The sequence below is a fragment of the Microcaecilia unicolor genome, unplaced genomic scaffold, assembly GCF_901765095.1.
Source record: "Microcaecilia unicolor unplaced genomic scaffold, aMicUni1.1, whole genome shotgun sequence".
NCBI lineage: Eukaryota > Metazoa > Chordata > Amphibia > Gymnophiona > Siphonopidae > Microcaecilia > Microcaecilia unicolor.
Window position 1 is genome coordinate 1 of NW_021963324.1, and position 120,076 is coordinate 120,076.

Here is a 120,076-nt window from a genome sequence, read left to right on the forward strand (position 1 = left end):
GACCCTGACCTCTCAGTGGTATCAAGCAGCGGGAGATCTATAGGATGGGATCCAATTGTCCACCAACTTCCGGAATTCTCTTCATTGGTGGACTTCCGCAATTCTCTGGCAGGTGTAAACAGTCTGGCCACAGACTGAACAGGGTAGTGCAACCTCCGAGTGGTCACTGAATATGAGAGTAATCCGCAAGATCTTCTAGCGTGGCACCCCCTCGGTGGATCTTTTTGCCACTCAGATCAATCACAATGTCTCTCAGTTCTGTTCCAGGCTTCAGGCCCACGACAGACTAGTGTCAGATGCCTTTCTCCTCCATTGGGGAACAGGCCTTCTGTATGCGTATCCTCCCATACCTCTAGTAGAGAAGACTTTGCTGAAACTCAAGCAAGACTGTGGAACCATGATTCTGATTGCGCCCTTATGGCTGCGTCAGATTTGGTTCCCTCCTCTTCTGGCGTTGTCCTTTGAGAAATCATGGAGATTGGAGTGTTTTCCAACCCTCATCACCCAGAACGAGGGGTCGCTTCTGCATCCCAACCTCCAGTCACTAGCTCTCACGGCCTGGGTGTTGAGATCTTAGAATTCGCCTCCTTGGATTTTTCTGAGGGGTCTCCTGAGTCTTGCTTGCTTCCAGGAAAGATTCCACGAAGAGGTGTTACTCTTTCAAATGGAGGAGGTTTTGCTGGTGTGACAGCAAGGCCCTAGATCCTCTTTCTTGTCCTACACAGACCCCTTGAATACCTTCTACGTTTGTCAGAGTCTGGTCTCAAGACCAACTCCGTAAGAGTTCACCTTATGTGATTAGTGCTTATCATCGCTGTGTAGAGGGTAAGCCTATCTCAGGACAGCCTTTAGTTGTTCTTTTCATGAGAGGTTTGCTTTTGTCAAAGCCCCCTGTCAAACTTCCACCAGTGTCATGGGATCTCAACGTCGTTCTCACCCAGCTGATGAAAGCTCCTGTTGAGCCACTGAATTCCTGCCATCTGAAGTACTTGACCAGGAAGGTCATTTTCTTGGTGGCCGTTACTTCATCTTGTTGGGTCAGTGAGCTTCAGGTCTTGGTAGTGCTTGCACCTTATATCAGGTTCATCACAACAGAGTAGTCGTCCGCACGCACCCTAAGTTCCTGCCGAAGGTGGTGTCGGAGTTCCATCTGAATCAGTCAGTTTTCTTTCCAACATTCTTTCCCTGTCCTCATACCCGCCCTGGCAAAAGCAGTTTGCATACCTTGGACTGCAAGAAGCATTGACCTTTTACGTGGAGCGGACGAAGCCCTTCAGACAGCCTACCCGTTTTTTTGTTCTTTCGATCCTAACAGGAGGGGAGTTGCCATCGGAAAACGCACAATCTCAAATTGGCTAGCAGATTGCATTTCCTTCACTTATGCCCAAGCTGGGCTGTCTTTAGAGGGTCATGTCATGGCTCATAATGTTAGAGCCTTGGCTGTGTAAGTGGCTCACTTAGTCAGCCTCCATTGAGGAGATTTGCAAGGCTCTAACGTAGTGGTCAGTTCACACATTCACATCTCACTACTGCCTTCAGCATGATACCCGACGCAACAGTCGTTTGGGCAGTTAGTGCTGCAGAATCTGTTCAGGGTTTAGAATCCAACTCCACCCCCCCCTAGACCCATTTTTGTTCTGTTCCAGGCTCCACTCTGTTAGTTGTTTATGGTTTCAGGTCAATCTATCTTATGTCCTCGCCGTTGCGAGGCCCAATTGATCAATGTTCATTGTTTTGAGTGAGCCTGGGTGCTAGGGATATCCCACATGTGAGTACAAGCAGCCTGCTTGTCCTCAGAGAAAGCGAAGATACTTACCTGTAGCAGGTATTCTCCGAGGGCAGCAGGCCGATTGGTCTCACAAACCCCCCCCCCCCTTTGGAGTTGTTTGTTTCTATGCATTTTGATTAAACCGAAGACACGTTCACGCGCTACGGGTGGGAAGTCGTCCACGCATGCGCGGTGCACGCGGCTCTCGCGCTAGAAGACTCTAGCAAAACTTTGTTTATTTTGCTGGCAAAATGCCGATTTCTGGGCCGACGTGGACGTCAACCCACATGTGAGAACATCAGCCTCCTGTCCTCGGAGAATACCTGCTACAGGTAAGTATCTTTGCTTTTCCGGTTGAAGTCTTGCGGCGCTGGCAGCGAGCAGTCAGCTGCAGTGCTGGGTAGTAAAGAATGGGGTTCTATCCTTCCCCGGAGAGGCCACTAGACCACCAGGGCACAATAAGGTACGTGAGGGGAGGGCACCCTGAAGATCACCTGCTCACCTGCCCCGCATGCCCTCAAAAGAGGAAATATCCGGATAAACCCGAACATATGTTAACCCTGTATGTGGCAGATGGACGACTCTGGGGCTGGCTGCAGGCAATGTGTGTGAATTGCTGCTGTTTGAAGATACACTGTGTGTGGAGGTGGGGTGGGGGACTTGCGAGAGAGGGGAAGATAAAATTGTAGACAGGGGGAGAGTGGAAGGAAGAGAACAGATTGTGTGTGGGTGGGGGGGGGGGGGGAGCTGATGCCAAAATTGGCCCTGGGTGCCTCAGTCCCTTCCGCTGGTCCTGAAAGAAGAGTTACTTCTTGGAGATTGATCTTTGTCAAATTCACTTTTATCATGTTAGCTGAGATGGGAATTTTTGTATGTTTATTTAAGACAGAGGTTTTAGTGCTGCATTTCTGAAGTAGGCTGTGAAAAATGTAAGGCTGTGTATAGCTATTCTGCATGCTGCTTTTGATTCCTTAATTTGCAGTTTTTCAGTTTGTATTCTGTATTTCTTATCTTTCCATTACTTTTTATTCAGGGCTGCATTTTGATTAAAATTTGTAATCATGATTGTGCGATTAACAGTATGTTGTTTTGTTTAGTTTTGTACCTTCTGCAGTTCCTTGTGACTCTGGGCAATGGAGGGTTAAATGCCACACTGTTAAATGCGTGATTAATCACGATTAAAAATTTACTCGAAATGCATCCCTAGATTTTATCACGATCCTTGGGACACATCCACCTAGTTGAGTTTTCAGAATTATTATTATTATTAGCATTTGTATAGCGCTACCACGCACGCAGCACTGAACACCTGATACAGAGAGACAGAATGAATATGCATGAAATAGATTTGCATGCACTGCCTACATTGAATGCATAGCTCTCGTGCATACTCATGAAGGTTTTCCTAAAAACCTGATTAGTGAGTGTATCCTGAGAACAGAGTTGAAAACCACTGATTTAGAGGATAAGATGAAGGGTGGTGTATCAGATACTCAAGCAGTAAAGTCTAAATCATTTTAGCTTTTAGTTTTTCTCCAGTGTTTTGATGTTAGATGGCTGATATTAGATATTTTTGACTTGTGAGGAGGGAAGAAGGGGTTCAGTAATCTGGAACCTACAGCTGGATGATGTTCATAACTGGTTGTGAGCCCTGTATTTCTTTCAGTGGCTTTATGTTCATTGCCTAGGTGTTGAGTTGCAATTAATATTTAAGGTAAAAAAATGCATATAGCTTTTTTATAGTGGTAGACAAATTTGTGTCTGTTCTGTGAAAAGTGTTAAGCTGTTGTGCTAGGTGAACAGAGATTAATTAAATGTTTGTATTTTTACTTTAGAAAAGGCACAAAGCTGACAGTATAGTAAACAGAGACAGACACAAGGTAAGGCCATTGTTTTTCTATTTAAAAACTTTGTAGTACTTGAGTATATTTATATCTCTACCTATTTATCCCTGGCAGTTTCATTGTCCTGATTAGGCCTTCAATCAGAAACGGAGCTGACGTGCTACCTGAGAATTTTTCCAGTATATTGTATGTACCTGAACTCCTGCAATTTGCATAGTCTGGTCATTGCAGTGGCAATCCTGGATGGGCCCTGAATCTAGCCACTGCCACTAAGTTCTACTATCTTACAATGACCATGACTTGCACCCCTCCCCCCTTGGAGAATGTAAATACTGTACATTTTCCGCAACATCCTAACCAACCCAAGAGTGAACTTTACTGAAACCAGGGACTATATACTGTGCATTACATCGCACTGCTACAGAGCCATAATGCCAGCTTATGCCTTGTTTTAATTTAAAAGTCAGCATTTTTCTGTATGTCATGTATTGTAAATTCTGAAATCTTATGATGCAGTCACAGTAGAGAAATTAGTTTGCAACTTAGAAAAAAAAGAAGAGTTGTAATAAATGAAGTATATAAGCTGGACTCTCTATAGGTTATATTGCCATTTATTGGGCTGTTAAAAAGATGTCATGGTGGCTGAGCTGTATGTTCTAACATGACGCCAAGTTATAGGCTTTGGATTTTTGTGTTGCAGCACCTATTGAGTGCTGTTTTATACTGCTATTTTTCCTTTCATTTTCATCCTACATCTTGCTTGAGTGAGTGGAGAATGTGACTGTACCTGGGCATTTAAGGTGCCATGACAGCATAAATTTGTGTGCCAAAGCTGCTGTGGGATGTGTAGATTGTAGAAGTATATGAACACCCATGGAATTATTTGAAAAACTGTATTTCACTTCTTCACTTATAAGTGCATAAGTCAGCAATTTCAATGCTGAGTTTTGCTTGGAAGGCAAACCTATGTCTGAGCAGGTGCGAGGCTGCTTGTCCATGTACTATTAAAGAGTACTTAGTATGAACCCAATCCTTTTTTTTTCTTTTTGTATGGAGCACACCTTGGGGAACTGATAGTTTCTGTAGTGAGGGCTGACAGCAGAGTGTCTTAAGGCATCTGTGATGGAAGGCTGCTGGTCAGAAGGAAGCCCTAAGTTGAAGTACTTTGAGAATTGTGGCCCATCACTCTATAGAAACTGCTGAGAAAAAAAAAACTATTTTGTACCCGGGCTGCATGTAAATGAAGAAATTTTTTTGTAGCAAGTTTACAGCTGAGACATATAGAGGGGTATTTTCAAAATGATGTCCAAGTCAGCACGTTTCAAATGGATTCCATTTCACGTGCATTTTTGACAAGGAAGTATATCAAGAGTTTCTGTTCAAAAAATATTGAGATGGATGTCTATAGGCTGGAAATGTCCAGCATGAACATCCATTTTACAAACTGGATACAAGGGATCAGGAGGAAATTATATTTTAATTAAAGGACAAAGAGGAATGAAAAATAAAGGTCTATAGGGGAGGGGGGCGAAGGAGGTTTGGATGAAGAAATATTGAAGGGCAATTTATTTGTCAGGGAACTGTTTATCCTCTTTAAAGTTTGAGCCTGGGACACTGAGGTAGCTGAAGGAATATTTGAAAGGTATTAATCTGCAAACAAACCTTTTCTGGAGACAGGAAGGTGGTAGAACTAGAGGACGTGAATTGAGGTTGAAGGAGAGCAGACTCAGGAATAATGTCAGGAAGTATTTTTTCAAGGAGAGGTGGTATATACTTGGAATGCTCTCCTGCGGGAGGTGGTGGAGATGAAAACGGTAATGGCATTCAGAACTGCATGGAATAAACACAAAGGAATGTTTAGAAGGAATGGATCCACAGTAGTGTAGCGGAGATTGAGTGGCAACACTGGTAATTGGGAAGCAAGCCAGTGCTGGGAAGATTTCTACGGTCTGTACCCTGAAAATCGCAAGAACAATCAAGGTCATGAATATATAAGGTATCTCTAAGAAATAATCTTGTTCTCGTACTTATGTAGTACTTATGTGATAATTAAAAAGCAAAAACACAAAACAAAACTAGGAGGAAAAGACCTCAGAAGCCCCTAGTGCACAGTGCTGAAGCACAGACAATTTAGCACTAAATGGGCAGCGACTTAATCATAGGTCAGAAAAACCTCTGTATTGCTTGTGTTCGTTTCATGCTTGCATTTTTTATATAATTTTCAGTTTTACAATTAAAATACTCAAACATTCATGAGGTACTTAACTTCGTTCCAGCACTCCCAATGGGGACCCGTTTCACCCTCCTGCTTTATCAAGGGAATTGCGCTGTTCAACATGCCCACATGCCATATGAAAAGCAAAATCAATTTTAAAGCCAAAAGCCCAGCCAGAACTTGGAAAGTATCTTACTTGTCATGCTTAAACTGACATCTGTTCGGCATATTTTCTTCAAAATGGTGCCCAGGATTTAACAGGAATCAGAACAGGTTGAACCTGCTACGGAAGCCCAAAGGGGAAAATCTTCACAAAAACACATTCCATTCTGTGGATATATTCAAACCCTTTGGTTCAATAGTTTGCAAACGGTAAATCCACCACTGCTCCCACTGTGTCAGTAAACAATCTAAATTGCCCCTGCGAGGGTAGAACTGTAACTTCTCCAATACAAAGCAGCCTAACTCAGTGTAGTTATGTCCAATTCTTGTGCAATGTGATACCAATGGTGCTTCAGCTTTCTTCCTCGTAATACATGATTTATGTTCAATCATTCTAGTGTCTTATTTTCTTGTGGTCTTCCCCACGTACAACTTATTGCAAGGGCACTTCAACACATAGATTACATTTCTAGACTCACAAGTGGTAGGTGTCAGATAAACTTTGAATCAATGGGAGTGATAAATTCTGAACATTCCAAAGTAATAATGCAAGTGCTACATTGTCCACATTTAAAATGTCCCTTCATTTCTTCAGATATTCCTGACTCCGAAGAGGGTAAGTCAGCTGGACATAACAAATCTTTCAAATTACGCCCCCTTGAGAAGGCTGTTTGTAAACTGTTGAAACAAGTGATGTGTCTACATGGTATCTCAATTTTTCTTGATAATTTTTGCCACTTCCGCATCCCCCCTCATATACCGTAAAACAAAAGTCTCTATTGAATCTTCATCACTCAATGACTTGGGTACCTCTTTTAACGACAGATCTCTGTTATTAGCTCGCAAATATGCTTTCTTAACAACAGATGATGGATAACCCCTTTGCACTAGGGACCTTGTTTTTTTGTTTGAATCTTAAAATCTTGTTCATCTTCGCAAACCCTACAGAATTTTAAGAACTGGGAATACGGTAAGCTGTTCTTCAAAAGTTGAGGATGACAACTTCCATATTGGAGAAGAGTGTGTCTATCTGTAGATTTTTTTTTTTTTTTTAAATTTTGGTGTGGAGCTGACCATCTTTCCCAAACACATCCACATCCAAAAAGTGAATATTCACCTTAGAACAGTGGTTCCCAAACCTGGTCCTGGAGGCACCCCAGCCAGTCAGGTTTTCAGGATATCCACAATAAATATTCATGACAGAGATTTACATGCAGTGGAGGCAGTGCATGCAAATATCTCTCATGAATATTATTGCAGATATCCTGAAAATCTGACTGGCTGGGGTGCCTCCAGGACCAGGTTTGGGAATCACTGCCTTAGAACTATCATGAGTAAATTGTATGGCTGGATCACAGCCATTCAACCAATCTACAAAATTTCACAAAGTGTCTTCATCCATATCAAAAAACATCAATAATTCTTTTCCAAAAAAAATGATCGACATAACCATTTTTCCTCAAAGTCCGCCACAAACAATTTTGCTGTAGTAGGATGAACGTTGCTCCCATTGCAACTCCCGTTAACGGGAGAAAATACGTTCCTTGAAACATAAAAAACATTTCCTTGTAAAAAAGCTATTTTGGTTAATTGTAATAAAAATCTGAGGGTACTTCAAACAGTCTCGTTCTGTCTTCCAACGCTGAATGCACTACTTGTAGTGCTTCTCTTTGTGGTATGGAAGTGTAAAGAAATTTTATGTCCATAGTTACCAACAAAAATTCTGCATTATCAGCTGTTGTAACAAAACCAAAAATGTTTGGTGTCCTGTAAATATGACCAGCTCAAAGAAGCTAAAGGCTTCAAAAATAATTTTGTGAGAAGTTTGATTTTCAAAAAATAACAAACATACTCAAAGGCTCCAAAACAGAGCCATTTGAAGACAGAATTGGACGTCCAGGAGGTTTTACTGGATCTTTGTGCACTTAAGGTATATAATACAGGAACTCTTGGAAACTTCTCATTCAAAAATCTAAATTCCTTAGTTGTTAATAATCCTTCTTTTACACTTTTCAGTGTAACATCTTTTAAGAGTAGTGTAAGGCTACAATCTAATTTTTGATATACCTTATCTTGACAAAGCTGTGATTGAATTTCTTCTCGATTTTGCACAATTACCACACCCTCTTTGTCCGCTCTTTTGATGACCACTTTCTTTATTTTGCTGAAATGAAGCCAATGATTTCCTCTCATCTTTATTCAAATTATCACCAAAATGACGTGTGGCACATTTGGTTTTCACTTTTCGAGATACCACTTCTTTAAAGATCTTCATGATAGGATCCAAAGGAATGGGGGACATCCAGGTGGACTTGGGATGAACACTAGATTTATCATAATCCAAATTCTTCTTATCAAACAAGATCTTTAATTGTAGATATCAAACAAAACGTTCTAAATCTTTCGGACATTGAAAATCATCAGAGCCAAAAGCTGGGATAAAGGATAAACCTTTTGCAAGAAGAGACAATCTGAAGACAATAAAGATTGATCTGATAAAAGTTTATCTTGTTGGGCAGACTGGATGGACCATACAGTTCTTTATCTGCCATCATCTACTTTGTTACTGTATGACTGCCTGAGGAATGGGGAGGGGATGGAAAAGGTGTAAGAAAAGTATTGATGTTGGTGGTTAGTATATGAGAGAAGGTCGGGGCTGTGGATGGTGTGAGGTAGTATGGAGTCTGAAGTTTTTATTTTAAATTGGCTGGAAATCGTTTAGGTTTTTATACCTTTTTTGGGAGTGAGTTGTCTCATGTTGCAGTTTCTTTTTAGGGTGAATGTTCAAGGGAGCGTGCTGTTTTTTTCAGGTACTGGTACTGTGGTTGAGACCAAGGAGTTTTAATGATGAGAGACAGCATAAGTCTATCTGGCCCATTATCTGGGCTGAAGGCAGTGGGCAGAGCTTGCTGCCATATGGTTTGTCCAAAACAATAGCAAACACTATTTTTATTTTATTTTTTATTTCTTTCCCCACTATTATCCAAAACAAGTTTTGGTTCAAAGTGACTTACAATTGGGACAGGGGGGCGTGGCAAGATGGCAATGCAATCGGCGGTTTGGTGAAACGCTCCCAGATCTTCGGGGCCTCTTTGTAGCTACAATTTATTTTTTCTTCTTTCAAGTTACCTGAAATGCCGCATACAAAGAGAAAAGGCGCGACGAGGGTGGGAATCCCGCCTGCCTCATCCTCGAGCCCGCTCCAGTCGACCTTGGAGCGATACCTCGCCGGAAGCTCCCAACTCGGGACGAGGGGGACAGGACCCGCTAGAGAGACCTGGAGAAGAGGACTCTCTACGGGCCAACGAAACATCGTTATCCCCTCCCCCAGCTTCAAAATTCCTCTGCCTCCAGTAGCATTTGCAGAGAGAGAGGGAGAGTTGAGCACCACCGGAAGTGTGAGGAGCGAGAACTCCGAGCGGGACCTCGAACTGCAACGGAAGCTTCTGGAGCAAGAGCCCCCAGATTTGGTGGGGAACATTGGAAGAACGGAGGTGAATCTGGAGACGATATGGCAGGTTCTAAAGAAAATGAAGGTATCCTTACAGGAGTCTTGAGGTGAGGTCATTGTCTTAACTAAGAAAGTGGGGGAATTGCAAGGTTCAGTGGAAAGGATCCAAACTGAACTTTCAGATAAAGTAAAAGGTTTACAGCAAGAATCAGAACAATTTCCCGAATTTAAAGCGTCTGTTGCAAAAGATAAACTTTTCATACATAACAAAATTGAGCAAATAGAGAACTACAACAACGCTTAAATTTAAGGGTTTTGAATTTTCCAAAACTTTCTGGGGTTTCACCATTGGACATGTTTAAAAGATACTCTGTGGAGATATTAAGTTGCCTCGAGATGCTTTTCCCCCCATAAATAAAATTTTTTATTTACCCCAGAAGAAACAAAAGGCTTCAGGTGAACCAGAAGATGCTGGAAATAAAAGTTTGGATTTGGCGAATATTTCGGAAATATTAGAACAAACATTGGATGTTACTACACAGAGATTGACATTGTTAATAACGTTTAGAACCATCTACACAGCAGGATTCAACTACCTAGAATCAAGATGGTGGAACTCAATACCAAAAGCCATAAGAAGCATAACTTATCTTGAATTCAGAAAAGAACTGAAAATATACTTCTTCTAAATATTCTACAGATACAGTGGGGGAAATAAGTATTTGATCCCTTGCTGATTTTGTAAGTTTGCCCACTGACAAAGACATGAGCAGCCCATAATTGAAGGGTAGGTTATTGGTAACAGTGAGAGATAGCACATCACAAATTAAATCCGGAAAATCACATTGTGGAAAGTATATGAATTTATTTGCATTCTGCAGAGGGAAATAAGTATTTGATCCCCCCCATCCAGTAAGAGATCTGGCCCCTACAGACCAGGTAGATGCTCCAAATCAACTCGTTACCTGCATGACAGACAGCTGTCGGCAATGGTCACCTGTATGAAAGACACCTGTCCACAGACTCAGTGAATCAGTCAGACTCCAACCTCTACAAAATGGCCAAGAGCAAGGAGCTGTCTAAGGATGTCAGGGACAAGATCATACACCTGCACAAGGCTGGAATGGGCTACAAAATCATCAGTAACGCTGGGCGAGAAGGAGACAACTGTTGGTGCCATAGTAAGAAAATGGAAGAAGTACAAAATGACTGTCAATCGACAAAGATCTGGGGCTCCACGCAAAATCTCACCTCGTGGGGTATCCTTGATCATGAGGAAGGTTAGAAATCAGCCTACAACTACAAGGGGGGAACTTGTCAATGATCTCAAGGCAGCTGGGACCACTGTCACCACGAAAACCATTGGTAACACATTACGACATAACGGATTGCAATCCTGCAGTGCCCGCAAGGTCCCCCTGCTCCGGAAGGCACATGTGACGGCCCGTCTGAAGTTTGCCAGTGAACACCTGGATGATGCCGAGAGTGATTGGGAGAAGGTGCTGTGGTCAGATGAGACAAAAATTGAGCTCTTTGGCATGAACTCAACTCGCCGTGTTTGGAGGAAGAGAAATGCTGCCTATGACCCAAAGAACACCGTCCCCACTGTCAAGCATGGAGGTGGAAATGTTATGTTTTGGGGGTGTTTCTTGCTAAGGGCACAGGACTACTTCACCGCATCAATGGGAGAATGGATGGGGCCATGTACCGTACAATTCTGAGTGACAACCTCCTTCCCTCCGCCAGGGCCTTAAAAATGGGTCGTGGCTGGGTCTTCCAGCACGACAATGACCCAAAACATACAGCCAAGGCAACAAAGGAGTGGCTCAGGAAGAAGCACATTAGGGTCATGGAGTGGCCTAGCCAGTCACCAGACCTTAATCCCATTGAAAACTTATGGAGGGAGCTGAAGCTGCGAGTTGCCAAGCGACAGCCCAGAACTCTTAATGATTTAGAGATGATCTGCAAAGAGGAGTGGACCAAAATTCCTCCTGACATGTGTGCAAACCTCATCATCAACTACAGAAGACGTCTGACCGCTGTGCTTGCCAACAAGGGTTTTGCCACCAAGTATTAGGTCTTGTTTGCCAGAGGGATCAAATACTTATTTCCCTCTGCAGAATGCAAATAAATTCATATACTTTCCACAATGTGATTTTCCGGATTTAATTTGTGATGTGCTATCTCTCACTGTTACCAAACCTACCCTTCAATTATGGTCTGCTCATGTCTTTGTCAGTGGGCAAACTTACAAAATCAGCAAGGGATCAAATACTTATTTCCCCCTGTAAATACACCAGCCACAAATGACCTCTTTTAAGGCACAACTGTAAAACATTTTTCAAAATCTCACTGTAATTGTAAGTCACTTTTTTTAAATTTTTTATTTACAAATTTTGAGTATAATGACAAGTAATTACTTCCAAACGAAGAGAATTAGCACAAAGTAATATATAACCCTTATTATTCTAACATTCAAAGATATGAGTTAATCTGCTTCCTTAGACCACAAATTAGAAAGAAGGGGGGGTGGTCTCAAATATTAGAGAAGATCCTAACATATTCATAACCAAGTAAGGCTTCATGCAGCTCCCATACTCATACATTTATAAGCTTTTAGAATCTAGAAAGACTTTCAAATGGTCAGGCGAAAAGAAAACATATTTTGTTGAACCTAGGCGAATTATACATTTGCACGGATAGGCCAGTAGAAAAGATCCTCCCACATCCAAAGTTTTTTGTTTCATCTCCAAAAACAGTTTTCTTCTCTGCTGAGTACATCTTGAAACATCCAACCCTTGGCACCAGCAATAAAGAGGATGAATTTCGGAATATAAACGTAGCATTGTGTTAAGGTCTCGTTCAAAAATGAATGAAATGTTTCTGCAGTTGGGTAGGTGAAGAAGTAGGTAGCTTCTGGTTTTCTGGGCTTGCATTTCTTGGTGATAGCTCTGTCATGTCTTTCATGTATACTGGTGCCATTCCGAATAATATCTTGAAAATGAGGGTGCTAGCTTGAAGATTAGTCTTGCTTTGATTGGGAGCCAGTTTAGTGATTCGAGTATGGGGTAGCTCTTTCATATTTTGACTTTTTGAAAAATCAGTCTTGCTGCTGTGTTTTTGGATGGTTTGTAATGATTTAGTGTGCTTTCCTTGCATCCTATGTACGCTGCATTACAGTAGTCTAGTTGTGATAGGTATCGTCGATTGTACCATTATCCAGAATGATTGTTTAGGAAAATAGTCTCTTCTCCTTTTTGGCTTTCCAAAGTGTCTGAAGCATTTTGATGTTACTGCTGTATTTTGATTCTCCATTGATATGTTTATCTAGATTAATTCTCAGTATTTTCAGTTGTTTCGATTTGGTATGTTTGTTGTTGTTTGTTGAAATTTTGGCGGGCTGGATAGAACCAAGAATTTGGTTTTGTCTCTGTTAGTTTGAGTTTGAAAGGGTTGCCCAGTTTTCCATAAGGTCAGGCCTGTCTTGATTTGTCTAGTATTTGTGATTTTGTTTTTGAATGGTATGTAATATGGTGACCTTATTTGTGTATATGAATGGGTTGAAGCCGATTGCCTCCAATTTTTGGCCGAGTGGTGCCATCATTACATTGAACAGTATTGGTATATTGGGGATCCCTGTGGTACCCTGCATTAGGGGTCCAGGAAGCTGCTATCTGTTTCACATCTTTACAAGGTAGGATCTAGTCTTCAGGAACCATTGAACCATGCTGCCACTGCTCCGTTATTCCCATGTTGTCTAGTAGGGTCATTATGTTGTGTGGTCAAACTGGGTCAAATGTGCTTGACATGTCGAATTGTAATAGTAATCTATTATGTCCTTGGTATATTGAGCTTCTGAACTCGTTATCAGGGTGGGTGTGACCATCTCAGCGGGTGTGTTGTGGTTTGAAACATGATTGAGAATGTGTCAAGTTTTTCCCTTAGTGGCTGTGCCAATAGGCCCTCCATTGTTTTGGTCAGTAGTGGTATTAAAGCCACCGGTCTGTAGTTTGTGATGTCGCTGATCTTGCTGGTTGTGTTTTTAGGGATTGGGTGGAGTGGAAGTGTTACTTTATCTGTGGGGAATTGTCCTTTCTGAAAACAAGATGATGTTCCAATCAATGTGGCAAATTAAAAAGAGTAAGACCTTTCTTCCCAAGGACCGTCTTCCGCAGCATGGTACAATCAATGATACTCAGTCATCTAGATTACTGCAATGCACTCTACGCTGGCTGCAAAGAGCAAATAATCAAGAAACTTCAGACAGCTCAGAACACTGCAGCTAGACTCATATTCGGCAAAACAAAACATGAAAGTGCTAAACCCCCTGCGGAGAAAAGTTACACTGGCTCCCACTCAAAGAACGCATCACGTTCAAAATATGCATCTTAGTTTCATAAAATCATCCATGGAGACACACCCAGCCTACATGTCAGACCTAATAGACTTACCACCAGGAATGCTAAAAAATCGTCCCGCACATTCCTTAATCCTTCATTTCCCCAACTGTAAAGGTTTAAATACAGACTAATGCATGCGTCAACCTTTTCCTACTGAGCACACAACTCTGGAACGCGCTGCCACGGAACTAAACAACGAACTATGAAATAACCAACTTCCGCATACTACTGAAAACCATCTCTTCAACAAGGCTTACCACAAAGATCAACAACATGAACTCTACACATATATCCAGAGACTGCCTTACAAATATGCTTGTCAAACTACTATCTTGTTTCATCATTATTTGTTACCCAAAATTCCTTCTGTTATACTAATTGTATATTTTCTTACATATTTCCATTATTCATGATGTATTGTAAGCCACATTGAGCCTGCAAAGAGGTGGGAAAATGTGTGATACAAATGCAATAAATAAATAAATAAATAAAATAAATATATGCAATGTGTTAAGGCACCTTGCTGAGCCATTTAGGTGGGTCTTTCATCATATAGTTAGGGCAAGTGTCCAGCACTGCGATGTGCATATGTGTATTTTGGTCAAGTAATGTTTTAACTGTGTTTAAGCTGAGTGATTTGAAGGAGGACCATATTCTGTCTTCTGGCAGTGTGGTGTCCTTTGGTTCACAATCTTGTAGAAAGTCTAGTATAGATGTTTGTGTTTTCTTTAGGTCTGATCTTGTCTTTGCTATTTTGTGTTTTAAATATTGGGCGAGCTCATCTGCTGTGGGTGGGTGTTTAGTTATACCATTATATCTTGGCTTTTCAGTAGGTTATTCATTATTTAGAATAATTTTTTTTTCATGTTTGGGGTCTGTTCTGGGTTGACATTTGTGCTGTAATAGTTTGCTTTAGTTTTCTTTATGTTGTGTGTGTATGTTTTTTATGGCTTTTCTCTATATGGTTTTTGTTTTTGTCAGTTTTTGTTTTATCCATGTTCATTTGAGTTTCCTACGTAGTTTTTTCATGTTTACTTTTCTTTCCCTATATTTGGGTCGGGCGAATGCTAGCTGTATTACTAAGAACTATGTGCAGGTGTAAATAGTTTTCTAAGATCTTCTTTCCCTACTTTGGGTCATGCTAATGTAGGTGTATTTCAAAGGAGGGAGTGTCTGTTTCTGGGCATTCTTCCAGGGTTTTCTGGGCAGTCTTGTTTTGGATTCTGGATTTGTGTGATAAGGTTGCCTTTAGCAAGATTTTGTTTTGTTTCTTTAGAACAGGCTCCTTGGGAGAGCAGGTGGGGGGGGGGGGAGAGAAGAAAAAAAGTGAAGAGAATGGAAAAGAAAATAACCTCAGCTGCCAATTTCTGTCTAGCAGGCTTTGTAAGGTGATGTCTTGTTAACAGGACATCGCCTGGTATGCAAATAGGGTTGATTGTTGATGTTCTCGTTAAGAGGATGCCGCCCGATATGCAGTGTGGGTTTCCTGCGACTTGACTGGGAATGTGGAGCTTCCCTGTTTGGGAGCATTGGTCTGTCTACCTAGGGGAGGTGAGGGCTGCAGTATGCTGGGGCTAACCGGGCCACCGAATCTCTCTTTTCCAGCAGGGCTGTTCTTCTACAGCGAGTCGTGCAGCGGGATTCAGAATCAGTGCGGTTACCCGTGTGGCTCCCCTCGTTTCTGGGTGTTGGGCAGACCTGTCCAGTGTCAGATCACCTCTGTTACAGATGTGTTGCACTTGGTGCTCAGATGCTGACACTGCTCTGGTGTGGCGGTGCCTAGGGATGCTTGTGGTTGCCAGCATTGTTAAAGATGGATCTCTTCCTAGTTCCGAGTGATTGGATGCTGACACGGTTCCCGTGCTCCAGTCTCATGTGGTCCACTTCAGTCTCGGGGAGAGGTGATACCGCCAACGTTTTGAATCCAGGGGATCCATGGGGCTGTAATGGGTCCGTGTCTTGCCCAACCCCTTTCCTCCTTCTGATTGTGCTGCTTTGTGGTGTGAGGCAGGCTCCCTTTCTCCCTTCACTGCTCCAATTTCTTCAGTGTTGGCGTTCCTGCAAGAAGGTCTGGAGAAAGGCCTGTCGCTCAGTTCCCTTAAAGTCCAGGTAGCGGCTCTGGCTTGCTTCAGGGGCCGCCTGAAGGCTGCTTCCCTGGCTTCGCAGCCAGATGTGGTGCGCTTTCTCAAGGGAGTTAATCACCTGCGCCCTCCTCTGCACTCAGTGGTACCTGCGTGGAATCTCAATCTAGTGCTAAGAGCCTTGCAGAAGCCGCCTTTTGAACCCTTGTCGAGGGCATCTCTGAAAGACCTGACGTTGAAAGCAGTCTTTTTGGTGGCTATCACTTCAGCCAGAAGAGTTTCCGAGCTCCAGGCGCTATCATGTCGAGAGCCCTTTCTGCAGTTCACTGAGGCAGGAGTGTCTATTCGCACAGTGCCTTCCTTCCTGCCCAAGATTGTTTCTCGCTTCCATGTGAATCAGCAGCTCTGTCTCCCATCCTTTCGTAGGGAGGACTACCCAGAGGAGTACCCTGCTCTCAAATATCTAGATGTGAGACGAGTCATCATCAGATACTTGGAAGTGACCAATGATTTCCGGAAGTCGGATCATCTGTTTGTCCTGTTTGCAGGTCCTCGTAAGGGTCTGCAGGGTGCTAAGCCTACAGTGGCAAGATGGGTCAAGGAAGCCATTGCAGCGGCTTATGTGGCCGGGGGGAAGGTGCTGCCTATCCGGCTGAAGGCTCACTCCACTAGAGCTCAGGCGGCCTCGATGGCGGAGGCCGGGTCCGTCTCCTTGGAAGAGATTTGCAAGGCGGCAACTTGGGCATCGGCTCATACCTTCTCCAGGCATTACCGCTTGACTGTGGCTGCTCGGGCGGAGGCCCGGTTTGGAGCTTCAGTGTTGCGGTCAGGGATTTCTATGTCCCGCCCTGGGTGAGTACTGCTTCGGCACATCCCACTAGTCTATGGATTGATCAGCATGATGATATGGAAGGTAAAATTATGTATCATACCTGATAAGTTTCTTTCCATTAATCATAGCTGATCAATCCATAGCCCCTCCCAGATATCTGTACTGTTTTTATTCTGGTTGCATTTCAGGTTCAAGTTTAGTCTTCAGTTCCTGTTCAGGAGGACTTCGTGTTCAAGTTTTTCCAATGGGATTCTTCAGGAGTTGAGATGATTTGTGTTACAGTGAGCTGCTGCATTCCTCTCCCCTCCGTTTTACGGGGCTGGATTGAGACCTAAATTTCTGCCGGCGCTCCCTCCCGCTTCGTGCGGCTGTAGGGCAGCTTTGTACCCCTCCCGCTTCGGCGGTGTTAGGGTCAGTCAGCTCCTCCTGCAGTTGCGGTTGCAGGATAAGCCAGATTCCCCCCGCATCGGCGGGGTGGTGTCCCTCCCCCGCTCCGCGGGGATGAGCTGGACGGATTCCCCTCCCCCACTTGTGTGGGGATGAGCTGGGTTAATTCCCCTCCCCCGTTTCGGCGGTGGTGAGCTGGGCAGAGTGTCCCTTTGTGGGTGTAATTCTCTAAGTGCTGAGTCCTGCGGATGGAGCTTTGATATCAACATACTGAGGAGTTTCCGGCAGCACATGACCACATATAGGGAGGCAAAAGGATTGCTCTCTATCTCCACCTGCTGGTAGATGGACACAACCCACTAGTCTATGGATTGATCAGCTATGATTAATGGAAAGAAAATTATCAGGTATGATACATAATTTTACCTTCCTCCCCTCCCCCTCCCCACTGACAGTTTGAACTTCGTGGGTGTGGCTTGGATCTCTTTCAGGGAGAGAAAACTAACAACTTATAGCAGCAGCAGCTTCAGAGAGCATTTTCCATCTCACAGATAGGCTGCAGAGAATACCTTCTCCTGCTTTAGACTTCGTCCCGCCCACCCACCCCTAGAGTGACATGTCTTATATAACCTCCCTATCAACCCACTCATTACTTTTACCTCACCCATTTCTATTCTTCTATCACCTTCTCCCACTACTCCAACCAGAGTTACACCTAATCACACTGACCACCCTTCAACATCTTCAGTCCTTCTGTGACTGTTCTCTTGTGCTTGACTGCTTAAATATTAACTGCTGTTTCTATTATATCTACAATAATTTTTTTAGAGGTTTTAGTGATAATCAATTTTTATTTCATGATATTTGTATCTACATATGTGAAGCTTTTAAATAAATTAAAAAGCTGTCAAATAAGTAAAAAAAACAAAAGAACAAACAAATCTTTTGTCCTCTACCTTTTAAGGCACTGCTTAGCCTACTGGAATAGCTTTTGACTTTTTACAGATGAACCACGTATAGGCAGTCCTTTATTTCTAATTAATTTTTGCTATTGTTTTCAATAGTGTTTGCTATTCTGTTGGGTAAGCGAAAATGGTGGTATGCTCCACCTACTGGCTTCAGCCTATATAATGGGCTAGATAGGCTCACCCCGTCTCCTGTTCTCAATCTAACTACTACTACTATTTAACATTTCTAGAGCGCTACAAAGTGTACGCAGCGCTGTACAAACACAGAAGAAAGACAGTCCCTGCTCAAAGAGCTTACAATCTAAATAGACAAAAAGTAAAGCATTTATAAACTCCGTATTTTGTGCTTATTTTTTCTACAATGTTCTATACAATACAGATGGCCAAATTTCAGTAAGGACATGCTGTTTCCTGATGAGTTCATCTTAAGTGGAGGAGTAGCCTAGTGGTTAGTGCAGTGGACTTTGATCCTGGGGAACTGGGTTCGATTCCCACTGCAACTCCTTGTGACTGTGGGCAAGTCACTTAACCTTCCATTGCCCCAGGTACAAAATAAGTACCTGTATATATGTAAACCGCTTTGAATGTAGTTGCAAAATACCACAGAAAGGCGGTATATCAAGTCCCATTTCCCTTCCCCCCCCTTCCCTTTAACTGTTGTAGTAATCTGCCTTGGGAAGCCTGGTGTTATAAATTAAATGGAAGTAAAATTAAATTCTCCTTTCATTGGGGTACATGGAAATCACATCTTCATCTGTTTTGTAGAAGTTTACATTTTAGATACATAAATGGATTATTCTGTTTTGAGCTAATTTCGGGGACAAGTGATTTTATAAGTTAAAATAAAAATAAATATTTTGTTTCAATCAGATCTCTCTTCTTTAAACATAACTAAATGGGATATAAGTGGAGGAGTGGCCTAGTAGTTGTTAGAGTGGTGGACTTTGGTCCTGGGGAACTGAGGAACTGAGTTCGATTCCCACTTCAGGCACAGGCAGCTCCTTGTGACTCTGGGCAAGTCACTCAACCCTCCATTGCCCCATGTAAGCCGCATTGAGCCTGCCATGAGTGGGAAAGCGCGGGGTACAAATGTAACAAAAATAAATAATTCAGGCTATTGTTTTTTGTAATATATATTTTATTCTTGTGATGACTTATACTGTGCCAAAACTGAAATCTCTTACCTCTTCTACCAGGACAATAATAAAAGGAGCTCAAGGTTGTTTTGTGGCTGTACATGAGGAATTGTGATATTGAATAAGTATATGTTTTTGTCCTTTAGTCATACAAAGGTTATACAATCCTTTCAAGAAAGCCAGTTAATTATTTAACTTATTGGAACATAACTACAGAGGCATGGTATGGTTGCATTTTCAATATGGTAATACTAGAGCCCAGCTAAGGAACAGGTTCTTTTTGAGTGAGTCTTCACTGGACCAAACTTGCTTTCCTTGTGCCATCACCATCTAGCTGTTTAAGCAGTGTCTTAAAAGGTGGAGGATAACGGATTTTTTACTTTGACATTTATATCACATATTATCCCAGGTAAACTGGGGTTCAGTGAAGCGCACATTTGAAAATACAGTGAGACAGAATAATAGAATTCAGATATATCATGGGAGCAAGTAGATGGATATGTCTGAAACATTTAAAGTTGAGATTAGCATATATACCCATAAGTATTGCCACACTGGGACAGACCAAAGGTCCATCAAGCCCAGCATCCTGTTCCAACAGTGGCCAATCCAGGTCAAAAATACCTGGCAAGATCCCGAAAAAATTCAATACGTTTTATGCTACTTACCCCAGAAATAGCAGTGGATTTTCCCCAAGACAATTTAATAGTGGTCTGTGGACTTTTCTTTTTGGAAGCCATGTAGACCTTTTTTTAAACCCTGCTAAGCTAACCGCCTTTACCCAACTGGGCGCTAAAAGGCTGCCCTCTAATGATGCCGCATGTTCAGAAATCATAGCCATAAGTATAGACAGTTATTCAAATATTATCACATGCATACACCAGAGCAGGCATGTTTATTGTTTGGTTATTTAAGGTTGATTAATTGCCTTTTTTAACAAATAAAGCAATTTACGAATATTAAAAACATATGGAAAATAAGAAAGAATGCCAATAAATTGAAAAGAAAACAGTTACATCAATAGAGATAAAAATACAGCTGCATAACTGATACATCTCCTTAAGGTACCCTCCATCAACAAAAGCACAAGCACACTAAATAGTTGACAAAAATATTTTCAAAGCTACTTTGAAGCTTTTTAACAAAGGCTCTGCTCTTAAATATAAGGGAAGACTATTAACTTCATAATATGCTTGTCTGGAATTAGTCAAGACAAGTCTATGATCATTGAGCGAGTGCAGACAATGTGCTGGAGTATAAGGGGTAGTCAATGATGCCAAATAATATGGCAGTCCCATATAAATTGCTTTATGTGGCAAGGTAAGAATCTTAAATTTTATCCTCAAATGTATAGGCAACCAATGCAATTGTAGCAACAAAGGAGTATATGATCAGAATATCTGGTGTGACATAGTAAACGAGCTGCCACATTTTGAAGAGTTTGTAAACGTTTTATGCGGAGTTTGGAATACCACATTACAATAGTCTGTGAACATCCAAAAGCATGAAATAATGTATTGTAACCCTGAAAAATCCAAAATACCTCTTACTGATTTTATCCTTCAAAGAACAAAAAAAACCCAACCCTGTTTAAGTACAGATGAAATCTGATTGGAGAAAGAAATCAGTCAGAACCCAGAGGTATTTAAAACAGTCAACAGGAGTTATAAGATCTCCAAATAATACAGGCATCAGAGAGGGGACTGAACATTGTCCTGTAAGCCAACCAACAGTTTGTCTTTTTTGAATTTCAGATCAAATGATGCTCATGTAACCAAAGAGCGAGCTACTTTATTCAAACATAACTGCAATGGCAAAAGATCAAGGGCAGAAGCAGACACATAGTGAATTATTAAAATGTCAGCTGTATAAAAGTATGTACTAAATACCAGAGATTGAATTATTTATTTATTAGGATTTATTTACCGTCTTTTTGAAGGAATTCACTCAAGGCGGTGTACAATAAGAATAAATGAAACATGAGCAATAGACAATTACATCAATAAAAACATTCAGATAATAAAAAGTATGGCATAGTATACTACTTACAATGCCAACACAATACGTAATATAACATTTTAATTGACAGTGTAGGGGGTATAAGCAAAGAGAGTAAGAAGAGTTAGACAATAAGGTGACTAATTTAAAGAAAGGTGCACATGAGGTCAGAGAGATGGTTAAATATTATCTCAGGGTAGGAGTGGATAAACATGTCCTGCTGCAATATGTGCAGACATGGACGTGGCGATTTTTGGAACCAAAAACGTCCATATCAAAAATGTCCTAATGCAAACCATTTGGTCGTGGGAGGAGCCAGCATTTGTAGTGCACTGGACCCCCTGACATGCTAGGACACCAACCGGGCACTTCAGTGGACTTCAGAAATTGCTCCCAGGTACATAGCTCCCTTACCTTGTGTGCTGATCCCCCCCAAACTCCCCCCAAACCCACTACCCACAACTGTACACCACTACCATAGCCCTTACGGGTGAAGGGGGGCACCTAGGTGTGGGTCCAGTGGGTTTGTGGTGGGCTTTGGAGGGCTCGCTGTTTTCTCCGCAAATGTAACAGATGGGGGGGGGGGGGGGGTTATGGGCCTGGGTCCACCTGTACGAAACTATCTAGTACTTTGCACTTCCCTGTGAATTTCTTTGGAGATTAATGCAGAGGGGGTTGGTGGTGGATTTTACTTTTAACAGAATCAGAATCTTAAAATAGATTTGTAGTAAAATTTCAACTCACATTGTAATTTCTGGTTCTGATATCTTTGGATGGTCCAGTTCAGGTAAGCTAGTACCTAGTACGAAGCAATGGATCCACAGAAGCTTAGCGAAGATTGGGTGGCAGAGCCAGTGGTGGGAGGCGGGGCTAGTGCTGGGCAGACTTCTACGGTCTGTTCCCTGAAAATGGCAGATAATGGCAGATACAAATCAAAGTCAGGTATACACATAAAGCAGCACATATGAGTTTATCTTGTTGGGCAGACTGGATGGACCGTTAAGGTCTTTCTCTGCAGTCATCTACTATGTTACTATGGGGTTCATTTTCAAAACACTTAGCCTTACAAAGTTCCATAGTAACCTATGGAACTTTGTAAGGCTAAGTGCTTTGAAAATATGCCTTGTTACTCCAGGGACCTGCATGCACTGTCATGGACCTGAGTATGACACCTGAGGCTGGCATAGAGACTGGCACGAAATGTTTTTAAATATGTTTTTTGAGGGTGGGAGGGGGTTAGTGACCACTGGGGGAGTAACGGGAGGTCATTCCCGATTCTCTCCGGTGGTCATCTGGTCATTTTGGGCACCTTTTTGTGCCTTGGACGTTTTCACCCGGACCTGTTTTTCTTATGACTAAGTATCTGTCAGGGACATCCTTGTTTTTTTTCGATTATGGGTGAAGTGTTAGACACGCCCAAGTCCCGCCTTCGCTATACCTCCGACACGCCCCCTTGAACTTTGGCCGTCTTTGCGACGGAGTGCAGTTGGAGACGTCCTAAATCGGGTTTTGATTATACCAATTTGGACGTCCCTGGGAGAAGAACGTCCATCTTCCGATTTATGTCAAAAGATGGACGTCCTCTTTCGAAAATGAGCCCAATAGTATTTTGTTAAGCCAAGCCTTTGAGGGAGTGCGTTCCAGTGTGAGGGCTACTCCGGAGAAGACTCGCTTGCGGGTATCACATCGTGTAATGTCTTTTGGAGAGGGTATGGATAGGGATACACCTTGGGAGGACCTTAGTGTCCTTGGAGGTGTGTAGAGGCTCATTCTGTTCTTCAGGTACCCTGCACCATTTCCTTTAAGGGCCTGTATTGTACTGGTAGCCAGTGAAGGTTTTGCAAAAGTGGTGTGATGCAGTCTACTATTAGTTCTGCTGCAGTAGTTTGAATCAATTGGAACTGGTGCAGGCCCTTTGTAGTCAGACCGTTGTAGAGTGCATTACAGGAATCCAGTCTTGATGTTGTCATGGCATTCACAGTAGGATAAGATTTATCTTCATGATGTAAGGAGAGAGGCAGTGTAGCTGTCACAAATAATAGAAGCAGCTCTTGAAAGTTGCTTGGATTTGGGGAGTCAGAGTAAGTGTTGAATCTAATTGTATTCCAAGGTTCCTGACTTGTGACTTGGGGGGGGGGGAGGGGTGAGCTAAAGGGCTCAAATAGATATTAAAAACAGCCAGAGAAAGAATGAACCCTTGTGGCACTTCACATGTTAATGGATAAATATCCGTTTGTACCCCTTGGCAGCAACTGTAAATAATCTTTTAAAACGGATGAAAACCATTTTAGAACAGTACCGCCAATAGCAATCTCAATGAGACCGGCACAAAGAGATCGTGGCTAAATCACATGAAATGCTACTACTACTACTTAACATTTCTAAAGCGCTACTAGGGTTACGCAGCGCTGTACAGTTTAACAAAGAAGGACAGTCCCTGCTCAAAGGAGCTTACAATCTAAAGGACGAAACGTCAAGCTGGAATGCTGCTGATGGGTCCCAAGAAACTGCCAAAGCAATCCTTCATCAAGTTTACGATGGACTTCGCTTAACAGAGACTGTTAACTGTCAACTGTCAGACTGTTAACTGTCAGAACTGAAACCTGTCCTAAACGCTGACTGACTGGGATGAAGAATCAAAGAGGTCTCTAAATGATCCTGTAACTTTAAGAAAACTATATTCTCGATCCACTTTGCCAAAAATGGCAAATTAGAAATAGGATGATAATTGACCAGCAAATCAGAATCCAGGCCAGAACTTTTCAAGATAGGGTGAATGATTGCAGTTTTAAGGGGCTCTGAAATATAACCTTCCTCCAAACATTTAGAAATAAGATGGTGGGCTTTAGGAAGAAGGTTTAATGATGGAATTTTTACCCAAGAGGAAGGCATAGGGTCCAAAGTACATAAAGTAACATTCATTCCCATTAGGGTTTTCCACAATAACTCTTGAGATACAATAGCTCTTGAGATGGAAGACTACAAGAGACCCACTGTGTACTTGAGGATACATCAGGAACAAATGAAGCTTTAGTCTGAGGCTTGCCAAAGCTAGAAGTTAGGTGATTTTTCTGGCAAAATACTGAGCAAGTGAATCAGCAGGAGGCATAGTGTTAATATATATGACTCCTGAATAGCAACAGGTTGTGTTAAAGAAGAAAAAATTGAAAACGATTTCTTTATTGAGTCACTAGCCTGTGAAATTAATTTAGAAAAATAATCTTTCTTTGCAAGTTTCAACTGATATGTATGATAGCATTGTGCACCTTTAATAGCTTGAAAATTAACAGAGGATCTCTTTTTATGCCATGCCCTCTCACTATGTCGCAGTTGTTGATGAAGAAGGAATAATCCTGCATGAAACCAAGGTTCCACCCTCCCACCTGATACTTTCTTCACAAAATGAGCTGGAACAACCTCATCCACTTTAGATGTAAGATTATTATTCCAGAGAACAACTTGTTCAGCCAAGGCTAAGAATCAAAATTATCTGGGAAATGATCTGAAAAAGGTGCTAAAGCGTCAGTCTATAGCCTGAAAATCCTCAACAATCTTTAGAGGTGTCTTAGGTTGGTCAAGGGTAGTCTGTGTAAAGAAAAGAAAGTAGGTAATAATCTTTCCATGGTAAAGGAACAGTAACAAAATCAGTACGATAATACAGAAGAATCATTAGTTAACACTAAATCTAGGGTATGACCTGCTACATGTGTTGGAACATGAACATGCTGAGAGAACCTAAATTGGACAAAAATGTGAGAAAAGTAGCAGGTCTCGAAAGATGAGGTGTGTCCACACATTGCAAAAGTAAACAACAGCTGCTACAGAGTATATCTAAAATTTAATTTTTATTTTCTCAATTCTATCTTTCAAAATTCCAGACAGCAGGTGTACAGATCAGTAGGACCCAAAGCAGTCCAAAACAAGTAAAGTCAGAAACAGTTTATACCTAATTGTTCACCCACCCTTAGGATTCACCTCTGGGTTTAAAAAGCAAAAACCATGTGCATGTAAGGACTGGATAAATGAATTAAAACAAAGTTTAAAACAACTGCCCCAATTTGACTGCCCCTTTCGGACTGACTGTTCACTTGTCTTTTGAGCAGGGACTGTCCCTCTATGTTAAATTGTACAGCGCTGTGTAACCCTAGTAGCGCTTTAGAAATGTTAAGTAGTAGTAGTAATATGTAATACTTGTTAGCAATAATGAAACAGTGATGGAATATTCACATAGCAAACAGCCTGAGCCAACAGATTTATTTTCCATTGAACATAATTAACTTTATTTGAACTTGTCAGCTAATATTGTGCTGGACTGGACAATGTTGGCACATTTAGACTGATGCGACAGAACTTCTGCATGATGGAATCCCTTCTCTCATTATTCAATACCTCTTTGTGAAATAGTAATAAAAAAGGCAAGTGCATTTTTGTAATATACCATTGCAGTCCACCAAACAAAAGGAGCATGTTCCCACTTGCCATCTTTTTCTTTTAATGTAGGCACAGGAAAAAAAGATTTTAAATTCTCCCGGGTTTCAACCTAATTAATGTTTTTTTTAAAATTGTACTTATAAATAGTAAGTCTGGTTGTTAAGCATCAGATTCTTATAACATGATGTCTGTTTTGGTGGCCCCTTTCGAGGTGACATCTCTGCACAAATACAGAGAGTCTCTATAACCAGACTTCCAAATGAGGCGGTGATTTAAAATTTAGAACTAATTACTGCTCTAACCGATGAAACCATTGCTTCCTCAGTGTACATCTGTATTCTGCACAAGCCATCATGTTTAAAAAATATAAGTGAGATCAAATAAAAATGCTACCAACAATAAAGAGTGACAGTGTGGATAGAGAAGTTCATAGATTTGCTTGCTTTGTTTTGTGTGAATTGGGATGTTATTTAACCTGCTTGAGATTACCAGTGGAAAAGGTTTGTGTTTTTGCAGGAAATGATTGTCAGCAGTACACACAAAAAAAATTGTCCTTTCAAGAAATAGTCTGTAGTTGGTTTCATTTTTGCCTCCAAAGTGAGTCTGATGGGGCGGGTTTTTTTCAGCTCTTGACATTTGTTAATCAGGAGATTTCAAAATAAGCACCGTGTGGTCTGTCTTCTAGAAGGGGTCCAGGAAGACCCGAAACTATATAATACTTTCTTGTTTCAGTTTAATGGCGTGAAGAGTTTGGCCTCAGCCTCTGGTGTCTAATGTCCTTCTTCAATTGTTCATTGATGCAGCAGCGAGTCATGGTTTTGGGGTTCATTTTTAGGGTACTTGTACCTAGGAATTGCTAGATTGGTGGTGAGCTATGGGTTTGTGTGCGAATGTCGCTTTACTTGAAATTTTCCTGTTTTGGGTGGCCTTGGTGTGGAGTGACAGGCTATATAATTGCATAGTGATTCTGCATTATGGTAATATTGTAGTGGTTCAAGAGGTGAACAGACAATCTGCTCTGTTTTGGTGGAATTGTTGTGCTTAGTAGTACTGAGATGCTTGAGGCTGAATCTGGCCTTGGGGCTAGGCAAGTTCTGGGTATGCACAGCTATATTGCCAAAGCTCTTTCTCGCTTTCATTGGGCTCATTTCTGAGCTCTGGCCCCTGGAGCAGATGGAGCACCAATAATGGAGGTGCCTGCAAAGCTATGGAGATGTTTCCTGGATCCATCAATCAGGTACTTCAGAATGCCTTTGCTCCTAACACGTGGAAGCCATATAGGGTGGGCTGGAGGCATTTTCAGAGTTATTTTTGGAAGACACTAAACCAGCAGTTGCACTGCCTGTGGTATGCAGACAGTTGTGAAATTTATTGACTTTGCTAAGCATATGGGGTGGTCTTATGGCCTTTTGACCCAATCTCTGGCTGCATTTGCCACCTTCTCTAAATTGTGTTAACTTGGTGACCCCATGAATTCATTTTTAGTTTGTAAATTAATGGGAGTTTATGCTGAGTTCTGTTGGGCAGACAAAGTAGCATGCCTTCTTATATCACATGATAAGTTAATGGCTTTGTTGGAGCTGAAATCTGGAGTTTGTTCTTCATCTTTTGAGGTGAAGTTGTTTCAAATTGACTTTTCTGTGGCATTTTTTTGTGCCATAAGAGTTAGTGAGCTAATTGCGCTCTTCAAGAGAGCAACAGGACAGACTGACCTGCTTTTTGAGGATGTGGTATTGGAGGGCAGTGAGCTTCATTTACACATCAGGTATTCAAAGACGGATTCATTGGATGTGGGTTCTAGTACTTAAGTCTGCATTGCATTTTCTGGGTCTTGACCCCTCTTTATTTGGAACACACTCATTTAGAATTGCAACGACTTCTTTTGCTGCAGTCCAGGATGAGTGAGGCACCAGTTATGATTTTCTGTGTGGAGCAGTGGGTGTTGCATCATTATTGAGTTATGTTAGACCTTTAAATTGCTAATTGATGTTTAACTAGCATTTGTTTTATTTTATTAACTTCTTCAGTGTGCCTTGTTCCAGTTGATGTCTGCATTTGACTCTGTGGGCACTCCTACATTTTTAGGCTGGAAAGCATGCTGAGTACTCATGCTGAGGAAAACATCTGATGGCCTTGATGATACCTCAAGTCTCACTGGAACAGGCATGAATTTTGAATTAGAATATTGATAAGCATGAGCGGCTAGGTTGTCACTGACTAGCTGCAAAAATAAGGGGTTGGTAAATGAAAGTGAAGGTTGCCTGTGAACTAGTTAATAGAGTATTATTTATCTTATGATATATATCATTTGAGTTTGAATAAACCTGCGACCAAGTTTTCTTCCAATTGGATATAAAGATCTATTGTATTTATTTGAGTGAGTGCAAAAGCGATGCAAGTGCTAATGTGAAGTCCTGTAACTGATAGATCAACTCCTTCAGTTCATGTTACCTCATCAAACTGGCTAGATCCTCTGTTCATGGCATGGTCGGAAGCATTTGTACCACACAGCCTCTCTGTTCTGGAAGGCACTCTCTTTACCTCCAGTGGGTAAAGGATTCTTCAGCTGGGGGGGGGAACCCTGCTCTGTCTGTGCTCAGGCATTGGTCTGCAGGAACAATGGTGCTTTCCAGGTGGTTCACAAACAGCATTATTCTCTTAACACAGGATTCAGGAACTTGTGGGACTGTGATTCCATAGGTTGCTGAATCCTGCAGGAAATCAAGGTGTGGTAGAAGGCGATCTTGTATTGCACCTTGCTGAATTCCTCCCTTGGTGACATTTTCTGATATGAGAATGGCTTAAGCTGACTGACACTTTCTCCCTACCCTTCTTCAAACTTGTACTCCCTGCTTCTGTTTTTGAGTGTTGGCTTTATCATCTTCTTTTATAGTGATGTTAAATTTAATTGGCTCTCAGTTTTAAATACAAGTAACCCAATAATTAAAAAAAATGCTGAGTGTGCTTGTATTTTGATTGAGCAATATTTTTTGCTCTGTTTAATTTGTATTGAATTGTTTTATTTCTTTCAGTGCTGAGGAATAGAGCTTGGGAGATTGTTCACTGGGAAAAGGTAAACTTTTTTTTATTTATTTTAAAGATGGTCATGTACAGTGTACTAGCATGCTTCTATAAAGTTGTTGAGGCAGTCTCTATGGTGGTCTGATAAGATTCAGGGTCTCAGTACAGGAATTCTTGATCTGGTGCTTCTCCATGAGGTTAAACGTTGTTAAAATCCTCAGCAAAATATAACCTAAAATACTGCTAAATAGAATAAGGTAGAAACAAATTCATATTAGAGCAATAATAATGGGCAAGATACTGCTGGAGAAGGATAATAGAAAAATGTATTTGGGGATTTTGTCATTGTCATGCTGTTTTGATTTTCATCCTTGTAGATTTATCATAAGTTAATAGAATTAGATAAATATCTCCCATGTAATGAGCAAATGACCATGGAGTTTAAGCAATACATAACAGTTATGAGATCCATTGCTTGGATTTTGAACCTTAATAATTCTGTTTCATGGTGTATTTTCAGGACATACAATATATTTGTATTACTATTTGAATTTTTAGTATGAAATATTTTGTATTGTGCAATGAAAGATATGAAATGTTGACATTTAGAGGGGCATTTTCAATATGACATCCAAGTCCAATTTTGGACTTTCTGCCCCCCCAAAAAAGTCCAAAAATCCTTTGCCAAACATGGTCATTTTCAAACCAGAAAAATGTCTTTTATCTTTCTGGTTTGAAAATTGCCCTGTTTTAGACGTTTTTGTGCTCAGTGCATCTTCAAGGGCCATTTTCAAAAGAGAAACATGCAAGGGGAAAACACACAAAAACAAGCCATTGGGATATCTGGGGGTCAGCAATCTTACTAGACTGGCCTCTCGGACATCCCAGCAGAGCAGTGGGGTCACCTGGGGGGCACTGCAGTGAACTTTATATAAAAGGTCCCAGGTACACATCACATCATAACACCCTTATATTGTATGATGGGCCCTCCAGGAGTAGCAGAAAATGTATAGTTCCCACCTGTATACCACTTCAATAGTCCTTATACCTGCAGGTGTCACCTGTATGTAGGCTCAGTAGGTATTCTGTGGTTTTTTGGAGTGCTTCTCTACAGTCCACTGCGCCAACCATTAGGCTACTGCAGAGACCTGCTTCTGGCTGTAAGAGGAATGGCCATTATGTTTGGAGCTGTTAGAGACCCTGGTACTGTCACTTTTACCTCTTGAGGGGGCGGGGGGGGGGGGGGGGGTCAGTGACCATGAGGGATTCGGGGAGTGGAAGTCATGCCTTTTCCCCTCCAGTGGCCATCTGGTCAGTTTTGGCACCTTTATGGCACTTAGTCATTATTGAAACGGGTCTATCTAAAAATGTTTTATTTTTTTGCCCTGGATGTTTTTACAATGTTTCATTCTTTCAGAAAAAGTCCAAATCATAAGCCCATCCTAGTTCTGCCCGAAACACACCTCTAGCATGCCCCCTTGAGATTTAGATGAACTGCATAGAAATACGTCTTAAAGATGAGTTTTGAAAATAGCGATTTGGATGTGTTTGCAAAAAAAAAAAAAAAAAAAAACATCCATCTGTGCCATTTTTTGGACATTTTTCGGTTTTAAATATGTAATTTCTTTTAGTTTTTGAAAATTTTAATAAATGTTAATTTTTTAAATTTTATTATTTTAGAAATATGTTCAGATTTCAGGATACATATTTTTATGTTGTATGAAACTCCAAATTTAAAAATTCTTGGTAAACATCAGTGCAAGTTACAGAAACAAATGTACACAGCTGCTACTAAATACTTAAAATATCTCCATTTTTGTTTTAGGTAGAGTCAGTGCAATTTTTCTAGCAAAAAATGGTGCCGGTACTCAAATGCCAGGCCACCCTTCAGGGGTGGGGTGATCACTGAGGGACCCACCCCACAATAGCCAGGCCCCCTGCAACCAGTCACAGAATCTATGACAAAGCAGAATTGGTGTGTTGAACATGAGCTCTTTCAGTAAAACTTGTGGTCCATGGGTCAATTTTAGCAGACACCGGAAAAGGTGCCGGTACTCAGTACCCCCGAGTACCTCCTCAAAAAAAGCCCTGGGTAGAGTGATCATATCCTTGTTATGAAAATTGTCATACTTCTCCTGTGTTGCTGGCCAGAAAAGAATGACAGGAGCAGCTTTAAATGTGTGCTCATAAGGCATGTAGAGGATTTATTTCCCAAGAGGAAGTCCCCACACATGGAGCGCAAAGCTTGTTTCACCGGCATTCACTGATTGCCTTAGGTCTCTTCTGGACCAGAAGCTTCCTGAGTTTAAGATGGGCAGGAAATAGAAGAGATTAATAGCTCGTGTTTGTTGACAGTCACCAACTGCTCTGGGACTTTAGATTTCACTAACTGATCAAGATGCAGTACAAACCTTGGGAGTGCCTGATAAAACTGGCGCATGTGATCATCCTAAAATCTTGCCCATTTAAATATTTGTTAACCTTCCTGAGCAAGTTGTTGTTTTTTTTTTTATTGTCCAACTCTGTACTTTCTTGTACTTTGTGTGAAGATGTATTTAATTGGCTATATTATGTGTGAAAATACCAAGGACAGACAGGCACCACATAGCTAGGGTTGCCAGCATGCCTCCTGGCCTATTCCGCCACCTTCTCTTTCCCTCTCCTCCCCATAGCCATTGCTGCTGCACCTTTCCCCTTCAACCCTCCTTACCAAGGTCTGCTGCTGTTGTTGCTGTCACCTCCACCACCAGAATGTTGGTGCAAGGCCTTCCTTCCTACAGCTCCCTTCATCTCCTTTGCCTGCACATCTGTGTTCACTGCTTCCTGGGTTCATCGACCTTGTATAAGAGGCCCTAGTCTACAAATAATTAAAAAAAAAAATTAACATCCACTTCACTCCTGGTTACTGTGACAGTTGTGTCTTCCTCTTCAGTTTTGTTGCCCTTACAGGACCCACCCATATTCCTTTCCTTTCTACAGACTATGTTTGATGATGTACTGCAAAAAATATTTCAGGTGTTACTTTACAAGATCCTCCCAAGCTTTGCCTCAGGTGTCTGTCTACTCCCAATCCCTCCTGTTAAAAGAAGAACACAGTCTTCTCATGATCAACTAGTTTCAGTATTGTCTTTATTGGATTCCGAGTTGCAACTGGATCATTCCTTCTTTCCAGCCCTCTCCCAGACTGTTCTGAAAGATTAAGCAGATTGAGTCTTAACCTGTTGACATTATATTACGTAGAAAAAGATGTCCAGATGCTGCAATCCAATTGTATCACAAACACAAAGCAGCAAAGATGAGCCAGTAGATGTTTATTAAAATCATTTAATAATTCAAAAACAACCTTATAATGAGTGGGAATATTGAGTCCAAAACACACTTATACTAGTCCATCAACCCAACATGTTTCGGCACCTAGTGCCTGCTTCAGGGGCAGAATTTTAAAGTTTGAATTGGACAGATACGCCACCTAGGCTGCCGCCTATAAAACTTTTTTATAAGGTTGCACTCGTAAGGGTCTACAGCCCCTAATGTCATGTCCCCAAAGGGTAAGGAAACTATAAATCTATTTGATTTTAATAAGCAATTACTGTCTTCATCATTGCTGCTTTGTATTTGTGACATTACATTATATTACAAATAGCATTTATAACCCGCCATTACCAAACTAGTTCTAGGCAGTTCACAAAAGACTGAGCAATTCTCCGGAAGAACAACAAAACCAAATAGCATTAAATTAATAAGCCCATGCCGAGTCTACTCAGAAAATGCATTTTTCTGAAATAGAAATGCCTTCAGAGATTTTTCAAATTGATAATACTGTAGTTAGACATATATTTCAAGGAATGTAGTAGTAGATTCAGGTTTTTTGCAGCTTATATCTGATTCACTTGGATAATGGAAGGTTAATGAATGTTTAGATGATCTATTATAGTTGTTTTTGTACTGAGATCTTTTCCAGACTCAACATATAAACTGGTGTTTGGCTGTGTATTATCAAAAAGAGTAATGCACACGTTTTAAACACCACCCTGGCCTCTATAAGGAGCCAATGTAATTTTACTAATAAGGGTGATATGCTATCAAATTTTGGCACCCGGCATATCAGTCTGGCTGTCGTGCATAAGTATTGCCATACTGAGAAAGACCAAAGGTCCATCAAGCCCAGCATCCTGTTTCCAACAGTGGCCAATCCAGATCACAAATACCCGGCAGGATCCCCCAAAAAATACAAAACGTTTTATGCTGCTTATCTCAGAAATAGTGGATTTTCCCCAAGTCCAATTTAATAATGGTTAATGGACTTTTCCTTTAGGAAGCCGTCCAAACCTTTTTAAAACTCTGCTAAGCTAACTGCCTTTACCACATTCTCCGGAAACGAATTCCAGAGTTTAATTACACGTTGAGTGAAGAAATATTTTCTCAGATTCCTTTTAAATTTACTACTTTGTAGCTTCATCGCATGCCCCCTAGTCCAAGCCTGCTAGAAGATGTAGAAAACTAGACCAATGGGCTCAAAAGGATCTAGTTTCTAGATATGATTAAAACCAGGAATAGACATTTCCAGAGATATGCTTGGTTAACAAGATCAAAGACAATAAGTTACATGAAATTAAGGAAAAATATCTGCTGTTATCTAAATAACCTTGATATAATTTGTGAGACCCCAGAGGGAGCATTCTGTGGAATGAGCAGTGCAAATTCCCATTTGCCTAGGTTTAAGGCATATATTTGTTTTTATCAAGATAACCATTTAATTGATACAATTTTCTCCACCACCATTACCATAAAAGATAGATGGTAAGTGGGTTTACAATTGGGAATTGAAGATTTATTCACCTTAGGATGCTTGAAAATTGGGTGAACAAAATAGCTTGTTTTCACTCAGGAGGAACAAGGTGATGGTGATCATAGACCACGTGATTAGAGATGCACTATAGTAGATGAGTAGTGGAGGATCAATGACGGAAATCTTTTATGTTTCTGACATTTCAGTGGTGGATTTTCTGTGGAAGCAGTCAAACTGGGTAATAGGAGGGGACATGGATTTATGGAGAGCGGCAAAAAGTTGGATGGTGTAGAATCATAAAAACATAGACAAATGTAAAATGTAGACAGTTAAAGATCATATGGCATATTCTGCCTGCTCATCCATGTCATCTATTCTCCCTATCACTCCCTTAGAGATCCTTGTACTTGTTTCAAGCTGTCTTGAATTCAGATACTGTTTTCGTTTCTACCACTTCCACCGGGAAGCCATTCCATGAACTCACCACCCTTTCCTTGAAGTATTTTCTCAGGTTACTTCTGAGTTTATCCCCTTTCACCTTCATTCTATGCCCCCTCGTTCCAGAGCTTCCTTTCAATTGAAAGAGAATCTCCTCTGCATAGATATTTAAATGTCTCTAACATATCTGACCTATCCTGCCTTTCTTCCATAGTATACATATTGAGATCTTTGTCTCCATATGCTTTATGACAGATCACTGACCATTTTAGTAGCTATCGTCTGAACTGACTCTATCCTGTTTATATCTTTTTGAAGGTGCAATCTCCAGAATTGTAAACAATATTCTATATGAGGTCTCGCCAGAGTCTTATACAGGGGCATCATCTCCTCATTTTTCCTACTAGCCATTCCTATACACCTAAGCGTCTTTCTAGCTTCTGTACTTGCAGTTGCCTTTTTTACCTGTTTGGCCAGCTTAAGGTTATCAAAGGAGATGACTATCTTAAAAACGGCTTCAGCTTGTGTTCTATGATTTAGGCTGATGTCATTACAGGAATTGACTCAATAAGAGAAAATTGCTCTTAAATATCAAACATTACGATCAGTAACCGAACATCAACTGAGCAGCAACTTGGTTATTTTTAAAGGCCTTTCTCCTCAGGCAAAGTCAGGCATTATAAGCTTAGGAAGCCATTTAGAGGTTCTAGAGTACAGAACAGACTAATCATATATAAAACCAACATACAGTACGTCTGTCCCAGTAACCAAGCCTACACAGATTGGTTAAAATATGTACAACTTACTATTTTTCACATCTTTGTTGAAAATGGAAAAAATTGAATCGAAAGTGCCTGATTTCAAGTATATACCTCAACAGTTTCATGTTGCATGACACACTGTGGAGCTCATTTTCAAAGCACTTAAACTTACAAAGTTAATAAGCTATGGAACATTGTAAGTCAGAGGGCTTTGAAAATATGCCTCTTAGCCAAGCAGCACATAATAAAATAAATAAATAAATAAAATACACCCCTCTCACCAACCCCCCCCCCCCCCCCCAAGAAAAACCTCTTGTTTCAAAAGAAAATGAGTAAATTGGTGGCAAAATTAGTTTAGGAATAAATATACAGCAATTGACATGGACTGTGAAATATTGCAGGAAGACCTTAGGAAATTGGAAAACTGGGCATCCAGATGGCAAATGAAATTTATTGTGGTCAAATGCAAGGTGATGTGCATTGGAAAGAATTATCCGAATCATAGTTACCTAATGCTAGGGCCCACTTTAGGGGGGGGGGGGGGGGTCAGCACTCAAGAAAAAGATCTAGTTGTTGTTGTAGATATTACACGAAAATCTTCTGTTCAGAGTGCGGCAGCAGCCAAAAAATCAAGCAAGATGCTAGGAATTATTAGGAAAGGCATGGTGAATAAGACCAAAAATACTATAATGCCTTTCTATTGCTCCATGGTGCGACCGAACCTTGAGTATTGTGTTCAGTTCTATAAAATCCTGAGTGGTGTGGAACGAGTAAAGTAAATCAATTTTTCACTCGTTCCAAAAGTACAAAGACTAGGGCATACTCAAGGAAGCTACATGGAAATACTTTTAAAACAAATAGGATGAAAGTTTTTCACTCAACGAATAGTTAAGCTCTGGAACTCATTGCTGGAGGGTGTGGAAACAGCGGTTAGCATATCTGGGTTTAAAAAAAAGGTTTGGACAAATTCCTGAAGGAAAAGTCCATAGTCTGCTATTGAGACAGACTTGGGGAAGCTACTGCTTGCCCCGGGATTGGGTAGCATGAATGTTGCTGCTAATTGGATTTTTGCCAGGTACTTGTGACCTTGCTTGGCCACTGTTTGGAAAGCAGGGTACTGGCTAGATGGACCATTGGTCTGACCCAGTATGGCTACTCTTATATTCTTATGATGTTTGCACAACTACCTCCTGGCAGCATTTGCTGAAAGTAGAAGTGGATTATGATGTAACACAGAATCTGTTCTGCCTTGAATAGTGTGCAAAAGCCAACTAATGCGTGTCATGGGAGAGAGAGATGACTCTAAGGGAGTAACCGAGAATGTCCTCATCCCTGTAAGCCAGTCATTAATATGTCTCATGGAACAAGCTATAGTTGGGTATCTTATACTGAGGAACCCCAAACACCCATGGGCCATAGGTTTCTGTAGTATATATAGGAAGTCTGGGGCACCCTCCCCTCCATAGAAAATGCTGGAATTCTTTATTCAACAAATGTTGCTCCCGCCTCTTCAAAAACAAAGGTAATATCTGAACCACGCAGAGCCAATGGGGAGCCAACATTATGTTAAACAAGAAAATGCAACCCAGCAAGGAAAGGGGATACGTGCCCCAGAATTGCGACAAACATTTAGTCTCAGATAATGAGGGGAACACATTTCAATTATGGAGCCTAGAAAGATCAACTGGAATGTAAACATACAAATATTTTATCTGCTGAGTAGCCCACTGCAATGGAAAGGTCCCCACCCATTCAGACTGAAGAGATGAAGGTAGTGGGAATGCCAAAGATTTGGTTGAGTTAAGTTGGAACCCCAAAAGTGCCCCATACTGAACAACATGATTTAACTGTGGGAGAACGTGCTGAGGCTCACCCAGAATTAATAGTAAATCATCTGTGTACGACAGCACCTTAAGGGAGAAACCGGTCAAAATGGTAGGTACTATTATAAAGAACAAAATTACGGAGCATATTCAAAAGCATGGATTAATGAGACAAAACCAACATGGATTCAGTGAAGAGAAATCTTGCCTCACCAATCTATTACATTGCTTTGAAGGGGTGAACAAACACGTGGATAATGGTGAGCTGGTTGACACTGTGTATCTGGATTTTCAAAAGGCATTTGACAGAGTACCTCATGAAAGACTCCAGAGGAAATTGGAGAGCCTAAACTAGTTCCTGCAGTGCCTGCTGGAGGCTACCTGTTAATGTTTGGTACAAAGTTCTAGTTTTAAAACTAGGGAGAAAAAGAGTATGGAGATTAGTTGATAGTTTCATTTTTTTAAAAAATATTTTTATTCTGCCTATCACTAACCTACAGTTCCTCCTTTAAACTCCAATCTTTAAGTTCCCAAAGCACAAAGCAAAATAATGTTCACTTACCAGAGAAATGGCCTCTTCTCGCAGAACTTCTCAGAAAGAAAGTTGAGTGAGACCTTTCCTCTTTTATATAGTTTTGAATCCATTACTTTTCTGCTGCAGCCACACCTTATTTGGCCATTTTTCAGAATCCTGATTTCCCTGTGGGCACGACTTTTCCTGTTTTTGCCCACTGGTGGAATTTAGGAATATATTATTTGTTTCAACTCCTGAATGATGAGGGTAAGTTGTTTTTGCGCATTTACAGTTGTATTATATCACTGCATTAGGGTGGGCTAACCACAGTGAAGATGTATAAGACACTCTTAACACAGTATTTACCTTGGCATCTCAGAATGTGGTGCCCTTCCATTATCATCTTAGATATCTTTTAGACTCTACTGAGGACCTGTATTACAGTAAAATAGCTATTACGTGGTCTGTGGAGCTGACTGCTGATCAGCTTAAGAACTGTATGTTGGGAATCAAACGATATTCTCCCTTTGTTCGTTTTTGAGAATTGCAGTACAAGTTTGCCCTGTGACTTTATATATCTCCCTTCAGAGCATTTCGAGTCTCATTCGACCTCATGGGGGCATGCCCAAAATGTTGTCATGATCCTGTCGTTTTAAGTCGCATGTTTTGGGCCTGCACCCTGATCACCAGTTTCTGGTCCCACTTATTATCTATGGTTCATCTTCAATGGGGCCACCTGGTAGCATTGCATCCCTTGGTGATTTTTGATGTGTTCCACCATTTGCTACCTTCCTTAAAAGAGCCATTATGCTTGGGGGGAAAAGTGATTCTGCTGTGTTGGCGAGAGCCCTTTGTTACCTCTCTTGCAATGTGGCGTACCCATTTGATTGATTTACTTAAAGTGGAACATTTTGATATCAAGGATATTTTCTCAAGGGATGGTGTACTTTGCCTATGAAAGTGGAAGTGTTCTTGGGCAACTTTATAACCTTTTTAACCAGATATCTATCTATCTATCTATCTATCTATCTATCTATCTATCTATCTATCTATCTATCTATCTATCTATCTATCTATCTATCTATCTATCTATCTATCTATCTATCTAGTTGCTGCGACTTTGTATCAGTTTTTGAATGGTTGCATTTAATAAAGATGGTTTAAACAAAGTGTAAATGTTTCCTTCCTTTGAGCCCTTATTCATCCAGATCTTTTCTTAGGAACACCAAATAGAACTGGAAAAAGCCATGTTGTTTGAAGTGGTAGCCAAAAACTAGTATAAAAAGGCTTTATAATCCAGTATGAGTTGATTTGTTTTCTTTTGGAATAAGAGCAAATAGGCAGGTATGGGCAAGTTCTAGGGATGGTTAGAGCAAGGGCAAAACACGTAAAAATGGTATGTAAGAACATTTGCTTTTGCATAACTCTAATGTAATAAATCTTTTTTGCCTAAGGCTTTCATATTTTCTACAGCATTTCCCTCTCAAACATTACGCTAGCTAAAACTTGTGCACAGTTATTGTGAAATTTTCAGTTATTCTCAAGTTTAATGGTGGGGGGGGGGGGCAAAATCCCATACCTTGTTTTGCACACTTTTGCCTGCTGATTTGTTTTTTTCCTGTGGAATTTCTTAGTTTTCCATAACTTACAAGGAATTTAAGCTGTATCACCTCAGAACTGTAGAAGCAAATTGACTTGTAAGCTTCAGGTAATTTCCTGTTATACATTTATCCCATTCTTAAAGTTGTTGAAAGAGTGTTTAGTAGATGGAAGACAGATAAAAGACAATTGAATGCAAAAGATTTTTGCATCCCCCCCCCCCCCCACACACACACACAATCGTACAAGCCATAAGACTGTTTTTGTTTGGTTGAGAAACACTGGCCTAGTCAATGTGCTTTCAGACATAGGGCTTCATTTACAAATCCACGTCAGCAATTCCGGCGCAGCACATGAGAGGAAGCCCATAGGAATTGAATGGACTTAAATAGACATCACTCATGGACATTGTTCTCAACACCTCTTAGAAATGAGACACACCCAGTGATGGCCCTTGAATGAGCAGGAGTTTCTTTTACAAGCACATGTTTAATTACACATGACTCTATCCATACTAAATATTATTTGGAGTGATGGAGTGTGGCAATTAGCAGGCAGCATGTTGGGCATGGGTGGCTGGGCCCTGCTTTGTACAGCATTCACATAACACACTGCACCTCTTCTGTGTTCTTCTACTAAACCACTGCTTTGGTGCTTCTCCAGCCTTTTTATTTTATTTGAAGGGGGTGGGGTGGGGATGAGAGAGTCCTAACCCATATCCACTTTGCCTGCTCTGCTTGAAATATTTGGAAGTTGCTGTGCTGCACAACATTTTTAAAAAGGGAGCGTGCCTTGAATTTGAAAATGTTGTGAAACACTGGACTAGGTAATTATATAACATATTACACTGTGATACTGCATTTAAGGTACTGTATTTTATATGTAGTAACTTTGTTTTATACAGACTAATAACCAATCCCAGTTTTCTTTCAGGTAAAGGTTGGTGATATAGTTAAAATAAATGGCAAAGAATATGTACCTGCTGACACTGTACTTCTGTCATCAAGGTAGAGATGCCTTCTGACACATATGGCTTAAAAACTGGTTTCTCTACCCTTTGCTGAGTTTGTTTCAAGGAAATAAGGATTAAATAATATTAACTGCCCTTAGCTTAATGATAAAATTATGTATCTGTACTTGAAAAATCATTTTGGGTATGTATTTTTTTTGACATTTCTATTTTGCCTAACACATAGGCGGATTACAAAATCTGACATAAAAACAAGAACTTTAAATAGGCAAAAACATATCTCAAAGTACTTAGTAAGCTAAAGATTTAATTGTATTGTGAAAGTTAAATATCTGGGTGCTGCTAAATTGGATTTTTCAAAGGCTAGAAATAGAGAATTATAGAATAAAGATCAGTGAACTGATTGCTAATATTTATTTGAATGTATTTGGGCCATGCACTTCAGGGATATTCTGAGTCCAAATTGTGAAAATGGATCAATTTTTCCCTTTGGCTTTAGGCTTTAAAGAAACTATAATTAGCCCAGTAGAATGTTTCTTGATTTTGACATGTGTTTGAGCCCATTGATCCTCATTTCCTGAAAAATATACTATGTAAAATAACATGCAAGAGCCATATATTTTTCAAAATCTTTTAAACTTCAGGTCTCACAGTATTCAATATTCTTGGAGCTGTTTAGTTTGCTTTCTATATTAGCTTTCATCAGTTTTGGAGTGTTAATGTTATAGTTAACATTTTAGCACAAAGATCACATTTTGTGAAGATCTGAATAAAAGAATGACTTCTGGTATTCACCACAATATGCATGCTAAGGGCCAAATTTACTAAACGGTGCTATAGCGTTATTGCACATTAACATGCGTTAACATGTTATTTACTGCGGATCCTATTTTATGCAGTAGCACATGTCATTAAATTTTATTTCTAAATGTTCTGATAATTCATACCTTTTCATTTCAATAGGTAAATTTTAGTGTATCAGATGCTGAATGAATTATTTGAGTAAAATGCTTATAAGTGAATTGGAATAGTAAGTTAAGCAGGTTGTTAAGGTATTTTTATTTTAAACACATTAAACTTCAAAAGTAATGTAAAATATTAAAAGTATTTAGCATTCCATGGCCTTACATCACTATCAGTGGCTAGACCTGGAATGTTAAAAAAAATAAAATAATCCAGAAACAGCTAAATATTTCCAATATGTCATGCTGTCTGACCTGAGTTAAACTGACTTTGAAAAAGTGACATTAATAATGTCTATAAGCGTATGTTTTATACCACGATTTATTACTGTCTTTTTGTCCATTTTGCTTCTGTTTCTGTCTATTAACTCATGTTCTCTGTTCTGAACATTTTCATACTTGTTCATGAAGGTGACTGTAGGGGAAATAGTGAAAGTGACCAATGGAGAACATCTTCCAGCTGATCTGATAAGTCTTTCAACGAGGTTAGGATGGAACGATTCTACAGTAAATGTGCATGTGGTTCCTCGGATATCAAATCCCAGTAATCTGCAAATATTGTTCAGTTGAACACAGCAGTGCTTGTCCTCTATTTGCTGATATGTACAGTTCTTACATTAAAAAATGATACTTCATATAGGCAGGTTTTTTAGTGAGCTTACAGTATAGCAAGGGTGTCTGTGGGCTGCATGATCAGAAATAAGTATGTGCTTGGGCTGCATGATTATTTTATCCTGTTACAGCATGATTTATTATCAGTTTTGGAATCTCTTCTGAGATTGTGACTTTGTATTCAATAGATACCTTCATATATGCTAACTCAAGTGAGGCCAGATGGGCCACATTTGGCTCTTGGACTACATGCTGGAAAACCTTCGTATAATTCATTTTGAGAGAAAGGGACGGGATAATGAAGCTTTTGTTAATAATAATTAATAAGATTGTAAAATAAAATGATACACTATCAAGGAGCAGTGATATAGGAAGCCTTTATAGATAGGTGACATCATCCAAAGGAGTTTGGGATGAAGGAAAAGAGGAGCAAAAATCTAAGCTTTCAGGAGGGGTGAATTGTGTATCTGTGGTACTTCCCTTGTTTGTGTTGTCATGTGAGGCCACCTCGGTTCGTTCTTTTCTTCAGAGTCTGGAAGATGCAGTCTAGTTCTCTTTCCTAGTAAGATGATACTTTCAAGTAAGTTTGTCATGTTGTCTTATGAGTTACCACTTCTTTATGCTCCTCATGCCTCCTAGAAACCTCCTAATTAGTTTTCTATTGCGTTTTACATTTCCTGGATTTTTGGCATAACTTCAATCTACACTGATGCATTGCATGGTATTAGTCTTTAAATATGTACCCCCCCCCCCCCCCACCTTCACTTTTTTTTTACTAAGCCGTGCTAGTGGCTGCCGGTGTGGTAATTCATTACCATGCAGCTTTGTAAAAAAGGAGGGAGGGTAAATGTGTATTTGATGCAGCTTTTTTTTTGTCCAGTGTCATAGAAAATGAAGAACTTCAGCTGTTTCAAGAAATATGTGAGGCATAGCAGGATAACAGCAGCATCTGATGCCCACAAAAATATTCCTGTTGTGCCATGGACCAGATAGCAAAATACCTAGCTGTACCACATGTCAGAAAATGACACCTAGGTGTCTTTGTGGCCGTAAGGAACAAAATATTTTTTTGGTTAGATTAGGTCTGGCCCAGGTGCATCAGAGTCATGTATTTTCAAGGACCATGGAGCTACATCTGATGTTGATAATCTAAGTTGAGCATTGACAGAGGTAATTGAGACTGAGACTGACCATTGTCAAAAGCCTGCATGAAACAAAGTGAAGGATTCTGTTGCTTTGGCACTGGTGTCAGAATTACCATACTGAGTATTGAGTGAAAACAGAGGCATTGGAATCAGTCCTCACTGGTGCAAAATTCCAGGAGGCGAGGGATTTTGGCAGCTGTCATACCACCTCCCAAGCTTCCCTGCAGAGAGAATCGTTTTACCTTGGGAATGAATCAGTCTCCAAGGGGTTCCAGGGTCCAGCCATCAGTATACCTGGTGGCCCATAGAAGCCATGTTGATTCAGACTAAAGCCCGTTGAACCCGGTATCTTTTCTCAAACAGTTTCTTGTCTGGTTTACAAGCAGTAGATTGGTTTTTAATAGCTCATTTCCAGGGATAACGATCTATCTCTAGCTAATGATCTTTCATGGACTTTTCTCTCAGAAATTTGTCCAAACCTCCTTTCAGCCTTGGTAGCTGAATTATATGCAGTTTGAAAAAAAAAAAGAAAGTTTCTGTGAGCAGTTTTTAGTCTTCTTTTTTTTTTTTGTTTCATGTGATGTCTTTGTAGTGTTTGAAAGATTAAACAGCTGTTCCCTTTTTCATAGTAACATCTAATATAATAAAACTCACCCTCAACGTTCTGAAGTCACTCAGTCACTCACTGAAGGGTTCATGGATTCATGGTGGTGAAGCCAGAACACTGACCATGTCTCTCTGCCCCGCCCTCGCATGACGGACCAATCAGAAAAAAGACCCTCAACATTCTGAAACACAAAGGACCATCACAACACCGTTCCCAGGCAACACTAGGCAACGTAAAACGGACCAATCAGAGGAAACTACGTTACAATAAGGGAGGAGCATTCCCCAGCAGAATGGCTCATTATCTGTGCAGCATGGAGAGCACAGAACCACCGCTGGAACGAGAGAAGGATATTCCTGCTGTGGGTATGTGCAAAAATAGACTGGGGGAGGGGGGGAGAAATTTTTAAATGCCTAATGCCAGTACTGAAGAGTGCCAGAGGGCCTATAGCACAGACTATATTTGGGATCGCTTGACATGGAGTCAGAGGAGCCGGAAATCAACATGCCCGTCACCTTCTGGGACGTGGGCGAACAGGACAAGCTGCGGCCCAGCTGGAAGGATTACCCACGACCCAGCCAGCAGCAAGCAGCGACCAAGGAAGGGGGAGGAGTACTCCTTCCCTGCCTAGGAATCGCTGGAGACTGGCTGCCAAACTAACGAAACAACCGCACACCGACCCTCCACCTCCATCATCAACAACCTGCACACACACCGCACCCTCACACACACACACACAAAAAATAACTCTGTGACACATACACACACACACACAAAAAAAAAACCACATGCTAGCGCCCGTTTCATTGGTTTCGGAAACGGGCCTTTTTTACTAGTAGTAAATAACAGCAGATAAAGACCTGAGCCGTCCATCCAATGTGTCCAGTTGTCACACTCATTATCAATTCATGATTAAATCAACAATGAATATGATATTATATACTTTATCACAAGTCTTTCTTTGGCATTTCTGTGACTTAGACCGTAGAAGTCTGCCCGGCTCTGTCCTTGCGTTCCATCTACTGAAGTTGCCATCAAAACTCACTCCATCCTATCTAAATCCATCTTGTCATTTGCGGGACCCAGACTGTAAAAGTCTGCCCAGCTCTGTCCTCTATTCCAGCTACTGAAGTTGCCATTGAAGCCCATTCTAGCCTATCCTAAACTGGATTGCCATATATGGGCACAGACATACAAAGTCTGCCTGGCATCAGCCTTAGTTCTTCACAGCCGGAATAGCTGTCCCAAGTGTTACTCGCATTGAGCACCCTCTTTGTCAAAAAAAAAAAAAAATTCCTGACATTACTCTTATGTCTACCACCCCTCAACCTCGGCTTATGTCCTCTAGTTTTACCATTTCCCCTTTCTCTTGAAGAGATTTGTTTCTATATTAATACCTTTCAAGTATTTAAATGTCTGTATCACCCTTCACATTTCTGCCATCTTTTTTTTCCAGGCAGAAGAGCATTTCTGCCATCTTTTCTCCAGTCAGAAGAGCTTTTATAAGGAGGTGCTCCATTTTCTTTATCATTTTTCTTTCCTTCTCTGAACTTTTTCTAGTTCTGTTGAATCCATTTTGAGATGGGGCAACCAGAGCTACATACAGTACTCAAGGTGTAGTCACATCAGGGAGATATATAATAATAATTTCAGTTTATTCAAAAAGGAATGAAAAACCCATCTCTAGCATGATTCCAAAATACTTTTTTCTTAGGTCTTGACTCCTAACTCAGAACTCGGGGACTTTTTCCCTGTGTACATCCACTTTGCACATATCCTCATTAATTTTCCATTGCCACTTAGATGCCTAGGGCCTGATATTCAGAATGGTTTAACTGGACAGGAGAGGTTCCTGCCCAGTTAAACCCTGCTGTGCTGATCTTCCACTGATTTTCAGGGACACTTAGCCAGGCAGTGCTATTGAATATTGGCTCTGACCACACTGGCACTGTCCAGTTAGTGCTGGGGCAGTCTGTGGATGGAGCCAGTACTTAATCATTTAGCGGAGATGTTCAGTCTGCTAACAGGTTAAGTACAATGATAAAGCTAGGACAGCAAAAAGACTGTCCTAATTTTAGCTGTGAAGCTGACCATGCAGCAGTCTGAATATCAGCAAGTATGGGGTTACCTTCTGGATGATCTCTGTAACCTGGATATTTAATAGACCGCTGACTGCCATGGGCTGAATATTGATTCCTCCCTTTCTCCCCCATATCTTATAAGATTCTTTTGCAAATCCTCACAATCCTCAGCCATTTAAATGACTTTAAATAATTTTTGTGTCTATTTAACTGCCTTTATGAAGAGATTCACCCAGATAATCTGAGTTTTGTATACTAAACAGCACCCTTTCTTTTGTCCTACACAATGTTTTCTTGAATGTCCTCTATATCAGTGTGGTTTGAAAACTAATAAAAGGTTCACCTTGGTGCAGTTTAGGTAGATCTTCCCTTTACAGTCTTTGTGTGGGGCTTGCTTTTCTTTTTGAAGCCTCCCATCAATCAGCCTGCTATGTTTCAGGACCTTTAAGCGCATAGACTCCTGTGAATTGGAAAGTCTCATTTGATGGTACTTACTTCATTGTACAAAGTTAGTAAGCTCCAGACCTTAGTGACTAATGTACCCTAGACAACGTTTTTCAACATCCAGGTTGGTTTTGCACGTGTATCCTAAGTTCCTGCCCAAAGTAGTGTTCAGCCTTACACCTTAACAAATAATTTGTCTTCTGCCATTTTTCCCAGGTCACTTGCCTAAAGTGGTGAAGATGCTATGCATAGTTTGGATTGCTAAAGTGCCTTAACATTTTGCTTGGAGCAGCTCTTAGAAAATCTGCCCAGATTTTTTTTTTTGCTACAATAAACGTGGGACTTCATAACCATAATGTGTAATTAGATAGCAAATTGGTCATACCCCAATGAGTTTGATTTTGCAAGTTCATGTATAGACTTATATTATCAGTCATGACATTGTTGGTGATCTACTTACCTGATCTCTGTGGAATGTCCACACATTCATTTTATTTTTTTTGTTTTCTCAATCTAGCCTGTTGAATATCTCTGCAGTTTAGAATTCAGCTTCATCCCTCCTAACTTCAATTTGATTATTTCAAGGTTGCTTTCATTAACAAAATAAATAAACGAATGGAAAATGGCCTGTTGGCACTTTTTCTCCAGCTGCCTTTTTTTTAAAATTTAAATTTGAGTTAGGTAGTCTGTAGATACGCATTGTATTCTTGGAGCATTTCATATCCTGCTTTTCATTGGAGAAAATGAAGTTGCTTACCTCTGCTAGAAGTTGTTGTCTTGGAGTTTAAAGGTATATACTGAACTAAGGTGACCATGGGTGATGACTCAGACATAGGAAGCATCATACATGTATGGTCCTCTGCTCCTAGAAATCTATTAGAGCTTTGAGAGTCTTGAAACTCTTTTCTCTCTATCCCATTGGATGTCACCCATTTATGAAGATACATATCCCGCTATCTTCGAGTACCTGTTTCGGGTCAGCAGTTGTGCTTTCATGTCTTTCATGCAGTTTAACGGGCATGAACGCATAATGAATATAAAATAGCATTTTAAATAACTCTTTAAGTGAATAGCAATTTTCAGAAATGATTATAATCTCATGATTTGTCTAGGATATACTGAGGACTCCTTGCACTCAGCTAGATGTGGCATGTTTTGCAGTTGGTCTAGACTTAATGTTCTGTAAATGGCGACCATGCATATTTATGGCACATTTAGTAGCTTTTTAATGGTATTTGTGATGTTGACTAAAGTTCACTTTCATCCTACTAATCAGAAAGCTATCCTTGGTCTGTGTGTATTATGTGGTTTTACAAATTGTAGGTCTGTTTCTAATATTGCATGCTAAACCATATATATATGCCATTGATTCTTCAGAAGCTTTTGATAAAACTGAAATTCTTATTTGCTGATTTTTTTTTTTAAAAGATTGAACTTAACTTTTGCTTCATATTTGTAGTTTTATAGTATTTAAACAAAAATTCTTATTTTTCTAAATGTTTCAAATTAGCTCTTGGTCACTATGCACCTTACAATTTTTTAAAATTCAAATATGTAATAGATCAAATAGTACTTTAGTGATTTGTCTGCAGTTCATAATTATGGTATTCAAAATCCTCTCCATCTTTGATAAGAACCATATTTGTAATAATTACTGAATGATGTATCATATAGTTACTATGTAAGGGATATATAGACAAAATTTTTCATATGTTGCTGCTACCGAAATAATGTAGTCATTTTATACATGCTTTTTAATGGACATGCCCACACCACATTTTTTCCACATGTTAAAATGGGCCTGATCACACAAACAATAAGACATCAAAAATGCCTTAAAAATAGACAATGGGAAATTTCCCACTGCACTCTGACCATCCCTTAATCCCAGGAAGTTGAGAATAGACTGTCTTAATAAAATAAATCCAGTATAACATTTGCTCTTAAACTTGCAAATAATGATCATCGTGGTTATGAATTAAACAAAATAAATCCCTTCTACAGCCTGACCCTCCTCAATTCTTACTAGAAAGTTTGAACAAGACTGGTTTACATAAGTACATAAGTACATAAGTACATAAGTAGTGCCATACTGGGAAAGACCAAAGGTCCATCTAGCCCAGCATCCTGTCACCGACAGTGGCCAATCCAGGTCAAGGGCACCTGGCACGCTCCCCAAACGTAAAAACATTCCAGACAAGTTATACCTAAAAATGAGGACTTTTTCCAGTCCATTTAATAGCGGTCTATGGACTTGTCCTTTAGGAATCTATCTAACCCCTTTTTAAACTCCGTCAAGCTAACCGCCCGTACCACGTTCTCCGGCAATGAATTCCAGAGTCTAATTACACGTTGGGTGAAAAAAAATTTTCTCCGATTCGTTTTAAATTTACCACACTGTAGCTTCAACTCATGCCCTCTAGTCCTAGTATTTTTGGATAGCGTGAACAGTCGCTTCACATCCACCCGATCCATTCCACTCATTATTTTATACACTTCTATCATATCTCCCCTCAGCCGTCTCTTCTCCAAGCTGAAAAGCCCTAGCCTTCTCAGCCTCTCTTCATAGGAAAGTCGTCCCATCCCCACTATCATTTTCGTTGCCCTTCGCTGTACCTTTTCCAATTCTACTATATCTTTTTGAGATACGGAGACCAGTACTGAACACAATACTCCAGGTGCGGTCGCACCATGGAGCGATACAACGGCATTATAACATCCGCACACCTGGACTCCATACCCTTCCTAATAACACCCAACATTCTATTCTACTAAAGTTCTTATTAACTAATAGGTATTAACATATACTAATGCCTAAACACATACTAAATAATACTATGTATGCACCATTATTTTAATGGGGCTATTTACTAACTGTGCATTAAACAATTCAGTAAATGGGTCCCTAAGACAGTATAATCAGAACTACACTCTCTCCCAGGCCTGATAAACTCGGAGGGAGTGTAGTTCTGATTATACTGTCTTCGGGACCCATTTACTGAATTGTTTAATGCACAGTTAGTAAATAGCCCCATTTAGAATAATGGTGCATATATAGTATTATTTAGCATGTGTTTTAAGGCATTAGTGTAACTAGCCACACACACTCAAATTGGCCAGTGCCTAACCTATTAAATGTAAACTTACCATACTTTTTAAAACCCATCCCCCCCACACTTCTATCCTTTCATATCATGGACAATGCTCCGTGCTCTTCCTCATTGGCCCTACAGGAGCTCTACAAAGGAGTGATCCCTGTTGTATCACTTCTGCTGGTAAAACAACTTTCCAGCGCTGGACCTCCAGTCAATAGTGATCCATGGGTGATGCCATTGAAGGAGCCATAAGCGAGTTCCATGTAGGGAAATAAAATTAAGCAGGCAGGCATGCAGTGTGTCAGTTGCATGGAGACCATATAAGACTACCCCCCCCCCCCCCTAAAATAAAATCTCTGTAACTTCAGCAAATATATAGCTGCTGTCTTTCCCAATAAGTGGACCTCCAGTTGTAGTCCACCACGGATAATGTTATCTAAGGTATAGAGTTACCAGCAAGGTTCAATTCAGCCAAGTATGAGGAAGTGATAAAAAGATAGTTTAAATATCTATGAATAGTTACAATCTACCACTAATGACTTTTATTTGAGGTCCTGTTTATTTCTGACATATTTGTATCAATTCAAAATCAATGCAGTTTTCTTGTAAGGTAATATTTTAATGCAGCGTCTGCTGTTACACATATACATCAAAGTGTATATTCTGGTGTTTGAGATTTATAGGTGGCTGCATGGGAGTCACTTTTGAGTCTTAAAAATCAACATCTCAATTAGATGCGTATTTGATACACGATGGAAGACACATTTACTATCAAAATCTGGATAACCTTAACATTGAAAAAAATGTTGCTTGTTAAGAAAAATAAAGAATTTCAGTTGCCTTAAATTGTTAGCCAGAAGTCTTTTAGAATTCACAGAAGTGGAAACACATATATAATCATTTTAATAATAAAACTTTGACTTTTTATAATAGTGAGCCACAGTCCATGTGCTACATTGAAACATCAAATTTAGACGGTGAAACAAATCTAAAAATCCGTCAGGTAAGCCAATTTGTTTCTTGTAGTGATGCTATACAAACTTGTATTTTTGAAGTGTCTTAATATATCAGTTCTGTGGCTGTTTATTGCAGCCAAAATGTAAATGTTTAAAGGAGACAATCCAGAAAATTTCTATTGAGTAGGGTAAGTGGTAAATTAAATACAGTACTCGAATACTTTATGGTATGTGGCATATCTTCTTGTCAAACATCAGAAATATTCTCCCAGTTCATAAGCATCAGGTTCAGTATGACCTCATCCCACTTGGATTCTGTCATCATTGCTAGGACAGTTCTTCTGTGAAGCAGGATTGTCCAACCTTGGTCTTTGAGGGCTGCAATCCAGTCAGGTATTAAGGATTTCCCAAGTGAATATGCATGAGATCTATTTGCATGCACTGCCTCCATTGTATGCAAATGGATCTCATGTATATTCATTTGGAAAATCCTGAAAACCCGACTTGACGAGGGCTGAGGTTGCTATAGAGAATTTAGGATCTCTGTACTTCTAGGTGACCTCATAACAGGGATGTCCCAATCAACATCTGTCATATTAAAATCATCTATCTACTTCCTCTTTCATATCTGTATTATGACTGGCTTCGATGAAATCTGTCTACTTCCTCTGCTTGTGAGAGAGGCCTATATGTAACACCAAATAAAATAGAATCTCCCTTCCTAGATTAGCCCACAGTGCCTCCTCCTTAACCTGTAAATCCTGCAATTTCCTTGCTTTAATACTATACTTAACATTATAGTGTTATCTATCTGTATGACTGATTGGCAAACGATCTTTGCTGAGGAGGCTGAGCACCTCCTTCAATGTCTATCATTTAGTCAAACCTTCAAATGTTGCAACATCTCCACTATATTTGAGTCTTGATAGACACTTAAGTGAGAAAGGGCTTTGCTCCGGAAAAGAGAGCAGCTGCCCTGATAATTGCCAAGAGTCTCATGAGCCAATTTGCTAAATAGGTACTTTTGTTCTGTTTTCACTGAAGAAAATCCTGGGGAAGGACCGAGAGGGACTGGCAAAAGTACACCTGAGAATGAAGTGGATAGAGCACCGTTCACGGAAGAGAATGTATATGAACAACTTGAAAAGCTAAAGGTGGACAAAGCCATGGGGCTGGACGGGATCCACCCCAGAATACTGAGGGAGCTCAGAGAGGTTCTGGCGGGTCCTCTCAAAGATTTGTTTAATAAATCCTTGGAGACGGGAGAGGTTCCGAGGGATTGGAGAATGGCGGAGGTGGTCCCTCTTCACAAAAGTGGTGATAGGGAAGAAGCTGGAAACTACAGGCTGGTAAGCCTCACTTCAGTTATTGGAAAAGTAATGGAAGCCATGCTGAAGGAAAGGATAGTGAATTTTCTGGAAGCCAATAAGTTGCAAGATCCGAGACAACATGGTTTCACCAAAGGGAAATCGTGCCAAACGAATCTCATTGAATTCTTTGACTGGGTGACAGGAGAATTAAATCAAGGACGTGCTATGGACATCATCTACTTAGATTTCAGCAAGGCTTTTGACACGGTTCCCCACAGGAGGCTCTTGAATAAACTAGAAGGGCTGAAGATAGGACCTGAAGTGGTGAACTGGATTAGGAACTGGTTGACGGGCAGACGCCAGAGGGTGGTGGTGAATGGAGTTCGCTCGGAGGAGGGAAAGGTGAGTAGTGGAGTGCCTCAGGGATCGGTGCTGGGGCCGATTCTGTTCAATATATTTGTGAGTGACATTGCCGAAGGGTTACAAGGTAAAGTTTGCCTTTTTGCGGATGACACCAAGATTTCCAACAGAGTGGACACCCCGGAGGGAGTGGAAAACATGAAAAAAGATCTGAAGAAGCTGGAAGAATGGTCTAACATTTGGCAATTAAAATTCAATGCGAAGAAATGCAAAGTGATGCACTTAGGGAGTAGAAATCCAAGGGAGGCGTATGTGTTAGGTGGGGAGAGCCTGATAGACACGGACGGGGAGAGGGATCTTGGGGTGATAGTATCTGAGGACCTGAAGGCGATGAAACAGTGCGACAAGGCGGTGGCCGTAGCGAGAAGGTTGCTAGAGAGAGGTGTGACCAGCAGAAGAAAGGAGGTTTTAATGCCCCTGTATAAGACGTTGGTGAGGCCCCACCTGGAGCATTGTGTTCAGTTTTGGAGGCCGTACCTTGCGAAGGATGTTAAAAAAATGGAAGCGGTACAAAGAAAAGCTACGAGGATGGTATGGGAGTTGCGTTCCAAGACGTATGAAGAGAGACTTGCTGACCTGAACATGTATACTCTGGAGGAAAGGAGGAACAGGGGTGATATGATACAGACGTTCAAATATTTGAAAGGTATTAATCCGCAAACGAATCTTTTCCGGAGATGGGAAGGCGGTAGAACGAGAGGACATGAAATGAGATTGAAGGGGGGCAGACTCAGGAAAGATGTCAGGAAGTATTTCTTCACGGAGAGGGTGGTGAACGCTTGGAATGCCCTCCCGCGGGAGGTGGTGGACATGAAAACGGTAACGTGGGATAGGCATAAAGGAATCCTATACAGAAGGAGTGGATCCACAGAAGCTTAGCTGAAATTGGGTGGCGGGGGGAAGAGGGGTTGATGGTTGAGAGGCTAGGATAGGGGAGGGCAGACTTATACGGGGTCTGTGCCAGAGCCGGTGATGGGAGGCGGGACTGGTGGTTGGGAGGCGGGAAATACTGCTGAACAGACTTATACGGTCTGTGCCCTGAAAAAGACAGGTAGAAATCAAGGTAAGGAATACACATATGAGTTTATCGTGGGCAGACTAGATGGACCATGCAGGTCTTTTTCTGCCGTCATCTACTATGTTACTATGTATGTTGTTGTGATTCATCATAATGTTTCTTGGCCATATGATAGTCACAGTGCAAGCTACTCTGTATCCATGCTTCCAAACCTATCCATCTTTTGTGAGTGCTGACATTCCAGTGAGATCAGATGGCATTTTCTATCATATCAAATTACATTGAGCTGGTTTCTTCACTCTCTTCGATGGTGGATGATGAGAGAACCTAATACAGGGTTTCATAATTGTCAGTTTCAGCATAGTTGTTCTGGTATGAGATACAGGGCACATGTCCTATTCCATTACACCCAAGGAATTTGTAGAAATAGGGAACTTGTCAAATTAATCTCCTGGAACTAAGAACAATCTTTAACTGCTCAGAACTTTGAGCAGTTATTATTGGGCAAAAAAATGTTTAATTATAGCATATAATCAGATAATGGTGTTCTGTGTAAACAAGGAGCAACAAGTTTCTTTACCCTCTGCAGATATTTTCTGTTAAATCTCAAATATAGCAATCTTTGGATATTCCTGTCAGCATTATACTTCTCATGGAAATTGAATAGTATTGGCGAATCAATATCTGGAACTTCACGAATAGACTTTACAAACAACAAATTTCAAAAATGGGGAATTCTTTCTTCAGATCTCTTTGCATCAGAAAACATTCAAACTAGTGGGGTTCATCCCAGATAGTAGCTCAAACTTGATCATGTTATCACTGTTTCCCAGGGGACCCAACACTTCCTCCTCTCGTACTATGCCCTCCATGCTACCAAGGACCAGATCCAAAATGGCTCCCCCTCTTGTTGGTTCCTGGACCAGTTGCTCCAAGAAGCAGTCATTTATTACATCTAGAAATTTTATTTCTCTGGCACTCCCTGATGTAACATTTACCCAGCCAATGTCAGGGTAATTGAAATCACCCATTATTACAGCGTTGTCCAATGCTTTCCTAATCTCTGTAAACATTTATTCATCCGTCTGTTTATTCTGTGCAAGTGAATGGCAGTACAGCCCTACAAGAACACTCCTTCCCTTCACAGATGGAATTTCTATCCATAATGATTCCACGCTGCTATCTGTGTCATGTGGAATACTTATTTTATTTGACTCAATTCCCTCTTTAACATATAGTGCAATCCCCCCTTCAATTTGATCCTGTCTATTATTGCGATACAATTTGTACCCTGTTAACACAGTGTCCCATTGATTGCCCTCTTTCCACCAAGTCTCTGAGATGCCTGTTATATCTGTCTCCATCACTTAGTGCTATATATTCTAACTCTCCCATCTTATTTTTTAGACTTCTAACATTTGTATACAGGCACTTTAAATTGTGTTGTTTCCTTTGATCTATAACCTGCTTAAAAGGTGAAGGGGATAATGTGCATCCTTTATCCCGCTCTCTCATTAAGCACACCTGGCTTACTTTCAGCACTGTTGAAACCTCTCTACTGGGAGTCCCTTAAAGTCCTGTTTCAATAGTACCCTTCAAGGATACTCCACCCCGAACCGTGTGCTCCCGGGAACTGTTGGCTTCCCTCCCCCCCCCATTTAAAAACTGCTCTCCTTTTAATAGCGCCAACAGCCTGGTTCCATCCCGGTTAAGATGGAGGCCATCCTTTCAGAACAGTCTCCCCCTTTCCCAGAATGTTGCCCAGTTCCTAACAAATCTAAATCCCTCATCCCTGCATCATTGTCTGAACCACGCATTGAGACTTCGGAGCTCTGCCTGCTTTTTGGGTCCTGCATATGGAATGGGGAGCATTTCTGAAAATGCTACCCTGGAGGATCTGGATTTCAGCTTTCTACCTAAGAGCCTAAATTTGTCTTCCACAACCTCCCTCCCAAATTTTCCTATGTCATTTGTACCCACATTTACCAAGATAGCTGGCTCCTCCTCAGCACTATCTAAGATCCTGTCTAGGTGACGCGTGAGGTCTCCTACCTTCATACCAGGCAGACAAGTGACCAGGCAGTCCTCACGTGCACCATCCACCCTACTATTTACATGCCTAATGATTGAATCACAAACTACAACAGCTGTTTTAACCCTTCCTGCCTGGGGAGAAGTTCTCGGAGACATATCCTTGGTGCAAGAGGATAGTGCATCCCCTGGTGGGCAGGTCCTGGTACTTCCTACTTCACCAGGGTGATGCTTTCCTTCTAGGAGACTTCCCTCTTCCGAGATGGCACAGGGGCTGCCAGACTAGAGGTGGGACGTCTCTACAACGTCCCTGTAGGTCTTCTCTGTGCACCTCTCTGTCTCCTTCAACTCCACCAAGTGTGGTACTCTAGCCTCCTCTCCCTCCACTCACTATCTCTGTTGATAACACCCTCATCGTCCCCGTCTCATCTGCCTGCAACCTTGGGGTCATCTTTGACTTCTCCCTCTCCTTCTCTGCGCATATCCAGCAGATAGCCAAGACCTGTCGCTTCTTCCTCTATAACATCAGCAAAATTCGCCCCTTCCTGTCTGAGCACACCACCCGAACTCTCATCCACTCTCTCATTACCTCTCGCCTTGACTACTGCAACCTACTCCTCACTGGCCTCCCACTTTGCCATCTATTCCCCCTTCAGTCCGTTCAAAACTCTGCTGCACGTCTTATCTTCCGCCTGAACCGGTACACTCATATCACCCCTCTCCTCAAGTCACTTCACTGGCTTCCGATCAGGTACCGCATACAGTTTAAGCTTCTCCTTTTAACCTACAAATGCACTCGATCTACAGCCCCTCCCTACCTCTCTACCCTCATCTCCCCTTACATTCCTACCCGTGACCTCCGTTCTCATGACAAATCCCTCCTTTCAGTACCCTTCTCCACCACCGCCAACTCCAGGCTCCGCCCTTTCTGCCTCGCCTCACCCCATGCCTGGAATAAACTCCCTGAGCCCATACGCCAGGCCCCCTCCCTGCCCATCTTCAAAGCCTTGCTCAAAGCCCACCTCTTCAATGTCACCTTCGGCACCTAACCATCATACCTCTATTTAGGAAATCTGGACTGCCCCTACTTGACATTTTGCCCATTAGATTGTAAGCTCCTTGGAGCAGGGACTGCCCTTTTTGTTAATCTGTACAGCGCTGCGTAACCCTAGTAGCGCTCTAGAAATGTTAAGTAGTAGTAGTAGTAGTTCTCTTAGAGCTAGGAGCTCTTTGCATTGGGCACACACATGTAACCGCTCACCAACTGGGAAATAATCATACATGTGACACTCGGTGCAAAAGACGATAGCACTCCTCTCGCTGCTGGACTGCTGTCTCCATCTTAGCAAGTTTTACATTATTGAAAAACTCAAAAATACTAAGTTATCCTATACTAGTAAAAAAGGCCCGTTTCCGAAACCAATGAAACTGGCGCTAGTATGTGGCTTTTTTTTGTGTGTGTACGTGTCACAGAGTTATTTTGTGTGTGTGTGTGTGTGTGGGGGTGGGGTGTGTGTGCAGGTTGTTGATGTGTGTCTTTTTTTTTGTTTTGTTTTGTTTTTTGCTTGGGGGGTTGGAGGATGTGCTGTGCTGGCAAAGTGGGATGGATTGGTGTGTGGCTTTGAGGGTGTATTTCTGTTGTATTGTGTGTGTGTGGTTTTGTCTGTCAAGGAGATTTGTGGAGAGGGGTCTTTCTGTTGGTGAAATGTAAATGTGGTTGTAGGGGGGTCAGCCTTTGCTGAGTGGTGGATTGTTTTTTCCGGGTTTTTTTTTTGTGTTATGCTGAGGCAGCAGTGTTGTTTTAGATGGGCGGAAGGTAGAGGAGCACGTTCTTGGTCTGTCGGTATTTTTTGGCCGTTTCTAGGCTGCTGTAGGGGAATGCTGGAAGAGAAATGTGCTGTGGGAAGCAGCGCCATCTTTTTCCATTGGGCTGGGGTTCTGGGCATCCTGGAGGTGGGAGACGGCTTGCCTGAGGATGGGGATGGTTGTTTTAAGTTGGCGGAAGGGAGAGGAGTACGGTCTCGGGCCATGGGGGGTGGGGGGGGGGGGTGATCCGGTATGTTCGGTCCATTTCAGGCCGGCTACAGGGGAATGCTGGAACATTTATGCGCTGCGGGAAGCAGCGCCATCTTTTTCCGGGTGCTCGGGGAATCCCCGAGGTGGGAGACGGCTTGCCTGAGGCTGGGGATGGTTGGGCACGGCCACTTTGGCAAAAGGGGAAGAGGAAGGGGGTGGGGAGTTACCTGCAGCCGCATGAGAAACCGGGTATTCTTTGTTTGTTTTGTATTATTAGTTTGCATTTCTGTTGAAGAAAGAGTGGATGCCTTTCGAATGATGGAGGTGGTGCGTCGGTATGCGGTTGTTTCATTAGTTTAGCAGTCAGTCTCCAGCGATTCCTAGGCAGGGAAGGAGTAGTGTTTCCCTACTCCTCCCCCTTCCTTGGTCGCTGTTTGCTGCTGGCTGGGTCGTGGGTAATCCTTCCAGCTGGGCCGCAGCTTGTCCTGTTCGCCCACGTCTCAGATGGTGACGGGCACGTTGTTTTCCGGCTCCTCTGACTCCATGTCAAGCGATCCCAAATATAGTCTGTGCTATAGTCCCTCTGGCACTCTTCAGTACTGGCATTAGGCATTTAAAAATTCCCCCCCCCCCCCCCGGTCTATTTTTGCACATACCCACAGCAGGAATATTCTTCTCTCGTTCCAGCGGTGGTTCTGTGCTCTCCGTGCTGCCCAGATAATGAGCCATTCTGCTGGGGAATGCTCCTCCCTTATTGTCACGTAGTTTCCTCTGATTGGTCCGTCTTACGTTGCCTAGTGTTGCCTGGGAACGGTGTTGTGATGGTCCTTTGTGTTTCAGAATGTTGAGTGTGTTTTTTCTGATTGGTCCGTCATGCGAGGGCGGGGCAGAGAGACATGGTCAGTGTTGTGGCTTCACCACCATGAATCCATGAACCCTTCAGTGAGTGACTGAGTGACTTCAGTACGTTGTCTTCAGAACGTTGAGGGTGAGTTTTATTATAGTAGATAATAATTCTCACCTCCAACGTTCTGACTTGCCTGGGACCGTGGCTCATTCCGAGTTGGTCTGCTAGGCTCTGTAGATCAGGCTGACATCACCATAGCCATGGTGATGTCAACTTCAGAACCCAGGGGAAAAAACATGCCTCACAGCTGAACCATGTCCAGAGGAGAGTTGCTGGACATGGGTGGCTGGAGGGGGGGCAGGGAAGAGAGGAGGATCGCTGGACATGGGTGGCTGGAGGGGGGGCAGGGGAGAGAGGAGGGTCGCTGGACATGGGTGACTGCAGGGGGGGGCAGGGGGGTTGCTGGACATGGGTGGCTGCAGGGGGGCAGGGGAGAGAGGAGGTTCGCTGGACATGGGTGGCAGGGGAGAGAGGAGGTTCGCGGGACAAGATTGGCTGAAGTGGGCGCAGGGGTAGAGGAGGGTTGCTGGACATGGGGGTGGCTGCAGGGGGAGAGGAGGGTCGCTGGACATGGGTGGCTGGCTGCAGGGGAGCCGAAGAAAACCTTGCTAGCGCCCGTTTCGTTTGTGTCAGAAATGGGCCTTTTTTACTAGTTAAGGATATGTCTAATATAAAAATGTCTTTAGCTTATATGGTATATTGTGTGATTTATTTAGTGTTTTCTTATTAGAAAGTAATGAAATATAATTAAAACTCTGTAAGAGCACTCCTCGCTTGTTAGGTCCTACTGCAGAGGCTATCTGTTAATGCTGTGGTAAAAAGTTCAAGTTTTAAAACTAGGGGGAAAAAAGCGTGGAGATCAGTTGATAGTTTGCCTTTTTTTTTTTAAATTTATTTTGCCTATCACTAACTGTAATGAATTTTACCAATGATACTCACACCACGAGACCAAGTCAGGCTTAAAGCAGTTTTTATTTCTTACAGAGAGACAAATCCAGCATACCTTCATGAAGTTGTCTGCCCTCCCCATACCTTCCCGTTTCTTATATACCTTTTTAGACTCTCATCTACGTGCAGCTGTACATGAAGCAGATCTTTTAAGCTTGGATGAACATGTTACAGTTTTAGACCATTAGAAGGTTTTTACAAGCTAGCCAAAAAGCATATCTAAGAACATTCAGTTCTTCTTGTAACACACAAGGTCAGAAGCCGTTTCATTTCTTATAATCTACACTTGTTTAGTATATGTTAAAATGATTAACTCAATAATTTCCCTACACTAACCTCCTTTAAACCCCAATCTAAGTTCCCAAAGTACAAAGCAAAATAATGTTCACTTACCAGACAAATGTCCTCTTCTCTCGGAACTTCTAATTGTTTTTTTGGACTTTTTGGACTTCATTTCTATCATGGAAGACTTTTTTGGGGGGATATACAGTTAGGAATTTTAATATCATATTTTAATATCAAGTATAACTATACTCATCTGGGAGAGAGTATTATGGAAATAGCATCATGAGAGAGTATTATGTGTTGACTAGTAAAAAAGGCCTGTTTCGGACACACATGAAACGGGCGCTAGCAAGGTTTTCCTCGGAGTGTGTTTGTTTGAGAGTGTGTGTGTGATAGTCACTGTGTGAAGGAGTGTGTGTGTGTGTGTGTGTGTGAGAGAGAGAGAGTGAGACTGGGTGCGAGTGTGTCTGTGAGAGAGGGTGTGTGTGAGAATGAGAGTGTGTCCCAGGCCCCCCCTCTCTCTCCCTCCCTCCCAGTTCCAGGGTCATCTGGTCCCCCCTCCCAGTACCAGGATCGTCGTCCCCCTCCCTCCCTCTGTTCGAGTGCCATGGTCATCCCCTCCCTCCCTCCGAGTTTCAGGGTCTCCTCCCTCCAAGTTTCAGGGTAGCTCCCCCCCCCCCCCCACGAGTTTCAGGGTTCCCTCCATCCGAGTTTCAGGTTCCCCCCTGTATGTGTGTGTGTTGTACAGATTGTTTGTGTCTGTCATAATCACAGAGGGGGGTTGGGGGGATGTAGTTGGTGAAGTAGTATGGGGTTGCGGTGGGGTTTGAGTGGAGTTTAGAATTGTTGGATATCACTGTTCTATTGACAGAGGAGCGGTACTTGATTCTGAAGTTCAAGGCTTCATCATTGTGTGTGTCTATGAGACAGTGTCTGTGTATGTGAGACTTATATTCTGTGTGTGTCTGTGTCTGTCAGTGGCAGTGGTGGGGGTGTGTTTGATGATATTAGATGGTGCATGAGTGTGTGTGTGTGAGTCAGTAATTGTGTGTGTGTGTGGGGGGGGGGGGACTGTGTGTTGTGTGTCACAGAGAGAGATTGTGTGTGTATGTGGGAGACGGGAGGCTGAACCTGGAAACAGCAAATTGAAACCTAATTAAAGGACTACCACGTAACAATATTCAAAATATACACATTTAACAGTACTGCAGAACAACCATGTAACAGAAATATGATAAATGTCAGTACTAGCCATAATACCATAATATACAGAATGGATGAACATTCAAATAACATAGATATCATACAGTGACAGCACGATACCAATGGAACACCTAATAAGCACGCATTAGAACATTCAAATAACATGATAATGCTTTTCTACAGTAATCTTATCCTTCTAAAACTGTAACACTTTATCTTATAGTGCTTTTAAAGTACTTTAGTGCAGTGATTACAAAATATTGGCTCGGCAATGTTAAATTAAAGTGTGGTATCTCATATATTGAAGCAAATGATTATTCAGACATTCATGGTGTTTGGGATAAGTGTTCTATAAATATTTTATATAAATGAAATGTGTGCTGTACTGTTATGTTGATAGACTTTTTCATGGATAAGTGTTTTTGTGTTCCAACCAATGTGATGACAGGGTTTACCACTAACATCAGATATGAAGGACATTGATAGCCTGATGAGACTGTCTGGTAAAATTGAATGTGAAAGCCCTAACAGACATCTATACGATTTTGTTGGGAACATCAGACTTGATGGACATAGGTAAGTAAAGATCTTTTTAACGAAAATTTGTAGTAACCTGTAAATGGGACAGCATAAACATCACCTCCTCTTTTATCTCCGCCTCCCTAGCATGTTTGCCACAGATTTAATAAACATAACAGTGCTTTATAGGGCATATTTTTCCCCTCTAGGGCATATAGAACGGGTTGTACTTTACACCCCTGGACATTTTAACAGTGTGAATTAGGATTCCTTGGTGTAGTAGAAATCACCTATTGTTGGGGTTGGAAGGGTTAGAGGGTGGTGGTGGGAAGGAGGGTTATTATAGCTGCTCATTGTTATTATTGTTCTCTATTTGTAATTTATATACAACAGTTGCACAGAATATTGTTCCTTCTTATATTATAATAAAAAGATTTAAATATAAAATCATAAGTGTTTGAGGCTTCTGCAGATGAGGACAGAGCCCACGGGGATGAGGACAGAACCTGCGGGGAGGGGGCAGGGACGGAGACAGAACCTGTGGGGACGGGGTGGGGATGGAGACAGAACCCGCGGGGACAGAGACAAACTTTGTCCCCGTGTCATTCTCTATTTAAAACCCCATCTGGCATTTGTGTGTGCCTGGGGACAGATCCAAAAGCTAACAAGCAATTGTTTTTAATGCAAATATCTTTGTCCATTGTAAAATGGGAAGTACGTATCTATATTGGAAACCTGAAGCCAAGTTCAAGTTTATTCCAGGATTTACTATTGTGCCTATCAAAAAGCATGTCTGTGCAGCTTACAGACTAAAAATTGAAGGAAGTTTTGGGGGTAGAACTACAATTTCATATAGGATAGGAGAGGAGGGCTGAAACTTGTCCACTGGGTCCAACATGTTCCATCTCCATGGTGACGCTTTCAATCAGAAGACTCTACAATAAGCAGAGATACAATTAGCCTTGACACAGGAAATTTGGGTGAAACTCTGGCCATAGTCGGTGTTTTTCTTAAGTTAAGTTTGAATGTCTTTTTGATTTTGTCGCTATATGTTTGAGTAGATCGTTGAAAGCTAGTTTGTTTGGAGTTGTAACAAATTTTTCCCAGGGTATTTTTTATGCCAGTGACATAAGAGTACCCTATGCAATCCTACCATAATTTTCTTCTGTTATATGAAAGTGGAGGAAAGGGTTCTGAGGCATTTTCCGCTTAGGAATTTTTTATACTCCATCAAACAATGTTGGATATTTAAATACTGCTTGCTATCTTTATTTTGAAAAGAGTTTTGATGAAGAATTATATATCCTAAAGCACACCAAAAAGTCTGTCCCCTATGCCCCATTCCCTCTTTCCTGGCAACCTTCCACCTTTTACTCTGATGTGGTTCTCCAGTATTTAATTCCCTCTCCCACTCATCTTGACCACCCTCCAAAATATTCGGTCTCCTTCCCCCTTTCTCAAATCCCTCCATTTTTAACTATTTTCTTCCTTCCTGCTCTTAGCAACCCTTTAACATTTACTGCCTTCCAATCCACATTCAAAAATATACCAATTGATTCAATAGGACAGGGGATTGTACTGATGGAAACAACATAAGAACATAAGCGTTGCTATACTGGGACAGACCAAAAAAACAGGATACTGGGTTGAAGGACCTTCGGTCTATCCCAGTATGGCAACACTTATGTACTTTTGTACATAAATTTACTTATGTCATTCCTGTTTTTTGAATTTAGACATAGGGAATGTAAACTGAAAACATATAGGTTGTTCACAAAGATGCTGTTTGTTTTACCCCGTTTTGGCAAGTCCATTTTTAAAATTAACTTTTTGTATCTTAGGATAAAAGCTGTAAAAATTGAAAGTGGAATTTTTACTGCTCGTGCATTATATATAGGACTTCATTCTATAGTGGAGATCTGTTCATTGTTTGAGCTAATGCTGTGAAGGGAAAAAAAGAGTATAAATTAATAGGTCAATGGAAATATGATTGGAGATTATTCTCTTCTTGCTGCCATTAGACTATTACATATTTAGAAGAGAAGCTCAAAATGAATGTGCATGTGCACATATCACTGATTACCCTTGAATGCAGACTACAGTTAGTGCTTACATTGCTGAGGGAGCTCTTAAATGTGGTGCTACAGGAGGGAGGACCTGATAGCCCAGGACCAGTGGGGTGAAAAAAAGCAGTTACCTTTGCAACCTCTGTCTTATATGTGTCCATGCTCGCATAGACACAGTCCTGGGGGGCAGATGGTGGTGGTACATAAATAGCCTGTGACGGTGCCTCAGGCATAGCTGCACCAGGAGCAGATTCTCTGCGATGATAAAGTTAGGCTTTCTTCTCATAGCCATGTTTCTCAGTGAATGACCGTTGGAAAACGTGCATTGCCTTATATGGACACCCATGCGTGATGGATGTCCTTACATGCACAGGTCCATATATGGACGGGTCAGTACGTGCACGTCCTGGCATACATAATGGCGCCACACATGGACGGTCGTCACCCTTGCGGGGCCTTATCTGGATGAGTACGTATTGACACGTGCGGAGCCTTCCTTATATGGATCATTATCAAGTGTGCAAACTTCATATATACACAATAAAATATGTATGTTCCTTATATTTATCATAGCTGCATGTTCCGGAAGTACTGCGCATGTAGTTGCGGATATGCAGGTATGGGAAAAAATAAGGAACATTGAGAAGTATAAAGTATGTTTCTCACAGAACTGCCAAAGGACATCCCTGTTACAGGGCCGCCGTCCTTAGGTCGGCCTAGTACGATGGACGTCCTTTGGCAGTTCTGTGAGAAACACATCCTTGTTACTGTACTAAGGATGCCTTTGCAGTATTTTTCCTATACTTTGTGGGCATCCCTGATTTGGGCGTTTTCAACTGCGATAATGGAATGTCTAAGGGTGTCCTTTTTTCTGTACTTTGGATGTCCCTGATCTGGGCATTTTCAACTGCGATAATGGAATGTCTAAGGATGTCCATATTATTTTTCCATTATACCTACCTGATTTTGGCCGACTTCGTGAGGGCGTCCTCATTCAGACTTGGACGACCTTTCGAAAATGCCCCTTTGTTTGCTTCATTAACTGTCCATGGGAATGTTCCATGGTATTTACATTCTGTGATAAAATTGTTTGTATCCGCTAGGGGGTTTAAGATCGGATTCAGTGAAGAAGTTAACAGCTGATTTGTTAGTGACTACATTATGCTCTTACGAGGGCTGCAGCTTTTTCAGTTGCAGGTCCGATTTTATGGAACGCTTTGCCTGGCTGCTTGCGCCTTTGTGCGAATGCAGAACAATTTAAGAAGCATTTGAAAACCTTTTTTTTTTTTGCTCAGGCATTTCCCATGTGAGTCAGTTGATGACCAGTAGGTATTAGTTGCTATTTTTAGAGAGGTTTATTTAGTATATGCTGTATTTGTGGTGTATGTGTTTTTATTATTATGTATGTTATGCTGTGAACTGCTTAGATTTAAGCAGGGTATACGTTTTATAGATGAATAAATTTCTCCCCTTGCCCCCTTTCTCCCGATCCAGCATTTCTCTGTGGCTGCTGCTGCTTCTCCCAGCAAGCAGCAATGGCGGGCAAATCAAGGAGTAGAAGGTGCGGGGCTGCAGTGCTCAGACACGCTTTGTTGGCTCTGCTGATCCCCTGCCCCTCTGATGTCAACTTCCTGTTCTGGGGCAGGGGAATGGTAGAGCCAACAGCGCATGTCTTAATACTGCAGCCCCGCGCCTGCTACTTCTTGGTTTGCTCGTTGCTGCTGCTCATTGGGAAAAGCAGCTGTAGATGTGGGAGAGAGGCAGGAGATGGGGGGGGATGAGTGGGGAAGGAAAAATAAGGTGCCAGCACCTTATACTGCGTGTACTAGCAGGTTTTTGTATCAAAATGTCATAATTCACCCATATTTGTTTTGGGATGGAGCATTCTGGTTCTATTATTGTTTTTCAAATTCAAATATTTTACAACTACAAATTTTTATTATCGTAAAGTGATTACATAAAACATGATATGTTTTGCTGACAGGCTACATCAGGGGTTAGTGTAGAGTACGCAGACTGAAATGCATATAACAATTTCAAAGAGAATAATTAAAGCCATAAAACATGTAAATAAAATTAAGAATGCAGTCACATATTTAAATGAACATAGAGCCAAATATTTATATTAAGGGGGAAGTTATTGTTGTCTACCATTAAGACATGTTGTTTTACCCTAACTTGTGCAATTTTAGCACAGGTCCCATGTAATGTTATGAGACCTAGGGGCCCTTTTACTAAAGTTTAGCATGCGCTAATAAACATTAATGTGCACTAAGGGGGTCTTTTTCTTATTTTCACAGCAGGCACTAAACGCAGACACCCATAAGAATATAATGGGTGTCTCAGCATTTAGCACCAGCTGATTTCTAGCATGACCTATAAACATTAGAGTACCATAGTAAAAGATTCCCTGAGTGCCACGTGGCCCATGGGTATAAAATAAGATGCATAACATTTAGCACACGCTAAGCTTTAGTAAAAGGGCCAAATAGTTACTAATAACCTTTGGTAATAGTAAAATAACCCATCTGAATTACAGCCCATGTTATCGGTCCCCCCACCCCAAACACAGTGTGAAAATAACATGTTATATTTTAAAATAAGCTTAAAATATATCTCTATTATATTTTCATAAGAAAAAATAATTACAAACTCTTGTGTGTATAAAAATCTTTCTAGCATATGTAATTTATATGAAACACTATAAATGACAGTTCTTACATTAATGGCCACCGATATTTGAGACTGTAGTCCACTTTTATACCAAAATTTGTTTACATTGTCACAACTTTATTCAAACAATATTATCATAAAACACTTTTACATTTATAAACAACATCTAATTTATTCATGGCTATTACTCTTGGTACTCTTAAATAGTTCAATCATTCACAGGGCAACATTTAATTGAATGAAACATAGTTATTGCACCAATCATCATAGTAACTTATCATTAGATGACACGTGTGAAGATCTTCAACCACATTTGTAGATGTCTTAATTCCAACTTCATCAACAGTGCGGCTCATGTCATTAATTTACTCATGCCCTGTAGTGGTTCTGGTTATTTATAGCATGGTATTTATAAATTTACAATGACAGATAAGAAATATGTAGTGAAAAGATCCTATGTCTTATTATAGGAAGTTAAATAGACACTGGGAAGGTTGTAATCGTGGGCATGTATGCACTTTGGTTAAATGAGTCATACAGTGCATGGATTTGCTTTGTAGGTTTACATTTTATACACAAGAGTTTGTAATTATTTTTTTCAAATGTATTTTAAAACAGTTTTTATAGTTTAATATAGATATTTGTGTGTATGTATATATAGATACAGTGGGGGAAATAAGTATTTGATCCCTTGCTGATTTTGTAAGTTTGCCCACTGACAAAGACATGAGCAGCCCATAATTGAAGGGTAGGTTATTGGTAACAGTGAGAGATAGCACATCACAAATTAAATCCGGAAAATCACATTGTGGAAAGTATATGAATTTATTTGCATTCTGCAGAGGGAAATAAGTATTTGATCCCCCACCAACCAGTAAGAGATCTGGCCCCTACAGACCAGGTAGATGCTCCAAATCAACTCGTTACCTGCATGACAGACAGCTGTCGGCAATGGTCACCTGTATGAAAGACACCTGTCCACAGACTCAGTGAATCAGTCAGACTCTAACCTCTACAAAATGGCCAAGAGCAAGGAGCTGTCTAAGGATGTCAGGGACAAGATCATACACCTGCACAAGGCTGGAATGGGCTACAAAACCATCAGTAAGACGCTGGGCGAGAAGGAGACAACTGTTGGTGCCATAGTAAGAAAATGGAAGAAGTACAAAATGACTGTCAATCGACAAAGATCTGGGGCTCCACGCAAAATCTCACCTCGTGGGGTATCCTTGATCATGAGGAAGGTTAGAAATCAGCCTACAACTACAAGGGGGGAACTTGTCAATGATCTCAAGGCAGCTGGGACCACTGTCACCACGAAAACCATTGGTAACACATTACGACATAACGGATTGCAATCCTGCAGTGCCCGCAAGGTCCCCCTGCTCCGGAAGGCACATGTGACGGCCCGTCTGAAGTTTGCCAGTGAACACCTGGATGATGCCGAGAGTGATTGGGAGAAGGTGCTGTGGTCAGATGAGACAAAAATTGAGCTCTTTGGCATGAACTCAACTCGCCGTGTTTGGAGGAAGAGAAATGCTGCCTATGACCCAAAGAACACCGTCCCCACTGTCAAGCATGGAGGTGGAAATGTTATGTTTTGGGGGTGTTTCTCTGCTAAGGGCACAGGACTACTTCACCGCATCAATGGGAGAATGGATGGGGCCATGTACCGTACAATTCTGAGTGACAACCTCCTTCCCTCCACCAGGGCCTTAAAAATGGGTCGTGGCTGGGTCTTCCAGCACGACAATGACCCAAAACATACAGCCAAGGCAACAAAGGAGTGGCTCAGGAAGAAGCACATTAGGGTCATGGAGTGGCCTAGCCAGTCACCAGACCTTAATCCCATTGAAAACTTATGGAGGGAGCTGAAGCTGCGAGTTGCCAAGCGACAGCCCAGAACTCTTAATGATTTAGAGATGATCTGCAAAGAGGAGTGGACCAAAATTCCTCCACCTCATCATCAACTACAGAAGACGTCTGACCGCTGTGCTTGCCAACAAGGGTTTTGCCACCAAGTATTAGGTCTTGTTTGCCAGAGGGATCAAATACTTATTTCCCTCTGCAGAATGCAAATAAATTCATATACTTTCCACAATGTGATTTTCCGGATTTAATTTGTGATGTGCTATCTCTCACTGTTACCAATAACCTACCCTTCAATTATGGGCTGCTCATGTCTTTGTCAGTGGGCAAACTTACAAAATCAGCAAGGGATCAAATACTTATTTCCCCCACTGTATATTTATATCTATCTAGATATTAGGGCTGTGAGTTAATCGCAGTTAACTCTGCAATTAATTATTAATCACAATTTTTAAAAGTTAATCATGTCGCAGTTTCTCCTGTGTCCTCCATACATCTCTTATGTTCTCCTCCACTCCTAACCACTGTCCTTGGCACGATCCAGCATCCCCCCCCCCCCCCCCCCACCCAATGATAGTCTACCTCAAAGTGTTCTAGGGGTGATCCGGGAAATTACAGACCAGTAAGCCTGACGTCAGTTTTGGGCAAAATAATGGAAACGATTATAAAGAATAAAATTACAGAATGCATAGACAAACATGGTTTAATGGGACAGAATCAGCATAGGTTCAGCCAAGGGAAGTCTTGCCTCACCAATTTGTTTATTTCTTTGAAGGTGTGAATAGACATGTGGATAAAGTTGAGCCAGTTGATAGTGTTTCAGAAAGCTTTTGATAAAGTTCCTCATGAGAGACACCTGAGAAAATTAGAGTCATGGGATATGAGGCAAGGTTCTATTGTGGATTAGGAATTGGTTATTGGACAGAAAACAGAGGGTAGGGTTAAATGGTAATTTCTCTCAGTGGAGGAGGGTGAAAATTGCAGTGCCGCAGGGATTGGTACTGGGAGTGGTGCTATTTAACATATTAAATTTGCAGATGACACAAAACTATTCAAGGTTGTTAAAACACTTGCAGACTGTTAAATATTGCAGGAAGACCTTAGGAAATTGGAAGACTGGGCATACAAATGGCAGATGAAATTTAATGTGGACAAATGCAAGGTGATGCACATTGGTGAAAATAATCTGGATCATATTTAGCTGGTCCTAGGGTTCACCTTGGGAGTCAGCACTCAAGAAAAAGATCCTAGGTGTCATTGTAGGTAATATGCTAAAATCTTCTGCTCCATGTGTGGCGGTGGCCAAGAAAGCAAACAGGATGCTAGGAATTATTAGGAAAGGGATGGTGAATAAGACCGAAAATACTATAATGCCTCTGTATCGCTGCATCTTGCGACCACTTCTTGAGCATTGCATTCTGTTCTGTCATCGTATCTCAAAAAAAGATATAACGGAATTAGAAAAGGTTCAAAGAAGAGTGACCAAAATGATAAGGAGATGGAACTCCTCTCATACGAGGAAAGGCTAAAGAGATTAGGGCTCTTCAGCTTGGAAAAGAGACGGATGAGGTGAGATAAGGTTGAGGTCTATAAAGTCCTGAGTGGTGTAGAATGAGTAGAAGTAAATCTGATTTTTTTTTACTTGTTCCAAAAGTACAAAGAATAGGGGACGCTCAAGGAAGTTACATGGAAATATTTTTAAAACAAAGAGGAAGAAATATTTTTTTCAGTCCATGAACAGTTAAGCTCTAGAACTCTTTGCCGGAGGATGTGGTAACAATGGTTAGTGTATCTGGGTTTAAAAAAAGGTTTGGACAAATTCCTGGAGGAAAAGTCCATAATCTGCTATTGAGATTGACATGGGGAATCAATTGCTTGCGTCAGGATTGGTATCATGGAATGTTGCTACTAAGTGAGTTTCTGCCAGGTACTTGTGACCTGGCTTGGCCACTGTTTGGAAGTTAGGATACTGGGTTATATAGACCATTGGTCTGACCTAGTATGGCTACTCATATGTTCTTATGGTCCCTGGCAGTGGCTGTGTTGCATATACACTGCCTGCAACCTGGTTCAAAGCTTTCCCTCTGACCATGCAGAAACTGGAAGTGATGTTAGAGGAAATGGGGTGGGCTAAAGGGAAATGTTCGGACCACGTTGCAGGCATCATATGTGCGATCCTGCTGCTGGGAAGACTACCTTTTAAGGAACACTGGTGGGAGCTAGGGAGGAATGAGAGGGGGATGGCAGATGCTGAACTCTGGGTGGGGGAGGGGAATGAGCTGCAGACCAGCAAGGAGAATTTGGAGTGGCCACCAGTGGAAGCTATGACTCGGGTGGTGAGCTCCAATAGCTACAAGAATTAGCTTGGTGCTGCTTACACCAAGTTTGTGTTGCTGCTCGAGAGGGAGAAAGAAAGGGGGGAGAGAGAGATACTGGACCAAGGAAAGAGAGTGAGATAATGGACCTAGGTAAAAGAAGAGTGAGGGAAGGAAGAGATGTTTGTTTTGAAGGTGGGCATGAGGGAAGGAGATTAGAGACTTTCAGGGAAGGAGAATGGATTTTGATATACTGTCTTTCTGTGTTTACAATCAAAATGGTTTATATATTATAAACAGGTACTTATTATGTACCTGGGGAAATGGAGAGTTAAGTGACTTGCCCAGAGAAACAAAGAGCAGCAGCTGGAAGTAAATGAATAAATTATCTTTAATTATGTGATTTAATTGTGATTAAAATTTTAATTGAAATGCAGCCCTTTCTCTGTATTTTATAGATTGTATTTTATATGTACATGCTTTATAGTTATAATTTTTCTCTATGTATTGTTTTATGTGTTTCAGTCATGCATACTCTACACTAAACCCTGATGCAGCCTGTTGATGAAATATGTCAGGTTTTTGTGTGATCAGTTTACGATAATGTTCTCAATACAGAACTCTTTTTGTTTTTGTTTGTTGACATACTTTTCTCTTTTGAGGACCTGGAAAGCTTGGGTTTGAATCCTACTGCTACTCCTTCTGACCTTGGACTACTCATTTTATTCCTCATTACCTCATATACACTCTTAGATTATAAGCTTATTGGAGGAGGGACATATTGTACATGAATATTTATCATCACTGTTACAGTCTGGGAGTGCTACATAAATAAGTGAAAAAAAGCCATTTTTGCCTTTTTATTTAAATTTCTTGTTTCAACTAGTCCAGTATCCTGTTTTCCAGCAGTGGCCAATCCAGGTCATACATGCCTGTCAGAAACCCAAATAGTAGCAAGATTCCATGCTACCAATCCCAGGGCAAGCAGTGTCATGTCCCCTACCTCAACACAAGCAGTGTCCTCGGGCTGCATGGGGTCCCGTCGACACACACACTTGTCTGGCACAGCCCTGAGCCATGTGTGTGTAGTTCTCTGGCTGCAGGCTCCTTGATTGCTTTGCTTCCATGCATCTAGTTCTGCTCTCTCTCTGCCTGGCTTCCAGGCTCCTTGATTGCTTTGCTTCCACGCACCTGAGTCTGCTCTCTCTCTCTGCCTGCGTATTGACTTTACCTGTGCCTGGAATACTCTCTTGCCTGCTGCCTGCCTATTGACTTTACCTGTGCCTGGATTACTGTCTTGACCGGCTGCCTGCCTATTGAGTTTATCTGTGCCTGGATTACTCTCTTGACCGGCTGCCTGCCTATTGACTTTTCCTGTGCTAGGATTACTCTCTTGCCTGCTGCCTACCTACTGACTTTGCCTGTGCCTGGATTACTCTCTTGACCTGCTGCCTGCCTGGCCGATACGTTCATCACCCTGCTTCCAGCTCCGTCCTCCGTCTCGTAAGTCCTGCAGGCCGCCTGCACCTAGGGGAACGGCGGTCAGCGCAGGTGAAACCCGGGGTTGTCCGGCTGCCAAGCAGAACCTGGTCCGAGTACAGGGCTCAGCAGCGCTCTACTTGGTACAAAAACTCACAAGTCTGACAGTCAGTGGCTTTTTTTTTGTTACATTTATACCCTGCGCTTTCCCACTCATGGCAGGCTCAATGCGGCAGGCAATGGAGGGTTAAGTGACTTGCCCAGAGTCACAAGGAGCTGCCTGTGACAGGAATCAAACTCAGTTCCTCAGCTCCCCAGGACTAAAGTCCACCACCCTAACCACTAGGCCACTCCTCCACTCCAAGGCTTCCCCTTGTCTGTCTCAATAGCAGAGTATGGACTTTTTCTCCAGGAACTTGTCCAGACATTTTTTTTAAAATCCAGATATGCTAATCACGGTTACCACATCCTCCGACAACGAGTTCAGAACTTCATAGTCTGCATCTTCCAGTGACAGAAAGTGAGTATTTCCTATGTAAGTGGGTGAATTATGTAGGTCTGTCCTGGATAGTATGGCCCCCTGGTCATAGGTGTGACCAAACTCACTCATAGGATGTCCCCTTGGTACAATCAGGATATTCTCCTTCTAAAGAGACAGTGTAGAGAATTAGAAAGAAAATTGTCTAGAAATGAATCTAGCATTATGTTCTCAAACATAATGCTTTGGTTGAAGGCTATAAAGGACCATTTACTATAAAGATCAAATTGGTTGTAGCCATGTGATTACCTATAAACTCTTTAGCTTGATAAGTAAGTAGACTTGTTCAACTGAATATTTAACATTAGCGACTGTAGCCAATCTGTCCGCTAGTCAATTAGCCACATTTTGAACAGAAAATAACTAAAATTTAGGGGGGGCTGTATTGCAACCTAGTGTTTACTAGCGATTGACAATACTTCAAGCAGCCTAGTCTGGTTGCTAGTATTTCAGCTGATAGACTGTGGTCCTCATTCCAACTACCCACTCATGATACTGTCAAATTCTTTTGCATAAAGAATTCTGTATCACATTTCATTTTGAATGTGAGTTATTTATTGAAAACTGCACCGACAGATTTGATTGATCTTCAAGTTCATATTTTGTTTGTTGGTTCAGGGTTCTCTTCCTAAGCAGAAAAGCTCTATAATACTTACCCTGATCCCTAAGAGCGCTTCAGCTTCCTTAGGTGATGCCTCTAACTGCAGACTAGTCGCTTCTATTCCACTGTTGACTAAGGTAATGGAGGGAATAGTTGGTACTCAACTAATGGATCACCTTTCCTCTTTCTCCCTGTCGCATAAATTCTATTATTAAATTTGTTTATTAAATTTAAACATTACAACAAGAAAATACTTGTTATTGAAATACAGCCATGATTCATAAGAGGAAATTAAACAACATTTAAGGAAATATCGTACAATTATACAGATATACAAACCGTATTCTATCAAATTCCTATAACATAATTTTTTTTGCTTCATTAGACCACATTAAGGCGAGAGAGGGGTCGGTGGAATTTAGAGAGGATTTAAAACAAGTATTTAACAAAATTAGGAAAAAAAAAAAAGATAGTGGCTTAACATTCCCACGTTATATTTATATCGTTACTGCTGCCTTGAATCAAGAAATGATTTAAGGTGTTCAGGTGAATAAAAGATGTATTTAATCTGACCCAATTTAACAATGCATTTACATGGAAATGCCAAGAAGAAGTTCCCTCCTATATCAGATGTTTTTGATTTTAATGCAAGGAAAGCTTTCCTTCTTTGTTGGGTAGATTTCGCTACATCAGGGAAAATCTGAACCTTAATTCCCCCAAAACAGGTTTTCAAGTTCTTAAAATAAAGTTTCATTATATTATTCAAATCCTGTTCAAAAATGAATGACACAATTAAAGTGGATCTTTCAGTATTTTCATCCAATGTCTGTTCCAGTATTGCCGAAATATTATTTAAGTCCAGATTGACTTCTTGAAGCTCTTGTTTTTTTCCCTTTCTCTCCCTTAGGAACAGGAATATAATATAATTTGTTTACTGGCGGAATAGCTTCCAAAGGAATTTGTAAAACTTCGTTCACATATCTTTTGAACATATCATAGGGAGTAATCCCAGGGAGATTAGGGAAATTTAACAAACGTAAATTTAGTCTTTTATTGAAATTCTCAATCTGTTCCATCTTTCTCCGAATGTCTATATTGTCTTTAATCACAGATAATCTAAATTCCTGTAAAGAGTCAACATTCTTTTGAACACTGAATTTTTTCAACAGTTTCTTCTTTAATTAAATCCACTTTAGAATTAAGTTCATGAAATTTACTATTAAAGGCTCTAATTTCACCTGATGTCTGATGTAAAGTTGTATCCATTTCATTCAGCTTCTTCCAAATCATCTCAAGATTTACCTCCGGTTCTTTTCCTGAGGCTCCTGCCTCTGCTCTTATCGTCTTCCTCAACGTTTCTTGACCCTCACTGGGAGCAGCAGCCAAAACACTTCCGGTAGGCTGCTGCTTCTCAACCAGACTCGTCGATGACGCTGGGCACGGAGGTTTCAGCATTGCTGGTGGTGAAAGAGACACCTCCTCTCCCAGCATGGTCTCCGCCTCTCCCGAGGGCTGCGCAACGGGATCCATGTCTCTGTTTCCGTGGGAAAGTGGCGAGAAGAAGCGCTCGAGCCCCGTGCGGAATGGGGAGGACGTCGAGGTAGGTGGGGGAGCTAACCTCGTAGACCCCTTTCGTTTGGTATGAGGCATCGTCACGGAAAAAACTTTAGCGCCAAACGGGACCCCAGAGCTGCCTCTCAACGCGTCCTGCTATGCCGCCATCTTGGTTCCGCCCCCCCTGTCGCATAAATTCTAGTCAGGTTTTAGGCTTGGTTGCAATACTGAGATAGTCCTGATCACCTTGGCATCTGGTTTCAGGAAATGAATTAGTCTAGGTTTTAAGATTTTGGTGATGCAGTTTGATATGTCCTGCGCCTTTGACCTCAGTAATCGTGAGCTACTTTTAGGCCTGTTGGACCAATTTTGATTAGGTGGGATGGTCTTCCAATGGTTCCGAGGCTTTCTGAAATCTAGATTGTATCAGGTGAAGCTGTCAGGTTTTCTCTTTCTTTCTGTCCTTGTCTCCTGACTGGGGGGTACCAGAGTGTTCACCATTACCTCCGATACTGTTCAGTGTCATGATGGCCCTGCTAGGTGAAAGACTTGAGGCAGCGGAGTTTCACACTTTCATTTATGCGGATGATGTCACAATCTGTCTCTCTTTCAACTCTAGTTTTTGCTGAAATTCTTTCTAAGGTCAGGCTTGGTCTTGATTTGCTGGAATCCTGGGCTTCTATGTTCAGGTTTAGGTTAGAGATAAGACTACATTTCTCATAATAACCAACCCTTTCAACCATAATGAGTGTGATAATTTTACCATTGACATGTATCCTATCCCCTAGACCATACTCTTAGAATACTGGATTTTCTGATAGTAAATAAATCCTTCAAGTCCCTTTGGAAGTTGCGAAGAATCAAATCATGTTTCTTGTCTGATGTCTTTAGATTGCTAGTTCAATCTTTTGTTTTAACTCTGTTTGATTACTGCAGTGGTATTTGTTGGATGTGAGGAGGGTATCCTAAAGAGATTGCAAGATGGCTCAAAATACAGCAGCTAGACTTGTCCTCAAAGCATCACAGTTTGATAGAGCCACTCCTTTACTATGTAAGCTGCATTGGTTATCTATCAAAACCTGAGTTATTTTCAAATCCTGTGTTTTTGTCTTTCAAATATTATATGGCATGACACCGGATTACATTCAGTCTTCAATAAATATTCCCATTCATAATTTCCCAAATTGCAAGAATGTGTGTTATAAGTTGGTTCATTCTACTGGCTTTAGATATCAAGGTACTTAATGGTGGAAAACTCTGCCTATTGCAATCAAATGTTAACCTTTGAAAGCTTTCCTCTTTGAAAGATTCCTACCCATTTATTAGAGTATGGTAGTTTGTAAATAGCTAACAATGGGCTGCTATTTAGTTCTTATCTATATCTTATTTTTTCCTTTGTGGTTACTTTGCTTGTTTTATTTTTTTGTTAGCCACATTGAACTTGAGTTTGTTTGGGATAATCTGGGGTATAAATGTCAAAAATAAACTATTCTTGGAGTGAAAAAACATTTCCTTCTACTTAAACGCATTTCCATGTAACTTCATTGAGTGTCCCCTAGTCTTTGTACTTTTTGAAAGAGTAAAAATGATTTTCTTCTATACCACTCAGGATTTTGTAGACCTCAAACATATCTCCCCTCATCTGTCTCTTTTCCAAGCTGAAGAGCCCTAACCTCTATAGCTTTTCATCATATGAGAGGTTTTCCATCCCCTTTATGATATTGTGACTTATCTCGACTTGTAATGACTTCGTCTGTAAGATGCTTTGTGTATGGTTTTGTAGCTTTTTATATGGTTAGTTAATGTATTATTGTTTTATTTCAGTACTGTTCCCCTGGGCCCTGATCAAATTCTTCTTCGAGGAGCACAGCTGAGAAATACACAGTGGGTTCATGGAATTGTTGTCTATACAGGCCATGATACAAAACTTATGCAGGTAGCATATATTTTCATTTTGAGCTATATGTTCGAGACCTGTGCTGTAGATTGGATAATACTTTGTTCTGTTCAAATGTTTTAAAAGTGTTTTTAAGACATGATATAATCACAGACTTGAATATGAGACAATATAAATACCACAGTTAACAATGATCTGTGCTTAAATATGCTAGGGATTTCACATCATAAGTCTATTTTATGTGTGTGGGCATCAAATTCAAGTCTTTCAACCAGTTGACCACAATACAGTAAACACAATATTGTTTTACATTGAAGTAGAGGGTGATACAAGAAGTATTTTACTTTGAATCACCACTGTGTGGTATTCCTCTCCAGAGATTTCTTATTTATAGAAATGTCATTAGCCATAACTTACAAGATAAGACAAAAATTATAAAATGAAGGAAGCTCAGAAAAAAGGAGAAAGCTATTGAGAATTCCTTTTGTTCAACCGAACCCTGACTTAGGAAAATATGAGAGGGAGGTTCTGGAAGCCAAATTTAGGCACTTAAGTAGAAAGCTGAAATACAGATCCTCCAGGGCAGCATTTTTCGGAAATGCTACCCGTTCCACACACAGAACCCAAGAGGCAGGGAGAGCTCAAAAGTGTCAATGTATAGTTGAGACAACAGTGCAGGGATGAGAGATTGATTTATTAATTTTATTTATTATTAGGATTTATTTACCACCTTTTTGAAGGAATTTACTGAAGGCAGTGTACAGTAAGAATAGATCAAACATGAGCAATAGGCAATTACAGCAGTAAAAATATTCAAATAACAATACAAAGTATGGCATAGTATACTACTTAAAATGTCAACACAATACGTAATAGAACATTTTAATTGACAGTGTAGGGTATAAGCAAAGGTTGAACATATAGAGAGGTAAGAGAGGTTAGAAAGTATGGTGACTAATTTTTAAAAAAGTTGCACATGAGGTCAGAGAGATGGTTAAATATTATCGCAGCTAGGGTAGGAGTGGTCCTACTGCAGTGTGTGCAGCCCATGTGTGTGTGTGAGACTAACAATTTAGTTATTTCTTCCATTAAAGGCCTGGTTGAAGAGCCAAGCTTTAACCTGCTTCCTGAAGTAGAGATAGTCTTGCAATCGGAGCCTTCCAGAGTGTGGTGGCTACTCTGGAGAAGGCTCACTTGTGAGATCCTATCGTGTGATGTCTTTTGGAGAGGGTATGGTTAGTGATAGTCCTTGAGAGGACCTTAGTGTCCTTGGAGGTGTGTAGAGGATTATGCTATTCTTTGGGTACTCGGCACTATTTCCTTTTAGAGCCTTGACGAGCAGACATAGAGTTTTAAATTTAGCCCTGTATTCTACTGGTAGTCAGTGAAGTTTTTCCAAAAATGGTGTGATGTGGTCTCATCACTTGCAATCTATTATTAGTCTTGCTGCAGTATTCTGAATCAATTGGAGCTGGTGCGGGCCACTTGTATTCAGACCGTTGTAGAGTGCATTACAGTAAAACAGTCTTGATATTATCATGGAATGCACAACTGGGATTTGTTAGGAACTGGGCAACATTCTGAGAAAGGAAGAGTCTATTCCAAAAGCATGGACTCCATCTTATACAGGATGGAACCAGGCTTCTGGCACTAACATTTAAACTAAAATGGGGGGGGGGGGGGGGGGAGGGAACCAACAGTGGCCTGGTGCACTTGGTTCAGTGTGAAGTACTTTTAGGCAATCCCAATAGAGAGATCTCAGCAATGGTGAAAGAGTGTTTAAGGGTAAAGCAGAGTAAAGGGTGCACATTATCCCTGTCAACTTCTAAGCAGCTTATAGATGCAAGGAAAAAAATACAGTTTGAAGTGTCTGCATACAAATGCTAGTAGCCAAAAAATAAGATAGGTGAGTTGGATTATATAGCACTAAATGAAGAGCTGGATATAATAGGCATCTCGGACCTGGTGAAAGGAGGACACTGTGTTAACAGGGTACAAATTCTATCACAGTGTTAGAGTAGATCAAATTGGGGGTGAGGGGGGTTGTGTTATATGTTAAAGAAGAAATTGAGTCAAACAGAATAAACATTCTGTATGAAACAGATAGTGGCATGGAATCGTTATGGATAGAAATACCATGTATGAAGGGAATGATTATTCTGGTAGGGTTGTACTACTGTCCACCAACAGTGAACAAGAAGCAGATCAAACTCTGTAGTCTGAACTAAAAGATTCACTCTACTTCGTGTTCACCGCCTTCTTGGAGTTTACAGGTTACCTGCCCTGTTTTCTTGGGTCTTGTTTCCTCTACCATCCACCAGGTCAGAATGAACAGACAGATAGATGAATAAATGTTTACAGAAATTGTGAAAGCTGGAAATTTGGGCAATAGTATTATAATGGGTGAATTGAATTACCCTAATATATTTCTTTAAGTTCTCTGTATTTAAAGGGATTTATCGTATACATACAGTAAAAGAGCACAACAGTATACACGCATAGCTGTAAAGGCAAAGCACTGAAAATGTACAACAAACAAAGAATAATAATTAAAAAAAAAAAAAAACCCCACCCCTCCCCCTAACCTACCCAAACATCAAATGAAATTCAAGCCTGTATTATGCAATAGTAGATGAATGATGTAGCCAAGTGAAGTTAAGGTATACAGAGCAAAAATTGTTAACCCAGTGAAACAAAGTCAAAGCTGTGCATAGTGTCAAACTGGTTCCCATACTTACAAAACATGCCACAGCCTTATGTTGCTTTTCAGCCACATTTCCTTCATACTGGCAAAATAAGCACACTGTATTCCACCACATATGGACATTAAGCTGATCTGGAGTTTTCCAATTATAAAGGATGTGATAAAACGCTATAGCAGTTATTATAGAAAGATGTGTGACCTGGTCATCCATGAGATCAACAGATTCCTCAAATAGATGAAAAAGTACCCCAGCGTATGTTCCAGAATATGTTAAGGTAGAAAAATCTGTATGGTGTTTTGCATCAGCTTGCCAAACATCAACCCAAAGTGCAATCAAAAAAGGAGATGATTCAGTGTGCCAATGTCCTGTCCATATGCCCAGCAAAGAGGTGAAAGCTTGTTAACAATTTTATGCGGCTTACTCGGAGTCCAAAGCACACTCCTTGCCACACAGTATAGTGTAGATGCACAGCATCATGATTGCTTGAGCCAAATCCAAGACCAATGAGCAGAGAAAATAGACTGGTGTGTCTCGCAAGACCATAGGTCACACAAACTCTGAGATGATTTAGACATGAGAATAAGAGATTTTACCACCTTGTACCATCTTGAAGCTTCACGGCCCACACTATGTATGTGAGCAGCAAGGTCATAGGTACTAGATTCTGGCTTCAGCTGATCCACATTAATCACTGTGCAATGCAACAAATGTTGAAGCTGAGCCCATCGATACCTCTGATGAAACGGTAACTCAAATTTGCATCTCCGGTGAAAGAGGGAAAAGGCATCTTGCTTAATAACATCTCCCACAGTATAAATATCTTTATAATCCATAGCTACCAGGTAATACATTTACCATCAATGCACAAAGAAGCACAAAGTGACCAATTAGTAGTCTCAACAAGCGGCACTTGCAATCTGGCATCCAATTGTTGTCAATCGAATTGAGAATAAAATTTTAGAAAAGAACCAGGCACACCCATTAAAGGGGGGCCGACCACAACCGGGCTGAAGGCCAGCAAAGACAGAAGTGTGGGGGAGGGTACAGGGAGGGCCTAGCTAGAGAGCAGAGGTAGTAATGGGAGGGAAACAAGGGGTAGCAAGGGGAGGGGGCAGGAAAAAAGGGGAGGAGCAAGGGAGGAGGAGAGAGGAATTTGAACTGCACAGGAAGTCCTTTTGAATTTGGAAGCAGGAGGGCGTTAGACTACAATGTTTACGCACAGCCAGCAATGGGTACACAGCAGCTTGACACATAACAGTTACAAGTTTGGGGTAACTACTGCTGCAGAAAGAGTTGTGTGGAAAATTATCAAGTTGATGCAAATGGTAGGCTTGCATGTGAGCAGCCTTGTTATAAGGAAACAACGTGTATACAGCTTGTCTCCTGGCTTGGGCGGCCGGGAGGCCTAGAACGTCATTTTGTAAATGTGGTAGGTGCCTCCTTCAACGGGAAACAACGTGTATACAGCTTGTCTCCTGGCTTGGGCGGCCGGGAGGCCTAGAACGTCATTTTGTAAATGTGGTAGGTGCCTCCTTCAACGGGAGACACCAAGTGACATCGGGTGCTTGGAAAACAGCACAGGGGGCCACAGGGGCTTGGTACGGCTTGGCCTGTGGCCCAGAATATGCAACTACGTGTAGAAGCTGTGTACCCGGGTAGAAATGCATGCTGGCATAATGATTAGTAGAAGATGTAATGTAATTTGTTTAAGTTGTAACAATTTTGATGTTCCTGGCTGCGGCCAAAATAAATCCAATTCTATCGAAGATATGGCTTGTAGTGTGGTATTGAAGGGGGCGGGGGTTGATACGTCTGAGTGTGTGCCGAATGCCCGAGTTGAGAACCAGGCACACCCATTAAAGGGGGGCCGACCACAACCGGGCTGAAGGCCAGCAAAGACAGAAGTGTGGGGGAGGGTACAGGGAGGGCCTAGCTAGAGAGCAGAGGTAGTAATGGGAGGGAAACAAGGGGTAGCAAGGGGAGGGGGCAGGAAAAAAGGGGAGGAGCAAGGGAGGAGGAGAGAGGAATTTGAACTGCACAGGAAGTCCTTTTGAATTTGGAAGCAGGAGAAGAGCAACGCCCACCCGCCCACCCACTTGAGAGGCAAGATTTGTCGCAGCGAGGCGTTAGACTACAATGTTTACGCACAGCCAGCAATGGGTACACAGCAGCTTGACACATAACAGTTACAAGTTTGGGGTAACTACTGCTGCAGAAAGAGTTGTGTGGAAAATTATCAAGTTGATGCAAATGGTAGGCTTGCATGTGAGCAGCCTTGTTATAAGGAAACAACGTGTATACAGCTTGTCTCCTGGCTTGGGCGGCCGGGAGGCCTAGAACGTCATTTTGTAAATGTGGTAGGTGCCTCCTTCAACGGGAAACAACGTGTATACAGCTTGTCTCCTGGCTTGGGCGGCCGGGAGGCCTAGAACGTCATTTTGTAAATGTGGTAGGTGCCTCCTTCAACGGGAGACACCAAGTGACATCGGGTGCTTGGAAAACAGCACAGGGGGCCACAGGGGCTTGGTACGGCTTGGCCTGTGGCCCAGAATATGCAACTACGTGTAGAAGCTGTGTACCCGGGTAGAAATGCATGCTGGCATAATGATTAGTAGAAGATGTAATGTAATTTGTTTAAGTTGTAACAATTTTGATGTTCCTGGCTGCGGCCAAAATAAATCCAATTCTATCGAAGATATGGCTTGTAGTGTGGTATTGAAGGGGGCGGGGGTTGATACGTCTGAGTGTGTGCCGAATGCCCGAGTTGTGGTTTTCAAGGGTGACAACGTGGAGGACCTGAAAAACATTTTGGTGAACCTGGAAGATGTACTGAGCCAATTTGACAAATTAAAGAGTAGTAAATCACCTGGACTAGATAGCATGCAGCCTAGAGTACTGAAAGAACTTGAACATGAAATTACAGATCTGCTGTTAGAGGTTTGAAAGTTTTATCTGTGTAGCCTGAAGTTGGCTTCATCCACATATCATTCAGAGTGCTTTTGATACCTCTTTATTTTAATATGCTCCATTTGCTGCAATGAATTGATTTCTAGTTAGCAATTTAATTATGTATGGCCTTTTTTTGTAGTTGTTTCTAGCCACCTGATGAAGGCTGTTTTTTGATGAGCCCTTAGTTTGGTGTGAGCCACTGTATCACTCTGGTGGAATATGTATACACAGCTATTTGATTAGTCACTATTTTTAGCACTAATGCACTTCTCATACGTCTTTTTCCTTATTAAACAACTTTTAATTTGCATGTATTATTCTGTTGTGTTTGTTTTCTTATTATTTGTGAAGTCATAACATATTTTGCATAGCTTTTCTTTCAAGTTGATTACACTTTTTCAAATTGCTGATTTCTCTGTCGATACTGCTCTCCTTTCACAGATTTGGTTGTTTGTCGTTGCGTCCTCATTTTTGCAAGCTCTTAGTATTTTGCCAATTTTCTGTAGGTTGATTGCAACGGATTTTGTCAGGTTGCAAAAAAGGGAAACAGTTGCTGCTGAAAGATGAATATCGTTTTCGGAAGGCACGGACTAATGTGGATGGGAGCACGACATAGCGTTGTCTAACAGCATTTTGTAAAGGATGTTTCAAAGTATGAGACCAAAGTGTAACCACTATTTCTGAACACAACTATGCGCGCCTGATGTATCCAAGAATAAAGCAGTTTGTACTGTTGCCAAGATGAGAAAATGTGCTGAACGGAAAAGCCAAGGCAGATTATATAACAGTATACCAATGGGATTTCTCTGAAGTCAGCTGTTCATCTTCCAGCATATATAGCTTCTTAACAGGCCGTAGAGTGCAGATGAAAGCATGCTCATCATCCTTATTCTAACCTTTGGACTTTTGCAGAGAATTGATATCCCAGTGGTCTTCGATTGACATCCAGAAATTCTAACTTCCTGCTATGGGATTCAGTGTTGATAATGAGAATCAGATACTGAGGTTTGGAACGAGTAAAAATTGACATCTTCTCGAGGCAAACCCTCACTGGTTCATTGACTGTACATTTAAAGTCACCCCGGAACTGAGTGGAGGAGTAGCCTAGTGGTTAGTGCAGTGGACTCTGATCCTGGGGAACTGGGTTCAATTCCCACGGCAGCTTCTTGTGACTCTGGGCCAGTCACTTAACCCTCCAGTGTCTCAGTTACAAATAAGTACCTGTATATAATACGTAAACCGCTTTGAATGTAGTTGGAAAAACCACAGAAAGGCGGTATATAAGTCCCATTCCCTTTCCCTTTTTCAAGATTTTTCGGTTCATACCTTAAATGACAGGACTGCAAACCATTAATTTATGTTCTTCTGAAGGACAAAAAGGAAGAAATCTACATGTGTGTGTTTAAAAATCTTTTGGACTTGAAGCCCGATTTGAACCCTCTAAGTTTGCTATCCAATTTTGAGAAAGCAAGTCAGAATGCAATGTCGTGTTTATTTCATCTAGGACAGTGTCTTTAAAGGAAAGTACATCATCCAGGTTTATCACAGGTGTAAAGAGATAATGAAGATATTAGGATTAATATAAAGATGCTACTTACATTGAGTTTCCTGCCATTAGAAGATGTCCCAGCAGGGTTTGAGAACATTGTCAAGACCTGTCCTCTTGAGATAACACCAGTGACTTGTTACTGGGAGAACAGTTTTATTGGTTATCAGTGTCAAAATCATAGAACCAAAGCCTTGTTATCCCAGTGCAATTTGGAATGTACAGAACTGTGTGCTGGTTGGTTTACCATGTACTAATAACTCTGCGGAAGCATGGCACCAATCATTCCAGCAAACCATCGACTGTCACCATTCATCAATACTTAAACTTGCCCTTTGTTTCAGGAGGGAACAAGATAAGTTTCTCGCTATCATTCAATACCTAGTGTCTTCTAAGTCAAAGTATATACAACTAGAGAGACAATTGAGGGTATTTGTTCCAATGTACAATGCAGATGATATCATTATCTTTAAAAAGTGTAGCACATAATCTGTCTATTTAGAGAATGATATAGTTTATCAAGATTTATATTGTATACACAGTATGAAAATGTCTTTTGATGCAGATTTTAGCATACTATTTATTGTGACATGCTATCTTAGCTCTGCCCCAGCATTATGTAAAATCCTATCTAGGTGATAGGTGAGGTCTGTCACCTTCTCCATTGGGCTCTTGAGATAGTTTCTTTTCATGCCCTCCAATCACTTTCACATGGATAATCCAACAAAAGGTTACACCACTGATTTTGTGCCACCAGGTTGCCCATCCAGTGGCTGACCACTGATTTTGTGCCACTGGGTTGCCCATCCAGTGGCTGACCAGGGTTGCACCTGCTTAGCTTCCTGCTTTTCTCCTGTGACATACACCTTCACCACTTGTGTGGCCCCACATAGGGAGAGCTTAATTTGCCATTTATCTAATCTGGAATACACACCTCCACCAGGCATTTGCCTCCAAAAAGTGGGGAGAGAGAGAAAGAGACTGACCACATTCATATATTATATATTATATATTATATATCTAATTGTCTAATTCTAAAATTGGGTTGGGGTCTTTCTCTCCATTGGGCTCTTGAGATAGTTTCTTTTCATGCCCTCCAATCACTTTCACATGGATTATGCAACAAAAGGTTACACCACTGATTTTGTGCCACCAGGTTGCCCATCTGGTGGCTGACCAGGGTTGCACCTGCTTAGCTTCCTGCTTTTCTCCTGTGACATACACCTTCACCACTTGTGTGGCCCCACATAGGGAGAGCTTAACTTGCCATGTATCTAATCTGGGATACACACCTCCACCAGGCATTTGCCTTCAGACGGGGGAGAGAGAGAAAGAGACTGACCCCATTCATATTATACCTCCAATCACTTTCACATGGATAATCCAACAAAAGGTTACACCACTGATTTTGTGCCACCAGGTTGCCCATCCAGTGGCTGACCACTGATTTTGTGGCACTGGGTTGGCCATCCAGTGGCTGACCAGGGTTGCACCTGCTTAGCTTCCTGCTTTTCTCCTGTGACATACACCTTCACCACTTGTGCGGCCCCACATAGGGAGAGCTTAACTTGCCATGTATCTAATCTGGGATACACACCTCCACCAGGCATTTGCCTTCAGACGGGGGAGAGAGAGAAAGAGACTGACCCCATTCATATTATACATCCAATCACTTTCACATGGATAATCCAACAAAAGGTTACACCACTGATTTTGTGCCACCAGGTTGCCCATCCAGTGGCTGACCAGGGTTGCAACTGCTTGGCTTCTTGCTTTTCTCCTGTGACATACACCTTCACCACTTGTGTGGCCCCACATAGGGAGAGCTTAACTTGCCATTTATCTAATCTGGGATATACACCTCCACCAGGCATTTGCCTCCAGAAAGTGGGGAGAGAGAGAAAGAGACTGACCCCATTCATATATTATATATTATATATCTAATTGTCTAATTCTAATTCTAAAATTGGGTTGGGGTCTTTCTCTCCATTGGGCTCTTGAGATAGTTTCTTTTCATGCCCTCCAATCACTTTCACATGGATAATCCAACAAAAGGTTACACCACTGATTTTGTGCCACCAGGTTGCCCACCCAGTGGTGGCCACTGATTTTGTGCCACTGGGTTGCCCATCCTGTGGCTGACCAGGGTTGCACCTGCTTTTCTCCTGTGACATACACCTTCACCACTTGTGTGGCCCCACATAGGGAGAGCTTAACTTGCCATTTATCTAATCTGGGATACACACCTCCACCAGGCATTTGCCTTCAGAGGGGGGAGAGAGAGAAAGAGACTGACCCCATTCATATATTAGATATCTAATTGTCTAATTCTAAAATTGGGTTGGGGTTTTTCTCTCCATTGGGCTCTTGAGATAGTTTCTTTTCATGCCCTCCAATCACTTTCACATGGATAATCCAACAAAAGCTTATACCACTGATGTTGTGCCATGAGGTTGCCCATCCAGTGGTTGACCACTGATTTTGTGCCACTGGGTTACCCATCCAGTGGCTGACCATGGTTGCACCTGCTTAGCTTCCTGCTTTTCTCCTGTGACATACACCTTCACCAATTGTGTGGCCCCACATAGGGAGAGCTTAACTTGCCATTTATCTAATCTGGGATACACACCTCCACCAGGCATTTGCCTTCAGAGGGGGGGAGAGAGAGAAAGAGACTGACCCCATTCATATATTATATATTATATATCTAATTGTCTAATTCTAATTCTAAAATTGGGTTGGGGTCTTTCTCTCCATTGGGCTCTTGAGATAGTTTCTTTTCATGCCCTCCAATCACTTTCACATGGATTATGCAACAAAAGGTTGCACCACTGATTTTGTGCCACCAGGTTGCCCATCCAGTGGTTGACTACTGATTTTGTGCCACTGGGTTGCCCATCCAGTGGCTGACCAGGGTTGCACCTGCTTAGCTTCCTGCTTTTCTCCTGTGACATACACCTTCACCACTTGTGTGGCCCCACATAGGGAGAGCTTAACTTGCCATTTATCTAATCTGGGATACACACCTCCACCAGGCATTTGCCTTCAGAGGGGGGGAGAGAGAGAAAGAGACTGACCCCATTCATATTATACCTCCAATCACTTTCACATGGATAATCCAACAAAAGGTTACACCACTGATTTTGTGCCACCAGGTTGCCCACCCAGTGGTGGCCACTGATTTTGTGCCACTGGGTTGCCCATCCTGTGGCTGACCAGGGTTGCACCTGCTTTTCTCCTGTGACATACACCTTCACCACTTGTTTGGCTCCACATAGGGAGAGCTTAACTTGCCATTTATCTAATCTGGGATACACACCTCCACCAGGCATTTGCCTTCAGAGGGGGGAGAGAGAGAAAGAGACTGACCCCATTCATATATTAGATATCTAATTGTCTAATTCTAAAATTGGGTTGGGGTTTTTCTCTCCATTGGGCTCTTGAGATAGTTTCTTTTCATGCCCTCCAATCACTTTCACATGGATAATCCAACAAAAGCTTATACCACTGATTTTGTGCCACCAGGTTGCCCATCCTGTGGCTGACCAGGGTTGCACCTGCTTAGCTTCCTGCTTTTCTCCTGTGACATACACCTTCGCCACTTGTGTGGCCCCACATAGGGAGAGGTTAACTTGCCATTTATCTAATCTGGGATATACACCTCCACCAGGCATTTACCTCCAGAAAGTGGGGAGAGAGAGAAAGAGACTGACCCCATTCATATATTATATATTATATATCTAATTGTCTAATTCTAATTCTAAAATTGGGTTGGGGTCTTTCTCTCCATTGGGCTCTTGAGATAGTTTCTTTTCATGCCCTCCAATCACTTTCACATGGATTATGCAACAAAAGGTTGCACCACTGATTTTGTGCCACCAGGTTGCCCATCCAGTGGTTGACTACTGATTTTGTGCCACTGGGTTGCCCATCCGGTGGCTGACCATGGTTGCTCCTGCTTAGCTTTCTGCTTTTCTCCTGTGACATACACCTTCACCACTTGTGTGGCCCCACATGGGGAGAGCTTAACTTGCCATTTATCTAATCTGGGATACACACCTCCACCAGGCATTTGCCTTCAGAGGGGGGGAGAGAGAGAAAGAGACTGACCCCATTCATATTATACCTCCAATCACTTTCACATGGATAATCCAACAAAAGGTTACACCACTGATTTTGTGCCACTGGGTTGCCCATCCAGTGGCTGACCAGGGTTGCACCTGCTTTTCTCCTGTGACATACACCTTCACCACTTGTTTGGCTCCACATAGGGAGAGCTTAACTTGCCATTTATCTAATCTGGGATACACACCTCCACCAGGCATTTGCCTTCAGAGGGGGGAGAGAGAGAAAGAGACTGACCCCATTCATATATTAGATATCTAATTGTCTAATTCTAAAATTGGGTTTGGGTTTTTCTCTCCATTGGGCTCTTGAGATAGTTTCTTTTCATGCCCTCCAATCACTTTCACATGGATAATCCAACAAAAGCTTATACCACTGATTTTGTGCCACCAGGTTGCCCATCCTGTGGCTGACCAGGGTTGCACCTGCTTAGCTTCCTGCTTTTCTCCTGTGAGATACACCTTCGCCACTTGTGTGGCCCCACATTGGAAGAGCTTAACTTGCCATTTTTCTAATCTGGGATACACACCTCCACCAGGCATTTGCCTTCAGAGGGGTGAGAGAGAGAAAGAGACTGACCCCATTCATATATTAGATATTATATATCTAATTGTCTAATTCTAAAATTGGGTTGGGGTCTTTTTCTCCATTGGGCTCTTGAGATAGTTTCTTTTCATGCCCTCCAATCACTTTCACATGGATAATCCAACAAAAGCTTATATCACTGATTTTGTGCCAACAGGTTGCCCATCCAGTGGCTGACCAGGGTTGCACCTGCTTAGCTTCCTGCTTTTCTCCTGTGAGATACACCTTCACCACTTGTGTGGCCCCATATAGGGAGAGCTTAACTTGCCATTTATCTAATCTGGGATACACACCTCCACCAGGCATTTGCCTCCAGAAAGTGGGGAGAGATAGAAAGAGACTGACCCCATTCATATATTATATATTATATATGTAATTGTCTAATTTTAAAATTGGGTTGGGGTCTTTCTCTCCATTGGGCTCTTGAGATAGTTTCTTTTCATGCCCTCCAATCACTTTCACATGGATAATCCAACAAAAGCTTATACCACTGATTTTGTGCCACCAGGTTGCCCATCCAGTGGCTGACCAGGGTTGCACCTGCTTAGCTTCCTGCTTTTCTCCTGTGATGTACACCTTCACCACTTGTGTGGCCCCATATAGGGAGAGCTTAACTTGCCATTTATCTAATCTGGGATACACACCTCCACCAGGCATTTGCCTCCAGAAAGTGGGGAGAGAGAGAAAGAGACTGACCCCATTCATATATTATATATTATATATCTAATTGTCTAATTCTAAAATTGGGTTGGGGTCTTTCTCTCCATTGGGCTCTTGAGATAGTTACTTTTCAAGCCCTCCAATCACTTTCACATGGATTATGCAACAAAAGGTTGCACCACTGATTTTGTGCCACCAGGTTGCCCATCCAGTGGTTGACTACTGATTTTGTGCCACTGAGTTGCCCATCCAGTGGCTGACCAGGGTTGCACCTGCTTAGCTTCCTGCTTTTCTCCTGTGACATGCACCTTCACCACTTGTGTGGCCCCACATAGGGAGAGCTTAACTTGCCATTTATCTAATCTGGGATACACACCTCCACCAGGCATTTGCCTTCAGAGGGGGGGAGAGAGAGAAAGAGACTGACCCCATTCATATTATACCTCCAATCACTTTCACATGGATAATCCAACAAAAGGTTACACCACTGATTTTGTGCCACCAGGTTGCCCATCCAGTGGTGGCCACTGATTTTGTGCCACTGGGTTGCCCATCCAGTGGCTGACCAGGGTTGCACCTGCTTTTTTCCTGTGACATACACCTTCACCACTTGTGTGGCCCCACATAGGGAGAGCTTAACTTGCCATTTATCTAATCTGGGATACACACCTCCACCAGGCATTTGCCTTCAGAGGGGGGAGAGAGAGAAAGAGACTGACCCCATTCATATATTATATATCTAATTGTCTAATTCTAAAATTGGGTTGGGGTCTTTCTCTCCATTGGGCTCTTGAGATAGTTTCTTTTCATGCCCTCCAATCACTTTCACATGGATTATCCAACAAAAGGTTATACCACTGCTTTTGTGCCACCAGGTTGCCCATCCAGTGGTGGCCACTGATTTTGTGCCACTGGGTTGCCCATCCAGTGGCTGACCAGGGTTGCACCTGCTTTTTTCCTGTGACATACACCTTCACCACTTGTGTGGCCCCACATAGGGAGAGCTTAACTTGCCATTTATCTAATCTGGGATACACACCTCCACCAGGCATTTGCCTTCAGAGGGGGGAGAGAGAGAAAGAGACTGACCCCATTCATATATTAGATATCTAATTGTCTAATTCTAAAATTGGGTTGGGGTTTTTCTCTCCATTGGGCTCTTGAGATAGTTTCTTTTCATGCCCTCCAATCACTTTCACATGGATAATCCAACAAAAGCTTATACCACTGATGTTGTGCCATGAGGTTGCCCATCCAGTGGTTGACCACTGATTTTGTGCCACTGGGTTACCCATCCAGTGGCTGACCATGGTTGCACCTGCTTAGCTTCCTGCTTTTCTCCTGTGACATACACCTTCACCAATTGTGTGGCCCCACATAGGGAGAGCTTAACTTGCCATTTATCTAATCTGGGATACACACCTCCACCAGGCATTTGCCTTCAGAGGGGGGGAGAGAGAGAAAGAGACTGACCCCATTCATATTATACCTCCAATCACTTTCACATGGATAATCCAACAAAAGGTTACACCACTGATTTTGTACCACCAGGTTGCCCATCCACTGGCTGATCACTGATTTTGTGCCACTGGGTTACCCATCCAGTGGCTGACCAGGGGTGCACCTGCTTAGCTTCCTGCTTTTCTCCTGTGACATACACCTTTACCACTTGTGTGGCCCCACATAGGGTGTGCTTAACTTGCCATTTATCTAATCTGGGATACACACCTCCACCAGGCATTTGCCTTCAGAGGGGGGAGAGAGAGAAAGAGACTGACTCCATTCATATATTATATATTATATATCTAATTGTCTAATTCTAAAATTGGGTTGGGGTCTTTCTCTCCATTGGGCTCTTGAGATAGTTTCTTTTCATGCCCTCCAATCACTTTCACATGGATAATCCAACAAAAGCTTATACCACTGATTTTGTGCCACCAGGTTGCCCATCCAGTGGCTGACCAGGGTTGCACCTGCTTAGCTTCCTGCTTTTCTCCTGTGAGATACACCTTCACCACTTGTGTGGCCCCATATAGGGAGAGCTTAACTTGCCATTTATCTAATCTGGGATACACACCTCCAGCAGGCATTTGCCTTCAGAGGGGGGGAGAGAGAGAAAGAGACTGACCCCATTCATATATTATATATCTAATTGTCTAATTCTAAAATTGGGTTGGGGTCTTTTTCTCCATTGGGCTCTTGAGATAGTTTCTTTTCATGCCCTCCAGTCACTTTCACATGGATAATCCAATAAAAGCTTATATCACTGATTTTGTGCCACCAGGTTGCCCATCCAGTGGCTGACCAGGGTTGCACCTGCTTAGCTTCCTGCTTTTCTCCTGTGAGATACACCTTCACCACTTGTGTGGCCCCATATAGGGAGAGCTTAACTTGCCATTTATCTAATCTGGGATACACACCTCCACCAGGCATTTGCCTCCAGAAAGTGGGGAGAGAGAGAAAGACTGACCCCATTCATATATTATATATTATATATTATATATTATATATTATATATTATATATTATATATCTAATTGTCTAATTCTAAAATTGGGTTGGGGTCTTTCTCTCCATTGGGCTCTTGAGATAGTTTCTTTTCATACCCTCCAATCACTTTTACATGGATTATGCAACAAAAGGTTACACCACTGATTTTGTACCACCAGGTTGCCCATCCAGTGGCTGATCACTGATTTTGTGCCACTGGGTTACCCATCTGGTGGCTGACCAGGGTTGCACCTGCTTAGCTTCCTGCTTTTCTCCTGTGAGATACACCTTTACCACTTGTGTGGCCCCACATAGAGTGAGCTTAACTTGCCATTTATCTAATCTGGGATACACACCTCCACCAGGCATTTGCCTTCAGAGGGGGGAGAGAGAGAAAGAGACTGACCCCATTCATATATTATATATTATATATCTAATTGTCTAATTCTAAAATTGGGTTGGGGTCTTTCTCTCCATTGGGCTCTTGAGATAGTTTCTTTTCATGCTCTCCAATCACTTTCACATGGATAATCCAACAAAAGCTTATATCACTGATTTTGTGCCACCAGGTTGCCCATCCTGTGGCTGACCATGGTTGCACCTGCTTAGCTTCCTGCTTTTCTCCTGTGACATACACCTTCACCACTTGTGTGGCCCCACATAGGGAGAGCTTAACTTGCCATTTATCTAATCTGGGATACACACCTCCACCAGGCATTTGCCTTCAGAGGGGGGAGAGAGAGAAAGAGACTGACCCCATTCATATATTATATATTATATATTATATATTATATATTATATATCTAATTGTCTAATTCTAAAATTGGGTTGGGGTCTTTCTCTCCATTGGGCTCTTGAGATAGTTTCTTTTCATACCCTCCAATCACTTTTACATGGATTATGCAACAAAAGGTTGCACCACTGATTTTGTGCCATGAGGTTGCCCATCCAGTGATTGACCACTGATTTTGTGCCACTGGGTTACCCATCCAGTGGCTGACCATGGTTGCACCTGCTTAGCTTCCTGCTTTTCTCCTGTGACCTACACCTTCACCACTTGTGTGGCCCCACATAGGGAGAGTTTAACTTGCCATTTATCTAATCTGGGATACACACCTCCACCAGGCATTTGCCTTCAGAGGGGGGAGAGAGAGAAAGAGACTGACCCCATTCATATATTATATATTATATATCTAATTGTCTAATTCTAAAATTGGGTTGGGGTCTTTCTCTCCATTGGGCTCTTGAGATAGTTTCTTTTCATGCCCTCCAATCACTTTCACATGGATTATCCAACAAAAGGTTACACCACTGCTTTTGTGCCACCAGGTTGCCCATCCAGTGGTTGATCACTGATTTTGTGCCACTGGGTTACCCATCCAGTGGCTGACCAGGGTTGCACCTGCTTAGCTTCCTGCTTTTCTCCTGTGACATACACCTTCACCACTTGTGTGGCCCCACATAGGGAGAGCTTAACTTGCCATTTATCTAATCTGGGATACACACCTCCACCAGGCATTTGCCTTCAGAGGGGGGAGAGAGAGAAAGAGACTGACCCCATTCATATTATACCTCCAATCACTTTCACATGGATAATCCAACAAAAGGTTACACCACTGATTTTGTACCACTGGGTTGCCCATCCAGTGGCTGATCACTGATTTTGTGCCACTGGGTTACCCATCCAGTGGCTGACCAGGGTTGCACCTGCTTAGCTTCCTGCTTTTCTCCTGTGACATACACCTTTACCACTTGTGTGGCCCCACATAGAGTGAGCTTAACTTGCCATTTATCTAATCTGGGATACACACCTCCACCAGGCATTTGCCTTCAGAGGGGGGAGAGAGAGAAAGAGACTGACCCCATTCATATATTATATATCTAATTGTCTAATTCTAAAATTGGGTTGGGGTCTTTCTCTCCATTGGGCTCTTGAGATAGTTTCTTTTCATGCCCTCCAATCACTTTCACATGGATAATCCAACAAAAGCTTATACCACTGATTTTGTGCCACCAGGTTGCCCATCCAGTGGCTGACCAGGGTTGTACCTGCTTAGCTTCCTGCTTTTCTCCTGTGACATACACCTTCACCACTTGTGTGGCCCCACATAGGGAGAGCTTAACTTGCCATTTATCTAATCTGGGATACACACCTCCACCAGGCATTTGCCTCCAGAAAGTGGGGAGAGAGAGAAAGAGACTGACCCCATTCATATATTATATATTATATATTATATATTATATATTATATATTATATATCTAATTGTCTAATTCTAAAATTGGGTTGGGGTCTTTTTCTCCATTGGGCTCTTGAGATAGTTTCTTTTCATGCCCTCCAATCACTTTCACATGGATAATCCAACAAAAGGTTACACCACTGCTTTTGTGCCACCAGGTTGCCCATCCAGTGGTTGATCACTGATTTTGTGCCACTGGGTTACCCATCCAGTGGCTGACCAGGGTTGCACCTGCTTAGCTTCCTGCTTTTCTCCTGTGACATACACCTTCACCACTTGTGTGGCCCCACATAGGGAGAGCTTAACTTGCCATTTATCTAATCTGGGATACACACCTCCACCAGGCATTTGCCTTCAGAGGGGGGAGAGAGAGAAAGAGACTGACCCCATTCATATATTATATATTATATATCTAATTCTAAAATTGGGTTGGGGTCTTTCTCTCCATTGGGCTCTTGAGATAGTTTCTTTTCATGCCCTCCAATCACTTTCACATGAATTATCCAACAAAAGGTTACACCACTGCTTTTGTGCCACCAGGTTGCCCATCCAGTGGTTGATCACTGATTTTGTGCCACTGGGTTACCCATCCAGTGGCTGACCAGGGTTGCACCTGCTTAGCTTCCTGCTTTTCTCCTGTGACATACACCTTCACCACTTGTGTGGCCCTACATAGGAAGAGCTTAACTTGCCATTTATCTAATCTGGGATACACACCTCCACCAGGCATTTGCCTTCAGAGGGGGGAGAGAGAGAAAGAGACTGACCCCATTCATATATTATATATCTAATTGTCTAATTCTAAAATTGGGTTGGGGTCTTTCTCTCCATTGGGCTCTTGAGATAGTTTCTTTTCATGCCCTCCAATCACTTTCACATGGATAATCCAACAAAAGCTTATACCACTGATTTTGTGCCACCAGGTTGCCCATCCAGTGGCTGACCAGGGTTGTACCTGCTTAGCTTCCTGTGATGTACACCTTCACCACTTGTGTGGCCCCACATAGGGAGAGCTTAACTTGCCATTTATCTAATCTGGGATACACACCTCCACCAGGCATTTGCCTTCAGAAAGTGGGTAGAGAGAGAAAGAGACTGACCCCATTCATATATTATATATTATATATATAATTGTCTAATTCTAAAATTGGGTTGGGGTCTTTCTCTCCATTGGGCTCTTGAGATAGTTTCTTTTCATGCCCTCCAATCACTTTCACATGGATAATCCAACAAAAGCTTATATCACTGATTTTGTGCCACCAGGTTGCCCATCCAGTGGCTGACCAGGGTTGCACCTGCCTATTAGCTTCCTGCTTTTCTCCTGTGAGATACACCTTCACCACTTGTGTGGCCCCACATAGGGAGAGCTTAACTTGCCATTTATCTAATCTGGGATACACACCTCCACCAGGCATTTGCCTTCAGAAAGTGGGTAGAGAGAGAAAGAGACTGACCCCATTCATATATTATATATTATATATAATTGTCTAATTCTAAAATTGGGTTGGGGTCTTTCTCTCCATTGGGTTCTTGAGATAGTTTCTTTTCATGCCCTCCAATCACTTTCACATGGATAATCCAACAAAAGCTTATACCACTGATTTTGTGCCACCAGGTTGTCCATCCAGTGGCTGACCAGGGTTGTACCTGCTTAGCTTCCTGCTTTTCTCCTGTGACATACACCTTCACCACTTGTGTGGCCCCACATAGGGAGAGCTTAACTTGCCATTTATCTAATCTGGGATACACACCTCCACCAGGCATTTGCCTTCAGAGGTGGGAGAGAGAGAAAGAGACTGACCCCATTCATATATTATATATCTAATTGTCTAATTCTAAAATTGGGTTGGGGTCTTTTTCTCCATTGGGCTCTTGAGATAGTTTCTTTTCATGCCCTCCAATCACTTTCACATGGATAATCCAATAAAAGCTTATATCACTGATTTTGTGCCACCAGGTTGCCCATCCAGTGGCTGACCAGGGTTGCACCTGCTTAGCTTCCTGCTTTTCTCCTGTGAGATACACCTTCACCACTTGTGTGGCCCCATATAGGGAGAGCTTAACTTGCCATTTATCTAATCTGGGATACACACCTCCACCAGGCATTTGCCTCCAGAAAGTGGGGAGAGAGAGAAAGAGACTGACCCCATTCATATATTATATATTATATATTATATATTATATATCTAATTGTCTAATTCTAAAATGGGTTGGGGTCTTTCTCTCCATTGGGCTCTTGAGATAGTTTCTTTTCATACCCTCCAATCACTTTTACATGGATTATGCAACAAAAGGTTGCACCACTGATTTTGTGCCATGAGGTTGCCCATCCAGTGATTGACCACTGATTTTGTGTCACTGGGTTACCCATCCAGTGGCTGACCATGGTTGCACCTGCTTAGCTTCCTGCTTTTCTCCTGTGACATACACCTTCACCAATTGTGTGGCCCCACATAGGGAGAGCTTAACTTGCCATTTATCTAATCTGGGATACACACCTCCACCAGGCATTTGCCTTCAGAGGGGGGAGAGAGAGAAAGAGACTGACCCCATTCATATTATACCTGCAATCACTTTCACATGGATAATCCAACAAAAGGTTACACCACTGATTTTGTACCACCAGGTTGCCCATCCAGTGGCTGATCACTGATTTTGTGCCACTGGGTTACCCATCCAGTGGCTGACCAGGGTTGCACCTGCTTAGCTTCCTGCTTTTCTCCTGTGACATACACCTTTACCACTTGTGTGGCCCCACATAGAGTGAGCTTAACTTGCCATTTATCTAATCTGGGATACACACCTCCACCAGGCATTTGCCTTCAGAGGGGGGAGAGAGAGAAAGAGACTGACCCCATTCATATATTATATATTATATATCTAATTGTCTAATTCTAAAATTGGGTTGGGGTCTTTCTCTCCATTGGGCTCTTGAGATAGTTTCTTTTCATGCCCTCCAATCACTTTCACATGGATAATCCAACAAAAGCTTGTACCACTGATTTTGTGCCACCAGGTTGCCCATCCAGTGGCTGACCAGGGTTGCACCTGCTTAGCTTCCTGCTTTTCTCCTGTGAGATACACCTTCACCACTTGTGTGGCCCCACATAGGGAGAGCTTAACTTGCCATTTATCTAATCTGGGATACACACCTCCACCAGGCATTTGCCTTCAGAAAGTGGGTAGAGAGAGAAAGAGACTGACCCCATTCATATATTATATATTATATATATAATTGTCTAATTCTAAAATTGGGTTGGGGTCTTTCTCTCCATTGGGCTCTTGAGATAGTTTCTTTTCATGCCCTCCAATCACTTTCACATGGATAATCCAACAAAAGCTTATATCACTGATTTTGTGCCACCAGGTTGCCCATCCAGTGGCTGACCAGGGTTGCACCTGCCTATTAGCTTCCTGCTTTTCTCCTGTGAGATACACCTTCACCACTTGTGTGGCCCCACATAGGGAGAGCTTAACTTGCCATTTATCTAATCTGGGATACACACCTCCACCAGGCATTTGCCTTCAGAAAGTGGGTAGAGAGAGAAAGAGACTGACCCCATTCATATATTATATATTATATATATAATTGTCTAATTCTAAAATTGGGTTGGGGTCTTTCTCTCCATTGGGCTCTTGAGATAGTTTCTTTTCATGCCCTCCAATCACTTTCACATGGATAATCCAACAAAAGCTTATACCACTGATTTTGTGCCACCAGGTTGCCCATCCAGTGGCTGACCAGGGTTGTACCTGCTTAGCTTCCTGCTTTTCTCCTGTGACATACACCTTCACCACTTGTGTGGCCCCACATAGGGAGAGCTTAACTTGCCATTTATCTAATCTGGGATACACACCTCCACCAGGCATTTGCCTTCAGAGGTGGGAGAGAGAGAAAGAGACTGACCCCATTCATATATTATATATCTAATTGTCTAATTCTAAAATTGGGTTGGGGTCTTTTTCTCCATTGGGCTCTTGAGATAGTTTCTTTTCATGCCCTCCAATCACTTTCACATGGATAATCCAATAAAAGCTTATATCACTGATTTTGTGCCACCAGGTTGCCCATCCAGTGGCTGACCAGGGTTGCACCTGCTTAGCTTCCTGCTTTTCTCCTGTGAGATACACCTTCACCACTTGTGTGGCCCCATATAGGGAGAGCTTAACTTGCCATTTATCTAATCTGGGATACACACCTCCACCAGGCATTTGCCTCCAGAAAGTGGGGAGAGAGAGAAAGAGACTGACCCCATTCATATATTATATATTATATATATATATCTAATTGTCTAATTCTAAAATTGGGTTGGGGTCTTTCTCTCCATTGGGGTCTTGAGATAGTTTCTTTTCATACCCTCCAATCACTTTTACATGGATTATGCAACAAAAGGTTGCACCACTGATTTTGTGCCATGAGGTTGCCCATCCAGTGATTGACCACTGATTTTGTGCCACTGGGTTACCCATCCAGTGGCTGACCATGGTTGCACCTGCTTAGCTTCCTGCTTTTCTCCTGTGACCTACACCTTCACCACTTGTGTGGCCCCACATAGGGAGAGTTTAACTTGCCATTTATCTAATCTGGGATACACACCTCCACCAGGCATTTGCCTTCAGAGGGGGGAGAGAGAGAAAGAGACTGACCCCATTCATATATTATATATTATATATCTAATTGTCTAATTCTAAAATTGGGTTGGGGTCTTTCTCTCCATTGGGCTCTTGAGATAGTTTCTTTTCATGCCCTCCAATCACTTTCACATGGATTATCCAACAAAAGGTTACACCACTGCTTTTGTGCCACCAGGTTGCCCATCCAGTGGTTGATCACTGATTTTGTGCCACTGGGTTACCCATCCAGTGGCTGACCAGGGTTGCACCTGCTTAGCTTCCTGCTTTTCTCCTGTGACATACACCTTCACCACTTGTGTGGCCCCACATAGGGAGAGCTTAACTTGCCATTTATCTAATCTGGGATACACACCTCCACCAGGCATTTGCCTTCAGAGGGGGGAGAGAGAGAAAGAGACTGACCCCATTCATATATTATATATTATATATCTAATTGTCTAATTCTAAAATTGGGTTGGGGTCTTTCTCTCCATTGGGCTCTTGAGATAGTTTCTTTTCATGCCCTCCAATCACTTTCACATGGATTATCCAACAAAAGGTTACACCACTGCTTTTGTGCCACCAGGTTGCCCATCCAGTGGTTGATCACTGATTTTGTGCCACTGGGTTGCCCATCCAGTGGCTGACCAGGGTTGCACCTGCTTAGCTTCCTGCTTTTCTCCTGTGACATACACCTTCACCACTTGTGTGGCCCCACATAGGGAGAGCTTAACTTGCCATTTATCTAATCTGGGATACACACCTCCACCAGGCATTTGCCTTCAGAGGGGGGAGAGAGAGAAAGAGACTGACCCCATTCATATATTATATATTATATATCTAATTCTAAAATTGGGTTGGGGTCTTTCTCTCCATTGGGCTCTTGAGATAGTTTCTTTTCATGCCCTCCAATCACTTTCACATGGATTATCCAACAAAAGGTTACACCACTGCTTTTGTGCCACCAGGTTGCCCATCCAGTGGTTGATCACTGATTTTGTGCCACTGGGTTACCCATCCAGTGGCTGACCAGGGTTGCACCTGCTTAGCTTCCTGCTTTTATCCTGTGACATACACCTTCACCACTTGTGTGGCCCCACATAGGGAGAGCTTAACTTGCCATTTATCTAATCTTGGATATACACCTCCACCAGGCATTTGCCTCCAGAAAGTGGGGAGAGAGAGAAAGAGACTGACCCCATTCATATATTATATATCTAATTGTCTAATTCTAAAATTGGGTTGGGGTCTTTTTCTCCATTGGGCTCTTGAGATAGTTTCTTTTCATGCCCTCCAATCACTTTCACATGGATAATCCAATAAAAGCTTATATCACTGATTTTGTGCCACCAGGTTGCCCATCCAGTGGCTGACCAGGGTTGCACCTGCTTAGCTTCCTGCTTTTCTCCTGTGAGATACACCTTCACCACTTGTGTGGCCCCATATAGGGAGAGCTTAACTTGCCATTTATCTAATCTGGGATACACACCTCCACCAGGCATTTGCCTCCAGAAAGTGGGGAGAGAGAGAAAGACTGACCCCATTCATATATTATATATATATTATATATTATATATCTAATTGTCTAATTCTAAAATTGGGTTGGGGTCTTTCTCTCCATTGGGCTCTTGAGATAGTTTCTTTTCATACCCTCCAATCACTTTTACATGGATTATGCAACAAAAGGTTGCACCACTGATTTTGTGCCATGAGGTTGCCCATCCAGTGATTGACCACTGATTTTGTGCCACTGGGTTACCCATCCAGTGGCTGACCATGGTTGCACCTGCTTAGCTTCCTGCTTTTCTCCTGTGACCTACACCTTCACCACTTGTGTGGCCCCACATAGGGAGAGTTTAACTTGCCATTTATCTAATCTGGGATACACACCTCCACCAGGCATTTGCCTTCAGAGGGGGGAGAGAGAGAAAGAGACTGACCCCATTCATATATTATATATTATATATCTAATTGTCTAATTCTAAAATTGGGTTGGGGTCTTTCTCTCCATTGGGCTCTTGAGATAGTTTCTTTTCATGCCCTCCAATCACTTTCACATGGATTATCCAACAAAAGGTTACACCACTGCTTTTGTGCCACCAGGTTGCCCATCCAGTGGTTGATCACTGATTTTGTGCCACTGGGTTACCCATCCAGTGGCTGACCAGGGTTGCACCTGCTTAGCTTCCTGCTTTTCTCCTGTGACATACACCTTCACCACTTGTGTGGCCCCACATAGGGAGAGCTTAACTTGCCATTTATCTAATCTGGGATACACACCTCCACCAGGCATTTGCCTTCAGAGGGGGGAGAGAGAGAAAGAGACTGACCCCATTCATATATTATATATCTAATTGTCTAATTCTAAAATTGGGTTGGGGTCTTTTTCTCCATTCGGCTCTTGAGATAGTTTCTTTTCATGCCCTCCAATCACTTTCACATGGATTATCCAACAAAAGGTTACACCACTGCTTTTGTGCCACCAGGTTGCCCATCCAGTGGTTGATCACTGATTTTGTGCCACTGGGTTACCCATCCAGTGGCTGACCAGGGTTGCACCTGCTTAGCTTCCTGCTTTTATCCTGTGACATACACCTTCACCACTTGTGTGGCCCCACATAGGGAGAGCTTAACTTGCCATTTATCTAATCTTGGATATACACCTCCACCAGGCATTTGCCTCCAGAAGTGGGGAGAGAGAGAAAGAGACTGACCCCATTCATATATTATATATCTAATTGTCTAATTCTAAAATTGGGTTGGGGTCTTTTTCTCCATTGGGCTCTTGAGATAGTTTCTTTTCATGCCCTCCAATCACTTTCACATGGATAATCCAATAAAAGCTTATATCACTGATTTTGTGCCACCAGGTTGCCCATCCAGTGGCTGACCAGGGTTGCACCTGCTTAGCTTCCTGCTTTTCTCCTGTGAGATACACCTTCACCACTTGTGTGGCCCCATATAGGGAGAGCTTAACTTGCCATTTATCTAATCTGGGATACACACCTCCACCAGGCATTTGCCTCCAGAAAGTGGGGAGAGAGAGAAAGACTGACCCCATTCATATATTATATATTATATATTATATATTATATATCTAATTGTCTAATTCTAAAATTGGGTTGGGGTCTTTCTCTCCATTGGGCTCTTGAGATAGTTTCTTTTCATACCCTCCAATCACTTTTACATGGATTATGCAACAAAAGGTTGCACCACTGATTTTGTGCCATGAGGTTGCCCATCCAGTGATTGACCACTGATTTTGTGCCACTGGGTTACCCATCCAGTGGCTGACCATGGTTGCACCTGCTTAGCTTCCTGCTTTTCTCCTGTGACCTACACCTTCACCACTTGTGTGGCCCCACATAGGGAGAGTTTAACTTGCCATTTATCTAATCTGGGATACACACCTCCACCAGGCATTTGCCTTCAGAGGGGGGAGAGAGAGAAAGAGACTGACCCCATTCATATATTATATATTATATATCTAATTGTCTAATTCTAAAATTGGGTTGGGGTCTTTCTCTCCATTGGGCTCTTGAGATAGTTTCTTTTCATGCCCTCCAATCACTTTCACATGGATTATCCAACAAAAGGTTACACCACTGCTTTTGTGCCACCAGGTTGCCCATCCAGTGGTTGATCACTGATTTTGTGCCACTGGGTTACCCATCCAGTGGCTGACCAGGGTTGCACCTGCTTAGCTTCCTGCTTTTCTCCTGTGACATACACCTTCACCACTTGTGTGGCCCCACATAGGGAGAGCTTAACTTGCCATTTATCTAATCTGGGATACACACCTCCACCAGGCATTTGCCTTCAGAGGGGGGAGAGAGAGAAAGAGACTGACCCCATTCATATATTATATATTATATATCTAATTCTAAAATTGGGTTGGGGTCTTTCTCTCCATTGGGCTCTTGAGATAGTTTCTTTTCATGCCCTCCAATCACTTTCACATGGATTATCCAACAAAAGGTTACACCACTGCTTTTGTGCCACCAGGTTGCCCATCCAGTGGTTGATCACTGATTTTGTGCCACTGGGTTACCCATCCAGTGGCTGACCAGGGTTGCACCTGCTTAGCTTCCTGCTTTTCTCCTGTGACATACACCTTCACCACTTGTGTGGCCCCACATAGGGAGAGCTTAACTTGCCATTTATCTAATCTGGGATACACACCTCCACCAGGCATTTGCCTTCAGAGGGGGGAGAGAGAGAAAGAGACTGACCCCATTCATATATTATATATCTAATTGTCTAATTCTAAAATTGGGTTGGGGTCTTTTTCTCCATTCGGCTCTTGAGATAGTTTCTTTTCATGCCCTCCAATCACTTTCACATGGATTATGCAACAAAAGGTTGCACCACTGATTTTGTGCCATGAGGTTGCCCATCCAGTGATTGACCACTGATTTTGTGCCACTGGGTTACCCATCCAGTGGCTGACCATGGTTGCACCTGTTTAGCTTCCTGCTTTTCTCCTGTGACCTACACCTTCACCACTTGTGTGGCCCCACATAGGGAGAGTTTAACTTGCCATTTATCTAATCTGGGATACACACCTCCACCAGGCATTTGCCTTCAGAGGGGGGAGAGAGAGAAAGAGACTGACCCCATTCATATATTATATATTATATATCTAATTGTCTAATTCTAAAACTGGGTTGGGGTCTTTTTCTGCATTGGGCTCTTGAGATAGTTTCTTTTCATGCCCTCCAATCACTTTCACATGGATAATCCAACAAAAGCTTATATCACTGATTTTGTGCCACCAGGTTGCCCATCCAGTGGCTGACCAGGGTTGCACCTGCTTAGCTTCCTGCTTTTCTCCTGTGAGATACACCTTCACTACTTGTGTGGCCCCACATAGGGAGAGCTTAACTTGCCATTTATCTAATCTTGGATATACACCTCCACCAGGCATTTGCCTCCAGAAAGTGGGGAGAGAGAGAAAGAGACTGACCCCATTCATATATTATATATCTAATTGTCTAATTCTAAAATTGGGTTGGGGTCTTTTTCTCCATTGGGCTCTTGAGATAGTTTCTTTTCATGCCCTCCAATCACTTTCACATGGATAATCCAATAAAAGCTTATATCACTGATTTTGTGCCACCAGGTTGCCCATCCAGTGGCTGACCAGGGTTGCACCTGCTTAGCTTCCTGCTTTTCTCCTGTGAGATACACCTTCACCACTTGTGTGGCCCCATATAGGGTGAGCTTAACTTGCCATTTATCTAATCTGGGATACACACCTCCACCAGGCATTTGCCTCCAGAAAGTGGGGAGAGAGAGAAAGAGACTGACCCCATTCATATATTATATATTATATATTATATATTATATATCTAATTGTCTAATTCTAAAATTGGGTTGGGGTCTTTCTCTCCATTGGGCTCTTGAGATAGTTTCTTTTCATACCCTCCAATCACTTTTACATGGATTATGCAACAAAAGGTTGCACCACTGATTTTGTGCCATGAGGTTGCCCATCCAGTGATTGACCACTGATTTTGTGCCACTGGGTTACCCATCCAGTGGCTGACCATGGTTGCACCTGCTTAGCTTCCTGCTTTTCTCCTGTGAGATACACCTTCACTACTTGTGTGGCCCCACATAGGGAGAGCTTAACTTGCCATTTATCTAATCTTGGATATACACCTCCACCAGGCATTTGCCTCCAGAAAGTGGGGAGAGAGAGAAAGAGACTGACCCCATTCATATATTATATATCTAATTGTCTAATTCTAAAATTGGGTTGGGGTCTTTTTCTCCATTGGGCTCTTGAGATAGTTTCTTTTCATGCCCTCCAATCACTTTCACATGGATAATCCAATAAAAGCTTATATCACTGATTTTGTGCCACCAGGTTGCCCATCCAGTGGCTGACCAGGGTTGCACCTGCTTAGCTTCCTGCTTTTCTCCTGTGAGATACACCTTCACCACTTGTGTGGCCCCATATAGGGTGAGCTTAACTTGCCATTTATCTAATCTGGGATACACACCTCCACCAGGCATTTGCCTCCAGAAAGTGGGGAGAGAGAGAAAGAGACTGACCCCATTCATATATTATATATTATATATTATATATTATATATTATATATTATATATCTAATTGTCTAATTCTAAAATTGGGTTGGGGTCTTTCTCTCCATTGGGCTCTTGAGATAGTTTCTTTTCATACCCTCCAATCACTTTTACATGGATTATGCAACAAAAGGTTGCACCACTGATTTTGTGCCATGAGGTTGCCCATCCAGTGATTGACCACTGATTTTGTGCCACTGGGTTACCCATCCAGTGGCTGACCATGGTTGCACCTGCTTAGCTTCCTGCTTTTCTCCTGTGACCTACACCTTCACCACTTGTGTGGCCCCACATAGGGAGAGTTTAACTTGCCATTTATCTAATCTGGGATACACACCTCCACCAGGCATTTGCCTTCAGAGGGGGGAGAGAGAGAAAGAGACTGACCCCATTCATATATTATATATTATATATCTAATTCTAAAATTGGGTTGGGGTCTTTCTCTCCATTGGGCTCTTGAGATAGTTTCTTTTCATGCCCTCCAATCACTTTCACATGGATTATCCAACAAAAGGTTACACCACTGCTTTTGTGCCACCAGGTTGCCCATCCAGTGGTTGATCACTGATTTTGTGCCACTGGGTTACCCATCCAGTGGCTGACCAGGGTTGCACCTGCTTAGCTTCCTGCTTTTCTCCTGTGACATACACCTTCACCACTTGTGTGGCCCCACATAGGGAGAGCTTAACTTGCCATTTATCTAATCTGGGATACACACCTCCACCAGGCATTTGCCTTCAGAGGGGGGAGAGAGAGAAAGAGACTGACCCCATTCATATATTATATATTATATATCTAATTCTAAAATTGGGTTGGGGTCTTTCTCTCCATTGGGCTCTTGAGATAGTTTCTTTTCATGCCCTCCAATCACTTTCACATGGATTATCCAACAAAAGGTTACACCACTGCTTTTGTGCCACCAGGTTGCCCATCCAGTGGTTGATCACTGATTTTGTGCCACTGGGTTACCCATCCAGTGGCTGACCAGGGTTGCACCTGCTTAGCTTCCTGCTTTTATCCTGTGACATACACCTTCACCACTTGTGTGGCCCCACATAGGGAGAGCTTAACTTGCCATTTATCTAATCTTGGATATACACCTCCACCAGGCATTTGCCTCCAGAAAGTGGGGAGAGAGAGAAAGAGACTGACCCCATTCATATATTATATATTATATATCTAATTGTCTAATTCTAAAATTGGGTTGGGGTCTTTTTCTCCATTGGGCTCTTGAGATAGTTTCTTTTCATGCCCTCCAATCACTTTCACATGGATAATCCAACAAAAGCTTATATCACTGATTTTGTGCCACCAGGTTGCCCATCCAGTGGCTGACTAGGGTTGCACCTGCTTAGCTTCCTGCTTTTCTCCTGTGAGATACACCTTCACCACTTGTGTGGCCCCATATAGGGAGAGCTTAACTTGCCATTTATCTAATCTGGGATACACACCTCCACCAGGCATTTGCCTCCAGAAAGTGGGGAGAGAGAGAAAGAGACTGACCCCATTCATATATTATATATTATATATTATATATCTAATTGTCTAATTCTAAAATTGGGTTGGGGTCTTTCTCTCCATTGGGCTCTTGAGATAGTTTCTTTTCATACCCTCCAATCACTTTTACATGGATTATGCAACAAAAGGTTGCACCACTGATTTTGTGCCATGAGGTTGCCCATCCAGTGATTGACCACTGATTTTGTGCCACTGGGTTACCCATCCAGTGGCTGACCATGGTTGCACCTGCTTAGCTTCCTGCTTTTCTCCTGTGACCTACACCTTCACCACTTGTGTGGCCCCACATAGGGAGAGTTTAACTTGCCATTTATCTAATCTTGGATATACACCTCCACCAGGCATTTGCCTCCAGAAAGTGGGGAGAGAGAGAAAGAGACTGACCCCATTCATATTATATATTATATATCTAATTGTCTAATTCTAAAATTGGGTTGGGGTCTTTTTCTCCATTGGGCTCTTGAGATAGTTTCTTTTCATGCCCTCCAATCACTTTCACATGGATAATCGAACAAAAGCTTATATCACTGATTTTGTGCCACCAGGTTGCCCATCCAGTGGCTGACCAGGGTTGCACCTGCTTAGCTTCCTGCTTTTCTCCTGTGAGATACACCTTCACCACTTGTGTGGCCCCATATAGGGAGAGCTTAACTTGCCATTTATCTAATCTGGGATACACACCTCCACCAGGCATTTGCCTCCAGAAAGTGGGGAGAGAGAGAAAGAGACTGACCCCATTCATATATTATATATTATATATCTAATTGTCTAATTCTAAAATTGGGTTGGGGTCTTTTTCTCCATTGGGCTCTTGAGATAGTTTCTTTTCATGCCCTCCAATCACTTTCACATGGATAATCCAACAAAAGCTTATACCACTGATTTTGTGCCACCAGGTTGCCCATCTAGTGGCTGACCAGGGTTGCACCTGCTTAGCTTCCTGCTTTTCTCCTGTGACATACACCTTCACCACTTGTGTGGCCCCACATAGGGAGAGCTTAACTTACCATTTATCTAATCTGGGATACACACCTCCACCAGGCATTTGCCTTCAGAGGGGGGAGAGAGAGAAAGAGACTGACCCCATTCATATATTATATATCTAATTGTCTAATTCTAAAATTGGGTTGGGGTCTTTTTCTCCATTGGGCTCTTGAGATAGTTTCTTTTCATGCCCTCCAATCACTTTCACATGGATAATCCAACAAAAGCTTATACCACTGATTTTGTGCCACCAGGTTGCCCATCTAGTGGCTGACCAGGGTTGCACCTGCTTAGCTTCCTGCTTTTCTCCTGTGACATACACCTTCACCACTTGTGTGGCCCCACATAGGGAGAGCTTAACTTACCATTTATCTAATCTGGGATACACACCTCCACCAGGCATTTGCCTTCAGAGGGGGGAGAGAGAGAAAGAGACTGACCCCATTCATATATTATATATCTAATTGTCTAATTCTAAAATTGGGTTGGGGTCTTTCTCTCCATTGGGCTCTTGAGATAGTTTCTTTTCATGCCCTCCAATCACTTTCACATGGATTATCCAACAAAAGGTTACACCACTGATTTTGTGCCATGAGGTTGCCCATCCAGTGATTGACCACTGATTTTGTGCCACTGGGTTACCCATCCAGTGGCTGACCATGGGTGCACCTGCTTAGCTTCCTGCTTTTCTCCTGTGACATACACCTTCACCACTTGTGTGGCCCCACATAGAGGGAGCTTAACTTGCCATTTATCTAATCTGGGATACACACGTCCACCAGGTATTTGCATCCAGAAAGGGGGGAGAGAGATAAAGAGACTGACCCCATTCATATTATATATTGTATATTCTAATTATCCAATTGGGTTGGGGTCTTTCTCTCCATTGGGCTCTTGAGATGGTTTGTTTTCACTTTCACATGGATAATCCAACAAAAGGTTACACCACTGATTTTGGTCCACCAGGTTACCCATCCAGTGGCTGACCAGGGGTGCACCTGCTTAGCTTCCTGCTTTTCTCCTGTGACATACACCTTCACCACTTGTGTGGCCCCACATAGAGGGAGCTTAACTTACCATTTATCTAATCTGGGATACACACGTCCACCAGGCACTTGCCTCCAGAAAGGGGGGAGAGAGATAAAGAGACAGACCCTATTCATATTATATATTGTATATTCTAATTATCCAATTGGGTTGGGGTCTTTCTCTCCATTGGGCTCTTGAGATAGTTTCTTTTCATGCCCTCCAATCACTTTCACATGGATAATCCAACAAAAGCTTATACCACTGATTTTGTGCCACCAGGTTGCCCATACAGTGGCTGACCAGGGTTGCACCTGCTTAGCTTCCTGCTTTTTTCCTGTGAGATACACCTTCACCACTTATGTGGCCCCACATAGGGAGAGCTTAACTTGCCATTTATCTAATCTGGGATACACACCTCCACCATGCATTTGCCTTCAGAAAGTGGGTAGAGAGAGAAAGAGACTGACCCCATTCATATATTATATATTATATATATAATTGTCTAATTCTAAAATTGGGTTGGGGTCTTTTTCTCCATTGGGCTCTTGAGAGAGTTTCTTTTCATGCCCTCCAATCACTTTCACATGGATAATCCAACAAAAGCTTATACCACTGATTTTGTGCCACCAGGTTGCCCATCCAGTGGCTGACCAGGGTTGTACCTGCTTAGCTTCCTGCTTTTCTCCTGTGACATACACCTTCACCACTTGTGTGGCCCCACATAGGGAGAGCTTAACTTGCCATTTATCTAATCTGGGATATACACCTCCACCAGGCATTTGCCTTCAGAGGTGGGAGAGAGAGAAAGAGACTGACCCCATTCATATATTATATATCTAATTGTCTAATTCTAAAATTGGGTTGGGGTCTTTTTCTCCATTGGGCTCTTGAGATAGTTTCTTTTCATGCCCTCCAATCACTTTCACATGGATAATCCAACAAAAGCTTATATCACTGATTTTGTGCCACCAGGTTGCCCAACCAGTGGCTGACCAGGGTTGCACCTGCTTAGCTTCCTGCTTTTCTCCTGTGAGATACACCTTCACCACTTGTGTGGCCCCATATGGGGAGAGCTTAACTTGCCATTTATCTAATCTGGGATACACACCTCCACCAGGCATTTGCCTCCAGAAAGTGGGGAGAGAGAGAAAGAGACTGACCCCATTCATATATTATATATTATATATTATATATCTAATTGTCTAATTCTAAAATTGGGTTGGGGTCTTTCTCTCCATTGGGCTCTTGAGATAGTTTCTTTTCATACCCTCCAATCACTTTTACATGGATTATGCAACAAAAGGTTGCACCACTGATTTTGTGCCATGAGGTTGCCCATCCAGTGATTGACCACTGATTTTGTGCCACTGGGTTACCCATCCAGTGGCTGACCATGGTTGCACCTGCTTAGCTTCCTGCTTTTCTCCTGTGAGATACACCTTCACCACTTGTGTGGCCCCATATAGGGAGAGCTTAACTTGCCATTTATCTAATCTGGGATACACACCTCCACCAGGCATTTGCCTTCAGAGGGGGGGAGAGAGAGAGAAAGAGACTGACCCCATTCATATTATACCTCCAATCACTTTCACATGGATAATCCAACAAAAGGTTACACCACTGATTTTGTGCCACCAGGTTGCCCACCCAGTGGTGGCCACTGATTTTGTGCCACTGGGTTGCCCATCCTGTGGCTGACCAGGGTTGCACCTGCTTTTCTCCTGTGACATACACCTTCACCACTTGTGTGGCCCCACATAGGGAGAGCTTAACTTGCCATTTATCTAATCTGGGATACACACCTCCACCAGGCATTTGCCTTCAGAGGGGGGAGAGAGAGAAAGAGACTGACCCCATTCATATATTATATATCTAATTGTCTAATTCTAAAATTGGGTTGGGGTCTTTCTCTCCATTGGGCTCTTGAGATAGTTTCTTTTCATGCCCTCCAATCACTTTCACATGGATAATCCAACAAAAGCTTATACCACTGATTTTGTGCCACCAGGTTGCCCATCCAGTGGCTGACCAGGGTTGTACCTGCTTAGCTTCCTGTGATGTACACCTTCACCACTTGTGTGGCCCCACATAGGGAGAGCTTAACTTGCCATTTATCTAATCTGGGATACACACCTCCACCAGGCATTTGCCTCCAGAAAGTGGGGAGAGAGAGAAAGAGACTGAGCCCATTCATATATTATATTATATATCTAATTGTCTAATTCTAAAATTGGGTTGGGGTCTTTCTCTCCATTGGGCTCTTGAGATAGTTTCTTTTCATGCCCTCCAATCACTTTCACATGGATTATGCAACAAAAGGTTACACCACTGATGTTGTGCCATGAGGTTGCCCATCCAGTGGTTGACCACTGATTTTGTGCCACTGGGTTACCCATCCAGTGGCTGACCATGGTTGCACCTGCTTAGCTTCCTGCTTTTCTCCTGTGACATACACCTTCACCAATTGTGTGGCCCCACATAGGGAGAGCTTAACTTGCCATTTATCTAATCTGGGATACACACCTCCACCAGGCATTTGCCTTCAGAAAGTGGGTAGAGAGAGAAAGAGACTGACCCCATTCATATATTATATATTATATATATAATTGTCTAATTCTAAAATTGGGTTGGGGTCTTTCTCTCCATTGGGCTCTTGAGATAGTTTCTTTGGATGGGTAACCCAGTGGCTGACCAGGGTTGCACCTGCTTAGCTTCCTGCTTTTCTCCTGTGACATACACCTTTACCACTTGTGTGGCCCCACATAGAGTGAGCTTAACTTGCCATTTATCTAATCTGGGATACACACCTCCACCAGGCATTTGCCTTCAGAGGGGGGAGAGAGAGAAAGAGACTGACCCCATTCATATATTATATATTATATATCTAATTGTCTAATTCTAAAATTGGGTTGGGGTCTTTCTCTCCATTGGGCTCTTGAGATAGTTTCTTTTCATGCCCTCCAATCACTTTCACATGGATAATCCAACAAAAGCTTATACCACTGATTTTGTGCCACCAGGTTGCCCATCCAGTGGCTGACCATGGTTGCACCTGCTTAGCTTCCTGCTTTTCTCCTGTGACATACACCTTCACCACTTGTGTGGCCCCACATAGGGAGAGCTTAACTTGCCATTTATCTAATCTGGGATACACACCTCCACCAGGCATTTGCCTCCAGAAAGTGGGGAGAGAGAGAAAGAGACTGACCCCATTCATATATTATATATTATATATTATATATTATATATTATATATCTAATTGTCTAATTCTAAAATTGGGTTGGGGTCTTTCTCTCCATTGGGCTCTTGAGATAGTTTCTTTTCATACCCTCCAATCACTTTTACATGGATTATGCAACAAAAGGTTGCACCACTGATTTTGTGCCATGAGGTTGCCCATCCAGTGATTGACCACTGATTTTGTGCCACTGGGTTACCCATCCAGTGGCTGACCATGGTTGCACCTGCTTAGCTTCCTGCTTTTCTCCTGTGACCTACACCTTCACCACTTGTGTGGCCCCACATAGGGAGAGTTTAACTTGCCATTTATCTAATCTGGGATACACACCTCCACCAGGCATTTGCCTTCAGAGGGGGGAGAGAGAGAAAGAGACTGACCCCATTCATATATTATATATCTAATTGTCTAATTCTAAAATTGGGTTGGGGTCTTTTTCTCCATTGGGCTCTTGAGATAGTTTCTTTTCATACCCTCCAATCACTTTCACATGGATTATGCAACAAAAGGCCATGAGGTTGCCCATCCAGTGATTGACCACTGATTTTGTGCCACTGGGTTACCTATCCAGTGGCTGACCATGGTTGCACCTGCTTAGCTTCCTGCTTTTCTCCTGTGACCTACACCTTCACCACTTGTGTGGCCCCACATAGGGAGAGTTTAACTTGCCATTTATCTAATCTGGGATACACACCTCCACCAGGCATTTGCCTTCAGAGGGGGGAGAGAGAGAAAGAGACTGACCCCATTCATATTATACCTGCAATCACTTTCACATGGATAATCCAACAAAAGGTTACACCACTGATTTTGTACCACCAGGTTGCCCATCCAGTGGCTGATCACTGATTTTGTACCACTGGGTTACCCATCCAGTGGCTGACCAGGGTTGCACCTGCTTAGCTTCCTGCTTTTCTCCTGTGACATACACCTTTACCACTTGTGTGGCCCCACATAGAGTGAGCTTAACTTGCCATTTATCTAATCTGGGATACACACCTCCACCAGGCATTTGCCTTCAGAGGGGGGAGAGAGAGAAAGAGACTGACCCCATTCATATATTATATATTATATATCTAATTGTCTAATTCTAAAATTGGGTTGGGGTCTTTTTCTCCATTGGGCTCTTGAGATAGTTTCTTTTCATGCCCTCCAATCACTTTCACATGGATAATCCAACAAAAGGTTACACCACTGCTTTTCTGCCACCAGGTTGCCCATCCAGTGGTTGATCACTGATTTTGTGCCACTGGGTTACCCATCCAGTGGCTGACCAGGGTTGCACCTGCTTAGCTTCCTGCTTTTCTCCTGTGACATACACCTTCACCACTTGTGTGGCCCCACATAGGGAGAGCTTAACTTGCCATTTATCTAATCTGGGATACACACCTCCACCAGGCATTTGCCTTCAGAGGTGGGAGAGAGAGAAAGAGACTGACCCCATTCATATATTATATATCTAATTGTCTAATTCTAAAATTGGGTTGGGGTCTTTTTCTCCATTGGGCTCTTGAGATAGTTTCTTTTCATGCCCTCCAATCACTTTCACATGGATAATCCAATAAAAGCTTATATCACTGATTTTGTGCCACCAGGTTGCCCATCCAGTGGCTGACCAGGGTTGCACCTGCTTAGCTTCCTGCTTTTCTCCTGTGAGATACACCTTCACCACTTGTGTGGCCCCATATAGGGAGAGCTTAACTTGCCATTTATCTAATCTGGGATACACACCTCCACCAGGCATTTGCCTCCAGAAAGTGGGGAGAGAGAGAAAGACTGACCCCATTCATATATTATATATTATATATTATATATCTAATTGTCTAATTCTAAAATTGGGTTGGGGTCTTTCTCTCCATTGGGCTCTTGAGATAGTTTCTTTTCATACCCTCCAATCACTTTTACATGGATTATGCAACAAAAGGTTGCACCACTGATTTTGTGCCATGAGGTTGCCCATCCAGTGATTGACCACTGATTTTGTGCCACTGGGTTACCCATCCAGTGGCTGACCATGGTTGCACCTGCTTAGCTTCCTGCTTTTCTCCTGTGACCTACACCTTCACCACTTGTGTGGCCCCACATAGGGAGAGTTTAACTTGCCATTTATCTAATCTGGGATACACACCTCCACCAGGCATTTGCCTTCAGAGGGGGGGAGAGAGAGAAAGAGACTGACCCCATTCATATATTATATATCTAATTGTCTAATTCTAAAATTGGGTTGGGGTCTTTCTCTCCATTGGGCTCTTGAGATAGTTTCTTTTCATGCCCTCCAATCACTTTCACATGGATTATCCAACAAAAGGTTACACCACTGCTTTTGTGCCACCAGGTTGCCCATCCAGTGGTTGATCACTGATTTTGTGCCACTGGGTTACCCATCCAGTGGCTGACCAGGGTTGCACCTGCTTAGCTTCCTGCTTTTCTCCTGTGACATACACCTTCACCACTTGTGTGGCCCCACATAGGGAGAGCTTAACTTGCCATTTATCTAATCTGGGATACACACCTCCACCAGGCATTTGCCTTCAGAGGGGGGAGAGAGAGAAAGAGACTGACCCCATTCATATATTATATATTATATATCTAATTCTAAAATTGGGTTGGGGTCTTTCTCTCCATTGGGCTCTTGAGATAGTTTCTTTTCATGCCCTCCAATCACTTTCACATGGATTATCCAACAAAAGGTTACACCACTGCTTTTGTGCCACCAGGTTGCCCATCCAGTGGTTGATCACTGATTTTGTGCCACTGGGTTACCCATCCAGTGGCTGACCAGGGTTGCACCTGCTTAGCTTCCTGCTTTTATCCTGTGACATACACCTTCACCACTTGTGTGGCCCCACATAGGGAGAGCTTAACTTGCCATTTATCTAATCTTGGATATACACCTCCACCAGGCATTTGCCTCCAGAAAGTGGGGAGAGAGAGAAAGAGACTGACCCCATTCATATATTATATATTATATATCTAATTGTCTAATTCTAAAATTGGGTTGGGGTCTTTTTCTCCATTGGGCTCTTGAGATAGTTTCTTTTCATGCCCTCCAATCACTTTCACATGGATAATCCAACAAAAGCTTATATCACTGATTTTGTGCCACCAGGTTGCCCATCCAGTGGCTGACCAGGGTTGCACCTGCTTAGCTTCCTGCTTTTCTCCTGTGAGATACACCTTCACCACTTGTGTGGCCCCACATAGGGAGAGCTTAACTTGCCATTTATCTAATCTTGGATATACACCTCCACCAGGCATTTGCCTCCAGAAAGTGGGGAGAGAGAGAAAGAGACTGACCCCATTCATATTATACCTCCAATCACTTTCACATGGATAATCCAACAAAGGTTATACCACTGATTTTGTACCACCGGGTTGCCCATCCAGTGGCTGATCACTGATTTTGTGCCACTGGGTTACCCATCCAGTGGCTGACCAGGGTTGCACCTGCTTAGCTTCCTGCTTTTCTCCTGTGACATACACCTTTACCACTTGTGTGGCCCCACATAGAGTGAGCTTAACTTGCCATTTATCTAATCTGGGATACACACCTCCACCAGGCATTTGCCTTCAGAGGGGGGAGAGAGAGAAAGAGACTGACCCCATTCATATATTATATATTATATATCTAATTGTCTAATTCTAAAATTGGGTTGGGGTCTTTCTCTCCATTGGGCTCTTGAGATAGTTTCTTTTCATGCCCTCCAATCACTTTCACATGGATAATCCAATAAAAGCTTATATCACTGATTTTGTGCCACCAGGTTGCCCATCCAGTGGCTGACCAGGGTTGCACCTGCTTAGCTTCCTGCTTTTCTCCTGTGAGATACACCTTCACCACTTGTGTGGCCCCATATAGGGAGAGCTTAACTTGCCATTTATCTAATCTGGGATACACACCTCCACCAGGCATTTGCCTCCAGAAAGTGGGGAGAGAGAGAAAGAGACTGACCCCATTCATATATTATATATTATATATTATATATTATATATCTAATTGTCTAATTCTAAAATTGGGTTGGGGTCTTTCTCTCCATTGGGCTCTTGAGATAGTTTCTTTTCATACCCTCCAATCACTTTTACATGGATTATGCAACAAAAGGTTGCACCACTGATTTTGTGCCATGAGGTTGCCCATCCAGTGATTGACCACTGATTTTGTGCCACTGGGTTACCCATCCAGTGGCTGACCATGGTTGCACCTGCTTAGCTTCCTGCTTTTCTCCTGTGACCTACACCTTCACCACTTGTGTGGCCCCACATAGGGAGAGTTTAACTTGCCATTTATCTAATCTGGGATACACACCTCCACCAGGCATTTGCCTTCAGAGGGGGGAGAGAGAGAAAGAGACTGACCCCATTCATATATTATATATTATATATCTAATTGTCTAATTCTAAAATTGGGTTGGGGTCTTTCTCTCCATTGGGCTCTTGAGATAGTTTCTTTTCATGCCCTCCAATCACTTTCACATGGATTATCCAACAAAAGGTTACACCACTGCTTTTGTACCACCAGGTTGCCCATCCAGTGGTTGATCACTGATTTTGTGCCACTGGGTTACCCATCCAGTGGCTGACCAGGGTTGCACCTGCTTAGCTTCCTGCTTTTCTCCTGTGACATACACCTTCACCACTTGTGTGGCCCCACATAGGGAGAGCTTAACTTGCCATTTATCTAATCTTGGATATACACCTCCACCAGGCATTTGCCTCCAGAAAGTGGGGAGAGAGAGAAAGAGACTGACCCCATTCATATATTATATATTATATATCTAATTGTCTAATTCTAAAATTGGGTTGGGGTCTTTTTCTCCATTGGGCTCTTGAGATAGTTTCTTTTCATGCCCTCCAATCACTTTCACATGGATAATCCAACAAAAGCTTATATCACTGATTTTGTGCCACCAGGTTGCCCATCCAGTGGCTGACTAGGGTTGCACCTGCTTAGCTTCCTGCTTTTCTCCTGTGAGATACACCTTCACTACTTGTGTGGCCCCACATAGGGAGAGCTTAACTTGCCATTTATCTAATCTTGGATATACACCTCCACCAGGCATTTGCCTCCAGAAAGTGGGGAGAGAGAGAAAGAGACTGACCCCATTCATATATTATATATTATATATCTAATTGTCTAATTCTAAAATTGGGTTGGGGTCTTTTTCTCCATTGGGCTCTTGAGATAGTTTCTTTTCATGCCCTCCAATCACTTTCACATGGATAATCCAACAAAAGGTTACACCACTGCTTTTCTGCCACCAGGTTGCCCATCCAGTGGTTGATCACTGATTTTGTGCCACTGGGTTACCCATCCAGTGGCTGACCAGGGTTGCACCTGCTTAGCTTCCTGCTTTTCTCCTGTGACATACACCTTCACCACTTGTGTGGCCCCACATAGGGAGAGCTTAACTTGCCATTTATCTAATCTGGGATACACACCTCCACCAGGCATTTGCCTTCAGAGGTGGGAGAGAGAGAAAGAGACTGACCCCATTCATATATTATATATCTAATTGTCTAATTCTAAAATTGGGTTGGGGTCTTTTTCTCCATTGGGCTCTTGAGATAGTTTCTTTTCATGCCCTCCAATCACTTTCACATGGATAATCCAATAAAAGCTTATATCACTGATTTTGTGCCACCAGGTTGCCCATCCAGTGGCTGACCAGGGTTGCACCTGCTTAGCTTCCTGCTTTTCTCCTGTGAGATACACCTTCACCACTTGTGTGGCCCCATATAAGAAGAGCTTAACTTGCCATTTATCTAATCTGGGATACACACCTCCACCAGGCATTTGCCTCCAGAAAGTGGGGAGAGAGAGAAAGACTGACCCCATTCATATATTATATATTATATATTATATATTATATATTATATATCTAATTGTCTAATTCTAAAATTGGGTTGGGGTCTTTCTCTCCATTGGGCTCTTGAGATAGTTTCTTTTCATACCCTCCAATCACTTTACATGGATTATGCAACAAAAGGTTGCACCACTGATTTTGTGCCATGAGGTTGCCCATCCAGTGATTGACCACTGATTTTGTGCCACTGGGTTACCCATCCAGTGGCTGACCATGGTTGCACCTGCTTAGCTTCCTGCTTTTCTCCTGTGACCTACACCTTCACCACTTGTGTGGCCCCACATAGGGAGAGTTTAACTTGCCATTTATCTAATCTTGGATATACACCTCCACCAGGCATTTGCCTCCAGAAAGTGGGGAGAGAGAGAAAGAGACTGACCCCATTCATATATTATATATTATATATCTAATTGTCTAATTCTAAAATTGGGTTGGGGTCTTTTTCTCCATTGGGCTCTTGAGATAGTTTCTTTTCATGCCCTCCAATCACTTTCACATGGATAATCGAACAAAAGCTTATATCACTGATTTTGTGCCACCAGGTTGCCCATCCAGTGGCTGACCAGGGTTGCACCTGCTTAGCTTCCTGCTTTTCTCCTGTGAGATACACCTTCACCACTTGTGTGGCCCCATATAGGGAGAGCTTAACTTGCCATTTATCTAATCTGGGATACACACCTCCACCATGCATTTGCCTCCAGAAAGTGGGGAGAGAGAGAAAGAGACTGACCCCATTCATATATTATATATTATATATCTAATTGTCTAATTCTAAAATTGGGTTGGGGTCTTTTTCTCCATTGGGCTCTTGAGATAGTTTCTTTTCATGCCCTCCAATCACTTTCACATGGATAATCCAACAAAAGCTTATACCACTGATTTTGTGCCACCAGGTTGCCCATCTAGTGGCTGACCAGGGTTGCACCTGCTTAGCTTCCTGCTTTTCTCCTGTGACATACACCTTCACCACTTGTGTGGCCCCACATAGGGAGAGCTTAACTTACCATTTATCTAATCTGGGATACACACCTCCACCAGGCATTGCCTTCAGAGGGGGGAGAGAGAGAAAGAGACTGACCCCATTCATATATTATATATCTAATTGTCTAATTCTAAATTGGGTTGGGGTCTTTTTCTCCATTGGGCTCTTGAGATAGTTTCTTTTCATGCCCTCCAATCACTTTCACATGGATAATCCAACAAAAGCTTATACCACTGATTTTGTGCCACCAGGTTGCCCATCTAGTGGCTGACCAGGGTTGCACCTGCTTAGCTTCCTGCTTTTCTCCTGTGACATACACCTTCACCACTTGTGTGGCCCCACATAGGGAGAGCTTAACTTACCATTTATCTAATCTGGGATACACACCTCCACCAGGCATTTGCCTTCAGAGGGGGGAGAGAGAGAAAGAGACTGACCCCATTCATATATTATATATCTAATTGTCTAATTCTAAAATTGGGTTGGGGTCTTTCTCTCCATTGGGCTCTTGAGATAGTTTCTTTTCATGCCCTCCAATCACTTTCACATGGATTATCCAACAAAAGGTTACACCACTGATTTTGTGCCATGAGGTTGCCCATCCAGTGATTGACCACTGATTTTGTGCCACTGGGTTACCCATCCAGTGGCTGACCATGGTTGTACCTGCTTAGCTTCCTGCTTTTATCCTGTGACATACACCTTCACCACTTGTGTGGCCCCACATAGGGAGAGCTTAACTTGCCATTTATCTAATCGGGGATATACACCTCCACCAGGCATTTGCCTCCAGAAAGTGGGGAGAGAGAGAAAGAGACTGACCCCATTCATATTATACCTCCAATCACTTTCACATTGATAATCCAACAAAAGGTTACACCACTGATTTTGTACCACCAGGTTGCCCATCCAGTGGCTGACCAGGGTTGCACCTGCTTAGCTTCCTGCTTTTCTCCTGTGACATACACCTTCACCACTTGTGTGGCCCCACATAGGGAGAGCTTAACTTACCATTTATCTAATCTGGGATACACACCTCCACCAGGCATTTGCCTTCAGAGGGGGAGAGAGAGAAAGAGACTGACCCCATTCATATATTATATATTATATATCTAATTGTCTAATTCTAAAATTGGGTTGGGGTCTTTCTCTCCATTGGGCTCTTGAGATAGTTTCTTTTCATGCCCTCCAATCACTTTCACATGGATAATCCAACAAAAGCTTATACCACTGATTTTGTGCCACCAGGTTGCCCATACAGTGGCTGACCAGGGTTGCACCTGCTTAGCTTCCTGCTTTTCTCCTGTGAGATACACCTTCACCACTTATGTGGCCCCACATAGGGAGAGCTTAACTTGCCATTTATCTAATCTGGGATACACACCTCCACCATGCATTTGCCTTCAGAAAGTGGGTAGAGAGAGAAAGAGACTGACCCCATTCATATATTATATATTATATATATAATTGTCTAATTCTAAAATTGGGTTGGGGTCTTTTTCTCCATTGGGCTCTTGAGAGAGTTTCTTTTCATGCCCTCCAATCACTTTCACATGGATAATCCAACAAAAGCTTATACCACTGATTTTGTGCCACCAGGTTGCCCATCCAGTGGCTGACCAGGGTTGTACCTGCTTAGCTTCCTGCTTTTCTCCTGTGACATACACCTTCACCACTTGTGTGGCCCCACACAGGGAGAGCTTAACTTGCCATTTATCTAATCTGGGATATACACCTCCACCAGGCATTTGCCTTCAGAGGTGGGAGAGAGAGAAAGAGACTGACCCCATTCATATATTATATATCTAATTGTCTAATTCTAAAATTGGGTTGGGGTCTTTTTCTCCATTGGGCTCTTGAGATAGTTTCTTTTCATGCCCTCCAATCACTTTCACATGGATAATCCAACAAAAGCTTATATCACTGATTTTGTGCCACCAGGTTGCCCAACCAGTGGCTGACCAGGGTTGCACCTGCTTAGCTTCCTGCTTTTCTCCTGTGAGATACACCTTCACCACTTGTGTGGCCCCATATGGGGAGAGCTTAACTTGCCATTTATCTAATCTGGGATACACACCTCCACCAGGCATTTGCCTCCAGAAAGTGGGGAGAGAGAGAAAGAGACTGACCCCATTCATATATTATATATTATATATCTAATTCTAAAATTGGGTTGGGGTCTTTCTCTCCATTGGGCTCTTGAGATAGTTTCTTTTCATGCCCTCCAATCACTTTCACATGGATTATCCAACAAAAGGTTACACCACTGCTTTTGTGCCACCAGGTTGCCCATCCAGTGGTTGATCACTGATTTTGTGCCACTGGGTTACCCATCCAGTGGCTGACCAGGGTTGCACCTGCTTAGCTTCCTGCTTTTATCCTGTGACATACACCTTCACCACTTGTGTGGCCCCACATAGGGAGAGCTTAACTTGCCATTTATCTAATCTTGGATATACACCTCCACCAGGCATTTGCCTCCAGAAAGTGGGGAGAGAGAGAAAGAGACTGACCCCATTCATATATTATATATTATATATCTAATTGTCTAATTCTAAAATTGGGTTGGGGTCTTTTTCTCCATTGGGCTCTTGAGATAGTTTCTTTTCATGCCCTCCAATCACTTTCACATGGATAATCCAACAAAAGCTTATATCACTGATTTTGTGCCACCAGGTTGCCCATCCAGTGGCTGACCAGGGTTGCACCTGCTTAGCTTCCTGCTTTTCTCCTGTGAGGTACACCTTCACCACTTGTGTGGCCCCACATAGGGAGAGCTTAACTTGCCATTTATCTAATCTTGGATATACACCTCCACCAGGCATTTGCCTCCAGAAAGTGGGGAGAGAGAGAAAGAGACTGACCCCATTCATATTATACCTCCAATCACTTTCACATGGATAATCCAACAAAAGGTTATACCACTGATTTTGTACCACCGGGTTGCCCATCCAGTGGCTGATCACTGATTTTGTGCCACTGGGTTACCCATCCAGTGGCTGACCAGGGTTGCACCTGCTTAGCTTCCTGCTTTTCTCCTGTGACATACACCTTTACCACTTGTGTGGCCCCACATAGAGTGAGCTTAACTTGCCATTTATCTAATCTGGGATACACACCTCCACCAGGCATTTGCCTTCAGAGGGGGGAGAGAGAGAAAGAGACTGACCCCATTCATATTATATATTATATATCTAATTGTCTAATTCTAAAATTGGGTTGGGGTCTTTCTCTCCATTGGGCTCTTGAGATAGTTTCTTTTCATGCCCTCCAATCACTTTCACATGGATAATCCAACAAAAGCTTATACCACTGATT

At 42.2% G+C, this 120,076-nt stretch overlaps 1 protein-coding gene across 1 annotated transcript; it reads left to right on the forward strand.

Annotated features, from left to right (window-relative positions):
* The first annotated feature begins 9,500 nt into the window (after positions 1-9,500).
* Positions 9,501-75,423, forward strand: LOC115459188 (phospholipid-transporting ATPase IA-like). The gene is made up of 6 exons (XM_030189049.1): positions 9,501-9,525; positions 28,706-28,746; positions 40,962-41,035; positions 49,468-49,537; positions 60,077-60,204; positions 75,067-75,423. The coding sequence occupies exons 1-6, from the start codon at positions 9,501-9,503 to the stop codon at positions 75,260-75,262; spliced, it is 534 nt and encodes a 177-aa protein (XP_030044909.1). The 3' UTR covers positions 75,263-75,423.
* The last annotated feature ends 44,653 nt before the right edge of the window (positions 75,424-120,076 follow it).

Excerpts from the sequence above, each read along its gene's own strand:
- LOC115459188 (XM_030189049.1), top strand. The coding sequence starts at position 9,501 with ATGGCAGGTTCTAAAGAAAATGAAG. Across the intron at positions 9,526-28,705 it reads AGGTTCTAAAGAAAATGAAG|TGCTGAGGAATAGAGCTTGG; the intron begins GTATCCTTACAG and ends TATTTCTTTCAG. Across the intron at positions 41,036-49,467 it reads CTGATAAGTCTTTCAACGAG|TGAGCCACAGTCCATGTGCT; the intron begins GTTAGGATGGAA and ends TTTTTATAATAG.